At 38.4% G+C, this 144,179-nt stretch overlaps 2 protein-coding genes across 3 annotated transcripts; one reads left to right on the top strand and one right to left on the bottom strand.

Moving 5' to 3' along the window:
• Positions 1-1,308: 1,308 nt before the first annotated feature.
• On the top strand, positions 1,309-44,773 carry CCDC152 (coiled-coil domain containing 152). 2 transcript variants are annotated; one of them, XM_054488751.1, is made up of 9 exons: positions 1,322-1,398; positions 3,655-3,743; positions 6,969-7,074; positions 14,406-14,474; positions 24,438-24,502; positions 28,395-28,497; positions 41,129-41,256; positions 43,672-43,755; positions 43,962-44,773. In XM_054488751.1, the coding sequence occupies exons 2-9, from the start codon at positions 3,657-3,659 to the stop codon at positions 44,082-44,084; spliced, it is 765 nt and encodes a 254-aa protein (XP_054344726.1). In that variant the 5' UTR covers positions 1,322-1,398; positions 3,655-3,656; the 3' UTR covers positions 44,085-44,773. The 2 variants fall into 2 exon arrangements, with proteins under 2 accessions (XP_054344727.1, XP_054344726.1); XM_054488752.1 differs by lacking the exon at positions 14,406-14,474 and having other exon boundaries at positions 1,309-1,398.
• SELENOP (selenoprotein P) lies at positions 44,183-56,688 on the bottom strand. Its single transcript, XM_054488750.1, has 5 exons — positions 56,595-56,688; positions 52,593-52,808; positions 51,335-51,547; positions 48,985-49,102; positions 44,183-45,634 (listed from the first exon to the last, which is right to left on the bottom strand). Exons 2-5 carry the CDS (start codon positions 52,793-52,795, stop codon positions 45,023-45,025), a joined length of 1,146 nt encoding a protein of 381 aa, XP_054344725.1. The 5' UTR covers positions 52,796-52,808; positions 56,595-56,688; the 3' UTR covers positions 44,183-45,022.
• Between the last annotated feature and the right edge of the window lie 87,491 nt (positions 56,689-144,179).

The following is a 144,179-nucleotide window of genomic DNA, read 5'->3' on the forward strand; positions in this document are numbered from 1 at the left end:
TGACTCATGGAGAAGGTAGCATTTTAGCATTTAGGGTCTTAAAATGGGCTTGTTTCAAAACTTATTATGACATGAGTTATATGGAACATTTTATATTTGCTAATTGGGTAGAACCCGCAATTCAGCAGGTCATTTTCAATATTTCTATATGTTGCTACTAATGTTAGGGAAAGCTTATTTGAGCAGCAGAGTGAAGACTACAACCTCCATTTTCCACTTTAACCTAATTTTCTTGCCATTATGCCATACTACCTTTCAACTAGTAAAGTATGGGTTATCATATTACTGTTCATATTTTTTCACTTGCCAAATTTTGGAGTCTATCGAAAAATCACATTAACAAAAATAAACCTGCCATCTCCCACTCAGAAAAAAAAAAGCAGATGAGGCAAAGTTGGCAGTGGATTCACTTTCAAACTATTACTGAACAACATTCAAAAATTCTAATAATTAACATTTCTGAACACTGACTTTAAGCAAAGATCTCCATTAAGCACCTTATAAATGCATCACTTTCATTTAATAATCACAACCGTCCTAAGAGGCAGGCTTCTTTTTTTTTTTTTTTTTTTTTTTTTGACGAGTCTTGCTGCTGTGGGTCTCCGCTGGAATGCAATGGTGCGATCTCGGCTCACTGCAACCTCCCCCTCCCGGGTTCCAGCAATTCTCCTGCCTCAGCCTCACAAGTAGTTGAGATTACAGGAGCCTGCTATCACTCCCGGCTAATTTTTGTATTTTTAGTAGAGACGGGGTTTCACCATGTTGGCCAGGCTGGTCTCCAACTCCTGACCTCAGGTGATCCACCCCTCTCGGCCTCCCAAAGTGCTGGGATTACAGGCGTGGGCCACAGCGCCCGGCAGAGGCAGGCATTATAATTAATCTCTTATACAGATGAAGATGCTTAGGTGCATGAAATTAAGAACTTACCCACTATCACCCACGGAAAAAGAGAAGAGTTGGGGTTTGAATCCACGCAAGAGCCCACGCCCTTAATCATTAACCATATCTATTAACTGGCTCTGGAATTTTAAAAGCCAATTTTATAAGTTACAAAAATAGATATGGATAATTATTTATTCAGTGGAGCTGACTCACAATTCAGAACACCCAATGTGATTTATTCTTTGGTTGGGGAAACAATTATTGATCCGGTGTTGATTCGTGTTCTGGAAACCACATGAAAATACCTAAGCAGCCGCAGATGCTGAGCGGAGCTGGGCCAAGTTGGTAAGAACTGCTGGTGGTAGGAGCTCCAGCATAGCGCACAGGGCGGGCCCAGAGAAAGGAGGGCCCATTGTTGGGGGATTCGGCTTCCGGAGGAGGGGACAACATTCAGGAGTGTACCAGGCCCCAGAGGCAGCGGCAAGGGAGACTGTGGGGAACTGGGAGCAACAGCAGGTACACTCCAAACTCTATTGACGGTTCGAAATTCCCGCTTTCTGCATAGAGATGCTTTTCTTCGTATTTCCTTACAGTGCTCTGGGTCCATTACAGGCTTTTCTTTTCAGACACTTCTCTCACATCCGCGGGTCCTCGGCCCCCATCCTTTATTTTTGCTAGGCCGCTAAGGACGCTAGAAAGCGATTCGAAACTCGCGCTTTTTCCATAGAGATGCTTTTCTTCGTATCTCCTTACAGTGCTCTGGGTCCATACAGGTTTTTGTCTCAGGCACTTCTCTCACATCCACGGGTCCTCGGCCCCCATCCTTTATTTCTGCTAGGTCCCTAAGGACACTAGGATGCCGGGGAGGGAGCCAGTGGACCCAGGCTTCAGGACTGAGGGTGAATTCTTGCGGGGAGGTGAGGAGGAAAGAGGAGGGACCAGAGCGTGGGGCAGGCGAGTGGCGAAGGACCAACTGTGTGGGGTAGGGAAGAGGACGAGCCCCGGGACTCAAGCCAGCAGACAGGAGGACCCAAAAGGAAACGGAACTGTCACTCTCCTGTGGGGATGGTTGAAGCCAGCGGGCAAGAGGACAAAGAAGGAAATGGGACTTTCCCTTGCCTGTGGGGACGGTTGAAGCTGAGCCTCGAAGGTCACAAATCAGTCTCTGCTGCTCACTAAGGAATTTGACAAGCACTGAATCACCAGCTTGACACCGAATTTCACAGGGCAAGACCATATTCACTGAAAGGATCTTGACCTAAGAAATCAGAAGAGCAGGCAATGAAGATACCTAGAAATGAATTGCCTGGCTCTGCCAGTACGGCAAAAGGGATATCATGCAATGATAGCAATGGAATATTAGTGATGGTTTTATAAGGAAATAACAGGGTCTTCTTTGGGGGAAGGAGTTGAGAGAAAATCAAGCTCAAATTTAAATGCATTTATTTCAAGAGCCAGATTCTGAGACAAAACCCTAGTAAAACCTTTTTTATTTAAAAGGTTAGGTACCAAAAAAAAAAAGTTGAGGGTGGAGGGAGTTTCCATTAACTACTTCAGATTACCATGTAGCACTATTAAAGAATAACAGTACTATCAAATAGCAATTATTTTTAATTTTACTCCAAAAGGAATTTTACTGTATCATGGGAGGCTATTAACAAATATTTTTCTGCTGTAAGGATCAAGTTTTAACTATTTAAGGGATTTTATATGTAGTTGTACTTGCATATGTCATACATAAGATAATAATTCGAGATAATAATTCAAGAAACAAAATATACAGCTAAAATTCTCTGAGATTTAAAAACCATTAATAATGCTAATGCAAAATAATATTTCAAAAGAAGAAAATGAGATATCTTGATGAAGTAACATATTGTCAAGCAATATCTGTTTTGGTTAACTTCCTTTTAAACAATAATATGCCCCCAAATTGCTTTGAGTAACTACATCAGGAATTTTACTTACATTTTACTTTGGACTAGTTACCGCTTTCACACACCATACATTGGTTCATGTTTTTTCCTCAACTTAACATCCCTGAATTTCAAACTTGTATTTTCCCTTTCTTCTTTGCTATAGAAAAATCTAAAGACAAGTGTCTCATACTTGTTTATATTACATCTGAAGATGTAAACTCATCCAGTCAGAATGGATAAATTGACTTTTGCAAAGTAGCCAGCATTTACATTCTGGGATTCTGAAGAATTTTTTATGATTGATTTCATAGGACTAAAACTGAAACTCTTATTCTTCAGCAGTTAGCTGGCTATCCCCAAAGGTTAATCCCTTATACAAAATTACAAGACAATAGAAATGCAGAGAGATTGCTTTGAGCACATTAATTTCCATGCATCTTTTATTTACCAGTTTACCAAACAAAATATAAGAAATAAGCATAACAGCAGAAAACATTTGTGACATGATAGTTAAACAAGTATTTTTAACATCTTAAATTAATATGTTACAGTTAAAAGTAACATCTTACAGTTAAAAGTCATGCCTCAGATTTAATATTGCATTAGCTTTTAATGCAGTAAAGAAACAAATATAAGTAAGTCAACTGGGGTGTGGGTGGTAAGGAGTGGAAAAGACAATGCATTTGACCACTGTTAATATTGGTTATAACAAAAATTCTCTGAGTGCAATGGAGCCCAACTAGGTGCCCTATGAGTTGAATATAGAAATGTTAGTATTTGAGCTATGAACACTATTGTGATGCTTTAGATCTTATTTATTTATTTAACACTATCTACTGTTTACTACTTTCAGGCATGGACCAAAGCAGTGAAGGATGTATGAAAAAGATTAGCAGTGTGAATCTTGACAAACTTATAAATGACTTCTCACAGATAGAAAAGGTATGTAAAGATAGAAAACAATTCTACTATATAGGGATACATGGAACAGATTTTGCCAAGGGAAGAAGTTGGGAAGAAAGAAAAATATACCAAAAAATGATCAAGATAATAATATATTTTGCTATGCTCCTCTCTCTCATTTTAAAACTCCATGTTTAAAATATATCTGGCTTGGATTCATTTGTACTAATATATCAAAATGTCCCTATGACAGGGGAACAAATAATTTATGTACTTTTGCCAAAGTCAAACAGAAAATACATATAGTAGTCCCCTTATCTGAGGTTTTGCTCTCTACAGTTTCAGCCACCTGAGGTCAACAGTGGTCCAAAACTATTAAATGGGAAATTCCCAAAATAAACAATTCATAAATTTTAAATTCTGCACCATTCTGAGTAGCACGATGAAATCTTCCATTGTCTCTCTCAGTCCTGCCCAGGATGTGATTCATCCTTTTGACCAGTGTATCCATGTTGTATTATAGACCACTTGTCTGTTAGTCACTTGGTAGCCACCTCGGTTATCAGAAGGGTGAGTACAGTACAATAAGATAATTTCAGAGACAGAGACCACATTTATGTAAATTTTACTACAGTATATTACAATTGTTCTATTTTATTATTAGTTATTGTTATTAACCTCTTACTGTGCCTAATTTATAAATTAAACTTTATCATAGTTATGTATGTAGAGGTAAAAACATACTATATATAGGGTTCAGTACTATCTGTGGTTTCAAGCATCCACTGGAGGTCACGAACATATCCTTCCATGGATAAAAGGGAATTGCTATACTTGAAAGCCTACATTGTCCAGGCAGGGCACGGTGGCTCACTCTTGTAATCCTAGCACTTTGGGATGCCGAGGTGGGTGGATCACGAGGTCAGGATATCGAGACCATCCTGGCTAACACGGTGAAACCCCGTCTCTACTAAAAATACAAAAAATTAGCCGGGCGTGGTGGCGGGCTCCTATAGTCCCAGCTACTCCGGAGGCTGACGCAGGAGAATAGCGTGAACCCGGGAGGCGCAGCTTGCAGTGAGCCGAGATCACGCCACTGCACTCCAGTCTGGGCGACAGAGCGAGACTCCGTCTCAAAAAAAAAAAAAGAAAGCCTACATTGTCCATAAACTCAGGAATGGTTTTAGTAAACATTGAAGTAAATGTATATTTCAGTCTGTTCTTATAACTACTCATTTTTTAGTATTTCCTCTTCTATCTGTTCCATTTTCCTTCTTTTTTGCCTAAAAGCAAAGCCATTTAAAGTCTGTCTCCCCAACTCTGGACAAATGGTAGACCAAACCTACAAGTGTATATTGGGTTTATCCTCCCTCCTCTGCCTTCAATAGCTGTTGAAAAATGTAGGTGGTTAAATGAAAGAATTGGGAAGTGACTTTGTGAAGCAAGAGTGGGAGGGAGGCTAATATCTACTTCTGTTTTCTCTTCTTTTCTTATAATTCTTTTCTATTCCTTCTTTTCCTCAGCACACATACACAAATGTCATAATGAAAGAATTTTTATGATCATGCGTATTTTGAAGTAACATTATGAGCTTTTTTTAAACGTGAAGTTAAGTGTTCTTAACCGAGTGATTCCTAACATAATAAGAGATAAAAGAGAAAGGAATAAGAAGCATTTTTGGTGGGAAAGGAGTTAGTGCAATGATTTTGGAAATTAATTTAGAAATATCTGTCATATTCTCAAACACTTTAAATAAGAAATAATTGTTCATTTTTGAGGTGATGATGGTATTGTGGCCATATTTTGAAAGAGTCATCTCTTGGAGATACATATGGATGGTAATATTAATAGATGAAATAACATAGTGTCAGAGAGTTGCTTTGAGATCAATTCAAAAGTGGTGAGACTAGGGCGGTGGATGGAGATACAGATGATATAAGACTGTTCATGAGTTGATTCTTGAAGCTATTTGAAGAGTATATGGAGGCTTATTATACTATTCACAAAAATACCCAAGAGATATGGTCAAGAATGTTTAACCATTACAAAAAGTAGAATATGGCCTCTCTCTCTCTCTCTCAATAAGAGACTGGTTAAATAAATTACAGCATATTCAAAAGTGAAACTCAATGTAGCTGTTAAAAAGAATGAGGTAGGCCAGGTGCGGTAGCTCACGCCTGTAATCCCAACACTTTGGGAGGCCGAGGCAGGTAGATTGCCTGAGCTCAGGATTTTGAGACCAGCCTGGGCAACATGGTGAAACCCTGTCTCTACTAAAATACAAAAAGTTAGCCGGGTGTGGTGGCGTGCCCCTATAATCCCAGCTACTCAGGAGGCTGAAGCAGGAGAACTGCTAGAGCCCAGGAGGCAGAGGTTGCAGTGAGCCAAGATTGCTCCACTGCACTCCAGCCTGGGCGACAGAGTGAGACTTCATCTCAAAAAAAAAAAAAAAAAGAATGAGGTAGATCTATGTGGGTTTACATGACATCATCTCCCAGATAATAGTACTAAGTGGAATAGCCAAGGCACAGAACAGAATATAATATGATTTCTTTCTATAGCTGTACAGTCATAAAATATTTTGGAAACATATATAAGGAATTGTTAACCATGGGACTGAGAGTTGAATAGTTGGAAAGAAAGTGGTTCAAGTTAGGTCATATTTTTACTTTTCATTTATAACTGCTAGTCTGTTTTAATATTTTACCATGTTACTTTTTAATTTGAAAATATATTGGGAAGTGGGCTTATTTAAAATATAGTCATATATTGCTCAATGACAAGGATATGTTCTGAGAAATGCATTATTAGGCAATTTTGTCATTGTGTGAATGTTATAGAGTATATTTACGCAAACCTAAATGGTGTAGCCTATTACACACCTAGGCTTTATGGTATAGCCTACTGCTCCTAGGCTACAAACCTGGACAGCATGTTACTGTACTGAATATTGGAGGCAATTATAACATAATGGTAAGTATTTGTATATCTAAACCGAGAAAAGGTAGAGTAAAAATATGGTATAAAAGATAAAATTGTTACACTTGTATAGGGCAGCTCCATTATAATCTTGTGGCACCACTGTTATATATGCAGTCTGTTCTTGATCAAAATGTCTTTATGCAGTACATGACTGTATATGTATTTTTTATTAGACTTTCAAATATTAAGTGGTTTGTATTTTCATTAGTCTGCATATACTTAATAAAAAATTAAACTAGCAGCATTGATTTGTTAATAATAAGTATTCTATTTCTTCTACAGAAAATGGTGGAAACCAATGGAAAGAATAATATACTGGATATTCAGTTGGAAAAGAGTAACTGTCTATTAAAAGTAATGCAAGCAAAGGAGGTCTCAATTAAAGAAGGTTAGTTATTTGCTGCCTGAGGAATGCTAATTCTAATGAAAGTGTTTTTCAGTTCAACAGTGATTAATATTACACCATATATTTGTAAAGTGTTTTAAGTCCACATAGAATTTTCCAAACTATCATCTCATTTATATCCTTATTATAGCCGTGAAAGACATGTAAGACGGGTATTATTACTCTACCTCACCAATGAAGAAACATAGAATGAGACAAGTTAAATAATCTTTCTGAGACTGCTCAACTTTCTGAGGCCAATAAGAAATGGCCAATTGAAGTCTCAATACAGGCCTATAAAAACCATAGGGAAAAAAATTAAGTTGAATTTCTACCTTATAATTACATCAAAATAAATGTCAAATGTGTCAAAAATTTGTGTTAAAAATGAAGCTGTACACATATATTGATTTGCCCTGCCAACTGAGAGAGCCTAGAGGCAATAATACCCCACTGACATTAAGCATACCTGGTTCCCAGATCTTGGTTCCTTATACCATTCTCTAATAAAAGGAACCAAGGTTTTTTGAGACATGGCTGATTATAGCACTGGGGCAGGAAATATGCACGATAAGCCTCAAGCATCTTGTAAGGGCAGAAAGTAAGAAAGTCCCCAAAAAGAAAAAAACAAACAAAAAAAAGCACCCCACAGTGATGGGAGTTTGTTAAAAGTGAGACAAAAGCCAACTGAAAGAGCCAAAGCTGGAACAACGTGAGCTAGCCCAAAGTATAAAATAAACATCCATAAATCCTTACTGATATAAATAAATGATTTAATAAATAAACAATTGGGGAAGAAGAGATACATATTCTGTGCAGAAGAATTACAAATGACTTTTGTAGATATTTTGCCCTCAAGGAGGAAGAGCATGGCTCCACACTCATTAATCGTGGGCTCAGTGTAGTCACTTTCTTTACTATAGTGAAGACACAGTATGGAAAGGGTGAGGGTAGGGGAAAAGTAACTACAAAGTGGAGAAGCCTGACAAATACTACCTCAGCTACATGATCAAGATCAACATAAATTGTTATATCATATTGATAGTATATACTCTTGATAAGATACAATAAAGATGGCACTTCTGAGGTCTTTCTCCCCAAAACCCATAACACTAGACTAATCATGAGATAAATATCAGAAAAATTCTCATACAGAGACATTACAAAATACCTCATCAGTATTTGCAAAACTGTCAGAGTCATCAAAACTAAGGAAACTCTGAGAAATTATCACAGCCAAGGTTTGAAGATATAGCCCTAAAAAGTAAAGTTTATTAAAAGTTAAAAAGATGAAACCACAGAAAAACTAGAAGAGAAATGTAGGGTTTTTATTTTTATAATGGAGAAGGACTTTATAAGTGTATGATACAGCATATAGAAACAATGAAAGAAAGATTTGTACTTTTGACTCTAAAAAACTAATAAACTTTTTGGAGCAGTTTTAGGTTTACAGAAAAAAATTGAGTGAAGGTACAGAGAGTTTCCATATACTCTCTCACCCCACCACTTCCCTATTATTAATATCTTGCATTAGTGTGGTACATTTGTTACAGCAGATGTGCCAACTGATCCACTATTATTAACTAAATTTCAGCCAGGCATGGTGGCTCACACCTGTAATCCCAGCACTTTTGGAGGCCGAGGAGGGTGGATCATGAGGTCAGGAGTTCAAGACCAGACTGTCCAAGATGGTGAAACCCCGTCACTACTAAAAATGCAAAAATTAGCCGGGCATGGTGGCAGGCGCCTGTAATCCCAGCTACTTGGGAGGCTGAGGGAGGAGACTTGCTTGTATATTCAAACATTTAAAGGAGAAATAATACCAATCCTACTCAAACTGTTCCGAAAAATAGAGGAGGAGGAGAGAATACTTCCACACTCATTCTACAAGGCTGATATTACCCTGATACCAAAATCAGACAAAGACACATAAAAAAAAATAATAACTACAAGCTAATATCTCTGATGAATACTGATGTAAAAATCCTCAAAGTACTAGCAAACCAAATTCAACAATACATTAGAAAGATCTTTCATCATGACCAAGTGGGATTCATCCCTTGGATGCAAGGATGGTTCAACATATGCAAATCAACCAATGTGTTACATCATATCAACAGAATGAAGGCTAAAAATTATATGACCATTTCAATTGATGCTGAAAAAGGATTTGATAAAATTCAACATTCCTTCATGATAAAAACCCTCAAAAAACTGAGATAGAAGAAACATAACTCAACATAATAAAAGCAATATATGACAGACCCAAAGCTAGTACCATACTGAATGGGGAAAAACTGAAAGCCTCTCCTCTAAGATCTGGAACATGACAAGAATGTCCACTGTCACCACTGTTATTCAACATAGTACTGGAAGTCCTAGCTAGAGCAATTAGACAAGAGAAGGATATAAAGGGCATCCAAACTGGAAAGGAAGAAGTCAAATTATTCTTGTTTGCAGATGGTATGGACTTACAATTGGAAAAACCTGAAGACTCAACAAGAAAACTATTAGAATAAACAACTTCAGTAGAGTTGCAGAATACAAAATCAACATACAAAACTCTGTAACATTTTTATATGCCAACAGTGAACAACCTAAAATAGAAATTTAAAAAGTAATCCCATTTACAATAGCTACAAATAAAATTGAATACCTAGGAATTAACCAACAAGTGAAAGATCTCTATAATGAAAACTGTAAAATACTGATGAAAGAAATTGAAGAGGACACCAAAAAATGGAAAAATATTCCATGTTCTTGGATTGGAAGAATCAATATTGTTAAAATCCCCATACTACTCAAAGGAATCTACAGATTCAATGCAATGCCTATCAAAATACCAGTGGCATTCTTCAAAGAAACAGAAAAAACGATCTGAAAATTTGTGTTGAACCACAAAAGACCCAGAATAGCCAAAGCTGTCCTAAGCAAAATGAAAAAAACTGGAGGAATCATATTACCTGACTTCAAATTATACTACAGAGCTACAGTAAGCAAAACAGTATGATACTGGCATAAAAACAGACACATAGACCAATGTAATAGAATAGAGAACCCATGAACAAATCCACACATCTATAGTGAGCTCATTTTTGACAAAGATGCCAAGAACATACACTGGGGAAAAGACAGTCTCTTCAATAACTGGTGCTGGGAAAACTGGATATTCATATGCAGAAGAATGAAACTAGATTCCTGTCTCTCACCATATACAAAAATAAAATCAAAATGGATTAAAAACTTAAATCTAAGACCTCAAACTATGAAACTGTTACAGGAAGACATCAGGGAAGGTCTCCAGGACATTGGTCTGGGCAAAGTCTCCAGGACATTGGTCTGGGCAAAGATTTCTTGAGCAATAACCCACAAGCACAAGAAACCAAAGCAAACACAGACAAATGGGATCACATCAAGCTTAAAAGCTTCTACACAGCACAGGATACAATCAACAAAGTGAAGAGACAACCCACAGAATGGGAAAAAATATTTGCAAACTACCCCTCTGACAAGGGATTAATAACTAGAATGTATAAGGAGCTCAAACACCGCTACAGGAAAAAAATCTAATAATCCAATCCAAAAATGGGCAAAAGATTTGAATAGACATTTCTCAGAAGAAGACATACAAATGGTAAACAGGCATATGAAAAGGTGCTCAACATCATTGATCATCAGAGAAATGCATATCAAAACTATAATGAAAGCTCATCTCATCCCAGTTACAATGGCTTATATCCAAAAGAAAGGCAATAACAAATGCTAATGAGGATGTGGAGAAAAGGGAACCCTCGTACACTGTTGATGGGAAGGTAAATTAGTACAATCACTATGAAGAACAGCCTGAAGGCTCTTTGAAAAACTGAAAATAGAGCTACCATAGGACCCAGCAATTCCACTGCTGGGTATATACACAAAAGAAAGGAAATCAGTATGTCAAAGAGAGATCTGCACTCTTTGTTGCAGCACTGATTACAATAGCCAAGATTTGGAAGAAACCTAAGTGTTCATCAACAGATGAATGAATAAAGAAAATGTGGTACTTGTACACAATGGAGTATTATTCAACCATAAAAAAGAATGAGATCCTGCCATTTGCAACAACATAGATGCAACTGGAGATCATTATGTTAAGTGAAATAAGCCAGGCACAGAAAGACAAACATCATATGTTCTCATTTATGGGATCTAAAAGTCAAAACAATTAAACTCGTGGACATAGAGAGTAGAAGGATGGTTACCAGAGTCTGGGAAGGGTAGTTGGGGGCTGGAATGGAGGTGGGGATGGTTAATGAGTATAAAAAAAATAGAAAGAATGAATAAGACCTACTATTTGTTAGCACAGTAAGGTGACTACAGTCAATAATAACTTAATTGTACATTTTAAAGTAACTTAAAGAGTGTAACTGGATTGTTTATAACTCAGTTGATAAATGCTTGAGGGGATAGATACGCCATTCTCCATGATGTGCTTATTTCACATTGCGTGCCTTTATCAAAACATCTCATGTACCCCATAAATATATACACCTACTATGTAACCACAAATTTAAGAAATACAATTTTATTTGTTCTAAATCTAATGTCCTTTCTGCTGGATAGTACTTAGCAAAAAGCATAAGTTGTCATAAGAATGACAACTTAAGGAGCCAAGTGTGTAATAATTCACTTAGGAAGGAAGGGCAAACTACACATGATCAAATAAAGAAAATGTGATACTTATACACAATGGAGTATTATTCAACCATAAAAAAGAATGAGATCCTGCCATTTGCAACAACATAGATGGAACTGGAGATCATTATGTTAAGTGAAATAAGCCAGGCACAGAAAGACAAACATCGTATGTTCTCATTTATGGGATCTAAAAGTCAAAACAATTAAACTCGTGGACATAGAGAGTAGAAGGATGGTTACCAGAGTCTGGGAAGGGTAGTTTGATCAAAAACAACAAAGAATGATATATGGACATTTTATTTTCTACATTTGATGCCAGCCAGATAAATAATTTTTGCCAGTTGAAGATAGTAATAATATTAGTATTGAGAATCAAGTACTGCAGAAAACTCTTTACATGTATAATTGCTTTTAATATTTGCAACTATTGTATGAAATACATATTAATATTCATATTTTTGGTTAATCTTAGAGCCCATATTTGAGCTCAAAATGATTATTGATTTACTAAATTATATAGTATAAGAAATAGCTTAATATTCTGACCTCTGGTTTTTAGGAAGAATTTAATAGGCCAGCATTTTCAAATTACACAGTAAAGTCCAACAACAACAACAACAAAAACAACAAACAGTGTGGATTAAATTTTGCAAAGAGAATTAAAAGCCATTATTCAAAATTAGTGAATGGTATTCTCGTGAAGAATTTATCCAGGTTCCATTGTAGAAAAATGTGGTGAGAGAGCCACCTTGTGTTTAAATTTTGAAAATACACATTTTTGAAACATTCAGTTGCAGGGTTCTGTTTTCAATTTACGGATTACTGAAGTAACTTCAGCTACTACATTCTATGAATCACTGGATTCATTACTCTAAAAGGCACAAAGATAAGTGATGGCAGAGTCTGTCTATGCCTTTAATTTTTGAATTCTATCAGCTAGCACAGTGACACTCATGAAGCAGATTCTCAGCTAATTTCTGTCAAATGTAATTTAATCGTTATTCTCTTACTGGGAAATAGCAAGATAGAGAAAATGGAGGATGAGGGGAACTTTGAATAGGTGGTGGGGATGGTAGGGAGAGCAGGGAGGAGTGAAGAGCCACAATAGCAGAACCTTATAGCATCATAAAGCTTTAAACTTCTGCAAAATACTTTCATTTCTATCAGCATAGTTGAAAAAGTACATGAGACTGAGTGCAGAATCTCTAATTAAAAGGTGAAAATTTTTGAATTCTCCCTTCACAGTATTGGTTCTTTCATTCAGTCGACAAAATATATGTTATTTTCATACCAGAGATTCTCTACTTACCCCTTATCTGCTTCAGCTTACTGTGATATTACCTATCAACCCAATAATCACTGAACAAATATTTGTGGATTGCCTACTATGGACCACAAGTGTTCTAAACAGTAGGAAGCAATGGTAAGCAAAACAAAAAATAGTCTCTGCTGTTGTAGCCCTAATAGCCAAGTGGATTTCTAAAGTAATAGAAATTACCACTACTATTGCTGTCCATCGTGGCTGTTGCTGGTGGCTACTAATATTATAGTCAAGGCTTGGATGCACATGTCAAGGCTCTAATATTTGCAATGAAACTTCTATCTTCTATTATGTTAGCAGCCATTGGAAGCAAAGTTGCTGAAGCCTTGGAACACTACTTACTGAGTTTTTACTCCTTTTATTGCTAATCTCTTGGTCTAAGACTCAAGCCTAAGTACTAAGAGGACAGACTGGAAGATAGAGTAAGAAAAGCATTGTCTTATACCACACAATTGTACCACACATTGTCTTATACCAAAACAATATAATTTGACCCCCTTTCCTTAGGATGTTCTTTCATGGAAAATTTGCATGGACATACTTCTTACAGTTCCCCAGACGCACGCAGGTGTGCCTTACCACTTGGGGCAGAGATTGCTTAGGCACATGGTAGGATCCATACTATTCTGTGCTTTAGGAAAGTCATTACCAAGTTTTGAAATTCATTTGGCTTAATGAGTGAGTTAAAAGTAAAGGCTCACACCTATAGTCCCAGCACTTTAGGAGACCAAGGCGGGGTGGATCACCTGAGGCAGGTGGATTACTTGAGGTCAGGAGTTCGAGACCACATGGCCAACATGGTGAAACCCCGTCACTACAAAAATATACAAAAACTAGCCAGGCATGGTGATGCGTGCCTGTGATCCCAGCTGCTCAGGAGGCTAAGGCAGGAGAATCGCTTGAGCCTGGGAGGCGGAGGTTGCAGTGAGCCAACATCATGCCACTGCACTTCAGCCTTGATGACAGGGCAAGACTCTGTCTCAAAAAAAAAAAAAAAATTATATTTTTCCTTTATATAATTTTCTTTAAGGTGCTTGGCTGCTTTATTAATATCTTGTAATTTCAAATTAAATATTATTATTATTTTTATTTTTAGAGACAGGGTCTTGCTCTGTCACCCAGGCTGGAATGCAATGGCGTGAGCATAGCCCCCTGCAGCCTTGAACTCTTGGGTTCAAATGATCCTCCTGCCTCAGCCTCTTGAGTCAATAGGACTACAATGCACACATCACCATGCCTGGCTTAAATATTATATTATTTTAATAATTTCAACTGAGAGAATAATTCCAAAATGAAAGCAAGGGATTTTAAAATAAATTTATCTTTTATGTTTTAGAATGTGCTACTCTTCATAATATAATAAAAGGGCTACAACAGACCATTGAATATCAACAGAATTTAAAAGGTAAGTTAGAAAAAAAAGTAAAATCTAAAAAAGCATTGTGCATTTGAGCACCTTTAAAAATAGGAAGTTTTTACATTGTTGATAATGTTTCAATTTATCAGCTAAAAGAGGACTCCTTACTACTAAAAAATACTTTCCTAGATGATTATGAAATAAGAAATGTTATGCTGAACAGAACAATTCAGTCATGTTCTATCTGATAGTGACATAAAGGGATGTTTTATATAGGTCATATAGTTATTACCTTCAAAAGTTTAGAACTCTATTTATTCTCAGTAGTATTCTTGGTCTTTAATAACCTTGTGTTCAGTTTTGAAGAGTGGATATTACTAGTTAAACCATAATTTTTTATTTAAACCACAGTGATAGTTTACCATTTAATTTTTTTGTCATAGACTAAGACTATATTTGTGCAAGTGAAGTCAACACATTCAGCTTATCTTATTTGTAACAATCATGTTAATCAAACAGGCCTACCATTCACAAAACAGACCAACCAAGTATTTTCTGCTGTTCTGACTCAGCTGTGATGGCTGTGAGATTTTCTTCTACTATATCAGAGACTAGACTAAATTGCCTTAAAGGCCCCTTCCACATAAAACTCACATCAAATAAGCATTTCTCATCTTAGACCTCTGCCTTTATTTTAAAACAAGCACCTTATATATGTGAGATAAAATATTGATCTTATATGTGATTCCTGTAATTTGGAGTGTTAAAAAGGGGCACTCATGCTCCTATTTCAATGCCAGGGCTCAAAACAACTTTTCCCTTCCTTGTGACTAAAATACAACACCCAGCTGGGTTCTCTATTCTGTTCCATAATCTACATGTCTGGTTTTTTTTTTAACAGTGCTATACTGTTCTGATTATTGTAGCTCTACAATATATTTTGAAATTAGGTAGTGCAATGGCTCCAGGTTTGTTGTTTTTACTCAAGATTGCTTGGGCTATTTGAGGTCTTTTGTGATTCCATATGGATTTCAAGATTGTTTTGTCTACTTCTGTAAAGGATGTCATTGGCATTTTGATAGCGATTGCATTAAATATGCAGATCATTTTAGATAGTATGGACATTTTAACAATATTAATTCTTCTAATCTATTTATCTGTGTCTTCTTTCATTTCCTTCATCAATGTTTTATTACTTTCAGTGTACAAGATTCTCACCTCCTTTGGTTAATTCTTAAGTATTTTTATTGCCATTGTGAATAGGATTGTTTCTTAATTTCCTTTCCAGATATTTTGTAATTTGTATATAGAAATGTGATCAATTTTTATATGTTGATTTTGTATACTGCAACTTTACTGAATCTGTTTATTAGTTCTAATAGGTTTTCTAAGTATATAGTCATGTCATCTGCGAATATAGATCATTTTCTTCTGTTCTGATTTGGATGCCCTTTATGTCTTTCTCTTTCCTAATTGCTCTAAGATTTCCAGCACTATGTTGAAAAGAAGAGGCAAAAATGCTAAACACACTTCTGAACAATCATTGAGTCAAAGAATAAACCAAAGGAATTTTAAAAGTATCTGAGACAAATGAAAACACAATATACCAAAACCTATAGGATACAGCAAAAGACATTTTAATGGGGAAGTTTATGGCTGTAAAGCCTAAATTTAAAAGGAAAAAATATATATATCCAATAAGTAATCTATCTTTACACCTCAAGGAACTAGAAAAAGAATAACAAATTAAGCCCAAAGGTAATCAAAGGAAAGAAATAATGAAGATTATAGGCTAAATCAATCAAATAGAAAATAAAAAACAACAGAAAATTTAACAAAACTAGGAGTTTGGTTTTTTTTTGAAAAAATAAACTAAATTGACAAATGCTTGTCTACACTGAAAAAAAAAGAAAGATGTCAATAAATAAAAGCAGAAATGAAAGAGAAGATGATACAACTGATATCCTAGGGGGCATGAGGAGGATAATAAGGGACTATTAAGAGCAACTATATGCCACCAAACTGGATAACCTAGAAGAAATAGTCAAATACCTAGGAATATACAACCTGCCAAAACTGAGTCAGAAATAGTCGGAACACACCAATAACAAATAAGGAGATTGAGTAAATAATCAAAAATCTCCCACCAAAGAAAAGCCCAGGATGAGGTGGTTTCATGGGGAATTCTATTAAACACTCAAAGAAAAAGTAATACCACTTTTTCTTAAACTCTTTCAAAAAATGAAAGCAAAGGGAAAACTTCCAAACTCATCCTATGAGGCCAGCATCACCCTGACACCAAAATCAGACAAAGACACTGCAAGGAAAGAAAATTACATCCCAATATCCCTGATAAACACAGACTCAAAAATCCTCAATAAAATACTATCAAATAAAATTCAACAGCCCATTAAAAAGATCATATATCCTAACCAAGTGGGATTTATCCCTGGGATGCAAGTATGGTTCTGTATACACAGATCAATCAATGTGATACACCATATGCTTTCTGTTTATTATCATAATGAATAGAAAAAAACACATGAACACCTCAATCGATACAGAAAAAAACATTTGACAAAATTCAACATCCACTCATGATTAAAACTCTCACGAAATAGGCATAGATAGAGAAGATAATAGGCATCGAAGGATCTTGCCTTAACACAATAAAGGCCATAGATGAAAAGCTCACAGCTAACATCATAATCAATGGGAGAAAACAGAAAACTTTCTCTTTAAGATCCAGTACAAGGCAAGTACAAGTTTTAAAATAGCCTTTCTTGGCCGGGCGCTGTGGCTCACGCCTGTAATCCATATCCTGGCCAACATGGTGAAACCCCGCCTCTACTAAAAAAAATACAAAAATTCGCTGGGTGTGGTGGCGCATGCCTGTAATCCCAGCTACTCGAGAGGCTAAGGCAGGAAAATCACTTGAACCAGGGAGTTGGAGGTTGCAGTGAGCCGAGATCGCACCACTGCACTCCAGCCTGGCTGCAGAACGAGACTCCGTCTCAAAAAATAAAAAAATAAAATAGCCATTCTTAAAAATGAATATTGTATGATGTCTCTTGCAAATAAATGATGACTTATTGAGTTCACTTTCCCAATGCTTTTACAAGCCTTGATTGAGCAAGGTAATAGGTAAGAACTATCTATATTTGACCATTTTCATCCAATTGATTGCCAAGATAGTATGATTAATCTGCTTATTTAAGCTACCCAGTGGTTTCCTTTCCAATAGCTCTTTTCTCTCCTTAATAGGAAACTGTTTTTCTTTTTCAGACATTCACCCTTCATTCACTTAACCATATGTCTCAGGGGAAGCTGATCGCATTCAAGCTCCAAGGGAGTTCTTTTGGAATAATTTTCCTCTCTCCCAAGAGATGGACTATGTTCTTCTGGTTGTTATAAGAGTGTATATAATGCCTAAAATTGTTGCAGATTTCTTGTTTCTAGTCTAAAAATCATGCCAGCAGGATGATTTTGGAGGATAGCAAGAAAAGAAAACTAAAAGGATCTGTTTTTTTGGTAACATTATTGAGCTGATTAATCAATTGCCCTTTCGGTTTAAGAGACTTTTCAGTTACAATGAGATAAATGCTACCTTCCTTTAGTCTTATCAATGAATCTTTTCAGTAGGGACTTATGGATTGTGTAAAAGATAATTCAATGAGATGTAGAAAAAATTGCAATTCTTATTTATCTTTATTTTTATCTGAAAATTCAAAGCCAGTCATCTAACAAAAATTTAATAACTGGGATAATATTCCTTTTTCTATCTATAAGTTAATTATATGTCACGCATGATACACAAGGTACTTCTTTCTCTGAGGAGAATGGGAGTTCTAAAACTGAAAAATTGCATGTTTACATTTTCCCCTCTGTGTATGGCCATGTAGTACAGTTTATATGTTTCTGGATAAGAGGATTGATAGATAAAATTAGCTAGTTCTAATCAAACTAATCCTTTCAAAATGGACAAGTAGTTTTAAAAAATAAAACATATATTGAGGACAATAATAATTACAATAATGCAAGCACAAGCCAACAATAAGAAAGTATCAGAGCTGTCACTTCTCCTACCCCCATACAAGCTCTTTATCAGGCATATTAAGTTAAAAAGTAGTGAAAGTCTATTAGACTTGATAAAATGCCAGCCAACAGTGGCCAATTAACTGATTTTGGAAAATTAATTTATGGAAAAACCATTGTATCTTTAGAAATGGTTCCACCATTAAGCAACTTCAGGGCTGAAAATGTGTCACTTTTAAGTATTCTCACTTGCACATAAAACTTGGAAATAGAATTCTAACTTTAATGAAAATCCTTCAAACGTACCTCATGTTTCTGGTAAAACATATAAGGATCTTGGAAGTTGTCACTCCCTGCTAACAACAAGTAAAACATTGAGCAAACTGAAAAATCAACATTTCTTAGACTCTTTTGATCAGAGAAGTGAGGTCGCAGGACAAACTGATGCACCTAAAATTGGAGACAGGGAGGCAGACTCAGAGAATCACAACTTACAAGAGCAGAAACCTCCCTGTTTGTCAGGCTAGGAAACCCTAAAATGTAATTTTGATGAATTGCAGGAGGCTCATTGTGGTCAAATCTAAGAGATTAAAAATTTCAGGGGACCCAATCCCATAGGAGAGCCCCTGTAGTTTTGTAAGTTTTACCTGTGAGAGCTCTACTAAGATCTCACAGTTATGAGAAAAATTCCCTCATGTTGTTGGCCAGAGGAGAAGAAAAGTAACCATTTTGAAATAATCCACAGCTTCTGTTCTTAACAAAGCCTGACTTGAAAGAAGCTATTTTATCTGAGCCTAAACTACTGGGGTTTTAGCCGAGGGTAAGCTGCCTTAGGGGAGGAAAATATCCTATTTCAACTCCCCCTAGCCTTCCCAACTCCAGCCCACTCTAGCCATCCCATCTCACCAAAGGGGAGAGGGACTGAGAAGCATGTGGGTAACTCACAGTCCAAAGACACAGGCTTACTGAAAGACTGAGACCTAATCATAGGACTATAGAATGCTTCTCCTTCCGCAACACCTTACCATCAAATCACTAAAGGCGTATTTACTGGTACTTGGTCTTGAGCTTTGTACAAAAAATTACAAGGCACACTAAAAGAAAAAAAAAATAGGCAGTTTGAGGAGACAGAGAAAGCATCAAAACCAGACACAGAAATGGCAGGGATATTGGAATTATTAGACCAGAAATTTTAAAAAACTACAGTTAATATGCTAAAGGCTCTAAACAGTGTAACACAAATGAAGAATGCCTTTGTTGGACTCATTAGTAGACTAGACATAGCCTAATGAAAATAATTTCTCAGTTTCAGGAAAGACTCTCTGAGCTTGAGAATATGTCAGTAGAAACTTCCAAAACTGAAATTTCAGAAAAAAAAAAAAAAAAGACTAGGAAAAAAGTAACAAAATATCCAAAAACAGTGTAATAACTACAAAAGCTGTAACAAATACTTAATGGGAATATCAGAAGGAAAATAAAGAAAGAAAGGAACAGAAGAAACATCAGAAGCAATAATGACTGAGAATTTCCCCTAATTAATATCAGATACCAAACCACAGATCCAGGAAGCTCAGTGAACACCAAGCAGGGTAAATGCTCAAAAAACTACCCATAGGCATGTCATATTCAAACTGTAGAAAATAAAAAACAAAGAAAAAATTTTGAAACAAGAGTGAGGAAAATTCTTTACCTATAGAGGACCAAAGATAAGAATTATACCCAGCTTCTTCTCAGGAACCATGCAAACAGTAAAGGAGTAGAGTGAAATATTTAAAGTGCTGAGAGAGATAGAATAAAACACCAACCAATAATTCTGCATCCTGCAAAATTATTGTCCAGAAAGTAGAAATAAAGACTTTCTTAGACAAAAATTGAGAGTATTTGTTGCAAGTATACCAGCCTTGCAGGAAATGATGAAAGAGGAGAGAAGCAAAATGATATAGGCCAGAAACTTGGATCTACATAGAAAGGAAGAATATTAGAGAAGGAATAAGTGAAGGTAAAATAAAAACTTTTATTTTTCTTATTCTCAATTGATCTAGCAGGTAACAATTTATTCAAAATTATAGCAACAATGTATTATTAAGTAATTATAGCTTATGCATAAGTGAAATGCATGACATCAATGACATAAGGAATGAGAGGAAGGAATTATGAATACTTTAGTATAAAGTACTTGTACTACCTGAGAAGCAGTATAATGGATTTGAAAGTGGACCTGAATTCATTGTAAATGCATATTGCAAATTCTAGGACAATCACTAAAAAAAAAAAAAAACTAAAAATAGAAGTATAATGGATTTGCTAAGAAAGAAGAGAAAATGGAATCATGTGAAATACTCAAAACCACAAAAGGCAGAAAAAGAATAGAAGACAAAAATAGGATCAAAGAACAAGGTCTATGAATAGAAAAGAGTAACAAATACGGTAGATATTAATCCAACTTTGTCAAAAATCACTTTGAAAATCGATAGCCTAATACACAGTTTACAAGACAGAGATTATCAGAGTGGATCAAAAAACATTACCCAACTATATCTTTCTACAGAAAAGTCTACTTTAAATATAAAGGTACATATAGATTAAAAGCTAAGAGCTGGAGAAAGATATGCCGTGCTAACACTAAGAACACTGTAGTAGCTATATTCATTTCAAACAGCATATTTTAGAGCATGAAAAATTATCCAGGATAAAAAGGGGTATTACACAATGATAAAAGGGTTAATTCTCCAAGAAGACATAAAATTGTTTTATATATGCATCTAGCAAAGGCACCAAAAATACGTGCATCAAAGATTTATAGAACTGCAAGGAGAAATAGGTGAGTCCACTATTGTAGTTGAAGATTTCAACATTCTTCTATCAGAAAATCAGAAGGACACAGTTGAAATCAACAATACCATCAATCAATTGACTATAATGGACATCTATAGACTATTTCATCCAACAACAGCAGAATACACACTTAATGAATACTCACCAAGATAGATCCCATTGTGGTTTATAAAACACACCTTAGCAAATTTGAAAGACCAGAAATCGTACAATGTCTGCTGTCAGGCCACAATGGAATTAAAGTAGACATCAAAAACAGAAAGGTAGATGAAAAATCTCAAAATATATGCGGATTAAAGAACACTTTTAAATAATACAGTGGTCAAAAAACAAATATCAACAGAAATTTTAAAATATTTTGAACTAAATAAAAATGAAAATACAATTTATTAAAATTTGTGAAATGCAGCAAAAACAGTGCTTAAAGAGATATTTATAGCGTTAAATGTGTATATGAGAAGACAACAAAAAACCAAAATTAATTTAAGCTTCCACTTTAGGAAATAAGAAAAAGGAGAACAAATTAAATCCAGAATAAGTAAAAAAAAGAAATAATAAAAATAAAGCAGAAATTAATAAAATTGAAAACAAGAAATCAATAGAGAGCAATGAAACTAAAAGCTGTTTTTTTGAAAAGATCAATAAAATTGACAAGTCTCTAGCCAGATGAACTAAGGAAATAGGAGAGATTACACAAGTTAATAATATCAGAAATGAAAGAAAGGACATCACTACAAATGTCATGTTCATTAAGAGGATAATAAAGGAGACCAGCCTGGCCAACATCTTTACTAAACCCCATCTTTACTAAAAATACAAAAATTAGCCGGGCGTGGTGGTGTGTGCCTGTAATCCCAGCTACTCGGGAGCCAAGGCAGGAGAATAGCTTGAACCCAGGAGGGAGAGGTTGCAGGGAGCCAAGATCGTGCCATCGCACTCCAGCCTGGGGGACAAGAACGAGACTTCATCTCAATATAGAAAAAGAAGAAGAAGAAGATAGTAAAGGAATACTCTGAACAACTCTGTGCTCAACTCAAATATTTGATAGCCTATGTGAAATGGACTAATTTCTTGAAAGACACAATCTGACAAACTGAAGCCATCATCAAGGTTAAGATTTGTATTAAATATGACCCTTAAAAATGTAACACTTTTCCTATCGGTTTCTCATCACAACCTTTGAAAACTAATAGATTTTAGATTTTTACTTAATTTTAATACTTTGATATAATGCCTCTGCAAGTTTTATATGTGGACCCTATTTCCAAGGCTCCTCTCAATGTTACTATACCACAGAACAAACCTTCCTAAAGCATTGTTCAGATAATGTCAAAAATCTTTACTGATTTGTCATTGTTTTGTTTTACTACTTCTTAGTTTTGTTTATAGTCAAGGTTTTAATTTTAATACTGTGATTTAATACCTCTGCAATAGTTTCATAAGTGGACTCTATTTCCAAGGCTCCTCTCAACGTTACTCTACTACAAAAGAAACCTTCCTAACGCATTGTTCAGATAATGTCAAAAATCTTTACTGATTTTTTGTTGTTTTGTTTAACTACTTCTTGGTTTTGTTTATAGTCAAGGTTGTAATTTTAATACTGTGATTTAATACCTCTGTAATAGTTTCATAAGCGAATTCTATTTCCAAGGCTCCTCTCAACTTTACCACAAAACAAACCTTCCTAAAAGTATTATTCAGATAATGTCAAAAATCTTTACTGATTTGTTGTTTTGTTTAACTACTTCTTGGTTGTGTTTATAGTTAAGGTTGTAGAGGGGAAATTGTAATAGGATGTCTATTGAGGCTTTTCCTGTTTACCGGGAATTAGTGACTAGGGCCCATGCCACAATTAACAACAAAATAGCTACATATTTCCATATTCTAATGATATCTGCTAAAAAGTCGCCAAATGTTGGAGTGAGTCCAGACTCTGCATATACTTGCTACAACCACCTAAAGGACTGGAACCTCGAAGTTAAATACGGAATTTTTTACCTCTCCTCATTTCCTGTCTCCATCCCCCAAGAGATGACCCAGAGGAAAGACAGGGAAGAGCAACTAAGAAGTAAACTAAGACTTGTTTCCCACTTCTATTGACTCTTTACAGCCACTGATCTAGCCAGTGATAAGGAACTCGAAAACTTTCAAACAAATAGGAAATTACAGTTTTAAACCGACCTGGATGTTTAGTAATCAAAATTAACCACAGGGTTTTTAAAATTTGTTAAAGATATTAAGGTATTGTTTTCAGTTACCCAAACCAGAAACCTAAAAAGAAAAGCCTCCCCCTTTCTCTTTTGCCTCCTCTATCTGAAGGGTCACTAAATTCCTAGGTAATTCTATCATCTAAATAATAATTCTCCTCATTGCTTCCTTTTTTCCATACTGCCACTGACATAATTTAGGTTCCTGTTATCTCTTACTTGACCTATACTTACTGATCTCCATTCCTCTAGAGTCAAAACCCTCTCATTCATCATCCACATTGCCAGATAATCGTTTTAGCATGTAACTCTCATTATTTCACTTCTGCACTATTCAAAGTTCTTTGATGACTCCCTGTAACCTCTAAAACCAAAATCCAAAATTGTTCATCTAGAATATGTCTATCTAGTGATAGGGTCCCATCCTATATAGCAGCTCCTGCTCACACTTTACACTTCAACAATACCGTACTTGAATTGTAGTTTTTCCAAGCTGTATTCACTCAAGCCCGTGGTCTTCTGCGCGATTTTCTGTATTTAGAATGCTCTCTCTTAACATGGGGTAAAGCCTATCACTTAAATCTCATCTCAAGTAGCTTCTCTTCTCTAAATCCTTTCCTGTCTTCAAGGTGCCCTAGGTTTTCTTTTTACAGATTCCTGTAGTATTTCAGATATACTGCCATTAAAGAGCAATTATCATAGCATATTATAACTACTAACACATTTGACTCAGCACTAGGCTGTAACTTCTTTGAAGAGCAGTAACTCTTTTCACTTTCATATTCTCAGTGTCTAGCCTGGTGCCTGATGTGTAGCAGCTGCTGGATGCATGTTTGCTGAATGCATACATAATGGAAGCTAAAATGTTGAACATATTTTCATATTAATTGAAAAGTGCTATATATTATGATGTTCTTTGATTATTCTTACACAGGTGAAAATGAACAACTAAAAATAAGTGCTGGTCTTATAAAAGAGAAGCTAAAGTCTCATGAACAGGTGAGTTTATGTATCATTCTATTCAGTCAAGTCCCTATGGAGATTTATCTTTTCAAATTAGGAAAAAAAAAAGAGGTTTTTAAATTAATAAACACAGCCAAATGTTTGTGGGGGTGTGTGTGTGTGAGATATACGTATATATGCCAATATCTTTAGTAAATGACAATTTGTTTTCAAAGCAAGTTTTAAGAGTTTTTTTTTTACAAAATATAATGTACTAACAAATAACTTGCATTACTTTTTCTTTCTACCAAAAAGAGATGCAGTTATTTTGCTACATATTTTTCAATTATGTTAATACAGTTTTTACTCTAGTAAACTCTATTTGTTACTACTTGTGAACTTTCTTACCATAATGTAAATGAATCCATACTCTTTATGATTTGGGTAATCATTACACCATTCCAAAACAGGGAGCATTTCATGTGGATCACAAATTATTTCTCTCCCAGGAGCCACCATACCCTCTGCTACTTTTCTTTATCTCCTGTAGGAACAGTGTAGTGACAGCAGTTGTAGAACACATGAACAGTGTCTAAAAAGCATAAAAGATGCTAAATAAATGTCAGTTCCCTCTGCTCTTTGAGAGGTTCATTATGCTAACTTCCTCATCTCTCAAGAGCTAATATGTCAAATTCTAGCAGACAAAAGATCCTCAAAACTCAAGTTGAATCTATAGGAGCCTTCGGCTTGAAGAATCTTCTCTAAATTCAGTCTGGTTCCTCATCTGAGGACCCTCTGAAGAAACCTGCCCAGAACTTCTGGTTAATCCTGTACAGTAATAAGTAGCATTGTGGCTATGCTCTTAGAAAATTTAGCTTTTCATCACCAATTTTGAGATGGTTTTTAAGTATTTCTGAAATTAATCCTACCCTTTCTTCCCCTTTCTTTTCCTTTTTCCCTTTATTCTTTCCTAATCCCTTTCATATATTGACTCTAGATTTCAAAAATAGATGGTAAAGTCAGATTGTAATTGGGGTGGGGAACCGGGGGAGAAAATTTGACCTACTTTCCTTTCTAAAACTTCAAGCACTACGATACTGCTTTGTCGAGAATACTATAGGAGTGTTCACAGGGGAAGAAATTAAAGAGAAAAACCACAACCCAAGAGTCTGAATTTCTTACTCAGGGGCTGCCCAAAGCAAACTATGACAATGCAGATTTGCTAATTCAAAACCTCTGAACACATCTAAAATTCATGGAGAAAACTCCCCAGGAACAAACTCAGGAGGTACCCAATAGCAGTATTTGTGAGAGTAGAAGGATTTTGCAACTTGTATAGAGAGAATCATTGTTTTTTATATCAAGAGTGAAACCAGAGGCTATTCCTTGGAATTTAAAGTTCCCAGAAAGCATATGAAGACAACCAATTGTAACCTACTGAGGATTAGCCTCTTTAGAAAAATGAAAAGATTACATTTTTTAGGAATGGCACGGGCTAAAATGGAAGAGAAGATCTAGTGAGATAGAGCTTGGCTCAATCCAGATAGAATAGTCTTCATGCCTGGAGGCTGAAATGCAAATCCTGGGTCTCACCGAATTAACTGGAAGCATTCCACTTTCCTGGTGACATCTTCCTGTGGCAAAAATCAGTGGAGAATAGAAAGGTACATAGGTTTGTCTCTTGTGGTTTCTCAGAGCAGCAACAGCTTAGTGCACACAGTTGTCAGAAGTAGTTTATAAAAGGTGCTCTGTAGTTGCCCATTTAGAAATCTAGCTACATAGAAAATGGCAATTTGTGGGATTGCCCGCTGGGTTCACCTGCCCAGTTTTAATCAGAGCCGAGAAGTTAAATAGCTTTGTCCATTCCTACAAGTTGCCTGGCAGGATAAGTAGAACAAACAGGAATCCAGACAAAATCTCTTGAACTGAGATAGTATGGAGGAATGTATGCCAATTTTTAATTGTAGGCATATAAGCCAGTGTGTCTTGACCTGTTTTAAATTTTTTAACCTCCTCAATACCATGAAATATCTATTAAAAGCTATGAATCCTCACTGAGAAAAATGCACACACACACACACACACACAAATAAATATGTGTATAATTTTACATTAAATTTTGGAAGTTGATCAAAAGCCTATTCACTGGGTCTAGGTTAACAGTTCTGACCTAAATAATTCTTATTGGCACTCCCATTCATTCAAGAAATATACATCAAGATATATGTGTGTGCACATATATACATGTATTTACACACAAGGAGTTGGGACTACAATGGTGAGTCCCAGCTCTTAAGTATTAGAGGCTTTTATTGACCTCTTGCCTTTATTATTGCCTTTTTATTACTATCATACTTAACTTTTATTCTTCCTGCTTTCCTTTTCTCTTGCCTACATTTTAAGCCTCTGAATAATTTCTTCTTGTAGGACCATACCCCTGGTAAAGTTGTAAAATTTATCTTCACAATTGTAAAATAACTGTCTTCCATCACCACTCTGAATGCTCCTCTCCCTGTTCTTAGCACAATAAATCACCCCATCCTTCAACAACCTAAGAAGCTAATCTCAGGCAGCTGTCAAGCACTTTGCAAATCCCAAACTCATCTTTCTCTCTATGCCTCCTCATAAAGCATACACTTACCATGGGTAATGCTTAATCTTGCTCTGGGAATTAGGAATATTTATATAATTTTTGGAAACAGAAGTTCAGCTTGCATTCAAAGAGACTCCCATTATAGTAAGCTTGCTAGCTATTGAACAGTGCCTTTTGTTGGCTCTACTGTATAGTTTTGGCTTATATTGAACATACCTTAATTCTGTAGTGGCATTTATTCATAAAATTAAATATTTTGAGCATCCTTAATATTCTAAACCCTGGTGATGAGTATCCAGAAAGCAAAGATAAAAAAAGACATTGTTTCTATAATATCTTTATCTTGTCTCCTTGGATCAGAAATTGATCTTTCTTATGGAATTCATGAAGCAGAGAGTAGGGTGGTGGTTAGGCTGTGGTGGAGGCAGCAATTGGGGAGATGTTGGTGAAAGGATAAAAAATTTTAGTTGGAAAGGAGGAATAGAATCAGGAGAGCTATTGTACAATTTGGTGATTGTTATCAATAACTATGTATCATATACTTCAAAATTGCTAAGAGAGTAGTTTTTGAATGTTCTCTCCACAAAAAAGTGATATGGATATACCTCACATATTTAACATATATTTAACATATCCATAATATAGATATGTTAATTGGCTTGAGTTAGGCATTCCACAATGTATACATATATTAAAACATCATGTTGTACATCATAAATATATATAATTTTTAATTTTCAAATTAAAAATTTAAATTTTTTTTTTGAGAGAGAGTCTCGCTCTGTCCCCCAGGCTGGAGTGCAGTGGTGCCATCTTGGCTCACTGCAAGCTTCAGGGCCTCCCAGGTTCAGGCCATTCTCCTGCCTCAGCCTCCCGAGTAGCTGGGACTACAGGTGCCCACCACCACGCCCAGCTAATTTTTTTTGTATTTTTAGTAGAGACGGGGTTTCACTGTGTTAGCCAGGATGGTCTCGATCTCCTGACCTCGTGATCTGCCTGCCTTAGCCTCCCAAAGTGCTAGGATTACAAGCATGAGCCACCACGCCGGGCCAAAAATTTAAATTAAAAAATAAATACTTTACACATACAAAAAATAAAATAAAATGGGTCTATCTCAAAGCTGATTATTCAAACAATGAAAAATATTTTTCCTTGTGGATATGATAACTTTTAATTATTAGAATGGTGAAGTTGTTCATTTATATTACATATAGTATCTTTTTAAAAAGTAATATAAATGGAGAATTTTTTAAGTATTTAAAAAGTAATATGAATGGAAAATTTCACCTTTCTAGGAATCAGAAGTTATATACACATACTTAAATTTTAAAAATTAATATATATTTTAATCTTTAGGAATATAAGAATAATATTGCCAAACTTGTAAATGAAATGAAAATCAAAGAGGAGGGATATAAGAAAGAAATAAGCAAACTTTATCAGGACATGCAGAAAAAAGGTAAGTTTAAAATAAACTTGCTTTTTTGTTATAGATTCAAGGGATATAATGTGCAGGTTTGTTACATAGGTATCTTGTTTAATGCTGGTGTTTGGGCTTCTAGTGAACTCATCAATTATATAGTGAACATAACTCGTGGTAGATCATTTTTCAACCCTCACCCCTCCCACCCTCCCTTCTTTCGCAGTTCCCAGTGTCTATGGTTTCTATCTTTATGTCAATGAGTACTCATTGTTTAGCTCCCACTTATAAGTGAGTACATGCAATATTTGACTTTCCATTTCTCAGTTAGTTCACTTAGAATGATGCCCTCCAGCTCCAACCATGTTGGCAAATAACTCAGTTTTATTCTCTTTTACGGCTGCATAGTATTTCATGGTGTATATATACCACATTTTCTTTATCCAATCCATCATTGATGTGCACTTAGGTTAATTCCATGACTTTGCTATTGTGAATAGAACTGTGATAAACATGCAAGTACAAGTGTCTTTTTGATAAAACAATTTATTTTCCTTTGGGTAGATACCCAATAGTAGGATTACTGGGTTGAATAGTAATTCTATTTTTAGTTATTTGAGAAATCTTTGTAATGTTTTCCATAGGGGTGAAACTAATTTACATTCCCATTAACAGTGCATTATTGTTCCCTTTACTCCACATCCCTGACAACATCTGTTTTTTTTTGACTTTTTAGTAATAGTCATTTTGACTGGTTTGAGAAGGTATCTTATTGTGGTTTTAACTTGCATTTATCTGATAATTAGTAATGTTGAACATTTTTTCATATGCTTGTCAGCTGTGTGTATGTCTTCTTTTGAGAAGTGTCTGTTCAAGTCCTCTTTGCCGACTTTGTAATGGGGTTGTTTTTGTCTTGTTGATTTGTTTAACTTTTTTGTAGATTCTGGATATTAGTCCTTTGGTGGATATATGGCTTGCAAATATTTTCTCCCATTCTGTAGGTTGTCTGTTTATGCTGTTGATTGTTTCTTTTGCTGTACAGAAACTCTTTAAATCTGATTTGTCTATTTTTGTTTTTGATGCATTTGCCTTTGAGGTCTTAGTCATAAATTCTTTGCCTAGGCCAATGTCCAGAAGAGTTTTTCCTATGTTTTCTTTTAGGATTTTTATAGTTTAAGGTCTTACACTTAAGTCTTTAATCAATCTTGAGTTAATTTTTGTGTATGGTAAGGGATGGAGGTCCAGTTTAATTCTTTTTCATATGGCTAACCAGTTTTCCCAGCACTGTTTGTTATAATAAATAGGGAATCTTTTCCTCATTGTTTATTTTTGTAGAATTTTTGAACATTAGTTTGTTGCAGGTGTGTGGCTTTATTTCTGGGTTCTTTATTCTGTTTTACAGATCTATGTTTCCATTTTTGTACTAGTACCATGCTGTTTTGGCTATTATAGCCTTGTAGAATAGTTTGAAGTAGGGTAATGTGATGCCTCCAGCTTTGTTCTTTTTGCTTAGAATTACTTTGGCTATTCAGGCTGTGTTTTGGTTCCATATAAATTTTAAAGCTGCTTTTTCTAATTCTGTGAAAACTTACATTGTTAATTTGATAGGAATTGAATATGTAGATTGCTTTGGGTAGTATAGTCATTTTGATGATATTGATTCTTCCTATCCATGAGCATGGAATGCTTTTTCATTTGTTTGTGTCATCTATGATTTCTATTATCAAACTGTTTTGTTCTCCTTGTAGAGGTTTTTCATCTTCTTTGTTAAATGTATTTCCAGGTAATTTTGTGTGTGTATGGTAATTGTTAATGGAATTGAGTTCTTGATTTGGTTCTCAGCTTAAGTGTTGTTGGTTTATAAGAATGCCATGGTTTTGATGCATTCATTTTGTATCCTGAAACTTTACTAAAGTCATTTGTCAGGTCTAGGAGGAATCTTTAGGGTTTTCTAGGTGTAGAATCTTTTAGATGAATCTTTAGGGTTTTCTAGATATAGAATCATATTATCAGCAAACAGATATAATTGGACTTCCCCTTTTCCAATTTGGATGGCTACTATTTATTTCTCTTTCCTGATTGCTCTAGCTACAGACTTTCAGTACTATGTTGAATAGGGGTGGTGACAATGGACATCCTTGTTTTGTTCCAATTCTTAGGGGACATGCTTTCAACTTTTCCCCATTCAGTATGACGTTGGCTATGGGTTTGTCATGTATGGCTCTTGTTATTTTGAGGTATGTTCCTTCAATGCCTATTTTTTAGGGTTTTTATTATAAAGGGTGTTGGATTTTACCAAATGCTTTTTCTGCATATACTGAAATGATAATATAGTTTTTTGTTTTTAATTCTGTTTGTGTAGCAAATCACATTTATTGACTTGCATATATTGAACCATCCTTGCATCCCTGAAATAAGGCCATTTGATCCTGTTGAATTATCTTTTTGATGTGTTACTGGATTCTGTTTTGTTGGAAATTTTTGAATCTATGTTTATCAGGGATATTGGCCTGTTGTTTTATTTTTTATTGGGTCCTTGCCAGATTTTGGTATCAGCATGATACTGGTTTCATAGCATGAGTTAGACAGGCCTCCCTCCTCCTCAGTTTTTTGGAATAGTTTCAGTAATATTGGTACCAACTCTTCTTTGTACAACTGGTAGAATTTGGCTGGCCTGTAAATACTCTGGTCCTGGGATTTTGTTGTTGTTGTTGTTGGTATATTTTTTATTATTTATTCAATTTTATAACACATTAATGGCCTGTTCAGAATTTCAGTTTCTTCCTGGTTCAATCTCTGGAGGTTCTATGTTTCCAGGAATTTTTCCATTTGCTCTAGATTTTCTAGTTTGTGCACATAGAAATGTTCATAGTAGTCACTGAAGATCTTTTGTATTTCTGTGGTATTAGTTGTAATGTCAACTTTATCATTTCTGATTGTGCTTATTTGGAAACTTCTGTTTCTCTCTGTTTTTCTTGGTTAATCTAGCAAGTGATCTATCACTTTTGTTTGTCCTTTCAAAAAACCCAGTTTTTGTCTCATTGATCCTTTGTATGGTTTTTTGGAGTTTTGTTTTCATCTCATTTTCATTTAGTTCTCCTCTCATCTTTGTTATTTCTTTTCTTCTGCTACCTTTGAGTTTGGTTTGTTCTTGTTTTTCTGGCTCATTTAGGTGCAACATTAGGTTGTTAATATTACATCTGTCTTCCTTAGGTAGGCATTTAGTGCTATAAACTTTTCTCCTAATACTACTTTTTCTGTATCCTAGAGGTTTTGGTATGTTATGACTGCATTTTCTTTTGTTTCAAAGTAAGTTTTTATTTCTGTTTTTTTATTGTTGTTTTTTACCCAAAAGTCAACCAGGAGCAAGTTGTTTGGTTTCTATGTATTTGTTCCTTTTGGTATGGATTTCTAATTTCATTCCATTATGGTCCACATATACGTTTGATATAATTTTATTTAAAAAATTATTGAGACTTGTTTTATAATCAAGCATATGGTCAATTTTAGACAATGTTCTATGCACAGATGAGAAAAAAATGTATATTCTGCAGTTGTTGAGTAGAATGTTCTGTAGATGTCTATTAAGTTCATTTGGTCAAAAGTCCAATTAAAGTCCAGAGTTTCTTTATTATTTTTCAGCCTCCATAAGCCAGTAGACTGGTCTCCCAGCTTTTAAATTATTCCTTCTGCTTGGTCTAGTCTGTTGCTAAAACTCTCAACTATATTTTAAAATTCCTTTAGTGAATTTTTTAATTCCAGAAGTTTTTGTTTTGTTTTGCTTTTTAAAATGTACCTACCTCCTCTTTTATATCCTGAATCATTTTCCTGGTTTCTCTGTGTTGGTTTTCAACTTTCTCTTGGATCTCTTTGAGTTGCCTTGCAATCCATATTTTGAATTCTTTATCTGTCAATGGGGCATTGACAATCCCGCTACTATTGTATAGCTGTCTATCTATTTTCTTAGGTTTAATAATATTCGTTTTATATATCTGGGTGTTCCAGTGTTGCGCACAGTTAAATCTGCTTGTTAAATCTTCTTGTTGAATTGAACACTTTATCATTATATAATAGTAGTGAGGTAATTATATCTTGCTGAATTGAAGCCTTTATCATTATATAATACCCTTCCTTGTCTTTTTTACTGTTGTTGGTTTAAAGTCTGTTTTAATTGATACAAGAATATCAACCCCTGTTCTTTTTCATTTTCTATTTGCATGGTAGATCTTTCGTCACCCCTTTACTTTGAACCTATGATGTCATTACACATAGGATGGGTCTCCTGAAGTCAGTAGATGATTGAATCTTGTTTTATTAACCCAATTTGCCAATCTGTGTATTTTAAGTGGAACATTTAGGCTGTTTATTATTAATATTTATATGTGATGTTTTGTTCCCATTAGAGTGTTGTTAGTGAGCTTTATAGTCTCAGTTGTTTGTTTTATAAGATCTGTGAACTTTGTACTTTTGCATGCTTTTATGGTAGCAAGTATTGTCCTTTTCTTTCCATGTTTAAAACTCCTTTGAGCATTTCTTGTAGGTCTGGTCTGGTGATGATGAATTCCTTTAGCACTTACTTATTTGGAAAACACTTTATTTCTCCTTCCTTGTTTGGTGGATATAAAATTCTTGGACGGCATTTTTTTTTCTTTAAGAAGGCTAAAAAGAGGACCTCAGTTTCTTCTGGCTTGTAAGGCTTCTGTAAGAAGTCTGCCATATAATCATTAGACTATTTAAGGTCAATGCCAAAAAAAAAAACCCCTCAAAGGCAGCTAGAGAAAATAGCCAAATAAATTACCTATAAATGAAATGTAATCAGGCTAACATAGCGGACTTCTTACAGAAGCCTCACAAACCAGAAGAGACTGAGGTCCTCTTTTTAGCCTTCTGAACTCAAACTCACGACCTCAGGTAAACTGCCTGCCTTGGCCTCCCAAAGTGCTGGGATTACAGGCATGAGCCACCGCACCTGGTCCTTCATCTGTATGTCTCTGGGATAGTAACTGTCCAAATATTTTTGCCATTTGCTTGTTGAATTGTTTGACTTCTTTTTATTGAATTCTTAGTGTTCTTTATATATTTTTGGATATAAATCCTTTATCAAATATCCATTTGCAAGTCTATGGATTGTCTTTTCATTTTCTTAACAGTATTAAAGAACATAAATTAATAACTTTGATGAAGTCCAGTTTATAACTTTTGCCTTTATTTTTTGTGCTTTTTGTTGCTTTCCAAGAAGTTGCGCCTACATGGTCCTGTAGCTTCCCATGGACCTGCTGGCTCCCCGTACTTGCCAAAGTCAGAGCAGCTTGTGGGGTATATTTGCAGGGGATTTGGTGGTATGTTGATGCAAAGACAGAGAACCCTTGGGCAGCAGCAGTGGCCCACGACAGATACACAGCCAGTACAGCACCCACCATCTCAGTTCAGGCCTGAGGCATACGCCGGCATGCCTGCATGAGCTAGCCACCTGGTTTTCTTTCCTCAGGAAGTTCCTAAATGACCACCAACAGTATTGCCCAGTGTCACAAGGGCAGAGGACCTCCTTAGTATTTTGGCAGTCAGCACATTGTTGCAGGAGTGAGGAAAGCCAAGAAGCACCCTCACTTACCCTTTCTGCAGGGCTCTGAGTTCCTTTGGTGTTGATCTCTGCTAGACTCTTGCTGCCTTCGTTTTCTGCACTTTGGCTTTTTCCTGTGGGCTCTCTGACAGGTCCTGGCTCTCTTCCCTCAGTTTTCCTTTCAGAACATGTCCATTCACAAGTAACTTTGATCTCTTTGAGAAGAACTAGCATCCAACATTCCTAGGCAGCCAAGTTGGCCAGGGTGGTCTCGAACTCCCAACCTCAAGTAATCCACCTGCCTTGGCCTCCCAAAGTGCTGAGATTACAGTCATGAGCCACTGCACCTAGCACCTTGATGCATTTTAATTTGGGTTTTGTACCTTCCTATATATTTATGTATGTAAATACAACATTTCTAAATTTGGTTCCTAGTATTTACACTTAATGTTATCTAATGTGAAACAGTTTGTATTCTTATAAAATTAAAATTAGTATTAAAAGTATAATTAATAATTTTTATGTATATGTAAAGCATATTGAATATAATTTCACTAATGAAATTTTCCTCCTTCAGTAAAGCAGATCTCATAAGCCTATGTTGAGGGTTAATCGGTTTTATATGGTTGTTGAAAACCTTCCTTAATGAGCCTATCTTTATGCACATCATATGCAGCAATTAACTTAAAATGGGTAATAAGTTACATGTAAAACCTACATCTGTAAAATTACCAGAAGAAAGCATAAGAGATTATCTTTGTGATCTTGAGTTAGGCACAACTTCTTGGAAAGCAACAAAAAGCACCAACAATAAAGGCAAAAGTTATAAATTGGACTTCGTCAAAGTTATTAATTTATGTTCTTTAATACTGTTAAGAAAATGAAAAGACAATCCATAGACTTGCAAATGGATATTTGATAAAGGATTTATATCCAAAAATATATAAAGAACACTAAGAATTCAATAAGAAGAAGTCAAACAACTCAACAAGGAAATGGCAAAAATATTTGGACAGTTACTATCCCAGAGACATACAGATGAAGAGCCAAGCACGGTGGCTCACACCTGTAATCCCAGCACTTTGGGAGGCCAAGGCGGGCAGATTACCTGAGGTAGGGAGTTCGAGTTCAGAGACATACAGATGAAAAATAAGCCATGAAAAGATACTCAACATAATTAGTAGGTAGGGAAATGCAGATTAAAACCTCACACCTTTTAGAACAGGTAAAATCTTAAAAATTATCAATGCCATGTTGATAATGCCAAATGGAGCAACTGGAACTCTGAAACATTATTACTGGGACTATAAAATGGTACAGCCACTTTAAAAATAGTTTGGCAGTTTTTTAAAAATGCAATGAGTTAATTTGGGTCCTCTGTGAAACAGATGCCAAGACAGGATTAGACATTTGAGAAGTTTACTGGGGAAAACATTTGTGAGGGTAAATGGGAAGGGAACCAGGAGAGACTAGGTAAGCTGTCAGTCTGCAATACAGGTTTAACCTCTGTGAAGAAGAGAAGAAAAGAAGGAATCTTGGGCAGGGAAAGTGTTAGATTGTAACATATTTCTAAGAAAGTTTCAACAAAGTTGAGCCAAATTTGCCCATTAAATAAGTTCTGCAACTTTCAGGAATAAGCTTGCCTTCGTAGCCCTATCAAGCTCAGTCATTGACTAGGAGTAGCTCTTGAGAAGTATGACCTCAGCATAAACATGGTCATGAAAACAGAGAGTCAATTATGCTCTCCAAGATTGGAGATCTGATAGGTGCATTTTCATGGCTACAACACTCCACCTACTGTACTACACAGAGTTACTTCTCTACATGAGTTCATGTAGCAACCCTTCTGTGGTTCTTGTTGGCCTCTCTTCCTAAAGGGATACCTAGAAGTATTATTTAAGTGTTCTTCCTAGTGACCTGACCATATATTTAGCCAATGGGTTCCAGATCCCAAAATTGGTTCAGGTCTGGAGACTGAGAAAAGGATGATAATTTTTTAATTGAGGCATGTACCCTAAGCCTTGTGTTCTTCCATTTTTGATTTTTTTAAATTGTAGTACCTGTTAAGCAGAATTGGCTATCCATCTATTAACTGTCTCTACAACTATCTGCACATCAAGTCTTTTGGCTGCTCTCCAGCCTTCCTGGTAATTTGGTAATTGTGGCCTCCTGCCTTTTGGCAGTTAAGCACTATCATCTGGCTTTTATTACTTTGTGGTGGAGAGGCATGCCGTCCCCATGGATATTAATGCACCTAGCTCTATGGCAACTTATTTTACTGTCAACCCTGGCTTGCAAAGGAAACTGACCACTGAATTTTTTGTGATACTTTTTTACCCCTCACCAGCACATTTCTGGTGGCCTTGGCTAATAATGTGTCTTCTGGGCCCTCCTGAAGAACATAATCCTTTTGTAGGTTGTCTTACCTCATGTAATATATTCCTACTAGCATGCCAACTTTCTACAGCCTCCTTATTTTCTACAGCTCCGATATTTTCACTTCACTCAGCTTTGGTCATTGCTTTCTTTAGAGGTTTAAGGCCACTCTAGCAGAGCATTTGCCCCATCTCCTAGGGCCCTTGCTAGGATATTACATCTGTTGTCCCTGAAGAGATGCTGAGTCAGTGAATTCTTGCTTACCTAGTCTTACTTTCTATCTTCTTTGATCCAGCAGCCTCAAAATCTGTTCTCAGGGGTAGTCACATAGCTCTTCCCAGTACAACCTAGATAATTCTTGCAGATACTTTTAGATATAATCGCTTTTCTCCCTTATCTCCTAGCCAAGTTATGGTGCATCTTGACCCTAGTTATTGGCCTAACAGCCAAAAGAGGAGATCAAGGCAGCTTCTGAGAGGAGCCTCTGCATCCTTCACCACAGGGGAATTGCTAGCTTTTACTAGGAAAGAGTGGGCCACCTCTTCAGACTCCAAGGGATTAGGGAAATCTTTAGAGCTAGCATCCTCAGAGGCATCCATCCATGTGTTTCCATTCTATTTTTCAGGATCTCAGGTCTTTCCAACCAGGGTCCAAATTTTATCATAGTAGACCTGCTTTGGCTAAGCATTTAAACATCTCTGGAGTTCTTCAAATCTATTAGATTTTCTGTTGCTTAGCTGTGTTTGATGTTCCATTACCAGAGGTAAGAGCATGTTTGTAAGCTACCAAAGAGATCTCTCACTCTCACATTTATTCTTTAATTCTGTAACTTTTTGCTAACAGCCCTCAATTTCTCAGTATCCTTTAGTAGAATGTCAATTTAATTTAGCAGTAACCAGATAACTGTACTGCGTTTGTAGGCATTATTTCCATCCATATTTCAAATGTCTTAATGATAACTAATGTCTTGCAAGGCATTCCCCACCACCAGGACATTTTTCCAGATTACTTCTGGTGAAATCTGTAGTAATTATAACACCATTGTATACTAGGAACTACCAGTACTCCACATACCACTAAGGATGGCCTCTTCATTGCCCAGAAAGCGGTAAGTGAGCCAATCTTAGAACCCCATCATACCTGTTTCCTTGTGCTAGTTCAGGTCCTTAAAGAAGGAAACACCAAGATAGGATTAGACATCTCCCAGAATTGGCCCACAGTAGTATTCCTTCCATACCCTGTCATTGACTAGTTGCAACCATAGAAGCATGGCCTCAGCTTAAATGCAGTAATGGATTTTAGAGTGCAGGAGCTGGGGCAAGTGATCAGTTAGGATTCCTGAGATCTGAGAGGCTCATTGTCATGGCTGCCACATAACACACCATCTGACCCAGCATTCGCACTCCTGGGTATTTACCCAAGAGGAATGAAAGCATATGTCTACACAAAGACCTGTTTGTGAATGTTTACAACAACCTTATTCATCATGGCCCAAACCTGGAATCGAGCAAATCCATTAACATAAATAAACAAATCATGGTACATCCATGTAATGGAGATTACTCAGCAATAAAAAGCAACAAACTGCTGATGCATTCAACAATACAATCACTTCAGAAGCAATATGCTAAATCAAAGAAGCCAGACACAAAAGTCCACATACTATATAATTCTGTTTATACAACATTCTTGAAAACGAAAATTATGGTGACAAAAATCAGATCAATGTTTGCCAGTATTTGAGCAAAAGGATAGATTATAAAGGGGCACAAGGGCTCCTTTTGAAGTGATAGAAAAATTTTACCTGATTGTGGTGATGTTTAGATTCTTGTATATGGTCCTCGAAACTCCTCAAACTGTACACCTCAAAAGAGATTTTGCTATACATGAATTATGCTGCAGTAAATCTGACTTTAAAAATACAAAAAACCTAAGCAAGCTCTGTTATAAACATTTTTAAAAGGAAATAAATATAAATTCATTTATGATCCAGATAATGGCATTATCAGATATATAACTTACACTGACTCTGATTAATATAATCAAAGAAATAAAGAACTTGGGGAATTTTTTTTTTTTTTTTTTTTTTGGAGACACAGTCTCACTCTGTCACCCAGGCTGGAGTGCAGTGTTGCCATCTCGGCTCACTGAAACCTCCACCTCCCAGGTTCAAGCAATTCTTCTGCGTCAGCCTCCTGAGTAGCTGGGCCCACAGGCACGCGTCACCATCCCTGGCTAATTTTTGTATTTTTAGTAGAGACAGGGTTTCACCATGTTGGTCAGGCTGGTCTCGAACTCCTGACCTCAGGTGATCCACCTGCCTTGGCCTCCCAAAGTGCTGGGATTACAGGTGTGAGCCACCAAGCTCAGCTGAACTTGGGGAATTTTTATGGAGAACTGAAAATTGTACTAGAGAAGTAGATGGAAATGTAAGTGCTAAAAACATAGTAGGTAAAAATAAAGTTTCACTGTATGGGTTTAATAGCCAATTAGATACACTGGAGATAGAATTAGTAAGCTGGAGAACAGGTTAGAAGAAAATATCTACTCTGAGACAGGGAGAAGCAAGAAAATGGCATATACAGAAAAGAGCATGTGAGATATAGGAACTGGTAGGAAAGTCTATGAAAGGCTGTTGTCTCTCATCTAGTGTTGGGCCTAAAGTTGCTGCAATCAGAAAGGCCTGCAGGTAAAAAGAAAAGTTGGATGTCAAATGGAAATACTGAAAACAAACTGGAATTTGCATCTTTCTTATACCTCCTTCAACCTTAATGACATGACGACCTGCAGGAAAAGATGGTGCCCTACGCCATTGAGCTTCAAGGACACCTGACCTGAGACTTCTAGCAGCTAAAAAAGAAATCTGATGGGAGCTTAAGAAGCTGTGGAACCAAATGTTTTTCCTTATCACTGAGATGATCCATTGATAAGTGACAACTTGTATAAATTGCAGCGTTCCCTGGGGCTCTACATTGACCCTCAAAAAATAATAGCTGCTGATTTGGTGAGCCAGAAGGCCAGCAACACCATGTGTGAACTGAAACACTGCCCAGCATCCTATACTAAACATCAGAGAAAATTAGTTCTTGCTGTACTTCCATCTTCCAAATCTTGTGGAGATTTCTCTTATGGCTAACTCCACCTTAGAACATATAGACAAGGGAATTCTGGAAAACATAGCTCTAATTTAGCTAAGTTAACATAGTACAAAAACACCAAAGACAAAAGGGGGAATAAATGGAGTTAAAATGTTTTTAAGGTTAGTATCATGTCCATAAAGTGATAAAAGTACTAATTTTATTAAATTCTAATAAGTCAAGTATGCATGCTATAAACTCTAAGGTAACCACTAAAGGAAGAATAAAAGAATATTTATCAAGCTAATGATTATCAATCTAATAGAGGAGGAAGAAAAGGAAGTAAAAATAGTTATTCTGTCTAAATGAAGATAAGAAAAGAGAGAGAAATGAACATAAAATGTAAAAGCCAACAAATAACAAGCTAGTCGATTTAAACCCAAATATATTACTAAATGCATTAAGTTAAATTTGAATGAGTTTCCAGTTAAAAGGCAAAGATTGCCAGATTGAATAAGTATTAAAAATCTGCTACTATGCTGCTTTCAATATACCTAAAATACAAAGCTATAGGAAGATTTAAAATAAAAGATGGAAAAGGATATAACATGCAAATAGTAGCCAACATGAAGCTGGCATAGCTATACTAATATTGGACAAAGTATACTTTAAAGCAAGAAGCAGTTCTAGAGCAAAAGATGGATATTTTATGATGTAAAGTGTTTGGTTTACCAGGGAAATAAAACAACAATTCTAAATGTATATGCATCAAATAAAATTCGCAGAACTAGTAAGTGACAGACAAATCCACAATCATAATGAGAGATTTTAATTCACCTTTTAGTGGTAGAAAAGTACATACAAATATGAAAAATTAGTAATGATATAGAAAATTTAAGCAACAAAATAAACAACTGATACTAATTGGCATAAATGATATACCCAATAAGTGCAGAATACGTGTTATTTTCAAGTATGCATGGAACATTTAAGAAAGTTAACCATATCATAAATGAAAAAGTAAATTTCAACCTATTTCAAAGGTTTAAATCATACAGAGTAGGATCTACAAATTTATTATCTAAATATCTATATCAGAAAGCTAGGAAGCCCTTCATTTGTGGGGCTTGTAGATTGTCTCCTTTCTCGTTAAAAATCAAAGATTTTCTTGAGCCTCTCATCCTAGATGTCATGGTGTCATTAACAGGAATAAGAAAGTTGGGAGAAGAAGAAATTTGATAAAGCATAAAGACATGATGTGAACATGAGAATGGCCTGATCATATGGAATAGTAGAGCAGGGGCTTCATGTAGCTCTAGAGTCATCCAGTAGTTTTAGCCCTTCATACCTGGAAACTCAGGCTTTGTGTCCCTCTTCAACCACTGTATCTCCCATTTATTTTCCAGGCCTTTGATGTTTAATAGTTTAAATTACCTTATTCATTCAAAAATATTTGGCAAGTGACCTCTGTGTCTCAAACATTATTCAGGGTCTTGTAAAAAACATAGAAAAGCTATTCTATACATACACCATTTCTAAAATATGTTTCATTAATAAAATTTACTCTTTTAGGAATGATTTAAAACACTAAAGAAATACAAACATAATATTTTTGAAATTTTTAACAAATGAATTTTATTTATTTCATTTTATTCAGTTGAATTAAATGAAGAAAAGCACAAAGAACTAATAGAGAAAAAGGAGATGGAAATTTCAGAGTTAAATGCAAAGCTAAGAAGTCAAGAAAAAGAAAAACAAAATGAAATAATCAAGCTACAACTAGAAGTAAGTGTTTAAGAGTCTGCTAAACTTGAGGACACATCCCTTAGTCTAAACTGTACTTTGATTGTTTTTCATCACAGTGAGATACATTTTAGGATTAGAAGCAATTCTGTGAGAGGGCTTCACACATGCTCATTCTCCACCAAATGATTGCAGTAATCACATACCGTACAACTGTCATCTGCATTGCCTTTCAGCACTTGACCTGAAAGTGGACCCTTGAGTTGTTCAAAAGGTCCTGGTTTTTAGGGAGGATATTGCTTCCTCTGAGAACTTTTCTTCTCAGTATTTCCCACTTGACACCCAACTTTTCCTTTTAACTGCAGGCCTTTCTGACTGCAGCAACTTTAGGCCCAACACTAGGTGAGAGACAACAGCCTTTCATAGACTTTACTACCAGTTCCTATGTCTCATATGCTCTTTTCTGTATATGTCATTTTCTTGTTTTTCCCTGTCTCAGGGTAGACATCTTCTTCTAACCTATTCTCCAGCTTACTAATTCTACCTTTAGTGTATCTAATTGGCTATTAAACTAATACAGTGAAACTTTATTTTAGCTATTGTATTTTTAGCACTCACATTTCCCTGCCTGAAAACTCAAGGATTATCTGCATTTTATGGTAAATTCTATGCAGGTTTCATAATTTCTACCATTCCACAATGGAAAGAATGTTTCTAACGCTTCACATTTATTCTCATCCCAGCAGAAATTTGTCAAACCCCAGTAACCAACTAGAAATTTGTTTTATTTCTCATAAAAAAGACAAATTTCTTCCTAATAACTTTCTGGAAGAATATATATCCTGGGGGCAAACAAACCAAATTCCTACAATATTTTTTTTAAAGGGACTTCTAACAGGGCATCTCAAAGGCTGAGGCTCTAACTCTTTGCTCAAAAGTCTTAAGTAGGCGGGGTGCGGTGGCTCACACCTATAATCCCAGCACTTTGGCAGGCCGAGGCGAGCGGATCACCTGAAGTCAGGAGTTCGAGACCAACCTGGCCAACGTGGTGAAACTCGCCTGTACTAAAAAAAATACAAAAATTAACTGGGCGTGATGGCAGACGCCTGTTATCCCAGCTACTCAGGAGGCTGAGGCAGGAGAATCACTTGAACCCGGGAGGCAGACTTAGCAGTGAGCCGAGATTGTGCCACTGCACTCCAGCCTGGGCAACAGAATGAAAAAAACAAAATAAATAAACAAACAGTCTTGAGTAGTTCATTTAACCAGATATCACAATCTCAAATGTACTTTGACAAAATATTTGTCCTTTAAATTTTTTCTAGACTCTGTCAATCTACCCTTCCATCATTCTTCTGTTGCTTCCCCCCACCCCAACTTTCATTTTACCTTGTAAGAATTCACAAGTCTTAATTAAAATCACATACTACTCATATTCCTGAAACTTTGGAATCCCCAGGGTACTTGGTGAGTTACCATGAGTAATCACTGGGCAGAAAGAGGACTGATGTTGACTTTAGATGCCCTTTGCTGCTGGTGCTGCTGCTGCTGCCATCTGACCAAGTGTACCACAAACCACGGGAAAGGCTGAATGGCCAAGTGAAATTAATAGGCCATGTTTCAAGATCTACTACCAACTTCTAATCCTCCTCTGTTTGGAATTTGCATTTTGTTTGCCATTTGGGCCTTATCACTGGTCTATTATTTGACTGGTATACACAGCTCCTTGTTATTTGTTTTCATTGTACCTAACCATTTCTCTCCTCAAACCAGAGCATAATCTCAGAGTTTATTCTTAGTCCTCAGAGAGGCTATGTTAACTAAATCTGAAGAGAAAAGTTTTATAATGGAATATTGTGCAAAAACAAAAAAAAATTGGCCTGTAAGAATGGCCTATGAGAACTTTTTTAACCTGATTCAGTTTAATTCAAACCAGCAAGGGTTCAAACTATATCGACAAGATCGTATTCAAATTCTACTGTTCGGCCTCAAAGTTCCTACAGAAAGCTACGTGAGGTTTTCTCCCATGACTGTTTGTTACATTTTCTTTATAATACACTCATTTTAATGTAAAAATATTTTTACCTATATTTAAGTTAAACTAGATTCTATACCCTGTCTGTACTATAGAATCACGTGATGTTTTGAGAAAAAGATGATGCTAGCTGCACACCAGAATCTCTAAAGTAGTGCCCAGGCATTTGGTACTTTAAAAAAAAAAGAAAAAAAAAAACCTCTCCAGGTAATTTTACCATGCAATCAGGGTTAATCTTGTTTTTCTGTTCTTTGCTCTTTCTGAAAAATTATTTCTTAAAGAAAGATTTTTCTATTGTCTACATTGTAATTTACACCTGAATTACAGATTACATGTCAAAGGATAACATAGATTATAATTATAGAAACAATTGTTTCTAATTGTCTAGAGTTTCAATAACTTTCTTTTTCAATTTGATTCAGTTTGATGCCAAACTAGCAAGAGTTCAGACTAAATCAAAATCGTATCAGGATTCTACTGTTTTGCCACAAAGTATCTACAGAAGGGTATGTGAGTTTTCCTCTCAGTATTTGTTGCTTAGGAAAACTTTCTAAGCATGTTTCTATAAAAATCATCTAATTCTTATTAACAATATAAGGTATTTTTTAAAATACCAATTTATAGCAGAAGTGCATTTCTTGTTATTTTGTTGTTCCTTGTACTAAATTTTATTATTTCTGAATTGTAATAACAAATTTTTTGTTTCGTTTAGAAACTTCAACATTTTCAAGAAGAAAAAAACAAGGAGATTGCAATTCTTCGTAATACCATTCGCGATTTAGAGCAACGCCTTTCTGTTGGCAAAGATTCTCACCTTAAGCGTAGACGGTTTTGAGCTTAGCAGTAAATTCATTAGTTGGTATTTATTTAAAAGCAATTGAAAGTTTCACTTCTATTTTCAATAGACACATACAGCCTACATAACAAACAAAGTCAGCTTTAAGGTTTTTATTGAATTTATTTGGACAAATCCATACTGTATCCAATTGTGTACTGCATTCTTCCTTAATAGTATTAACCATAAAGGAGGTCAGGTTTATAGGGTTTGGTTTACCTATTAAACCATCATTGACTATGGAAATACTTACTAAGCAATACAGAGACAGACAATATTATCTTTCCCCTTATATCTTTTAAGACAGCCACTCAAGTTTTAGAAGAGTGTGATACAACATTATAGAAAGAAAGAGACAAAGGCTTTATTCATGTGTGATAGTAAAAATCAGGATGAGTCTTAGATATACAAAAGATAAATGGATATTTAAAATAGTTATATATGCTTTTTTAGCAAAATATTCACTTGTTAAGTATTTCTGGATCTTAAAATACAAAATCCACTTCTTTTATTAGTTAAAAGTAGAAGACTGAAAAGACAAAGTAATGTTGTTTTGAGAGATAAGTAAAGAAAAAAATGGAAAGCATGTCTTTGTTGTTCTTCCTCCATTCTAAATTGCTAACTATCCAACAGAAACCCCTAGGTCATAGTTTACGTTTCTATTCTCATTAAAGCAAATAGAACACTGGAAAAAGAAAAAAAAAGACATATTAACCAAAAGCTGCAATCACCTTTCAGTTGCCCCATCATAAAAAATATGGTTTGAGTCAATATTTCTATGACATGAAATTTAAAATCTGGAAGCCAACTCAGTAGATTTCTCCATGTTTGCACAAATCTAATTTCTATTTTTGGTTCACTAATTTGGTAGTTTATAAAAATGCTGGAAATGAAATTGTGTCTAGACTAAATTTGGGAGTATGTCCTATTTTAAATATTTAGTTTGAAGGTCATTCTCACTTTTTTGCCTGATTCTTTCAGCGTCAACTGGTACTGGCTTCTGTGGGTATAAGCTGCTGACTTATTTGTCAGGCAGGTGGAGGCAAACGTCACTGACAAGATTCAGTTATGTTCTCCTCTGCCCGAAGTCCCTGTCAGCTACATAAAGATGGGAGGTTTTCTTTACACTGTCAGGTGATTGCAGACCCTGTTTTTTCAAATATCAGATGTCGACAATGGCAGCAACAGCTCCTAGGAGCCAACTCTGAATCTTTGGGCAATTTACAGAGTAATTGATTTATACATCTCTTTCGACAGAGCTTCTTTTGTAAATCTTGTATATCTTCACTTCCTGGCATATCTCGGTTCTCTGGGTGACCCTGCCTATGTTGACCCTTGTGCTTATGGTGGTGATGAAGGCCTGGAGGAGCAGGATGAGTAGGAGCATCTGGTGCTCCTGGTTGCTGATTCTCTGAAAGCTCACTGCTGCCAAGGTGCTGATGTCTGTGATTGTGATGATGCTCATGATGGTAATGGGGCGATGGAGCTTCAACTGTTTTATCCACAGTAGCCAAAGATACACTTTTACAAAAGTCTTCATCTTTGAGAGTCTGGAACAAATTTATAAATCACTTATTAACAAGTTTATAGAGATAGGAATAATGCGTGAAAAATTATTTGTAGAGCTAACATATGTGAAATTCCAACTAGTTAATTAGAATCGAGCTGGCTTTGTATTATATTAATGAGAAAGAGTCTAATGTTAGTCTCAACACCTAGACATTTTATCAAAGGCTTAAAAAGAAAGCCAAACCACTGTACTTATATTTGCAGAAGCAAATGAAGTAAACTCGCAAAAGGAACTTAGATTGCAGCAAAGTCAAACTAATATCAAATCCTAAATTCAGTTGATCTGGGCCGAGCATGGTGGCTCATGCCTGTAATCCCAGCACTTTGGGTGGCCAAGGCGGGCAGATCGCTTGGGCTCAGGAGTCGGAGACCAGCCTGGGCAAAATGGCGAGACCCCGTCTCTGCAAAATATACAAAAATTAGCTGGGTGTGGTGTCACATGCCTGTAGTCCCAGCTACTTGTGAGGCTGAGGTGGGAGAATCGTTTGAGCCCGCAAGGTGGAGGTTGCAGTGAGCTCAGATAGTGCCAGTGCACTCCAGCCTGGGTGACAGAGTCAGACCCTATCTAAAAAAAATTTAAAAAAATAAAAAATCAGTTGAACTATATGGAAACTTCTGTACCTGTGTCAATGGTGCATCTTATCTAATACTATATGATACTGTAATCTAATATTAATTTATCTCTGATAATTCAAAAATGCTAATAAACTCTGCTCAAATGTGTTAGTTTTTCATACTTCATCCTATGCCAGGAAATGTTTTGAACTTCACCAAAGCTTTGCTAATGTCTCCCTACCATAAGGCTGTCAGCTGAAAATAGCAAATTACTGCCCGACTCCCATTGACCGTAATATCCATTCCGCATGATCCTAGTTCTTTAATTTACTGGAAGTCTTTACTGTTTTGTGGTACCTACTAATCAGAGACTCAAAGCCTATAGATACAGAAATGTAACATTAAATCTCAACCTAAGGCTAATTTGTAAATAAAATTACAAAATCAACTTAGAACCCAAAGACTCACTAAGTGATATGCTTTTGATGTTTTGAAGGTTTTAAAAGGTTATAAATTCCATTAAATTTTAGCATACAACTAAGTGGTACTTTATTTGGTTATTTCTGAATTACTTCTACATTAAAAGCTAATAGTGTTTGCTTACAAACTTATAAACAATTTGATACATGTTTAAAATATACTGTGTAATGTTCAAAGTGTTTAGGGTTTAAACAAACACAAATACCTATGGTAGTAGTCTAATTTCTTTCATTTATTTATTTATTTATTTATTTATTTATTTAGTGACGGAGTCTCACTCTTTCGCCAGGCTGGAGTGCAGTGGCACGACCTCGACTCACTGCAACCTCCACCTCCTAGGTTCAAGCGATTCTCCTGCCCCAGACTCCCAAGCAGCTGGGATTACAGACACGTGCCACCACGCCCAGCTAATTTTTGTATTTTTAGTAGAGATGGGGTTTCACCATGTTGGCCAGGATGGTCTCGATCTCTTGACCTCGTGATTCGTCCACCTCGGCCTCCCAAAGTGCTGGGATTACAGACGTGGGCCACCACACCCTGCCAGTAGTCTAATTTCAGAAACGAATTACTATATTTTACTGATTATGTGATGCATATTTCTTTAGATTTTAATATCTCTAAAATTAGAATGTACCATACCGTTGGTGGTGTTTTCTCACTGTATCCTACTTTAATTAGCAGCATTTTTTCCTAAATAGTACATAAGATAATATGTCATATAATCAGTGGTATCTAGGAGACAATGAAATAGAAAAACTCCAATCTGATTTGGCATATCAGATACTAATAGTGTCTGATCTGTAATTCGTATTTACAGATGATTCACACATTTCAAGCATATTTGGTAACTGTTAACTGCCTTTTTCAATATAACTGGGTATATTTATAACTAGCAAGCATTTGCACAAATGAGAAATGCAGAAATAATCCCAAAATATGAGGAATCATTATAGTTAGTATTTATTAAATGCTTAGTATAAGTTGAGTTAGTACTTTTCTTTCATTACTCTTAGTATTTTCTTCCATTACCTCAGTCTCCTCATCTTTAAAAATAGTAAAATAACACTCAAAAGATCATTATAAAGGTTAAAATGTGAAAATTACATAACTAGAGTAAGTAACTTGTACTCCTTAACAACTAAATTAATTAATTAAATTTGTTAAAAATTTGAGGCGGCTTTCTTTAGAGCTGGGGAAAATCTGAAGGAAATACAACTTACAGATAAAATTGAGAATTGTTTTTAAACCTAAGTTCAAATTTTCCCAATCTGACCTATCACTGGAACATTAGTTAGAATTATTTTCCTTTTTGTTATGACGGAAAACAAGTCTAGTTAATACAAATTAAATTCTTTGAGTGCCTTTTTTATTTAAAAAAGATTTAAATATAGTTCTTCTCATAACAAGGAAGAAATATTTTCATGGCTGTTAGGAAATAAATACCAGTAATGAGTAGAAAACTTACTCCATTTTGAAGTAAACTCAAACTGCAGATGGGCAGGCAGTGGAAGGGCTTCAGGAAAAATCTGATAGTCCTGCATCTTCAATAAATTAAGTAGTTTCTGGCCCCAGTTCCATTCCAAGTAATGCTATGGGTAAGCTTTGCTATTGTTATGTTCTTGTGCTAACATGTTCAGGATACTACAATAATATTGCTTTTTTGTGTTGACTAAATTTTCTGAGCACTTATGCTCATGCAACATCATTTGGTGGTAACTGAAATACGATACATTGATTTTTAATTTCTAAAGCCCTTCTAGATAAAGGCAGCAACATCGATCTTCAAAAGATGTTTTAAAAGTAGAGGTTAGGCCGGGCGCGGTGGCTCACGCCGGTAATCCCAGCACTTTGGGTGGCCGAGGCGGGCATATCACAAGGTCTGGAGATCGAGACCATCCTGGCTAACACAGTGAAACCCCATCTCTACTAAAAATACAAAAAATTAGCCGGATGTAGTGGCGGGCGCCTGTAGTCCTACCTACTCGGGAGACTGAGGCAGGAGAATGGCGTGAACGCGGGAGGCGGAGCTTGCAGTGCCGAGATCGCGCCACTGCACTCCAGCCTGGGCGACAGAGCGAGACTCCGTCTCAAAAATAATAGTGATAGTAATAAATAAATAAATAAATAAATAAAGTAGAGGTTAGATGACAGGATATGTGTTTAATTATAAAAATTATTGTTATTTATATTTAGTACACCTGCAAAAGCATTGCGTTATCTAAATAAGTTAGTGTTTCATGATAAACTCTTAAAAGATTTCCTCTTTTCTCCCCAGAAAAATAATTCAGAAAAATACCGTGAGAGAGCAGTTTCCACATTTCTTTTCACAGTAAGCAATCTTAATGGCTTCTTCCACATATGGGAAAGTTAGGAAGGAAAAAGGCAAACCAAGATGATATACAAGACGGCCACATCTAAGAAAAAGGACAAATACAATGTCACTATAATATTTTCTGTATCACAATCCTACTCAAATACAGTCTGGGATAGGTATTATAGGTTTAATGGTCATATAACTAAGACCCTTTCACGCCTTTACTAAATTTCTTTGGATGAGAGCTACAAATGAGCTCCCAGGCACTGCACACCAGGTCAGGTCATAGCAACACTACAATTAGTCTAATACTAGTATTTTGAAATGTTATAGATATGTCACTATATAATATCAAAAATGTCATCACTGTAACTTGGTAAAATACAATTTTGTGACTGACATAAATTCTACCAGTGCCCAAACCACTAACTTATAAATTAGGCTCTGAAAATCACTTGAGCTTGTCATAACTGCTAAGGCAGCACAAATTTGGCACAACAAGAAATCATCACCTAACAAAAAAAATCTCCAAGCCTTGGCCAGTTATATATTAAATGTATAAATACATTTATTTAATAAATGTAATTTAATAAATGTAATTTACTTTTTACTTTTTTTAATAAATGTAATTTAAATAAACACATTTATTTAATAAATACATTTATTTAAAAATGTATCTAATGCAATGAAAATTTCAGCACAATGAAAGTATTAGAACATGTGGCGTTGTCAGAAATGGTGGGGTTAAAATGTTCTTCTTGCCCACATTTTACCTAGTATATATGGCTTTATGTGACTATCAAAGGGTTATACTTTTAGGTTATCCTAAAAATTAGAAGTTTAAAGGCCTAAAAGAATGAAATGTGAATTTTTAAAAATTTAGTATAAGACCAAGTAGGGCTCACCAGACTCCGGAGAGTCAAAGAAAACAAAGCACCAACTAAGAATGTTTATAATAGCATAATGCATGAATTGAGATTCCCTCAAAATATAAATGTTTTATTTGTTCATAGAAGCAAAAGTAGATTTGTGCAGATCATGCTTAAATGATTAACTCACTTTACAGTTCAGAAATTCAGGTATGTAGCCTTAAAATTTTTATTTAGATTAAAATTAATTAGAAGATATGGTTATTCATTTGCAAAAGAATTAGGTTAGAATTGTACAGGATATACAAATTGGTCATTCTTTTTACTTAACCAAAATGCCAATTTACGGGGATAATCAATTTTCTGTATTTTCCTCTTGGAATGGTGAACTCTTTTACATGCCTTACTTTTTAAAAAGTCATTTCAAAAATAAAAGTCATTTCAAAAAAAAAAGTGTGAATAAAGAGTTTATAAACTATTTGGCAATAATCAAAAGCAAATATATTATTTTAAATCACTTACTATTAAATACAAAACAAGAAGAAATCAAGTGAAGAGATTAGTGGAAAAATCTAGAGGAGTGGTCACCGGGAAGTAACTTGAGATAATAATTACGGATATGAGATAAATATACTCAGGATTAAGAACCCATAGAATTTGATTACTGACTGAGGTGGGAAGTGTGATGGAAGGAGTCAGTAATACATTCCTATCACACAGTTTTGTGAAGGGGTAGATGGCAGCAAGTCTGCCATACATGATGGTTTTTGTGACATCCTGCAAAATAGTGGATGATGACTGGGAGTGCAGGGTCTGAAAATTATATGATTATATGCCCTAGTGGTTGGCTATATCTGCCTCCAATAGGTTGTATATAAAAATCACACAAAAGTGAAAGTATAAGCATGTTTTAGGAGAAGATAATCAATACAGATTTGAATAATTGAATTTAAGATGTTTGTGAATATGTCTAGGAAGTAGACTCGTCAGGAGTTCAGTCATTGTGTTTCAGCTTTGTATATATGGGATCATCCTAATATGTGTTGTAATTGTAATCAAGGGATAGATGAGATTGCTCAGGTAAAATGTGCAGAGTGTGAATAGGCGGAAACCTGCACAGCCCTGAATAACACAAACACATACAGAATAAACCAAGGAAGAATGTGGGAGGAAGAAAAATCAGGAGGTGGAAGAGGAGGAAGTGTGGAGGAGGAGAAAGAAGAGGAGGGATATGGGGAAAACCAGCAGGGTATAATGTCATAGAAATTTTTTAAAATGAGAGTATTTCAAAAATAAGGAGTGATTTTTACTTCTAAATGTTAAAGAGAGATTATATGAGATGAAGACTGAAATATGGCATTGTATTTAACAGTAAAGAAGATGTTATATGTGATGGGAAGTAAATAGATAGATACGAAACAGTTATTTTTAAATTTGGGATGTGTTTGTGTGTATGTACAAACCTATCATATATGAGGAAGTCATCTTTGCTTCCATTTAAAAGAGTCCAGACGTCTGTTTGGTTTTCTTCTTGTTGATAAACAGGAATATGCTCTGAAACCTTATTCTTAAGGTGTGTGTATTTTAATCGAGAAGAGATTCCTTGATGATTAACAACAATATAAGAAATATTAGAATATCCTTCTTTCTTCAGTTTTACTCGCAGGTCTTCTAATCTAAAATATTTGGGAAGAAACACATAAAATGAATAATGTCATTTGATTTGATTAGTGGTTTTTCTCCCTCTTCCTTAATTTTCTATGTGAAACTCTCCTTATTTTTAACTAACCCATACTGCACCTATTCTTTATATTGTTGTAAAAGATTTTAAAACTTTCATTTTTAGAATTACTTAAAACTTGTGCTTAATTAAAACCTTATGCTTACACAAACATTGGTTCATTCAGTTCTCAAATTAGCATGATGAAGTGTACATATTTTAAATGTATCTTATAGGTAGAATGGATTCAACCAACCACAGATAAAAAATGGTTGGAAAAAAAAAAAGATGGCTGCATCTATAGTAGTGAACATGTAGACTTTTTTTCTTGTCATTCATTATTCACTAAATACAGTATAAAAATTACTTACATAGCATTTACATTGTGTTAGATATTATAAGTAATCTAGAGATGATTAAAGCATATGAAAGTATATGCATAGGTTATACAAGCCATTTTATATAAAGGATTTGAGCTCCATGGATTTTGGTGTATGAGGTGGATCCTGGAACCAATCCTGCACAGATACCATTGGATGACTGTAAGGAGAATTCCACCCAGTGAATATCTGGTGAATAACTCAACAAATATTTTTTATATTTATTTGTTAAATAACCCAAGACTTTGATAGCAAGCCTAGTGTTCTTTCTACTCTGACAAAACAGTCTTCTCTGCTTCTTGTATTGAAGTAACTGTTCTATTTGCAGAAGTACATTTTAGAACATTTTCATTACACAAGTAATAAATATTTAGTCGGAAGTTATAAAATATAGGTCCACAAAAGGAAGAAAAAATTTCCATAACCCTAGGAAACCCACTGTAAACATTTTGGTGTATATCATTCTAGTTTCTCTCTTCTAATATGTTCTATGCAAACACATAGTTTTTCTACAAGTGTGACTTAATACATTATTTACACTTTTATTTTATGTCTATATGCGTGTGTGTATTTAACAGCCTTCCCCTTAAGGTATTTTAAGCCTCAGAAAGACTGTCTTACTTAGATGCCTGCAGTATGCACAGGTATCAGCTGGCTTGAAGAAGAGCAACCACAGTCACTGAACCATTGGAGTTTAGCATTGGATCTTGATCTCTTATGCTCCAGGCTGGGGGTTGCTTACATAAGGAGCTTTGGTCCTGGCTCTCTGTTCCTCCCAATGGGAGGAGACAGAGAGCCAGGGCAAGCCCCAGGCTTCTCCACATTGCTGGGGTTGTCCTGTAAAAGAGAAAACCTGTCACTCTTCTTCATAGTTAACTTCACAGTCCTAACTATGAATTTCTATAAATCCTGCAGACATAATTCCACTTCCTAAAAATACCTAGCCCATGAATTCTGTTTCCAGAAAGTTATGTTCAGACTGTGGCTTATATAAGTAAGTCTGTGACTCATATAACATTCTGCAAACACAACCTAACTTTTGTTTGAGACACACCAAGTTCTGACTGTTCTTTCTATCCTCCAAGAAGAAAGGGATAGGCCGGGCGTGGTGGCTCACACCTGTAATCCCAGCACTTTGGGAGGCCGAGGCGGGCGGATCACGAGGTCAGAAGATCGAGACCATCCTGGCTAACATGGTGAAACCCCGTCTCTACTAAAATTATACAAAAAAAAAAAAAAAATTAGCCAGGCGTGGTGGTGGACGCCTGTAGTCCCAGCTACTGAGGAGGCTGAGGCAGGAGAATGGTGTGAACCCGGGAGGTGGAGCTTGCCGTGAGCCAAGATCACGCCACTGCACTCCAGCCTGGATGACAGAACGAGACTCTGTCTCAAAAAAAAAACAAAAGAAGAAGAAGAAAGGGATAAATAGAGAATTCTGCACAGAAATGAAAAGAGCCAGCAAAAAAAGAGAACCAAGGAAAAAAGGTGATGGCAGAGAAGACAGTATACCAACATGAATGTGGCTCATGTCAGGCCCTTAGCTCTTCAAGTTCAAACATTCTATATTTATCTCTTGGGTATGGCTCCCTTTTGTTTCTCTTATTCCTTGAAGTCTGGCTGTATGTATCTAACCAAGTAGAAATATCACACATCACTGCCCCCTCTACCATTTAAGACTCTTTGAAATCCACACTCAATTAGCCTATTTATTGGAAAGCTCCTATGACTAGAAAATTCCTATGACTAGACAGCACTTTCTTTGGTAAAAAGATGCTTCCTCTGAGCAACGAAATTAAAATGCTTTTAAATACCTGACTAGAAATATCCTCAAAATTAGGGCTAGCTCTCTAAACAGAGATGTTCAAAAATAGGTGAACTGTAGGCAGGCAATAAGAAAAAGGAACACATTCAGCAGAGGGGAGCAAAGAAAAATCCTCACAAGTAATTCAGGCTCATTTGGATGTAAGAATCTGTGGGGAGAGATGAGGACAAAATTTGAAAACTGGGAAGTCAATACATTTTCAAGCACTGATTTGAGATTTTTAAAAGCAGATGCTTTCTTTGGAGGTGGGGAGCTAATGGTAAATTACTTAGAGTGAGCCCAGAATTAAGAGGAGAACAGAAAAGCTAAAATCAGATTGATCTGGGCTTTAATGCACTGGTAGATATAGACAGCATTTTTAACCCTGATTGTCTTTCACATTATTTAACACATCAAAACTCCTACATATATGAGATATCTTGATAAGAACTTGACTAAAGGAAGAGAAAAAACTAGACAGAGAGAGTGAGGTGAGAGAGAGGTAGAGAGAGAGGACAAATTAACTTACTTATTTAAGGCCACCCCAACTACTTATTCTAATATTTAAAATGTTCTAATATTTTAAGAAGAAAAAGATATATTTGGACTATTTATAGAAAATTCCTCTAGAATGGTATTTACAATTATAATACAATTATCCTTATTATAGCTAATGTTTATTTAACTTTTATATAAATATATTCAGATGGCACTAAGCACTTTTATATATCATGTCAGTTAATCTTTAAAACAATTATGTGGCCATTATCCCCTTTTGCAGTTGAGAAAAACCATGGCTAAGAGTTTAGGTAACTTGTCTATGATCACACGGAGAGAAAGTCAGTCACAAGAGAGACTGGATTAAAACTAGTTCTGTCAAATCCTAAGCTACATCTTAGCTACTGCAATATATTGAGAGTTTTTAGATAGATCTTCTTGTAATAACTATAGCCGCCAACTATTTTTGTTTATGCACTAAGATGCCAAAGAAAACATACCCGGGCGTGGTGGCTCACGCCTGTAATCCCAGCACTTCGGGAGGCCGAGGCGGGCGGACCACGAGGTCAGGAGATCCAGACCATCCTGGCTAACACGGTGAAAACCCTGTCTCTACTAAAAATACAAAAAAATTTAGCCGGGCGTGGTGGCAGGCCCCTGTAGTCCCAGCTACGTGGGAGGCTGAGGCAGGAGAACGGCGTGAACCCGGGAGGCGGAGCTCGCAGTGAGCCGAGATCCCGCCACTGCACTCCAGCCTGGGCAACAGAGCGAAACTACGTCTCAAGAAAAACAACAACAACAACAACAACACCAAAAATAATTCAAGCTGTTTTATTTATTAATAGAATGGCTAGGTTTTCTGTTTCCTAGACCACAAATTCAGTAGTTACAGAACCTTGACAAAAAATCACATTTGGTTTTTTCACTTTGCCACAGAGCGAATATTTATTTATTTATTTTTTTTTTTTTTTTTTGAGATGGAGTCTTGCTCTGTTACCCCGGCTGGAGTGCAATGGCACAATCTCAGCTCACTGCAAACTTCGCCTCCCAGGTTCAAGCAATTCTCCCAGCTCAGCCTCCCAAGTAGCTAGAATTACAGGCGCCCGCCACCACACCCTGCTAATTTTTGTATTTTTAGTAGAGACGGGGTTTCACCATGTTGGCCAGGCTGGTCTCAAACTCCTGACCTCGTGATGAGCCTGCCTCGGCCTCCCAAAGTGCTGGGATTACAGGCGTGAGCCACCGCGTCCAGCCCAGAGCACATATTTCAAGTAGCTGAATGGTGAATACAAATGAAAAGACTATTTCACTCATTTCCCTCATTTAGGTTTATGATGAAAAAATAACCCATTGGCAGAGAGCTGTAGCTTAGAGTTCACACTTTCGGATTTCTTCTGTCATTATAATCAACAGGCTGCTCAATTTTGTTTTCTTAAAATTATTTCTTACACAATAAACCTTTGATAATTATAGTTGTCAGACAGCTATATAAAAATAATGATAAATAACAAAATTGGGTTTCCTGGAAGCTGATCCAATAAGAATTGAAAAGTAGTTGTAAATTTCACTGATGTCACCACTTTTCAATTGCAAAACTTAAATTTCATGGCCACATTCAGACCTACATTTACTTAAAATTCCTCATTAAAAAGCAGGATATGTACAAACTTTCTCTGTCCTCCACCTCTGAACTTTAGGCCAGCATCTGAAAGCCCCTAATTCACCTGAATGCTCTCATTCACCACTTAAAATACAAAATCTTGCATTTAATCACAGACCACCTAATGGTGACATGGGTCTTAGCTTCTTTAAGGGTGACCACTTCTGCACTGTGGACTGAACCTACTGTACCCCACTCCACCACTTTTTCTTCTGAAACTGCTCACAATAACCCTGGACATTTCTACAACACTAGAATGAGCATATTTCAGTGTCTGCTCTTCAAATCCAAATGGCTGGGTTTTTTCCCTGTTTGTTCTTACTCTGCCTTTCAGTGGAAAATATTTAAATTTGAACATATAATACTGCCTATGTAACATCACAACAGATTATAGAATAAAAGGTTTGGATTTCTCCAGCTTCCTCTGCTCTCAGCTGTGCAGAAGACAGGGCAGAAATCAAGAACTGACAAATGTGCCCACGGGAACTTCACCTACCACACCCAAGTTCAGACTCTTATTCTTTTTCTCTTTTATTATTTTTATTTCCTCTACCCACCTGTTTTCTGAATCTATTCTATGGAAAAAAACAATTTATCAGACTCAAAAAATATTTACCAAACTCTAAAAGAATAAAGTATCAGAAAACACGAAGTTCCTACTTACACAACCCCTTCCAACGGGCCTGCTTCCTTTCTCTTTGCTTTACTCTGGCAGCTCCACAAAGCCAGGGCAGCACACTCTGATATTTATAGTCCTGTTGTTTACCTCACCCCTCAGGTATAGTCCAAAGTTCAATGTTCATTCTTGCAGTGACCTTGCAAGCAGAGCAAACCCCTGAGCTGATTGTTATCAACTTAAAAGAAAGTAGCAAGTGCTGCCATGCATAATAAGGGGAAATCATTTTGACAATTACTAATTTATTCCCTATCCTTTTCAGTCACCCCAGAATCTAGGATTTAATGGTACAGTCGGGGGCGGGAGGAAGGGCTAAGGGTAAACAAGGCCTCCAAGTCTCGTTCTTTCCCAAACTATAATAGGGAAAAACATTTGCTGAGCCAGCGAATTATGCTGCTGCTTTAAAAAAAAAAAAAAGAGAGAGAAACCTTTTTTTTCCTTTTGTTTTGCTTCCTTTTGCAGTGATGAGGTGCTAGCTTAGCCCACACAGTGTGACCTTTGTTAGAAAAGTCACCTGCTGTTACAAGTTACTCTGGTCTCCTGTTGTTACAGACTTACACGTCGATTGTGTTCTATGTTTATAACTTGAATTCATATGGGATTTCACAGGACCACTGCTCTTTTCTTGTTAATTTAAGGAAATAGAAAAATAGACTTCCTATCTGAGGGAAATCAGACCTCATTTTTATTGTCACTGAAGTCGTACTTCCTGGAAGACCTATGCATTCCCAGAAATTTTTGAGAATCAGATATAAAATCTTTACAAATGTGAATACCATAAAAATAAAAATTAAAGGTAGTAGTTGGACATGGAAAGAGTGTGGAAATTTCAAGATGTACAAATGAAATAGTTAATTCCTACTATTTCAGAAGAGGGTAAATTCTTTCTAGTAACGCTGGTAAGTTGGCATGCTCACTGTAGGTGAGGTAAGGAGCAATGTCAAATGATGTCATTCCTAGATAGCAATGGTTTTCAAGTAGGCCTTGCTTTTGTCATCAATTAATTTTTTTCCAAATAATCCCCTACTGATTGCTATATGCTGAATACTGTTGTACAAGGTGCAGGAAATACAAAGAGACTCAGATGTTATCCTTCCTTTCAAGAAACTTCCTATCAAATTAGGAGGTTACCATTTGAAATCCAAGTTCTCTTTACTTGCCCTGAGCAGTTGTTACTTGCCTTTTGGGGTCCCATATCTCTCTGAGAATCCAGTTAAAATACACATATATACTCATTTTTTTAAAGAGTATCATAAAAAAAATCTTTGTACAAAGCAGATATTCCTCCCTGTGGTTCATTTCCTTGACAAATTTAAGTAGTCATATTGAGGAAAGAGAGAGACCCTCTCATATTGTTTTATATTGTTTTATACTCAGTACCTGTTTTAAGAAAAAAAACCAAGGAAGTGAAATCAAAGACAGGCAGCCCCGCGCCAGGCCCAAAACCAGGCCTGGGCCTGCCTGGCCTAAACCCAGTAGTTAAACATCAATTCATAACTTAGAAATCGATGTTATTCATAGATTCCAGACATTGTATAGAAGAACACTGTGAAACTCCCTGCCCTGTTCTGTTTCTCTCTGACCACTGGTGCATGCAGACCTTGTCATGTACCCCTTGCTTGCTCCAATCAATCACAACCCTTTCATGTGAAATCTTTAGTATTGTGAGCCTTTAAAAGGGACAGAAATTGTGCACTCGGGGAGCTCGGATTTTAAGGCAGTAGCTTGCCGCTGCTCCCAGCTGAATAAAGCCCTTCTTTCTACAACTCGGTGTCTGAAAGGTTTTGTCTGTGGCTCGTCCTGCTACACTTCTTGGTTCCCTGACCAGGAAACGAGGTAACTGATGGACGGCCGAGGTAACCCCTTAGGCGGCTTAGGCCTGTCCTGTGGAGCGTCCCTGCGGGGGACTCCAGTCAGCCTGAGTGACGCGATCCAAAGAACGCTCCGGGGTAGGAAATTGCCCCGGTGGAATGCCTTGCCAGAGCAGTGCATAGCAGGCCCCTGCAGAGGATTAACACAGTGGCTGAACACCGGGAAGGAACTGGCACTTGGAGTCGTGGCGTCTGAAACTTGGTAAGACTAGTCTTTGGAACTTGCCCCACTCCATCTGAGTGGAAGTGTGGCCTGATCACCCATGGTGTGCCTGTATTGGCACTTTTGTTCTGGTTTTGACTTGACTTGACTTGGTAAGACTAGTCTTTGGAACTTGCCCCACTCCATCTGAGGGGAAGCGTGGCCTGATCACTCACAGCGTTCCTGCATTGGCACTTTTGTTCTGGTTTTGACTTGACTTGAATTGCTGGATACTTTGGTTTTGATTTTGACTTGGCTTGAATTTTTTGGTACTCGGATTTTGAATTTCATGATTTTGGTTTGGTTTAAACGGTAAAAGTGTGGGTGCGCCCTCTTTACCCATTCTTTGTCTTGTGGTGAGTGTGTGTGGTGTGAGCGTGATATTTTGTCTTGGAAAAAAAACATGGGTCAGGCACAAATAAGCCCACCCCACTAGGAACTATGTTAAAAAAAAAAATTTCAAGAAAGAATTTAAGGGAGATTATGGTGTTACTGTGACACCAGGAAAACTTAGAACTTTGTGTGAAATAGACTGGCCAGCATTAAAGGTGGGTTGGCCATCAGAAGGAAGCCTGGACAGGTCCTTTGTTTCAAAGGTATGACACAAGGTAACCTGTAAGCCAAGGCACCCAGAACAGTTTCGGTACATAGACAGTTACAGCTGCTTTTAGACTCCCTTCCACCCTACAGTAGTTAAGAGAACAGCAGCATAAGCGGCTGGCAGAGGCAAGGAAAGACCAACAGAGAGAAAAAGAGACCATCTATACCAATTCTAAGTTAATTTAGACTAAACAAGGTCTTATTAATAGCAAAGGATAATTGAAATCCCAAACTTACAAGGTTTCCAACAAAAGTGAAGTTTGCTAAAAGTTAACAGTGTAACATGTATTATGGTAACTTCTAATCTTGTGGCCTTAGACTGTCTAGTCCAAAGACATAAAGAAAGTTTGCTTTAAAAAAACAAAAGGAATGGTTATCTTTGAAAAAAAAAAAAAAAGGAAAAAAAAAGGGGGGGAGGCAGAATTTATGTAAGAGTGTTATAAGGTAAATTCTTGTCCTAACATATATTAACTGGTTGTTTAAAAAAAAAAACTGTTTGTAATAAGTCAGAAAGTTGAGACATGTTAAAAAATTGTCTGCAAAAGTCCTAAAAGGAAATGTTATAAAAAAATTTTTATGCAAAAAATGTTGTATAATTTAAAAGTAATAAGGCCTCCCGAGTACTATTAAAGAAACAGTTTAGGTACAAGGTGTATTAAAAAAGTAAAATATACCTTTGGTAAAAGAAATTATAAGGAGGCATAAGAATTAATTTTTACCTACATTAAAAGGTTAAAAAAATTATTGTTTTAACAGTTTAAGCAAGTTTTAAAACGTTAATTTTAAAGAAAATTCTGTGTGTAAACATATTAGCTAAAGTTAAAAAGGTATCATCCAGTTTTTCTGTGAACTGGACATTAAAGTAAAAATGCAACAGTTTTTTCTTAAAGCATCAACCTGCTCTTCAACAAAAATTATAAAAGGTTAAAAAGAGTCTATAAAATCTTACCTTATGGTCAAACATAAAAAATTGGATAAATATGTCTACAAGGTTTTATTAAAATTAAGTTTAACATTAATAACACATTAATATAAAGGTAAAACTTAACTCATCTGGTATAGAAATCATACAAGAAGCATTATTAAATATAAAATGGTGTTTAGCTTTCTTTGATCTAAAAACTAATAAAAATTGGTGCTAAAGGAAACATTCATTTTACTAGAGGATCATAGAAGTTAAAGACTTAAAACAAACTTTGGCAATTAAGACAGCATACCAAGATGCAAATGCCTGGTTGGAATGGATCAAATATTCTATCTGCACGTTAAACAAAAGCAATTGTTATGCTTGTGCACATGGCAGGCCAGAGGCCCTGATTGTCCCCCTTCCAATAAGGTGGTCCTTCAGTCGACCAGGTGTGGGCTGCATGTAGCTCTTTTCCAGGATTCTGCAGCCTGGAGTAATAAGTCATGCCAAGCTCTCTCTGCTATATCCCGAAGTCCCTTCGGGTCAGCCCCCGAGGGCCATCCAGCTTCTGTCTCCCAACACTAAGTTCACTTCTTGTCTCTCACAGCAGGGAGGAGACTTAGCATTCCTTGGAGACCTGAAGGGATGCAGTGAGCTTAAGAATTTTCAAGAGCTTATCAATCTGTCTGCCCTTGTTCATCCCTAAGCAGATGTGTGGTGGTATTGTGGTGGACTTTTACTGGGCTTGCTGCCGAATAACTAGAGTGGCACTTGTCCTTTAGTCCATTTGGCTATCCCTTTCACTCTGGCATTTCATCAACCAGAGGAAAAAAAGAAATAATAAGACATCATAAAGCAAGAGAAGCCCCTTATAGGTCTTTCAACTCTCACATCTATTTAGATGCAACTGGAGCCCCACAAGGAATACCAGATTAATTTAAAGCTTGAAATCAAATAGTTACAGGATTTAAGTCAATATTTTAGTAGATGACAGTCAATAAAAATGTAGATTAGATAAACTACATCTATTACAACCAACAGCAATGAGCTTTTCATGAGTTAAAAAGAAAAACTCATGTCGGCCACAGCCCTGAGGCTACCTGACCTGACAAAACTCTGTACACTCTGTGTGTCAGAAAGAAAAGAAATGGCAGTTGGAGTTTTAACCCAGACTGTAGGGCCCTGGCCAAGGCCAGTGGCCTATCTCTCAAAACAACTAAACGGGGTTTCCAAAGGCTGGCCCCCATGTCCAAGGGCCCTGGCAGCAAAGGCCCTGTTAGCACAAGAAGCAGATAAGCTAACTCTTAGGCAAAACCTAAACATAAAGTCCCCGCCATGTTGTGGTGATTTTAATAAATACCAAAGGACACCATTAGCTAGTGAATGCTAGACTAACAAGATACCAAAGCTTGCTCTGTGAAAATCCCCGCATAACCATTGAAGTTTGCAACATCCTAACCCTGCCACATTACTCCTGATATTAGAGAGCCCAGTTAAACATAAACTATGTAGAGGTGTTGGACTCAGTTTATTCTAGTAGGCCCAACCTCCGAGACCACCCTTAAACATCAGTAGACTGGGAGCTGTACATGGATGGGAGCAGCTTCACCAACCCCTGCAAAGTGACTGTGAAGAAGACCACAAGCCCTGCTCCAGTCACACCCAGAAGCTGACTGGTCCACGCATGGCCGAAGCATGAGGAAACTCATCGCGGGACTCATTTTCCTTAAAATTTGGACTTGTACAGTAAGGACTTCAACTGACCTTCCTCAGACTGAGAACTGTTCCCAGTATTTACATCAAGTCACTGAGGTAGGACAAAAGATTGCTACAGTCCTATTATTTTATGGTTATTATAAGTGTACCAGGACACTAAAAGAAACTTGTTTGTATAATGCTATTCTATCCAAGGTATGTAGCCCAGGAAATAACCAACCTGATGTGTGTTATTACCCATTTTAAGCCTCCCATGATCACAGTTTTTAAAATAAAATTAAGGACTGGTCCTTTTCTAGGTGACACAAGTAAGGCAATAGCTAGAACAGAAGAAAAAGGGGTCCCCAAAAACGTAACCTTAAAATTTGACGCTTGTGCTGCTATTGATAGTAAGCAGCATGGAATAAGATGCGGTTCCCTAAATTGGAAAAAAAGTTACACAGTAAAAAAATAAGTATATCTGTCAAAAATCATATTTATATGAGATGTGTCAATACTGGTCTCGTGTCATTTAGGCTACTTGGAAAAAAGATTTAAAAAATCCTGTTTGGCTCCAAAATGGAAAAGTCAGCCCCTCCTGCATGAGTGGGAGCTGTAACCCTTTAGAACTGATAATCACAAACCCCTCAGACCCAAAGTGAAAAGAAGGAAAATATGTAACATTAGGCATTGGTGGAAAAGGACTAGATCCTAATGTAAGCATCCTAATAAAAGGAGAGGTTCAAAGACACTCTCCAGAACGAGTATTTCAGACTTCCTGTGATAAACTAAATGTGCCAGTACCAGAGACTCCAGGAAAAACCAGAAATTTGTTTTTGCAATTAGCTGAGCATGTAGTCCGGTCTCTAAATGTCACTTTATGTTATGTTTGTGGAAAAACTGTAATAAGAGTTTCCATAAGAAGAGTTTCCATAAGAAGAGCTTCCATAAGAAGAGCTTCCTTAAGAAGCCCAAGAATTAGTTCCTACAGACCCAGTTCCTGATGAATTCCCAGCCCAAAAGAACCACTCTGACAATTTTTAGGTCCTAAAAGTCTGAATTATTGGACAGTGTTGCATAGCTAGAGAAGGAAAAGGATTCACTCATCCTATAAGGTGGCTTAGTTGTCTTAGGCAAAAGCTGTATAATGGCACCACAAAAACAGTTACATGGTGGAGTTCCAATTACACAGAAAGAGATCCATTCAGTAAATTTGCAAAGTTGCAGACCTCTTGGGCCCACCCAGAATTCCACTGGGACTGGACAGCCCCCACCAGGTTATACTGGATATGTGGACACAGAGCTTATGCTAAGCTGCCTGATCAGTGGACAGGTAGCTGTGTAATTGACACCATTAAACCATCTTTCTTCTTACTGCCCATAAAAGCAGGTGAACTTCTGGGCTTCCCAGTCTATGCTTCCCACAAAAAACAAAGCATAGCCATAGGTGATTGGAAAGAAGATAAATGGCCCCCTGAAAGAATCATACAATACTATGGACCCACCACTTGGGCACAAGATGGCTCATGGGGATATCGGACCCCCATCTACATGCTCAACCAAATCATATGGTTACAAGCTGTTTTAGAAATTATTACTAATAAAACCGGTCAAGCCTTGACTGTTCTTGCCCAGCAAGAGACTCTGATGAGAAATGCTATCTATCAAAATAGGCTAGCTCTTGACTACTTGCTAGCAGCTGAAAGAGAAGTTTGTGAAAAATTTGACCTTACTAATTGTTGTCTACACATAGATGATCGGGGCAAGTAGTTAAAAATATAGTTAAAGATATAAGAAAACTGGCACATGTACCCATACAAGTGTGGCACGGACTCAATCCAGGATCCATATTTAAAAATTAGTTCCCAGCAATAGGAGGATTTAAAACTCTTATAGTAGGAGTTATAATAGTAATAAAAACCTGCTTACTGCTCCCTTGTAATTCTTCAAATGATAAAAAGCTTCATCGCTACCTTAGTTCACCAAAATGCTTCAGCACAAGTGTACTATATGAATCACTATCAACCTATTGCACAAAAAGACATAAGTAGCAAAAATAAGAGTGAGAACTCCCACTAATAAAAAGTGAGAGTCTCAAAGGGGGGAAATGAGGAAAGAGAGAGACCCTCTCATATTGTTCTATATTGTCTTATAATCAGTACCTGTTTTAAGAAAAAAAAAAAACAAGAAAGTGAAATCAAAGACAGGCAGCCCGGCACCAGGCCCAAAACCAGGCCTGGGCCTGCCTGGCCTAAACCCAGTAGTTAAAAATCAACTCATAACTTAGAAACCGACGTTATTCATAGATTCCAGACATTGTATAGAAGAACATTCTGAAACTCCCTGCCCTGTTCTGTTTCTCTCTGACCACCAGTGCATGCAGCTCCTGTCATGTACCCCTTGCTTGATCAAATCAATCATGACCCTTTCATGTGAAATCTTTAGTATTGTGAGCCTTTAAAAGGGACAGAAATTGTGCACTTGGGGAGCTTGAATTTTAAGGCAGTAGCTTGCCACTGCTCCCAGCTGAATAAAGCCCTTCCTACTACAACTCGGTGTCTGAGAGGATTTGTCTGCTGCTCATCCTGCTACAATATTGGTCTATCTGCAACCAGAAAGCAGGTGTTTCACTATGTCCTCTTTTCTTTACATGTGAGCTTAGCAGGAACCTCCTGACCCAAAAGAATTTCATCCAAGTGTTCAAGTTGATTGTTATCAACTTAAAAGAAAGTAGTTTTGAAAGCAGTTTCAAAAGAAAGTGCCAAGGATTATGTGTATTGAGGCCAGTGTATGTCTAAAACCTCAGGTGGCAAAAGGAAAAGATGAGGAGCTTGTAATGTTTGAAAGGAATTTATTCTTAGAGGGCATGGTGTCTCATGCCTATAATCTCAGCTACTCAGGAGGTTGAGATGGGATCATTTGCACCCAGGAGTTCGAGGATGCAATGAGCTATGATTGTGATGCAGGAGTTTTTGCTTCTTAGCTCAGCTAAAATCTAGGTTCTTGTCTCACAACCAGAAAAAATTAGGCATGCAGACACATTGGAAGGCAGGGAGAGTGGAATTTATTAAAAGAAAGTGCTCAGCCAAAAAAAAATTAAAAAATTAAAATGGGGGGTTCTTGCCAACAGGCTTCCACCTCACAGATTGAATACCAGCCCACCACACAAGAGCTGAAGAGACAGGGCTCCTCCCCACTCCATAAGGTGAGAATTCCCAGTGGCTCCACCCCATTCTCCCAGTGCACAAGGAGACCCCCAGTCGGTTGTAGGCATCTTTAGGCAAGCCCCTTTTACACAATGACCTGGGCAGCATTTGGCTGTCTCCTGTCTCTATCAATTGCACCACTGAACTTCAGCCTGGGTGAAAGAGCAAGACCACGTCTTTAAAAAAGAAAATAATAATAATAATAATAATAAAATGGGTTGGGAGTGGTGGCTCACACCTGTAATCGCAGCACTTTGGGAGCCCAAGGTGGGTGGATCACCTGAGGTCAGGAGTTCAAGATCAGCCTGGCCAACACGGTGAAACCCCGTCTCTACAAAAAATACAAAAATTAGCCAGGCGTAGTGGCGGGCGCCTGTAATCCCAGCTACTAGGGAGGCTGAGTCAGGAGAATCACTTGAAACTGGAAGCAGAGGTTGCAGTGAGCAGAGATCATGCCCTTGCACTCCAGCTTGGATGCCAAGAGAAACTCCAACTCAGAAAAAAAAAAGAAAAAGAAAAAAATTGATCCGTTCCTAACAGTGTCTTCTTTGCTGGGCAACCTGGAACCAGTCAGCATTTTCAAGAAAGCAGAATTTCCAAACAAACATCAACTCAGTATTATACATAATTACATTAAATCAAACAAATCAAAGGAACATTTGTTGGTTGCTTATGCTAGGCACAATGCTAAATGTTGGGACTCCAGAGATTTAAAAGTAAAAACAAAAAATGGTATTTCTTGTTCTCAGGGACCTCAAAATCTGATAGGGTAGACAGGCAAGTAAGCAGAAAAAACAAAGTATAAAGCTTGCTCCCCTCTAGGATGACTGTAAGCACAAGATTCTGTTGGAAACTTGGAAATAAAGACAGGAGCATTGAACCCAGCCTGGAGATAGGATCAGTATCAGGTTGGTGCACTTTCCAGCAAGTTCAACAGGCATTATCTTGGATTTTACATTCCACCTACAGAATACTCAGCAAACCTGACCACAGCACTGCCTAGACCAGGAGTGTCCAATCTTTTGGCTTCCCTAGGCCACATTGAAATAATTGTCTTGAGCCACACATAAAATACACTAACACTAACAATAGCTGATGAGCTAAAAAAATTTTTAAAACACCATGTATAAAGATGGTCATTCTCTATTTATTATTCCACAATGCTTCTAATTTAAGCATCATGGACATCTTTCCCAGTCATAGACATTCTTCTTTGTCAGTGTGTATAGAGTTACCTCATTCTTTCTAAAATGCACATTATTTTATTCTATGAATGGTCTGTAATGTGTGTACTCATTTTCCCTTTCTAACTGAAGCAAATATTTTGTAAATAAGACATTCATTTTTATTTTACAGTTTTCCATGTTTATGTAACTGAAAAATATAAATATTTAAATAAAGCAATCAAATTTAGAATATATACTTTTGCTTATCCGAGAACTAATGAAAAAATGGCAAAATATTTATTCTCTTTGAAAAATGACTCAATCATCATTTAAGAGTTATAACTATTAAAACAAGCCATGACCTTTTAGGGCATAACTTAGTCCTGAATACATATTTGTGCAGGATTATCTAATGTTGGGACTCAGAAAAACATACCCAAAATGAAGGCCGCAGAAGTGGCCTCAAAACAGAAATTTTTCTCTGACCTTCTCCTACCCTATTGTCTCTCAATCCCATTCTCTCTCAAGGCTAGCCAAAAAACTAGAATCTGTCTTACTCAAGGTGGGTCATAGAAACTAGAACCCCTTTACCCAAAGCCAGCCATAAAATCTAAAAATTTTACTCTAACTTTCCCTCCACTAAAACTGCACAAAAACTGGCCACTAAAAAATTAGATAACTAGACTTATCTTGTTTGATTACAGATCATAAGACCCCCATTCCAGAGAGGGCCCTGTGCCATATCCAAAAAAAGGAATACATGCTCAGAGAGGTGAAGGAAAATCTAGACAGACAGACCTTTCTGAGTTTCCCCACTCAGTCTATTAACATTAGATCATATTTTTTGTCCAATCATATTTCTACTTGCTGTCCATACTTTGTTAAACCTAAACATAAAAATGGACAATTTCCCCTGTATCTTTGGGTCTTAATTTTAAAGGCTCCCATGTACACATTAATAAATGTGTATGCCTTTTCTCCTATTAATATGCATCTTGTCAGTGATTTTCTGCGAATCTTCGGAGGGCAAAGGGGAAGTTTTCCCCTTTCCCCTATACTAATCATTAAGGCACATATTCTAACCTTTACAAGAAGCATAAAAACATGTGTGCACGTATATTTCTGTGTATGTGCATGTGTATGTGTGCATGCATGTGCATTGGAAACCTAGGCCCTGGAGCATGACTCCTGAGTGAGAGTAAACAGAAGACAAGCACATGAACAAAGACCGGGAAGATATGCTCAGAATTAACAGTGGTTCCCCTTCAGAATAAACATGACTTTTAGTTCTTCTTTGTATTTTTATGTATTTTCTAGAAAGTCTAGAATAATAACACCTATCATTTATTGGATGTTTACTATACTCCAGTCATATTCTAAGTCTTTTATAGGTAATAAATAACACATTTAATCATCACAATAGTCATTACCCTGTGAGAAAATAGGTACAAAGATGTTAAGTAACTTGATCTATACTCACAGCTAGAAGATAGAGGAGCTGGGATTCAAACCCAATGGTTTCAGAGCTCCAGAGTTTAACTGCAACAATAAACATGAATTTATTTTTCATCATAAATGTGGATAAGTGTGTATGTACATACAAATATATATATATATATACATACACACACACATTTATATATGCATGTATATAAATGCTAGACACATGCATGCTGAGGCTTGGTACCTTTGAATAAATGCATAACACCTTAAGTTGAATTCCATTCTCGTGGTTGCTGGAGAAAAGTCATTATAACTATTCTTCAAAAGACCTCATTTGCTAGGCTTTTTCAACTGGACAAAGAAGAAACTTGAGTGAGGAGGACAAAGGCTCTGCACAACATTTCCTACTACTTGACTAGCAGCAGACTCAGGGCTGCTGAGTCTGCAAGCAATAGGAAAGGCTTTGCAGATTCAGATTGCTTTTTGGAGATTACAATTCTGATCAATTTCAGATGGGCATACTGTACAATTATGAAATGCAGATTTGAAATCCTTTTAGTCAAACTTTATCCAGAAAGCAATTTTGAAATCTCTCTCCTCAACAATCTTCTAGCCTCTGTTTGAACACTACCAGGTCAAAAAGCCCACCACTCAGAGTGGGGCTATGTTCTCTTGCTGAGCATCACATATTCTAAGTAATGGTCTCCTTACACTAATCTGACATCTCATGGTGCAAGCTCTGTCCTCAACAACGACACTGAAAAATATATAATCCAAAGCTGATAGGGTTCATCACTTTGCACAGCTCCTTCCTCTTTAATTCTACCTATTTTTGTATGTTCCCACTCCACTTACCCTGTGAGATAACAAAGGTAAAGCTAATATTTGAAAGTAACATGTTTCCATGGAAAACATCTGTTTCTTTGGTGCTCTCATAGTCTAGGGTCATCTTATCCTCTTAAATGTTACAGCGTTTAACTATAAGGGTTAAAAACTAGTGCTAAGTAATGGGCCAATAATATTCCTAAAGTGCTGAGATGTACTGCCATAAAACAAACAAGAACCTAGGTATGTAATATTCCAGGATTCTAATTCCCCAACTCTAACTCCAAACCATCAGACCCTGGCCTCCAGCTCATATATCTTTGACTGCTGGACACATCTGGACTGCAGAACATCCTGGACCAAACCTTGACTACTGCTTCTTAGGATGTTCCAGCTTCAACTTTTGATTTACCACACTGTGGGTTCTGGCTCTGCTCATATTTGGCATCTCCTCATGTCTTCTTGTCAATATTTGCATATATATTGTCATTATTTCAATTTCAGGACCTACACAGTTCATGTTCCTGAAGGCTTACCCAGACAGACAGTATAAATCCAAATCTCCTTCCCACCTGACTTCCCTCCACTCCTCAGCGTGGCTCCTTTATTCCAGCCTCAGGGCCTCTCTCACACATGATCAGCATCTAGGGTTCCAACGTACATGCATGCACATGTACACACATACACACACGCACACATACACATGCACACATGCACTGCACCTTTGTTAACACTATCTTCCTGTCACAAATTGCCTTTCCCTCTACTCTCAGATTCAAATCCTAGCACAGAGTTAAAAGTTCAGGCTCTGGAAATCAGATTGCCTGTGTTTGTATCTGGCTTTTCTACATATTAACCAGATGACCTTGGGCAGGTTACTTAACTCTCAATGTCTAGGTTTCCTCATGCAAAATGAGAATAATAGTAGTACTTATCTGTGGTGGCACTGCTAAATGTCTATTTGATGTCAGTTTCCTTCCTTCTTCACCAATATCCAACTCCATAGCTTTTTAGGCAGCTATGTTGTCAGATGAAAGAAAAACAAAAAGCCTTCATTTCTCAACTAGTTATGCCACTGGGTGTCCATGTGATATCGTTCTAACCAACGGGATGGAGTGGAAACCTGAAGTCTGCTAGAAAATCTTAGAAAAGATTTCCATTTATTTGCACTTGTTGCTTTTGTTGTCTTTCTACTGGGATGCCAGTGCGATGCCTTAAGTGGACCAGTCATTTTATAACCATGGGGCTAAAAAACACACATTGAGCATGATGCAGCTGTAGGTTAGAGGAAGCTAGAAACTTGATGGTTTCTCATGCATTTGTATCAGCCCCAGACTGCCTACTCCTGAACCTTATTATGTGAGGAAGGATGAGCTTTTACTTCATTATGCCACTGTTATTATGATATGGACAAGAGGCAGGGAAGTACTGGTTAAAAGAGAGCAGTTCCCTGGCAAAGGCCCCATCCTCAAGCCTGGAAACCTGTAGCCCTAAATAGGAACAGGCATTCCTGTTTTTGTGCCAAATGTTGCCTTTTCCAAGACCACCCTGGCCTGCCACACCCCCATCCTGTACCCATAAAAACTCCAAACCTCAGGCTCCATGAGCAGAAGAGCAGCAGAGCAGTGTGGCAAAGGAGAGAGGAGAAAGAGTGTCTGAACATCGAGAGGAGTTCAGCTGGGAATTGTCAGAGAGATCAGCCATGGGATGGCCAAACCCCAGGGGAAGATTATCTTCTCACTCCATCTGCTTTCCAGCTCCCCATCCATCCTGCTGAGAGCCACCTCCATCATTCAATAAAATCTCTGTATTCACCATCCTTCAAGTCTGTAGGACCTGATTCTTCCTGGATGCTAGACAAAGACCCGGGTACCAAGAGGACAGGGTGTAAAAGGCTGTCACCCTGACTCTCCACTGAGCTGGTTTAACACTTAGCCATCCACGGACAGCAACTGCTAAAAGAGCGTTAATTGTAACACACCCCTAGATGCTGCCATGGAGCCAGAGCCCAAAAGCACTCACCCAGTCTCCTGCACCTGCCTGTCTGCATGCTCCCCCTCCCTTAAGGGGTTTGAGTGTGCAGTGGTCAAGCAAACAAGCCACACCCCTGTTGCAAGTCCCATAAGAGGGTCAGGGAACTCTCCCATTTCAGTTAGGTTTCTGTTACCTAACAGTGTGTATGTGACCGTGAGGGTTGAATAAGAAAACACACATCAATGACTAGCAGAATGCCTGAATAATAAGTGCTTATAAGAGTGTTAGCTAGAGACTGGGCATGGTGGCTCAGGCCCATAATCCCAGCACTTTGGTAGCCCAAGATGGGCAGATTGCTTGAGCTCAGGAGCTCAAGAACAGGCTGGGTCAATATGGCAAACCCCCATCTCTAAAATGTGTATATATACACACACACACACATACACACACACACACACATATATATATAAAGATTGTTAGCTGGCATTGTTATTTCAAACCTCAACTCAATGGCTTCAAAGCCCCTTCTGTGAGATCTCCCTCCTTAATATGGCACTTAAAATTTGCACTACTCATTGGGCACATATCTTAAGTCCAATTCTCTTCTACTGCTATGTGGTTTTTGTATTGTTGTTAAAATTGTATTTTCTAAGATTTCCCACAATGCTTATCTGAATTCTATGCATATAGGTGCTACTCAGTAAATAAATATGTATTCAGGAACTTTGAAACTGCTTTGGAAAGATTTGAAAGGTTGTATTCTCACATTGCTTGTTTTACTTTATGGCAAGAGTCTTTAAAACTAATAAATTCTCTAGCTGAATTAAACAGCTGATTGTTTTTTATGGAAATATCTAGGTAATGAACTTCTATTTCCTTTTCTTAGCTTTTGATTACTATAGAATTGATACATTATCAAATGGTAGATTTTGAAAAGCTATTAATTCAACATACATTTTAATAGAAGTATTAGCTATATATACAAACTTTATTATGCATCAAATAATATGATGTTTTAATAAGCTACTCTTACCCCAGGAACTGGACTATAAATAGACCTAAAGCTGCAAGAGAAAATGCACTGTCTGTAGTGACTTCTTCACTTGCATAACTTGGACTACATGGCCTCTGAAAAACAACAGGTCCCTCCCCCTTGTCCCCACCCTGGGAAGATGCAGGAATAGGGTGGTCCAGGAAATCCTTCCCTCCCTGGATCCTTCACAGCATTGTTTTGACATATTCCTCTACTATTTGTGTATTTTTTAAATTATCCTTCCAGGCTATGAACTTCTAAGGGCCAAGAGTGTGTTTTACTCAGTTTTGTATACTCTACAGCTATCATCATAACACTTGCCACAAAAAAAGGTCCTCAGAAAACATTTATTATGTTTCACTAAACTAAGTTGAGCTGAAATTGGCCAGGAACAAGAACTGGAAACTTATTTGCATCATAGTCAAGGGAAAAAATATTTCAAAGAGTTAGAGACCTGTTTTCTATCTGCATTTGATAGCTATGTGAAAAGTTCCTTTTTTAATAGATCTGTTCTCCCAAATAATATTTGCTTCCTCCTATTTCCCAGAAGTCATATAAAAAGATGTATGGCAAAAATCCTAGGGAATCCCAGCAACAAAAGACATGTTGTTTGTAGTGTCTTGGTCACTGTCCTTAGGGTGTGTTTTTCTCAACTGAACAAGTAGTTCTGGAATATCTAAGTGCTGACATCATTCTAAACACTTGAAAATACATCGCTATCCTTATAGAGCTTATAGTTCAGTGCTAGAATAAATGTCAGTATGTGTTAAGTAGCAAAGAATAGAAAAATAGAGAAGTCACCCAGTTCATAGAAGTTGGCAAAAGCTTCCCTGGGGAGGTAAAAATTAGCAGCAATTATAAAGAAGTGTAAAACTTAACCAGGTGGAATTGGAGGCAGATGAAAGAGCATGTGCAAGGACATGGTAGGAGGGAGGAGGGCAGATTGAAGGAACTGAGCAAAGCCTATGTAGCTGGAGCCAAAGGTAAGCAATGAAATAGGAAACATGTACAGAGGCTACACCATGCCAGGCCATGTAGACTTTGTGGGAGTTTGTGTGTAACGTGATCAGATTTGTATTTTAAGATTCCTTTGGTGCATGATGAGGAATGCATTGAAAGGCAGCAAAGCAGCCATGTGTATCATGGATAGTCCAGAAAACCTCAAAAGGCCAATTTCTGCCTTTTCAACCATCAGCTTTCTTCTTACAGATACCCAGTACAGATACTTTTTTTTAACTTTTAAGTTCAGGGGTACAAGAACACGTTTGTTACACAGGTAAACTTGTGTCATGGGGGTTTGTTGTACAGACTATTTCATCACCCATGTATTAAGCCTAGTCCATTAGTTATTTTTCCTGATCCTCTCCTTCCTCCCACCCTCCACCCTCCAATAAGCCTCAGTGTGTGTTGTTCCCCTCTATGTGTCCGTGTGTTCTCATCATTTAGCTCCCACTTATAAGTGGGAACATGCAGTATATGGTTTTCTGTTGCTGTGTTAGTTTGCTAAAAATAACAGCCTCCAGCTCCATCCATGTTCCTGCAAAGGACATGATCTCTTTGTTTTTTATGGCTGTATAGTATTCCATGGTGTATATGCACCACATTTTCTTTATCCAGTCTATCACTGATGGGCATTTAGGCTGATTTTATGTATTTATAAAAGAAGCCTAGTGGGGCCATTTATGCACTGAGTCAGAATAGTTTGGGGTTGGATTCAATTTTAAAGTGTTGCTCTAAAGTTGTTGCCAGATTCAATATTTAGGAAGACTCAAAATTCATGCCTTACCATCTTGGTGACCACAATTGTATATTATGCTTGGTTTTGTGTCCTGAGAAAAGGAAGCCAATTTTTTTCCTTAAAGTAATGCAATTTAGAGTCTCTACAAACAGTAAGAAGTGACTGATATGAGAAAAGAGTCAAGAGTTTTACAAGGATTGTGTTTGTGTATGTTTAAGTTAAGGAATTTGTGAGTTGGCATGACAGCCTGTGGGAAAACAGCTTCATGATTGTCTTTCTGTCAGAAGCAGTTTTCAGCAGGCTCCCATCTTCCTGGGCTTCCACTGTCAGTGCCAAGACACAGCCCCACAGGCCTGGGGCCAGGTAACCATAAGACTTCAGTCAAATCTTATTTGCATTTTGTCTGAGAAAAGCCTGCAGTTTCTTTTCTTGATCTTAGTCCAAGGGTAAGGTTTTCTGGAAAGTTTGAAAAGAAATTTATGCCTAGCAGTTGGAGGCCTATAGAAAGGGAAAGCAGTATGTTCCTATACAGCTATTTTTATTTTTTTGGCTGGAGAAAGCTCCGGGAAGCAGCCTTGTAATCAATTTCTTTGGCATACCTGAGCCCTTGCAGGATGCACATTGGCTATTCCATACTCACACAAAGAATATTACTTAGTACAATACTGACACCAGGAAAGCTGAATCTATATAAGACAGTAAAAGATGCTAAGCAACAAAACTGGCTATATTCATTCATTTATTTCTAAATAAATGAGCATTGATTAAGCAGCCACACTGTGCTAGGTAATGGGAATTACAGTGTCATTGATTTCACTAGGGTGGCACCAGGATAAATATCTTGTGAGCTCAGAGATCTAGATCCCCAAAAATGAAGGCCACAGTGCAGACCTTAGTTCAAGCCATCAGGTTAGACTTGGCTTAGACTAAGTTCTCACAGTATTTTGGAGAAATAGGTCTTCCTGGGGTCCAGGCAGTGTCCCTATCCTGGTAATGCCTAGGGCATGGGTATATCTGACCTCTACTGCTGAAATGGGCCCAATATTCTCACAGAGAGTTGTTTTTGGATAAACATAGAAATTGACGCTTCTTCTGTTTTTTTTAATTGTTGTTGGGTTTTGTTTGTTTGTTTGTTTGTTTTTGAGATGGAGTTTCACTCTTGTTGCCAAGGCTGGAGTGCAATGGCACAATCTCAGCTCACCGAAACCTCTGCCTCACAGGTTCAAGTGATTCTCCTGCCTCAGCCTCCTGAGTAGGTGGGACTACAGGCATGTGCCACCACATTTGGCTAATTTTGTATTTTTAGTACAGACAGGGTTTCTCCATGTTGGCCAGGCTGGTCTCAAACTCCCGACCTCAGGTGATCCGCCTGCCTTGGCCTCCCAAAGTGCTGGAATTACAGGCGTGAGCCACTGTGCCCAGCCCCTTCTGCTGTTAAAGCTTGAAACTTGTATTTGTTTTATCTGAGTTCCTTCCTCAGGAAAGGACCCTCAGGCCTCTCAAAACAAAAAAAAAAGTAGTAGTTCCTGTTTTCTTACACATTGTTACATTTCTCTCTTGCTATATAAACCCCTAGTTTTAGTTAGTTCGGGAGATGGATTTGAGGCTGAGCTTTCATCTCCTCAGCTACAACACTCAGTTAAAGCCTTCTTTCTAGACAATAATCATCATCTCAGTGGTTGGCTTTCTGTGTGGCAAGCAGCAGGACCTAGCCCAAACTCCTGGTTTTTCAGTAACAGTGCCACTTTCTGACTTGCTATCTGAGCTCCTGGAATCAGCTCTCAAGATGCAGGCTACATTTGTCCCAGAAGCCTTGCTGTGAGTTTACATGCCTACAGAGTCCCATTAATGGACCTAGTGCCAGCTACCCAAGTACCAGAGGCTCTAAACCCATTAAAAATGTACATACGTTTGCATCTGCTGACCTACTTCCCTCCCTACCTACCTAACTGCCTGTCTCCCTCATATCATATCGCTATGACAATAGGAAAAACTGAAGCTGTGGTCGTATTTGGAGAAGAGAATCCGGATGATAGCTTGGAGGGAGACCTTGCCCTATGTGTCTTTGGTCTTTTTTATATTCCTTAAGAGCACATCTCCTTCTAGCTTCAGCTCATTTACTCCTTTTGCAGCAAAGTGTCTCAAGTTTCTGTCTTCATGACTCCTTTCTACATCTTCCTTTGTATAAATTGCCAATGGCTTTTATGTTACTAACTCCAATGATCAGTTTTCTGTCTTCTTATGATTACTTATCAGTATCTGACTCAATAAACTCTTTCATTTTTCTTAACCAGTGTCTTCATTTGGCTTCTGAGACACCTATACTTGAATGGTTTTATTTTCTCTTCTCTCATTGTTCCTTCTCAGTCTCCCTTGTTAGCTCTTCTTCTTTTGTTTGACATCTGTATTTTGGATTGTCCCAGGGATCTGTCTTGGGTTCTCGTCTCTATCTACACATGCTGTCTACATGGCTTTATTCATATTTATGACTTAACACCATCGATGTATTAGTGATAGCAAGTTTATATCCCTAGTACTACCTCACTTCTGCTGACTTACCATCTCCAGACGGATGTCTGGAGGCATCTCAAAGATAACATATCTAGATCAGGACTTATGACTTCCTTGTGGTCACTTAAAATCTGATTTTCTTCCAGTGTTCCCCTATCTTGGTACTATAACCACCCAATTGCACAGGTCTCAAACCTAGGAGTTAGCTTTGATTTCTCCTTTTGTCTCACTTCATGGTCAATCTTTCAGCAAGTTCTATAGACTCTATCTCCAAAACATATCACAAAGACATTTATTTCTTCTCATGTCTACTACTCCAGTGCAAACACTAATATTCTGTCTTCGAGGAAACTGCTGTAGCCTCTGAACTGGTCTCCTTCTACATTCTTGCTCCACTACAATCTATTCTTCACATGAGAGTCCAAGTGGATTTTTTAAAAATCAGTGGTTATTAATTGAGATAATTTTGCCCCCAAAGGGACATTTGGAAATGTCTCAACACATTTTTGGTTATTACAACTCAGAGAATTAAATACCACTGGGTAGAGACCAGGGATGCTGCACAGGACAGCATCCCACAACAAAGAATTATCTGGCTCAGAATGTCAATAGTGCCACGTTGGAGAAATGTTCAAAATCTCATTCCCTGACTTCTCCTTGCACTTGGAGCAACTCTTTATATTGTTTTACAAAGTACTAGTAATCTGGTCTGTCCCTGCCTGTGTTTCCAACTTCATCTTTTACTATTCTCCTCTTTACATTTTGATTCAGCCACGTTGATTTTCCTGTTTTTGAACATACCCAGCTAATTCTTCCCTAAGGTCTTTGTGTCAGTTGCATCCTTTGTCTGAAATTTTTTTCTCTTTACTCCTCAAATGGTTATTCCTACTTATAATAATAGTTAACATTTATATAGTATTTATAAGATGCCAAGAATCCCAATTTTCTAAGCACTATGCACATACTAACTTGTACATGCAACCCTACAAGCAGTTACACTGCCAGAAACTAAGGAACAGGGTTTAAATAATATGGCTGAGGTCACATGGCTAGTAAATGAGAGAAAAAGCAAGTAGATCCAAAGTCCCAGCTCTTAACCACCGCATAGTACTGTAAGGCAGACTTCTGCTTACATCATCTCCTCAAAGAGACTTTCCTTTACTCACCACTAAATTTGTCATCCAGGCCGGGCTTGGTGGCACACGCTTAAAATCCCAGCACTTTGGGAGGCTGAGGTGGGTGGATCACCTGTGGTCAGGAGTTTGAAACCAGACTAGCCAACAAGGTGAAACCTCATCTCTACTAAAAATACAAAACTTAGCCGGGCATGGTGGCACACGCCTGTAGTCCCAGCTACTCAGGAGACTGAGGGAGGAGAATCACTTGAACCCAAGAGGTGGAGGTTGCAGTGAGCCAAGATTGTGCCGTTGCCCTCCAGCCTGGGCAACAGAGTGAGATTCCATCTTAAATAAATAAATAAATAAATAAATAAATAAATAAATTTGTCATCCAGTTATTCTGTCACCTCATCTTACTTCAATCCATGGCACAGCTCAGACCGTAATTGGATTTTCTGGGTTCTTATTTATGTGTTTGTTTATTACATGTCTCTTCCAGTAAAATAGGAATCATGGGTATCTTATTTATTCTGTACTCTTCATATATAAGAAAGTGCCTGGCACATAGCAGACATTCAAAAAATATTTTTGAATGAATGTTACTAAATTGTATTGTTAGAGAAGGCAATATAGCAAATTTATTAAAACCGCATATTTTGGGGCCGAATCCATGTTTGAATCTCATCTCTACCACATCATATTATGTGACCTTTGGCAAAATGACCTAACCTTGTTAAGTCTCCATTTCTACATCTTGAAAATGGAGGTAGTAACTACCTCAGAAGGTTGACATAAGAATTAGATAATGCTTATAAAGCTTCCAGATTTACCTAAGTGTTTAATATATGTTAGCTATTAATATTAGAGAAAATAAAAAAGACCTAATGACAGCCTAGCTATACTCCTCCAAATTTACTGTTTTTTTTTTTTTTTTTTTTTTGCCTAAAGGCCTACACTCATTTATATATTATTGCCACAGCAAGTGTCAGAGCCAGATCTTCAATATCCAGTTCTAATACTTCTGATCCTTGAGTAAGAGTTGCTAACTACCTATATTAATGGACTAGTACATGCTTAATTAGGCATATTCTTGTCAGTTTTGAATTAACAACTAGAATTGATATTTCAGTAATTTGATGTTTCAAGAATAAGCTTTTCTTTTATTAACCCTAAAAATTACTTCAACCTAAATTAAGTTCATGCAGTAGTATTCTACAAAATCAAAGTTTTCCCATTATGGTTTCTGAAGAGACTTTAATAAGAGTTAGCCAGTTTCAAACCAGATGGTCTTTATAGTGACATAGTGGGAGGAATCCTATTTGAGGATAATGGGTCAATAAGAAACCCAGAATTATAGTTTGGTCTACAGAGTAAAGAAATCTAAAATTCCAGGGCAATCACTCAAAATAATAATGGAAGAATCCAAACAGTAACCAAAACACCATGGTACTAATACAAAAACAGACACATAGACCAATGGAACAGAATAGAGGCCCAGAAATAATGCTGCACACCTACAACCATCTGATCTTCAACAAAGCTGACAAAAGCAATGAGGAAAGGACTACCTATTCAATAAATGTGCTGGGATAACTGGCTGGCCATATGCAGAAGATTGAAACTGGACCTCTTCCTTACACCATATACAAAAATCAACTTAAGATGGATGAAATATTTAAATGTAAAACCCAAAACTATAAAAACCTTGGATAAGAACTAGGCAATATCATTCTGGAAATAGAAATGGGCAAAGATTCCATGACAAAGACACCAAAAGCAATTGCAACAAAAATAAAAATTGATGAATGGGATCTAATTAAACTTAAGAGCTTTTGCACAGCAAAAAAACTATCAACAAAGTGTTTACAACTTACAGAATGGGAGAAAATATTTGCAAATTATGCATCTGACAAAGGTTAAATATCTAGCTTCTGTAAGGAACTTAAATTTACAAGAAAAAAAACAAACAAAAAAAGTGGGCAAATGACATGAACAGACACTTTTCAAAAGAAGACATACATGCAGCCAAAAAGCATACAAAAAAAGCTCAATATCATTGATTATTGTGGGATCTGGCCAGCAGCCTGCACTGCAATGGGGCTCTTTCTTTGTTCCCAGGCAGATCAGCAGGTCAAGAAATAAAAGACACACACAAGATAGTGAAAGCTGGGTCCAGGGGGGTCACCGCCTTCTGGTCCTGCAATGCTGCCAATGCACGGCATATACCAGCATTTATTATTAAGTTTAGTGAGGGCAGGGGTAGGTTAGTGAGGGATTTAGGGTCATTTGATTATGAGGTGAGATGGTCATGTGGGGCTGAAGTAATTCTTGAACATAACATCGGTATGCAGAAGTACAGTATACAGAGATAAGAATTTACAGTATAGTGTGTGCATCAGTAATTTCTAACAGAGCCTTAAAGCAGAAACACAGTTTCTCAATAACCTACAATTAGCAAGATATTAATCAGCAGTAACAGTTGCAGCAAAAGTTGGTTGCAAGCAATCAATAGAAATGGGATGTGAAACTAGACAACCAGTTAGACCAGAAATTCTAAGAAGGGAGTGTGCCTTAACCCTAAAGAGGCCTAGAAGAGCCATGGCAAAATAAGGACGTTTATAGACCTACCTTATCCATATGAACAGGCACATCTCATGCATCTGTTGATAGGCTCTCCACAAGGATCACATTCCATTCCCAAGAGCTATGAACATCTGCTTTTCTGGGATAGGAATCTTGGTTATGTGAAACCTCCCTGACTGCACATCTGTTTATAGGCTCTCAGCAGGGGAAAGCACATTACGTGCTGTTGGCTCATTCTGGCAGCCCAACCCGGCATTGTCTTTACACAATCCTGCATGCAATTTTGTATTTACAATAATCAGGAGCATTTCATCTTTTATTCCATAGCAATAGTTTCAGGGGGTCTCCCTACAATTGATCATTAGAGAAATACAAATCAAAACTACAATGAGTTACCATCTCACACCAGTCAGAACTTCTATTATTAAAATGTCAAAAAATAACAGATGCCCGCAAGGTTGCAAAGAGAAGGGAACCCTTATACACTGTCAGTGGGTGCATAAATTAATTCAACTATTGTGGAAAGAAGTGTAGTGATTCCTCAAAGAACTAAAAACAGAACTACCACTGGAGCCAGACATTTTATTACTAGGTATATACCCAAAGAAATATAAATCATTCTATCATAAAGACACATGAACATGAATGTTCATTGCAGCACTATTCACAATAGCAAAGACGTGAAATCAACCTAAATGCCCATCAGTGATAGATTGGATAAAGACAATGTAGTACATATACACCATGGAATACTATGTAGCCATAAAAAAGAACAAGATTGTCTTTTGCAGGAACATGGATGGAGCTGGAGGCCATTATCCTTAGCAAACTAATGCAGGAACAGAAAATAAAATACTGTATATTGTCACTTGTAAGTGGAAGAGCACACATAAACATATAGAGGAGAAGAGCAGACATTGGAGCCTACCAGAGGGTGGGGGGAGGAAGAGAATCAGAAAAAAAATAACTATTGGGTACTAGGCTTAGTACCTGAGTGATGAAATAATTTGCACAACAAACCTCTGTGACACAAGTTGACCTGTATAACAAACCTGTATGTGTACCCTGAACCTAAAATACAAGTTTTTCTAAAAAAAAAAAAAAAGAAGCCCAATCAACAGAATGAAAATAAAAGAGCAACAGGAGCAAATGTTTGAATCTTTCTGAGACCTTTTAAAATTAAAGTAATAGTTACACAATCAACTTTTGGGTTTATATCCAGCCCAGAGTTGAGGCCCCAGGAACCATATTCCAGGGGATTATAGCTGACTTCCTGGGAAAAAAACATAGTACTAAGTGCAGCAAGAAAAAAAGCAGATTGAAAGTGGGACTGTGGAAGGCTGGTTCTAAGAATACCCCCAATGATTCCTTCCTCCTGATATCCATGCCCTTGTGTAATCACTTTGAGAGGTGACAATGTGCTAGCAGCCCTCGCTCACTCTCAGCACCTCCTCAGCCTCAGCGTCCACTCTGGCCACGCTTGAGGAGCCCTTCAGTCTGCCACTGCACTATGGGAGCCCCTCTCTGGGCTGGCAGAGGCTGCAGCTGGCTCCCTCTGCTTGTGGGGAGGTGTGGAGGGAGATGCGTGGACAGGAACCAGGGCTGCCTGCAGTACTCACGGGCCAGCATGAGTTCCCGGTGGGCTTGGGCTCCATGGGCCCCGCACTCCCAGTGGCCTGCCAGTGTCAGCCACCCTGGGCAGTGAGGGGCTTAGCATCTGGGCCAGCAGCTGCAGAGAGTACCCCGGGTCCCCCAGCAGTGCCAGCCTGCTGGCACCATGCTTGAATTCTCACCAGGCCTCAGCCACCTCCCATTGGGGCAGGGCTCAGGACCTGCAGCCCACCATGCCTGAGCACCCCCCCAGCCCTGTGGGCTCCCACGTGGCACGAGCCTCCCCCTTGGGCACTGCCCCCTGCTCCGCAGCACCCAGTCCCATTGACCATCCAAGAGATGAGGAGTGCAGGTGCACAGCGCAGGACTGGCGGGCAGCTCTGCCTGCGGCCCCAGTGCAGGATCCGCTAGGCAAAGCCAGCTGGGCTCCTGAGTCAGGTGGAGACTTGGAGAACTTTTATGTCTAGCTGGAGGATTGTTAATGAACCAATCAGCACTATGTGTCCAGCTAAAGGTTTGTAAACACACTAATCAGTGCTCTGTGTCTAGCTAATCTAGTGGGGACTTGGAGAACTTTGGTGTCTAGCTAAAGGATTGTAAATGCACCAATCAGCACTCTGTGTCTAGCTCAAGGTTTGTAAATGCACCAATCAGCTCCCTGTCAAAATGGACCAATCAGCTCTCTGTAAAATGGACCAGTCAGCTCTCTGTAAAATGGACCAATCAGCAGGATGTGGGTGGGGTCAGATAAGGGAATAAAAGCAGGCTGCCCAAGCCAACAGTGGCAACCCACTGGGGTCCTCTTCTGCACTGTGGAAGCTTTGTTCTTCTGCTGTTTGCAATAAATCTTGCTGCTGACCACTCTTTGGGTCTGCACTTTCTTTATGAGCTGTAACACTCACCATGAAGGTCTGCAGCTTCACTCCTGAGGCCAGTGAGACCATGGACCCACCAGGAGGAATGAACAACTCTGGCCAGGAGGGATGAACAACTCCGGACGGGAGGAACGAACAATTCCAGATGTGCCACCTTAAGAGCTGTAACACTCACGGCGAAGGTTTGCAGCTTCACTCCTGAAGCCAGTGAGACCATGAATGCACCAGAAGAAAGAAACTCCAAACACATCTGAACATCAGAAGGAACAAACACTGGACACACCATCTTTAAGAACTGTAACACTCACCACAAGGGTCCGTAGCTTCATTCTTGAAGTCAGCAAGACCAAGAACCCACCAATTTCAGACACAACTCTTCCTTGAGATGGGTGGACATAGTGACTCATTTCTGAGGAGTAAAATATAGCAAAATAATGAGCTGTCACTTCCCAGACTCTCATTTCCATCCTTGTTACCTCTTCCATTTCCTCCCTGGCTCTGAGCAAAGCCAGCTGCTAGGCTGTGAGCTTCCCTATGGAGAAGTATATGTGACAAAGAACTGAGGGAAGCCTTCAATGCAATAGCCAGCAAAGAAATGAATTATGTCAGCAACTATGTGAACGAGCTTGGAACAAGAACCTGCATCCATTGAACCTTCAAATGAGATTGCAGCCCTGGCTGCCATTTTGACTGCAGCCTTGTGAGAGACTTTGAGAGAGATATATTTCAGCTAAGTTGCTCCCAGATTCCTGATCCAGAAACTGTAAGATAATAAATGTTTATTGTTTTAAGTGGTTAAGTTATAGGATCATTTATTAGACAGTAATAGATAATTAATACAGAAACTGTGCCAAAAGTAAGGGCCCCATTAACTCATTCATTTATTTGTTCACTTAGCACTTATTTTTTGAGCATTAGTGAGATAAAACCATCCCAAGGACAAGAAGAGTTCTCTGTCTTCTAAAAGTTTCATTTTATAGAAGTCCACAAACATCTAGAAAGAGCAGAAGTATTGAAGGCCCAGTCAGGGAAGGCATTCCAGAGAAGGCATTCCAGAGAAGGTAAACTGAGTTCTTGGTGAGAACTCGTTGGATAGATAGTATTCAACAGGCAGGCAGGATGGGGACAAAACAAGTGGAGAAGTGAAAGGATGGTGGCAGACAGGAAACAGGTTTAGAATCTGAGACTCTACAGGTTAGTGAAAAGTAGGGGAAAAACACAGAAGAGAAAAAGCAAGGCTCATTTAAACTTTCCTTTCTGGCCAATCACTACCAGCATCAGGGACTCTGTGGAAAAAAAGGCCATCCTCTGCCGACCCTAATATTGTACATACAACTTGTTAATTCTGTCAAAGACGGGAATGCAGAGGACATAATTTCTTCATTTGGTTTATTGTACCATTTCTGATGAGACCATTGTTACACTACTACATTGTTCCTAAGCTTGAATGAACCATTTATCACTAAAAATGAGGGAGAAACAAAGCAAAAAAAAAATTTCAGATGCAACTTCTTGAGGTTTTATTTCTTATTAGCTAGACTCTAGAAATTTAGCTAAAATGTTGTATATGTGTCATGAAATGTGGGAAGAGAGAAATTTTTAAGCCACAAATGCAAAATACCATTGGAAAAGATGACAGAATGATGATTATCATGGAGTTTTGAATTCCAGATATACAACAAGTGCACTTCTATGTTATTAGCATTAGACCTTTCCATGGCTCTTTCTGGAGTGTTTGGAAAAAATCTTATAAGTTTTACTCTGAAAATATTCTTTATTTCAGACGTGAAGTGTTTGAAGAGAAGATATAGGATCCTCTCAAGTGCCTGTTAATGTTGTTTTTATCACTGGCATCAATTTTTAATGTCAAGTTATTTAACTTAGACATTTCAATGATGAACATTGTTATGGAGGCTGAATTGTGTCCCCTCTAAAATTCATATGTTGATATTTTATCCCCTGATACTCATAATGTAATGGTATTCAGAAATAGGGACTTGAAAGAAGTAATTAAGATAAAATGAGGTTATATGAGTGGGCATTTATCCAATGTAAGTGGTTTCCTTATAAGGAGACTAGGACACAAACATGCTCACAGGATCATGTGAATAAAGAGAGAAGACGGTCATCTACACACCAAGTTGAATGACCCTCATTAGAAACCAACCCTACAAACAACTTGATCTTGAACTTCTAGCTTTCAGACCTGTGAGAAAATAAATTGCTGTTGTTTAAATTACCCAATCTGTGATATATTGTTATGGCAGCTCCAGCAGACTAATTCAGCAGTCTTTATAGTTTCACAAACAGAATAAATACAAAACAAAAAATTCACTCAAACTTGTTATCATCCAACAGTAAATATGTTTAACTCATCTATAAACAGTTTCACATAATTTTCTCACTTAAAAAAAACTTCTGTTAATAAAAGACATTAATTGGAGATGCATTTTAAAATATACATTATCTAAATTTAAAAATTAAAAAGTCATTATCCTTAACCAGTTAATATTACAGTTTATTGCCAGTGGTTTTTCTTTACAAATACATACACTAATGGTTCAAAATATCCTAACACATCATGGATATTTTTTACATATTGTCAATGTGACTTTGGGCATATTGTTAACCTCCATACACCTCAGTTTTGTCATCAGTAAAATGAGGATAATATGAACCCTTCAGGTTTTTGTTAATGATTTATATTAAAGTGCTATATACAAGGCACTTAATAAAGTGCCTGGCACCTAGTAAGCAAACAATAAATGGTCTGTATTATTTGTATGTCCTGCATTTTACCAAAAGAGGGCCTTTCTGCATGTTATTTTTGCAATCTGCTTTTTTTCATGTTTTATATAGCTATTACTAGTTATTTGTTACATTCTGTTTCTGGGTATAAAAGTGACCCACACATAAGAATGTCCTCTCCTGGTCTCATGGAGTTTTTGTTTGAACAGCCTTTCTTCAAGACTCTTGGTGTAGAATTTCATGCAGTTTTAAGATTCTTGTTCTATTAGCAATCTCCTTTTGTTTAGGAAAATTTCTAAAAGCATAGTTGGGGTTGAGAACTCACTCAAATTTGAGACACTGCCAAGCAGTAAAGGAAAAACAACAGTTCTTGCTGACTCTGCATCACAGCTGCCAGATGCCTTGGTTAACTAGTGGAAAGGGAGACAAAATGGAATTGTGAAATGAAATGCTTTGGAGACCACAAAATGTTGGGGGCAGAATTGAAGTTTACCCCTCTGGTACTTTTAGTAACAGTTCTAAGGGTCATCCATATGCCAAGCCCACAGGTCTGAGCCAGTGGCAGGCTGCCATGGGGTGGAATGTGCCAATAAGAGGTAACTGCAGTCAGGGTACCAAGTGTACCAGGAAGCCACCTCTTCCATGCCCCCTGCACCACCACTGCCACCAAAAAGCAACCTCCTTCACCTGAAGTTTTGTTCATTGAGCTTTCCTAAAAGGCATAAACTCACAAGAGAATTTCAACCTGAATTTTTTAGGATGAATGAGTTTTTAGTTCTTTTTCAAAGTGGGTTTTCATGGGGGAAAGGAAAGAGCTTGAGAGAACACTCAGCCCATGTGTGTAAGAGAGACACCAGCTCCAAAGGGTGAAACAAATAAAAGGAATGCTGGAGGCTGAAGCTTTAAGCCAGCTCAGTTAAGTCTTGGTTTACCTCCAACTGTGCAAGGGCCAGTCGAAGCTGTGCAGGGGAAGGGGTGTTGTGATAGATAGTCAATGTTGCTTACAAACACCGTGTAGCTATCATGAGGAAAAACTGCATCCTAGCAGGGCATCAAGATATCACTTTTGTACATGCAGGATAAGGCTGTCTCCATCTAAAAAACACGTGCTTTTATCCCGTGGCACTTTATGGAGCAGCCTTGGGCCCTATAGAAAGACACAAGACAGGAAGTGTGGTGAGCTCCTGCTTGTCAACAGTAGTTCTTTCTTCCAGTGCTTCCATTATCACATCAAATCAAATCAACATATCTTTGTCAGGTGTCCAGGATGGGCAAGACCTGGCATGAAGGTAGCTCTGCCAAATGGAGGCTGCTCTGGGAAGGTGGCAGCTGTTTTTTGCAGCAGCTGTATCAGAGGACTTTGGCCTGGGAGGCTGTGAGGAAGCCAGTGATAGGAAGACTGGAGGAGAGATCCACATCTCATACCCAAATGGTCAATTGCCACATATGTCTACATTGAAAAAGGAGCACATGATACCACAGGCTGAGCCAGTAGGGCTTTCCTGCCAGCTAGCTTTTTCAAAAAAGACAAAATTAGATTGTCTCTGATGAGAATAAAGAATTTAACATGGATCTTTGAATAACCCTAAGAGTCAGATGTGACTTTATTTCATAAGAGATAAATTTCATGGAACAATATGTTCAAGAAGGTGGGTCAATGGCAAAATATTGCTGCAGTTGGTTGTATTTATTTTAATATTGTTCTTTTTGTAATTTTATATTTTTACTCAAGAAGATGTACTTTTTTAAATTTTATTATTATTATACTTTAAGTTTTAGGGTACATGTGCACAACGTGCAGGTTTGTTACATATGTATACATGTGCCAAGTTGGCGTGCTGCACCCATTAACTCGTCATTTAGCATTAGGTATATCTCCTAATGCTATCCGTCCCCACTCCCCCACCCCACAACAGTCCCCGGTGTGTGATGTTCCAAACAAACAACCCCATCAAAAAGTGGGCAAAGAATATTGTTCTTTTCTGCTGGTTTTTCTACCAGAGTTTGAAAGCATGGAACATTATCAGCATAAACTTTATGCTATAAAGATGGCTGCAGTAGGACCCCTAAAATAACACAATTCCCAGACTATTGTTTACAAGTACAACTAAACAATTTCATTAATTTTTTGTCAGTGTGCCTGAAAACATGGGTTCTTCATTTCTTTGTCTGAAAAATGAACATTGTACTGCCAGATAGATAATGATGCCTCCCAAGCCTCCCTAGCCTACAGTTTTCTAAAGAAAACTGCCAGCTAGAACCCTGTGGAGAATTGCAGCAGACCATTGATCCCAATTCTGGCTGCACATAAGAATCACTGGAGAATTTTTAAAACTTTTAACTGTCCAGGCCAGGCGTGATGGCTCACACCTGTAATGCCAGCACTTTGGGAGGCCGAGACAGGCGGATCATGAGGTCAGGAGATCGAGGCCATTCTGGCCAACATGGTGAAACCCCATCGCTACTAAAAATACAAAAAAAAAAAATTAGCCGGTCATGGTGGCACACACCTGTAGTCCCAGCTACTCCGGAGGCTGAGGCAGGAGAATTGCTTGAACCTGGGAGGCGGAGGTTGCAGTGAGCTGAGATCACGCCACTGCACTCCAGCCTGGGCGACAGAGCGAGACTCCGTCTCAAACAAAAAAAAAAAAAAAAAAAAAAACTTGTTGTGTCCAGAACCTACCCGCAGATTCTAATTCCAAGATTCTAATTAATCTTGGAGGGGGTTCAATTTATAAAGGCATTATAGAAGATTCTGTTTTGCAGCCAGAGTTGAGAGCCACTGCTCTAGATCATTCCATAAGCTGGGGTGGCTGGCTTAAGTAAGACTCTAGCTGCTCTCCGCTATATGCAATTAATCTTGTTAATTAATTGAAATGGCCTGTGTCAGGATCTTCAAGATCATCCCCATATTCAGAGATTTGCTAGAAGGACTCATGGGACTCAGGAAATCACCACATAGCTAGGATTTATTATACAGATGAAATAACAAGAATACACAGTGAGATCATAATGGAAAAAGACACAGAATTTAGAGAAATCCATGCACAGGCTTCCTATGCTCTCTCCTTCTGTAAAGGGAGACATGATGTGAGTGACTTACTTCCTTCAGCAATTAAAAATGCTGTACCCTGTATGCGATGTTTCTGCCCAGGAAATCCCACTAGAGACGGCGTTCAACATTTTTACTGGGGGCTCATCACATCTACTCTCTGCGTAACACATGCCAAAATTCCAGACTTGCAGAAGGAAAGCAGGTGTTCAGCATAAATCACATTTTCACGAACAGTCTAGGCACAGTGAAACTTCTTTATCATTTGGAATTTATTCCAAATAATTATCTATGGAAATTATTGTGCTAAGGGCCAAACTTGCAAGCAGACCCTACTAAAAATGGCAGCCTTAGGCCTGCTATGTTGACATTCTGCCCATGGCCCAAAACAGATATAATGAATATCAGCTAGACTAATAAATTCTCTCTCAGGAATCTGACTTGAAAAACACAAAGAGCCTCAGGCAGTTGATTCTGAAATAAGTGACCAGACACAGAGGAGAGAAGCAAAAATTAAGAGAATGGTTGAGCCGCATCGATGGCACTGCTCTAGTGAAGAGAACAAATTCCAGTGGTGAGAATTCAATAAGATAACTTAGCTTTTTGAGCTCTGTCATTCTTGTGTCCCAAATACTGTTTCTCTTTATTCCCTGAAACCTATCACCCCACCCCACTTATTCCTTGTTCTCCATGAATGTTCTGTTTCTTAGAGCCACTTCTGTCCTCTCTATAAATCTCAATAATTTTCTCCTTTCTACAAACCTCAATTACTCAGTCAGAGTGAGTTTTTAACCCTTCAAATGGAAAGCGCTAACATATTCACTCATCACCTGATAGTGAGCCAGGATCACCCATGACACAGGCTGGGACACAGCAACCACTGTCAACCTCAAAAAGAGAAAAAGAGGAGTATGAGCTTGACACCCAGAATGGGCTTCACAAAGCCACAACCATCATTTTTAGCAACATACTGTCTTCCACACTAATTGGACTTTTAGCTGAATTGGTTAATTAATAACCTTGCAGAAATTATTGAAAAGTTTTGGTCATGGAGATCATAGAGATTTAGTCCCTGTGGATCCAGAATAAAAGGCAAATAATTGAGAATGGTGCAAGAATTTCTAGTTTTACACCAGGCACAGTGCTTCACATTTGTAACCCCAGCACTTTGGAGGACTGAGGCAGGAGGATCACTTGAGGGCCACGAGTTTGAGACCAGTCTGGGCAACAAAGTGAAATTCTATTTCTTTTTTTTTTAATATAAAAGACTTAAAATTTATTCTTTTTTATTATTATTATACTTTAAGTTTTAGGGTACATGTGCACAATGTGCAAGTTTGTTACATATGTATACATGTGCCATGTTGGTGTGCTGCACCCATTAACTCGTCATTTAACATTAGCTATATCTCCTAATGCTATCCTTCCTCCCTCCCCCCACCCCACAACAGGCCCCAGTGTGTGATGTTCCCCTTCCTGTGTCCATGTGTTCTCATTGTTCAATTCTCACCTATGAGTGAGAACATGCAGTGTTTGGTTTTTTGTCCATGAGCATGGAATGTTCTTCGTGAAACCCTATTTCTAAAAAAAAAAAAAAAAAAAATCTTAGAATCTTAGTTCTATGTAACTCATCCATTTATATCTTGGTCTCACTCAATGTTTAGATGGACATATCTATGAACTTCAACATCTTTTTAAACAGTGAAATGATCACAAAACTATTCAGTTCAGATTATGTGAAATGCCAGCTTTCAGGTTAAAGCATTAAGCCTTCCTCTATCAAAAGATCATTCATTCAGGAAGAAGTTCTCCTTCCCAAAAAAAAAAAAAAAAAAAAAATCATTGCTTTATTCCTCTCCATTCTACAGCTCATTTTTCTACTGCTACCACTTTCCATTATCATTACATATTCTTTCTACCACAGTTGTTGTTGATTTAAATAAATAGTAGAATCTGAAAACAGGAGGAGGCATTACCAATCATCAGAATTCAAGCCTCTGAGGCCAGGCATGGTGGCTTACCCCTGTAATCCCAGCACTTTGGGAGGCCAAGGCAGGCAGATCACCTGAGGTAAGGAGTTCAAGACCAACCTGGCCAACATAGTGAAACCCTGTCTCTACTAAAAATACAAAAATTAGCCAAGCATGGTGGCAGGTGCCTATAATCCCGGCTACTCTGGAGGCTGAGGCAGGAGAATCGCTTGAGCCCTGAAGGTGGAGGTTGCAGTAAGCCCAGATCACCCCATTGCACTCCAGCCTGGGCTATGAGTGAAACTCCATCTCAAAAAAAAAAAACAAAAAACAGAAAAAAAAAAAAAAAATTCAAGCATCTGGTTTTAAATATGAGGATTTGGAGACCCAGCAAGATTTTAGACTTACTCAAAATCTCACAGTTGACTAGAACCAGAGCCAGAACTAAAGAACTCTGATCTTCTGACTTTCAGGCTAATTACCACTCTAGTTCTTTATCTTGTTTTGTTTTTTTGTTTTTTTGGGTTTTTTTTTTTTTCCTGTGCAATTGAATTTAGGCTTCAAAACTGTAGGTAACTAAGGACTATCTCTAAAGCTTTTTATCTTTTCATCTGTTCTCATTCCCAGAAAATATTAACATTCACAAGGCTGTAAATTTGTGATTATGCAATAAATAAATAATTCAAAACTCTCCAATTTGCTAATGTTTGCTGACTAAAATTACGTGTTTCTAAAGAACAGGAAGCTGTGCTCAAAATTTGTACTTTTCAGTCAAGCACAAGTCAGCGCGATGTGTTGTTTGTCATAGTTATATCTAAAAGAGAATATAACCTTCACTCACTGGTTTACTTTTAAAACTATATCACATGACAGTGTTCAACTCAAAGAAGGTAAATGTTGCCGGGTGCGGTGGCTCACGCTTGTAATCCCAGCACTTTGGGAGGCTGAGGCGTGTGGATCACGAGGTCAGGAGATTGAGACCATCCTAGCTAACAGGGTGAAATCCCGTCTCCACTAAATATACAAAAAAAAAAAAAAAAAAAAAAAAATTAGCCGGGCATAGTGGCGGGCGCCTGTAGTCCCAGCTACTCGGGAGGCTGAGGCAGGAGAATGGCGTGAACCTAGGGGGCGGAGCTTGCAGTGAGCAGAGATCACGCCACTGCACTCCAGCCTGGGCGACAGAGTGAGACTCTGTCTCAAAAAAAATAAATAAATAGAAGAAAGTAAATGTTACTTGTACAGCAACTGCTTTACTCAGAAGTCAGGCGTCAGTTAATCTATCAGTAACCAATGGAGAGGAATTTAGCTAACCATTATTAGAGTCACAAATCAAGATGCTCTTAGAGCATTTAATGAAATGTAGAAATATATTAATAATGCACAGGAAAACAGAAAGTGAAATGCAGAAATATATTAATAATATACAGGAAAATATTTAAAACAATAAGCACTAGATTGTATAATAAATGTTTCAATGTCATAAAAACTCAAGCACGAGAGAGATCAGCAGAGATAGAGCTAGTCCAATTAATATTTTCTAACTAGGCATTTGTGCTTGAAAGCAGTTAAAATAGAACATTTTTACCCGAGGCATATTAGAAAGCCAAGACAGCTTTGGGGTCCAGCTGATTCTTCTATTTCTTCTATTTGTACAATGAATATCATACTATTGTATAATGAATATTGTATTAATGTTATTGAACACATCCTTATGTGCTAGAAAAACTGGACATCTATATGCAAAAAACAAAAACAAACAAAAAAGCCTCAACTTTATTTCACAGCATACACAAAAATCAACTCAAGATGGATCATTGATCTAAAACTATTACACTTCTGGAAGAAAACACAGGAGAAAATCTTTGTGACCTTGGCTTAGACAAAGACTTGTAGACACGAAATCCACAAAAATTTTTGCTCTTCAAAAATCGCTATAAAGAGAATTAAAAGACAAAGTGACAAACTACCAAAAGAAAATGCAGAAAAGGTTATCTGATAAAGGACTTGTATCTAAATATTAAGAAATCAAATAATAGTAAAAACAGTCGAATTTTAAATGGGCAAAAGATTTGAACATGTGACTGGAGAAGAGATACAAATACAAATGGCATATAAGCACATGAAAAGAAGTTCAAAATCATTCGTTATTAGGAAAGTGAAAGTTAAAACCACAATAAGATACTACCATTTTCTTACTAGAATGGCTAAAATTTTGTAGGAGGATGTCTAGTGCTAACAAAGCTATATAGAGAGCAACTAAAACTCTTCATATTACTAGACAGAATGTAAAATGGTACATTCATTTTGAAAAATGGCTCAACGATTTAATATAAATTTAAATATAGATGTACCATATAGTCCGGCAATCCCACTCCTAGGTATTTACCCAAGCGAAATAAAAACTTATGTTGAACTACCTCACATCCACTAGGATGGCCATCATAAACAAAACAAAACAGAAAATAACAAGTGTTGGCAAGGATGTGGAGAAGTTGGAACCCCTGTGCACTGTAAAATGTAATGTAAGATGTTGCAGCTGCCTGTAGAAAACAGTATGGTTGGTGCTCAAAAAGTTAAAAATAGAATTACCATATGATCTTGCAATTTCACTTCTGTGTATATGCCCAAAATAATTGAAAGCAAAGTCTCAGTGAGATATTTGTACGCTCATGGTCATAGCAGGATTATTCACAACAGCTAAAACATGGATCCAACCCAAATGTTCATCGGTGGGTGGATAGATAAGCAAAGTGTAGTATATACATACAATGGAATATCATTAGGCTTAAAAAGAAAGGAATTCTGACATATGCTACAACATGAATGAATCTTAAGAATATTATGCTAGATGAAATAAGCCAGTCATATAAAAACAAATACTGTATGATTCCACTTACCTGAGGTACTTAGAGTAGTCAAATTCACAGAGACAGAAAGTAGCATAGTGGTTACTATGAGCTAGTGGGAAGGGGAATGAAGAGTTACTGTTTAATAGGTATAGAGTTTCTGTTTTACAAGATGAAAAAAGTTATGGAGATGGATGGAGATGATGGATGAACAGCATTATGAATTTGTTTAATACTACTGAACTGTACATTTAAAATTGGTTACATGGTAAATTTTATTTTATTTTACTACAATAAAAGAATATGGCTGAGAAAGGGAGATTTTTTTTTTTTTTTTTTGAGACAGAGTCTCACTTTATCACCAGGCTGCAGTGCGCCACTGCACTGCGGCCTCTGCCTCCTGGGTTCAAGCGATTCTCCTGCCTCAGCCTCCTGAGTAGCTGAGACTACAGGCACGTGCCGCCACGCCCAGCTAATTTTTTGTATTTTTAGTAGAAATGGGGTTTCACCATGTTGGCCAGGATGGTCTCAATCTCTTGACCTCATGATCCACCCGCCTCGGACTCTCAAAATGCTGGGATTACAGGCGTGAGCCATGGAGGAAGATTTTTTTTTAAGGTGTGGAAACTGAAGGGAAACCTCAGGGTAGAGACAGAAATTTTTATTTTGGACAAAGAGAATATTTTTATAGCCTATGAGGTAGGATCCAGTAGAGGGAAAGAAGCTGAAAATACTAGAGGAAAAAGTAAATATTGAAAATTACAGAGGAGATGGACAGTGAACATAGGTGTGAAAATTTATCTTGAGTAGATGATAATAACTGTTTTCATTATTCCATTATATTGAATGCTTACTATGCCACACACCCAACTGTTATGTATGTTATCTTATTTTGTCCTCACAACAACCTTAAGTGGTATATACTCTTTTTTTCCTCCATTTAGCATCTGTTCGAATCTAAAACTGAGGTTGGGAATATATAGTACGAATAAAACACAAATGTAAACATAAGTTTCATACCAAAACCTGTGTCTTAATGCCTATGTGAAACTGAAGTAAAGAAATAAGAAGAGAGGTGGTATGTGCCTGTAGTCCCAAACTACTCAGGAAGCTGAGGCAGGAGAATCCCTTGAGCCTAGAAGTTTCAGTCCAGCTGAGGCAACATAGTGAGACTCTGTCTCTACAAATTTTTATTTTAATTTAAAAAAGAAAAGAAATAAGTAGAGGTGCATATATTGAAACATTTGCATGATACTGAGGAAGAAATTTGTGGGAGTTTGTATTGGATAGAATTAATGTTCATGAATCCTATGAAATTAACTATTGAGATAGAGGACATCAGACAATATATATCTAGAAAAGTTACAAAGGAAGAAATAGATTAATTGGGGAAGAGGTAATATTTGATGAGAATTTTTCAGAATCAGTGAAAGAATTTAATACTCAAATATAAGAATTTCGTTTCTTAATTCTCAAATATAAGAATTTCATGTAGAAGAGCAGAGATTCACTGAAAATTGCTTGAAGGGGACCTGGCAGCATTGACCACTAAGCTAAACAAATAAAAATTAATTCACACCTAGACACATCAGAATAAAACTGTAAAACACCGTAAATAATGAAAAAAATCTTAACAGCAGTAGAATGAAAATATAGATTACCTACGAAGTGACTGTTAGACTAAAGCTGACTTCTCAATAGAAAAAAATAAAGATTCCAAAATAATATAATAATATCTCCAGAGTATTGAGGAAAAATATCAGCTAAATTATCATTCAAGGGTGAGATAAAATAAAATAAAATAAATCTGAATGTGTATGCCACATGCAATGAGCAGTAAGGATTTTCAAATGGTCCTTGAAAGAACTATTATATAAAGGAAGTACTTTAGAAAGAGGAAATTCAACTGAAAAGAAAAGAGTTGGGTATAAAAAACCAGTATGTATCAAATAATTTGGTAAATATTTGAGTAAATAAAAATTGGCTATTGAAAAACAATAATAATAATGACTACTAGAAAGAAGAATTTTAATGAGATGAAACTAAAATATTAAACAAAAATGGAAAGTGGAGAAGGTGATTAGAACTAAAGAGTTCTAAAGTTCATTGTTTTGTTCACAAAAATGTAGATACATTAACTTTTGGCTTTTTACGGGTATGCTTTTTTACTTTTTATTTTTTATTTTTTTGTAGAGATGGAGTCTTGCTATGTTGCATAGGCTGGTCTCAAATTCCTGGCCTCAAGTGATCCTCCTACCTTGGCCTCCAAAAGTGCTGGGAATATAGGCATGAGACACTACACCTGGCCTGTTTCTTTTTCTTTTTTTTTTTTTTAAGCCAGATTTTATTTGTATTAAAAAAAAAAAAAAATCCTCAGGAGACTTAAAAGTTCCAAAGACCTGAAGATATCAAGGTTCAATGTACAGCTACAGTGAGGTGCTTGTGATTAGTAACTGAGTCATGGAAGGTTTTATTAGTGCCTTGAGGACTTCCACTACTTCATATCACTCCTAGTCTTGGCCTTGTGGTTTTCTGCAAGTTCTTATTGACTGTAACTTTGTAACTTTACACAGGGCTGTCACTCCAGTAAGGAAAAAACATAACAAAACAAAACAAAATAAAACAAAACAAAACCCCTACGGCTATCATTGTTAATCCAGTAGAGAAACTACAGAGTCAGAGGGGTCATGTAAAACAATGATTCCCGGAATCACAGTCGATAACCTTAAGCAGGTGACAAGCAAACATTCAGAGCAAGACAAGCATCAAAACTCCTGTTTTCCCGGTAGTCCCATCCATGGATAAGCTTGGACAGGTTGGTACCTGGTGATTTTTTCTTTTTTTTTTTGAGACAGAGTCTTGCTCTGTCACCCAGACTGGAGTGCAGTGGCGTGAACGCGGCTCACTGCAACCTCCACCTCCCAGGTTCAAGCAATTCTCCTGCCTCAGCCTTCTGAGTAGCTGGGATTACAGGCACATGCCACCATGCCTGGCTAATTTTTGTATTTTTAGTAGAGACGGGAGGTACATGGTGATTTTTTGCCGGTACGGCAGGCAGGCAGCTTTTTAGTCAAAACAAGGTCAGGAATAGTGTCCCCAAAACAGCCAGATGCCCTCCATCAAGACAAACTGTTTTTGGATAAAAAGATCCTAATTTTTTTTTTAATGTAAAGGTAACTATTATAGGAATAAAATTACAATCTCTAATTTCAAAGGAAAAGTGACAAGAAATGCTTGAATCCAGTACAACAGGAGTTGACGATTTTTTTCTGAAATGTCCTAATAGTAAATATTTTAGTCACTATAGACCATATAATTTCTGTTGCAACTATACAGCTCTACCATTGCAGTATGAAAGCAGCTATGTGCTATATATAATTGAATGAGTGTGGCTATGTTCCAATAAAACTTTATTTATATAAAATAGTTTGGTGACAACCCCTATAATATTGAGAAAAATAAAAACTTTATTTATATAAAATAGTTTGCTGACCCCTATAATATTAAGGAGAAAAAAAGACACAGAGAGGAAAAAATACCTGCCAAATAGAAACACAACAGAATGTAAGCAATAGAAATATAATTATAATAAATATAAATTCATCAAAATTCCTAGTGAAACATACAGTAATTCATAAAATTGACAAAACAAAAAAAAGTCCAACTGTGTGTTGATCATGTGAAAGAAAATTAAATTTTCAGACCCCAAACTCATTTAGCCAAAGGGAAAAGTCAAGCTAGGAACTGGGTCACGAAAACCTGCCTCACCATTGTGTTTCCTAAATAAGATGACTACAAGATGAAAAGCTACACTCCTCCCCCACATTTTGCCCACAAGGAAATTCCTAGTGAGCTGCAAGATCTTTTAATGTGTTTCTGTTAAAATTCCACCATGGCAATGTAAATTGATAGCTTATCTTTATAGATGCAGTCACTCCTAGTCCACCAGACACAAATGCATATCTGATTGTTCCCCTGCCCCATTTTGTCTATGTTATCCCTGCATTTTTCCTCTGCCCCATATGTTCATGTCATTTTATATTTAAAAAAAATGAAGATTCATTGAGCCAAAGGCATGAATAGCTATTTTTCCTTACCTCCTCTTACATAAAAATTGTGTACTTCTGAATATCACGGCCTTTCCTCTTTCTTCAGAGAAAGGCATATAGACCTGTCTCCCAGGCGTGCATCCCTAACTTTGGCAAACAAACCTGCTAAAATGATTGAGACTTGTCTCATCATTTTTCTGGATTGGCAATCACAAGAGACACATTAAATCATAACTACACCAGAAAGTTTGAGAGAAAGTGGATGAGAAAACTTAGAACAGAAAAAATACTGAGTAAATTATATTAGTAGAAGACAAAATACATTAGGAGAAAATGTATTATTTGAGATAAAGATATACCCACCCTGAAGCTATAATGCACTTAACAACATAGCCTCAAAATATAAAAATCAAAACAGACTGAAAAGGAAACAATGATAAATCTACAACTACACATTTCTTTCAGAAATGTATCAGGAAGACAAAAACCTAATAGAAGATTTTAACCAAAAAATTTAACAAACTTGATTTGTAGACATATATAGAAGTCTGCACTCAATAATTAGAGAATACTCCTTCTTCTCAAACAAACATGAAACATTTAGCAACAGTTAGTCGTGTACTAGGTCACAAAACCAGTCTCAATAGACAGAAAGCATCAGTAACAATCATACCACATTTGTGGACCACACTGCAGTAAAATTCAATGATTTGTAACCAAAGTATTTGAACTAATTAGAGAATTCAGTAATGAGATATGGACTTGGTGGTTTATTTGGGAAGTGATCCCAGGAAGCAGAGCAAAGGGGCAAACAGAGTGAGGCAAGGAAGGAAGCAAGGCAAATACAGGATGTTTTATTGTGTTTGTTACGTCTTTGAGCAACTGTGATACTATCCTGCTTTGGGATCTCCAAGGAATAGTATGGACTGTGCCTCATAACTTTTCATGAAGAGAACAAGAGCCTGGAAAATTTATCCCTTGACTCTGCTGCTCATTAGTTCAGGGTTGCTCCTGGTATTACTCCTCCACAGTTGTAGTCTGTGCCTGTGCAGCCAAGGAACTTCCAGGTCTTCAGGGAAAACCCTGATGTAGAAGAGCAGAGATTCACTGAAAATTGCTTGAAGGGGACCTGGCAGCATTCATGCAACTGTCCCCTACAGGTTCCCTAAAATCCAGTGGCTTGAGGGAATTTAGCATCTGCCACAAATCTCATCCTTGAAAAATTAAAACAAAATGATTGTATGCATTATTTAAGATACATAAATATGTGTAAAAGTGTCAAAAATATTCAAGGGAATAATACAAACTACTTCAAAATCATAGTTTTGGGGTGGATGTAAGAATGAGTGTGACTTCAACTGTAGATATAGTTAATTTCTATAGAGAAAAAAATGAAGAATCTAAAGGAAATATCACAAAATGTTAATATTTATTAATTCAATAGATATGGGTATCTAGTTATTATTTTCTGTATTTTTTATATATTCTACAATTAAATATTGTTTTGAAAGAATAAGTTCCTGGTGCTTTCAATAGAAAGATTTTGCTTGATAATACATGCCATAATCACTGAACCTTCATTAAATAAAGAAGCTGAACTGGCAAAGCTCAGTTTTGTCTAGGTAGGCCCTGGCCTCCTCCAGAAGTGGAATTAAATGTTATGTTGTTTTCTGTTTCTTTAGGGGAAGTGTCCCTTTAAGGCTCTGAACTTTGAGCACGTGAATCAAGCTCAGACAACAGTTTTCAGTCACAAGCTGTCTCAGCAGGTCATGGTGGCCTCCATCTTTCAGTTTGTGGTTATCACTTAAATTATCCTGGAAGAGTATTCTTAGCAATCTTTCAAATTCCTTTCCAAGTCCCTGTCAGTTTAGGTTCACCATTTTTATGGTCTAATTGGTTAATTATCATAAAATGATACACAGTGTACATGTGATCATGCTTTATAGCTGTTGTAAAAATAGATTATCACTCTAACTCTGTCTGGCCACAGTTGAGTTTGTTTTAATGGATTACAACAAGATTAGATTAGATTATCAGTCTAATCTTTTCAATTTACAGAAAATGAGGCCTAGAAAAATCAGATTTTTTTGTACTTAGTAACTAGTAGGTGACAAAGTTGAAAATCAAATTTTGGACGCATCATTATCATCAGTCTATGAGATAATATCTACGTTCCTTAGAGGTTACAGAATAAAACAAGTTATCTATGAAGATCTAAAAGTATCACTCATTAAGACATCACAATTTATAGCCACCTCATTTAATCACTGTGGATAGCATAAGCGTAATGCATCTGGCACTAGGAGCCATGCTCCTGGGTGGTATTCATGTCCAGCCTGTGCCTGTCTAATGCACTCATGCCCCTGGGATCTTCAGAGACAAATACCTTGCATGATTTCATGGTGTGTTAAGGCAGATCTTGTGTGTTGATGTCATCTATAACAGCCTTAGCAAAAGCTATAACATCACTAATGTGATTAGGCACAACCCATCAGAATTATCAAAATTGTCCAGATCATTTGCCACTGGGTCAAAGAACCACTAGACTGGAGAGAACTTTGAGAAGTCACATAGGGCACCTGTATCTAATACATTGTTTCTCAAACTTTAATGTGTATATGAATCACACAGGGAGCTTGTTAATGCAGATTCTGATTAAGTAGGCTTGTGCTATGGCCTGAAATTCTTCATTTCTAACAAAGGTGATATCAACACTGCTAGTCTTAGGACCAGCCTTGAAGTAGCAAAGCTTTTTCCTGTGCTTAAAAATTGCCCAGGGTCTATGACAAAGAAGCTGTGCTTCTCTGAGACAGGACACTGATGGCCAGAGAGGGTTGGTGGCAGGTGTTTTGTGTAAGCAACACTCACAAAGCTAGTTATGTGCTGTCTAAATGCTTGTCTACACTAGTCAGAAACAGACTATTTGGCACTGCCAAAGTGCTTGACCCTGAAGGTTGCATTGGAGCATCTAGAGACTCAGAGCTAGTAATTTTGCAAACAGCAAATTTCCCCACTCCTTAATTTAGAAAGAATGCATCATGGTCTATCAGCCTAAAAAAGTAGATTGAAGAGGGAAAAAATGCAACTTGGAATGACAGGGTTCAGATCTGGTATCAAACTCCAGCTCTTTCATTTACCTTCTGTGTGACCTTTGGTAAGTTGCTTAAAGCCTTTGATGCTCAATTTCCACAAGTCTAAAAGGAAAATAATATTAATATTAACCAAGTCACAAGGACTTTGCACATTAAACAAGATGACGATTTGAAAATCCTTTTGTAAACTAAGTGCTCTACATGTAATAGTTTCATTAAAAGGTAATAGTTTTAAAAGAATAGATAAATCCTAATGATACCCCCATTGAATTTTAAAGGCTTCAGCAACTGCATTTTAGAAAACAGCCAATATTTCATTCTTTATCTATCCCTAGTGAGTCTAACATCAGAGAGAGAGAGCAGATGGGCAGTCTTCTCAAGGTCTCAGGCAAAACGGTCACTGTTTATCTTCTCCCAATATTCCTTCCAGGTACTTGTAGCTATACCCGGAAGAATGCTCGTATGCTGTTTAAACAGAGGATGATGCTTATAACGAAATGATGAAGTTCCCCTAAATGTTCTTTAGGTCCTAAATTTATCAGGTGTTCTCTTCACTACCATCTACCCTAATCATAACATGAAACATGTAATGGTGTACAAATTAGATCAACTTAGGTACACATACATAGTATGTGTTTAGGGTTTTCACTTTTTATACCATTAAGTGTTTAGGGTTTTATGCTTCACATTGTGCCTTTGTATATGTACCTAATTTGATTCTCTTAGCTATCTGTAACTTGCTTGTTATTAGTACCTAAAGATTATACATTACTCCAAATATATATCAAAATAATTTTTAAATGTCTTTTGCCATAAAATATGATGCTTGTATATTGCAATGGATACTGCGGTTGCCTCCCCTTCTCTTGGTAACAACTCCATATTTATTTGGTATTCACACCTCTTCATGAAGCCTACATACTTAGAACAGGGGGTCTCCCCTGGGAGCTATTTTGCCCCCACACCCAGGATGTTTGGCAATGTCTGGAGACGTTTTTAGTTGTCACAATATGGATAGGCAACTTCTGGCAACTCATGAGTAGAGGACAAGAATGCTGCTAAATATACTATAGTGCACAGGACAGCCTCTCACACCAAAGAATTATCCAGCCCACAATGTCACTATTGCTCAAGGTGAGAAGCTGACTTAGAGAACAGCTAACTCTACATCTAACTCTAGCAGTGGCACAGGTAACTCAAGCCTGCTTAAAAATCACAGTCCCATCTTGCAAGAGTTATAGATTTAGGGTAAACACATGACCTTAAATGGTCAATGAACCTGAAGAAGACATTTCCAGAGGGTTTTTGGAATAAGAAAGCTTCCTTAATCTTTTGAGAGAGGTTTTGGAAGTGGCTCTTGTTGGTTCCACTTCCAGCTAGGATGAATTAACAGGGACCAATTTTATCCACCTGTTGGAAGTAACTGGAAAGCAGGAAAAAATATAAGACACATAGGACACCAGACTGTGCAGGACAATGATCCCTAAAAGAGAAAAAACTCAAAAATAAGAAGAAACAGAGTATCAGTCAGCCATGGAACAACTTCGAGCAAGCTAATTACATGTGTTACTAGATTAAGCAGGGTGGGATGGGGGCAGAAAAATATTTGAAGCAATAATGGCTAACACTTTTCCAAATTCTAGAAACTCAAGATCCAAGAATCTCAATGAGCCCTCAATTGAGGGCTCATTACTCAAAAAGTACAAGAAAAAAAAATAAAAGAGAGACTATCATTATAGTACAAGAAATTTAAGTCAGTGGTGGAAATCCATGAACTATTTCCCTTAAAAGAGGTCTGTATGTTAAATAGTTTTGTAAAACCTGTTTTAAATATATTTGCATTTCTTCTGTAAATCAGTACTACAATAAAAACAGTTTGATTTTGCTTTTAGCAGAACTCAAAACTAGCTTGGATATGTCAATAGATCTCATTGTTCCGCCAATGTATTATTCATCAGGGTCACATGGTCAGGCCGGACCTAGCTTACAAGGCAGCCAGAAACTCTGCCCAATTCAATTATCTGTTTCACCACAGCTACAAATCATGTACTTCCTTAATATATGTGTTTAGGGGCTTGACTCCCATCCCATTCTCCATTTAGAGACACTCAAAGCCAATGTAGTCTATGACCTCCTGCAAACTTCCCTACCTGCCTTTGACCAGTGGCAGTGTCTCCCTGCCTTCCTCCCTCTCAAGCAGGCCCAGCTAAGTTTCCACTGGCTATTTTTAAACTCTGAGTAGCTAAATGAATTAACTCAATTTGTAGAAGAAAAGACAAGGAAGCTGTATTTTGGCATTTAATCCACACATCTTTCTTCCATCCAGCTTTTCCATTAAATAAAACTGGTACCTTAAACCTCCACATTTTTTAAAAAAATTGTACCATTTACACAGCCATGAAAAAAAAAAATCAACAAGCCTTAAACTATCAACATGCTGACTTTCTGATTACTTGCTAAGAAACCCCAAAAGACAAACTACAGACAGGTTCTTAAAATATTTCCTCAAGAACATGGGGCACATTATTCTTGTCACATCCTGACTGCCAGGAGGAGCTGCATCCCTCTCCCCAAGTGGAACTGCCAGGAATGAAAGCTAAGAAGACCCATTGTCTGCCTGTGGAACTCGGCGCAGTCACTGCTTGGTATTCCTGGGTCCGTGAGTACAGGCTCGGTTTCCTTGTTTTTTTTTTAACAACGTGCATGTGCATGTATTGTTTGCCAACTCTTAGGATCCCTTTCCCTTGCATCTCGGCCTGAGCACTTGTTTATTGTGCACACTAAAAAGTATGGTCTGTTGAAGAGAAACAAGGCAATTTCTAAAAGCAAAGTCAGGCTGGAACAGTCTGTGTTCAAAACATAGAGCTTTTTGATCTTTTTGTCTTACTTGTCTGTTTTTTTTAATTTATTTTTAATTTCAGTGGGTTTTTAGGGAGCAGGTGGTGTTTGGTTACATGAATATGTTATCTAGGGGTGATTTCCGAGATTTTGGTGCACCCATCACCAGAGCACTGTACCCAATGTGTAGTCTTTCATCCCTCACCCACCTCCTGCCCTTTCCCCCAAGTCCCCAAAGTCCAATATATCATTCTTATGCCTTTGCGTCCTCATAGCTTAGCTCCCACATATGAGTGAGAACATTCAATGATTGGCTTTCCATTCCTGAGTTACTTCACTTGGAATAATAGTCTCCAATTCCATCCAGGTTGCTACAAATCCCATGATTTCATTCCTTCTGATGGCTGAGTAGTATTCCATGGTGTATATATATAATATTTTCTTTATCCACTTGTTGGTTGATGGTCATTTGTGCTGGTTCCATATTTTTGAAATTGCAAATTGTGCTGCTATAAACATGCGTGTGCAAGTATTTTTTTCGTATAATGATTTCTTTTCCTCAGGTAGATACTTAGTAGTGGGATTGCTGGATCAAACGGTAGATCTACTTTTAGTTCTTTAAGGAATCTCCACACTGTTTCCCATAGTGGTTCTACTAGTTTACATTTCCACCAACAGTGTAAAAGTGTTCCCTTTTCACCACATAAATGACAACATCTATTATTTTTGGATTTTTTTGTTATGGCCATTCTTGCAGGAGGGAGGTGGCATTGCATTGTGGTTTTGACTTGCAGTTTTCTGATAATTAGTGATATTGAGCATTTTTCCATATGCTTGTTGGCCATTTGTATACCTTCCTTTGAGAATTGTCCAATCATGTCCTTAGCCCACTTTTTGATGGGATTGTTTGTTTTTTTCTTGCTGATTTGTTTGAGTTCCTTGTAGATTCTGGATATTAGTCCTTTGTTGGATGTGTAGATTGTGAAGATTTTCTCCCACTCTGTGGGTTGTCTGTTAACTCTGCCAACTCTGCCAATTATTTCTTTTGCTGTGCAGAAGCTTTTTAGTTTAGTTAAATTCCATCTATTTATCTTTGTTTTGTTGCATTTGCTTTTGGGTTCTTGGTCATGAATTCTTTGCCTAAGCCAACGTCAAGGAGGGTTTTTCCGATGTTATCTTCTAGAGTTTTTATGGGTTCAGGTCCTACATTTAAGCCTCTGATCCATCTTGAGTTGATTTTTGTAAAAGGTGAGAGACGAGGATCCAGTCTTATTCTTCTACACGTGGCTTGCCAATTATCCCAGCACCATTTGTTGAATAGGGTGTCCTTTCCCCGCTTTATGTTTTTGCTTGCTTAGTCAAAGATCAGTTGGCTGTAATATTTGGGTTTACTTCTGAGTTCTCTATTCTGTTCCATTGGTCTGTGTGCCTATTTTTATACCAGTACCATGATGTTTTGGTGACTATGACCTTGTAATATAGTTTGAAGTCTGATAATGTGATACCTCCAGATTTGCTCTCTTTTGCTTAGTCTTGTTTTGGTTATGCAGGCTCTGTTTTGGTTCCATATTAATTTTAGTACTGTTTTTTTCTAGTTCTGTGAAGAATGATGGTGGTATTTTGATGATAATTGCATTCAATTTGTAGATTGTTTTTGGCAGTATGGTCATTTTCACAATATTGATTGTACTCATCCATGAGCATGGGACGTGTTTCCATTTGATTGTGTCATCTATGATTTCCTTCAGCAGTGTTTTGAGTTTTCCTTGTAGAGGTCTTTCACGTCCTTGGTTAGATATATTCCTAAGTAATTTTTTTTTTTTGCAACTATCGTAAAATGGGTTGAGTTCTTGATTTGATTCTCAGTTTGGTCGCTGTTGGCATATAGCAGAGCTACTAATTTGTGTACATTAATTTTGTATCTTGAAACTTTGCTGAATTCATTTATCAGTTGTAGGAGTTTTTGGGGAGTCTTTAGATTTTTCTAGGTATACGATCATATCAGCAAACAGTGACAGTTTGACTTCCTCTTTACCAATTTGGATGCCCTTTATTTCTTTCTCTTGTCTGATTGCTCTGGCTAGGACTTCCAGTAATATGTTGAATAGAAGGGTGAGAGTGGGCATCCTTGTCTTGTTCCAGTTCTCAGGGGAAATGCTTTCAAGTTTTCTCCATTCAGTATTATGTTGGCTGTGGGTTAGTCATGCATGGCTTTTATTTCCTTAAGGTGTGTCCCTTCTATGCCGATTTTGCTGAGGGTTTTAATCATACAGGCATGCTGGATTTTGTTGAATGTTTTTTTCTATGTCCATTGAGATAATCATGTGATTTTTGTTTTTAATTCTGTTTATGTGGTATATTACATTTATTGACTTCTGGATGTTAAACTATCCCTGTATCCCTGATGTGAAACCCACTTAATCATGCTAAATTATCTTTTTGATATGCTGTTGGATTCAGTTAGCTATTATTTTGTTGAGTGTTTTTGTATCTATGTTCATCACGGATATTGGTCTGTAGATTTCTTTTTTTGTTATGTCCTTTTCTGGTTTTGGTATTAGGATGTTAACTGGCTTCATAGAATGATTTAGGGAGGATTCCCTCTTTCTCTAACTTTTGGAATAGTGTCAACAGGATTGGAGCCAATTCTTCTTTGAATGTGTGATAGAATTCAGCTGTGAATCCGTCTGACCCTGGATTTTTTTGTTAGCAATTTTTTTACTACCATTACAATGTCGCTGCTTGTTATTGGTCTGCTCAGAGTTTCTATGTCTTCCTGTTTTAATCTAGGAGGGCTGTATATTTCCAGGAATTTATCGATCTCCTTTAGGTTTTCTAGTTTATGCGTGTAAAGGTGTTCATGGTAGCCTTGCGTAAAATTTTGTTTTTCTGTGGTATCAGTTCTAATATCTCCCATTTTGTTTCTAATTGAGCTTATTTGGACCTTCTCTCTTCTTTTCTTTGTTAATCTTGCTAATGATCTATCAATTTTATTTATCTTTCAAAGAAACAGTTTTTTGTTTCATTTATCTTTTGTATTGTTTTTGTTGTTTCAATTTCATTTAGTTCTGCTCTGATCTTGGTTATTTCTTTTCTTCTGCTGAGTTTGGGTTTGGATTGTTCTTGTTTCTCCAGTTCTGTGAGGTGTGACCTTAGATTGTCTATTTGTGCTCTTTTGGACTTTTTGATGTAGGCATTTAATGCTATGAACTTTCCTCTTAGCACCACTTTTGCTGTATCCCAGAGGTTTTATAGGTTGTGTCACTATTATGGTTCAGTTCAAACATTTTTTAAGTTTTTTTTTTTTTAATTTCTTTTTTTTTTTCTTTTATTATTATTATTATTATACTTTAGGTTTTATGGCACATGTGCCCAATGTGCAGGTAAGTTACATATGTATACATGTGCCATGCTGGTGCGCTGCACCCACCAACTCGTCATCTACCATTAGGTATATCTCCCTATGCTATCCCTCCCCCCTCCCCCCACCCCACAACAGTCCCCGAAGTGTGATGTTCCCCTTCCTGTGTCCATGTGTTCTCATTGTTCAATTCCCACCTATGAGTGAGAATATGCGGTGTTTGGTTTTTTGTTCTTGCGATAGTTTACTGAGAATGATGATTTCCAATTTCATCCATGTCCCTACAAAGGACATGAACTCATCATTTTTTATGGCTGCATAGTATTCCATGGTGTATATGTGCCACATTTTCTTAATCCAGTCTATCATTGTTGGACATTTGGGTTGGTTCCAAGTCTTTGCTATTGTGAATAATGCCGCAATAAACATACGTGTGCATGTGTCTTTATAGCAGCATGATTTATAGTCCTTTGGGTATATACCCAGTAATGGGATGGCTGGGTCGAATGGAATTTCTAGTTCTAGATCCCTGAGGAATCGCCACACTGACTTCCACAAGGGTTGAACTAGTTTACAGTCCCACCAACAGTGTAAAAGTGTTCCTATTTCTCCACATCCTCTCCAGCACCTGTTGTTTCCTGACTTTTTAATGATTGCCATTCTAACTGGTGTGAGATGGTATCTCATTGTGGTTTTGATTTGCATTTCTCTGATGGCCAGTGATGGTGAGCATTTTTTCATGTCTTTTTTGGCTGCATAAATGTCTTCTTTTGAGAAGTGTCTGTTCATGTCCTTCGCCCACTTTTTGATGGGGTTGTTTGTTTTTTTCCTGTAAATTTGTTGGAGTTCATTGTAGATTCTGGATATTAGCCCTTTGTCAGATGAGTAGGTTGCGAAAATTTTCTCCCATTTTGTAGGTTGCCTGTTCACTCTGATGGTAGTTTCCTTTGCTGTGCAGAAGCTCTTTAGTTTAATTAGATCCCATTTGTCAATTTTGGCTTTTGTTGCCATTGCTTTTGGTGTTTTAGACATGAAGTCCTTGCCCATGCCTATGTCCTGAATGGTAATGCCTAGGTTTTCTTCTAGGGTTTTTATGGTTTTAGGTCTAACATTTAAGTCTTTAATCCATCTTGAATTGATTTTTGTATAAGGTGTAAGGAAGGGATCCAGTTTCAGCTTTCTCCATATGGCTAGCCAGTTTTCCCAGCACCATTTATTAAATAGGGAATCCTTTCCCCATTTCTTGTTTTTGTCAGGTTTGTCAAAGATCAGATACTTGTAGATATGTGGCATTATTTCTGATGGCTCTCTTCTGTTCCATTGATCTATATCTCTGTTTTGGTACCAGTACCATGCTGTTTTGGTTACTGTAGCCTTGTAGTATAGTTTGAAGTCAGGTAGTGTGATGCCTCCAGCTTTGTTCTTTTGGCTTAGGATTGACTTGGCGATGCGGGCTCTTTTTTGGTTCCATATGAACTTTAAAGTAGTTTTTTCCAATTCTGTGAAGAAAGTCATTGGTTGCTTGATGGGGATGGCATTGAATCTGTAAATTACCTTGGGAAGGATGGCCACTTTCACGATATTGATTCTTCCTACCCATGAGCATGGAATGTTCTTCCATTTGTTTGTATCCTCTTTTATTTCCTTGAGCAGTGGTTTGTAGTTCTCCTTGAGGAGGTCTTTCACATCCCTTGTAAGTTGGATTCCTAGGTATTTTATTCTCTTTGAAGCAATTGTGAATGGGAGTTCACTCATGATTTGGCTCTCTGTTTGTCTGTTATTGATGTATAAGAATGCTTGTGATTTTTGCACATTGATTTTGTATCCTGAGACTTTGCTGAAGTTGCTTATCAGCTTAAGGAGATTTTGGGCTGAGACAATGCGGTTTTCTAGATATACTATCATGTCATCTGCAAACAGGGACAATTTGACTTCCTCTTTTCCTAATTGAATACCCTTTATTTCCTTCTCCTGACTAATTGCCCTGGACAGAACTTCCAACACTATGTTGAATAGAAGTGGCGAGAGAGGGCATCCCTGTCTTGTGCCAGTTTTCAAAGGGAATGCTTCCAGTTTTTGCCCATTCAGTATGATATTGGCTGTGGGTTTGTCATAAATAGCTCTTATTATTTTGAGATACGTCCCATCAATTCCTAATTTATTGAGAGTTTTTAGCATGAAGGGTTGTTGAATTTTGTCAAAGGCCTTTTCTGCATCTATTGAGATAATCATGTGGTTTTTGTCTTTGGTTCTGTTTATATGCTGGATTACATTTATTGATTTGCGTATATTGAACCAGCCTTGCATCCCAGGGATGAAACCCACTTGATCATGGTGGATAAGCTCTTTGATGTGCTGCTGGATTCTGTTTGCCAGTATTTTATTGAGGATTTTTACATCAATGTTCATCAAGGATATTGGTCTAAAATTCTCTTTCTTGGTTATATCTCTGCCTGGCTTCGGTATCAGGATGATGCTGGCCTCATAAAATGAGTTAGGGAGGATTCCCTCTTTTTCTATTGATTGGAATACTTTCACAAGGAATGGTACCAGCTCCTCCTTGTACCTCTGGTAGAATTCGGCTGTAAACCCATCTGGTCCTGGACTTTTTTTGGTTGGTAAGCTATTGATTATTGCCACAATTTCAGCTCCTGTTATTGGTCTATTCAGAGATTCAACTTCTTCTTGGTTTAGTCTTGGGAGGGTGTATGTGTTGAGGAATTTATCCATTTCTTCTACATTTTCTAGTTTATTTGCATAGAGGTGTTTGTAATATTCTCTGATGGTAGTTTGTATTTCTGTGGGATCGGTGGTGATATCCCCTTTATCATTTTTTATTGCATCTATTTGATTCTTCTCTCTTTTTTTCTTTATTAATCTTGCTAGCGGTCTATCAATTTTGTTGATCCTTTCAAAAAACCAGCTCCTGGATTCATTTATTTTTTGAAGGGTTTTTTGTGTCTCTATTTCCTTCAGTTCTGCTCTGATTTTAGTTATTTCTTTCCTTCTGCTAGCTTTTGAATGTGTTTGCTCTTGCTTTTCTCGTTCTTTTAATTGTGATGTTAGGGTGTCAATTTTGGATCTTTCCTGCTTTCTCTTGTGGGCATTTAGTGCTATAAATTTCCCTCTACACACTTCTTTGAATGCATCCCAGAGATTCTGGTATGTTGTGTCTTGGTTCTCGCTGGTTTCAAAGAACATCTTTATTTCTGCTTTCATTTCGTTATGTACCCAGTAGTCATTCAGGAGCAGGTTGTTCAGTTTCCACGTAGTTGAGCGGTTTTGAGTGAGATTCTTAATCCTGAGTTCTAGCTTGATTGCACTGTGATCTGAGAGATAGTTTGTTACAATTTCTGTTCTTTTACATTTATTGAGGAGAGCTTTACTTCCAAGTATATGGTCAATTTTGGAATAGGTGTGGTGTGGTTCTGAAAAAAAAGTATATTCTGTTGATTTGGGGTGGAGAGTTCTGTAGATGTCTATTAGGTCTGCTTGGTGCAGAGCTGAGTTCAATTCCTGGGTATCCTTGTTGACTTTCTGTCTCGTTGATCTGTCTAATGTTGACAGTGGGGTGTTAAAGTCTCCCATTATTAATGTGTGGGAGTCTAAGTCTCTTTGTAGGTCACTCAGGACTTGCTTTATGAATCTGGGTGCTCCTGTATTGGGTGCATATATATTTAGGATAGTTAGCTCTTCTTGTTGAATTAATCCATTTACCATTATGTAGTGGCCTTCTTTGTCTCTTTTGATCTTTGTTGGTTTAAAGTCTGTTTTATCAGAGACTAGGATTGCAACCCCTGCCTTTTTTTGTTTTCCATTTGCTTGGTAGATCTTCCTCCATCCTTTTATTTTGAGCCTATGTGTGTCTGTGCACGTGAGATGGGTTTCCTGAATACAGCACACTGATGGGTCTTGAGTCTTTATCCAATTTGCCAGTCTGTGTCTTTTAATTGGAGCATTTAGTCCATTTACATTTAAAGTTATTATTGTTATGTGTGAATTTGATCCTGTCATTATGATGTTAGCTGGATATTTTGCTCATTAGTTGATGCAGTCTCTTCCTAGTCTCAGTGGTCTTTACATTTCGGTATGATTTTGCAGTGGCTGGTACCGGTTGTGCCTTTCCATGTTTAGTGCTTCCTTCAGGAGCTCTTTTAGGGCAGGCCTGGTGGTGACAAAATCTCTCAGCATTTGCTTGTCTGTAAAGTATTTTATTTCTCCTTCACTTATGAAGCTTAGTTTGGCAGGATATGAAATTCTGGGTTGAAAATTCTTTTCTTTAAGAATGTTGAATATTGGCCCCCACTCTCTTCTGGCTTGTAGGGTTTCTGCCGAGAGATCCGCTGTTAGTCTGATGGGCTTCCCTTTGATGGTAACCCGACCTTTCTCTCTGGCTGCCCTTAACATTTTTTCCTTCATTTCAAATTTGGTGAATCTGACAATTATGTGTCTTGGAGTTGCTCTTCTCGAGGAGTATCTTTGTGGCGTTCTCTGTATTTCCCGAATCTGAATGTTGGCCTACCTTGCTAGATTGGGGAAGTTCTCCTGGATAATATCCTGCAGAGTGTTTTCCAACTTGTTTCCATTCTCCCCGTCACTTTCAGGTACACCAATCAGACGTAGATTTGGTCTTTTCACATAGTCCCACATTTCTTGGAGGCTTTGCTCGTTTCTTTTTATTCTTTTTTCTCTAAACTTCCCTTCTCGCTTCATTTCTTTCATTTAATCTTCCAGGGCTGATACCCTTTCTTCCATTTGATCGCATTGGCTCCTGAGGCTTCTGCATTCTTCACGTAGTTCTCGAGCCTTGGTTTTCAGCTCCATCAGCTCCTTTAAGCACTTCTCTGTATTGGTTATTCTAGTTATACATTCTTCTAAATTTTTTTCAAAGTTTTCAACTTCTTTGCCCTTGGTTTGAATATCCTCCCGTAGCTCAGAGTAATTTGATCGTCTGAAGCCTTCTTCTCTCAGCTCGTCAAAGTCATTCTCCGTCCAGCTTTGTTCCGTTGCTGGTGAGGAACTGCGTTCCTTTGGAGGAGGAGAGGTACTCTGCTTTTTAGAGTTTCCCGTTTTTCTGCTCTGTTTTTTCCCCATCTTTGTGGTTTTATCTACTTTTGGTCTTTGATGATGGTGATGTACAGATGGGTTTTTGGTGTGGATGTCCTTTCTGTTCGTTTTCCTTCTAACAGACAGAACCCTCAGCTGCAGGTCTGTTGGAGTACCTGGCTGGCCGTGTGAGGTGTCAGTCTGCCCCTGCTGGGGGGTGCCTCCCAGTTAGGCTGCTTGGGGGTCAGGGGTCAGGGACCCACTTGAGGAGGCAGTCAGCCCGTTCTCAGATCTCCAGCTGCGTGCTGGGAGAACCACTGCTCTTCTCACAGCTGTCAGACAGGGACATTTAAGTCTGCAGAGGTTACTGCTGTCTTTTTGTTTGTCTGTGCCCTGCCCCCAGAGGTGGAGCCTACAGAGGCAGGCAGGCCTCCTTGAGCTGTGGTGGGCTCCACCCAGTTCAAGCTTCCAGGCTGCTTTGTTTACCTAAGCGAGCCTGGGCAATGGCGGGCACCCCTCCCCCAGCCTTGCTGCCGACTTGCTGTTTGATCTCAGACTGCTGTGCTAGCAATCAGTGAGACTCTGTGGGCGTAGGACCCTCTGAGCCAGGTGCGGGCTATACTCTCCTGGGGCACCGTTTCCTAAGCCCGTCGGAAAAGCACAGTATTCGGGTGGGAGTGGCCCTATTTTCCAGATGCCGTCTGTCACCCATGGAAGGGGAACTCCTTGACCCCTTGCACTTCCTGAGTGAGGCAATGCCTCGCCCCTGCTTCGGCTGGTGCACGGTGCGCTCACCCACTGACCTGCGCCCACTGTCTGGCACTCCCTAGTGAGATGAACACGGTACCTCAGATGGAAATGCAGAAATCACCCGTCTTCTGCGTGGCTCGCGCTGGGAGCTGTAGACCGGAGCTGTTCCTATTCGGCCATCTTGGCTCCTCCCCCCCATTTTTTAAGTTTTTATCTTGATTTCCTTGTTGACCCAATGATCATTCAGGAGCAGGTTATTTAATTTCCATCTATTTGAATGGTTTTGAGGGTTCCTTTTGGAGTTGATATCCAATTTATTCCTCTGTGGTCTGAGAGAGTACTTGATACAATTTTGATTTTCTTAAATTTATTGAGACTTGTTTTGTGCCCTATTATGTGGCCTATCTTGGAGAATGTTCCATGTGCTGATGAATAGAATGTATATTCTGCAGTTGTTGGATAGAATGTTCTATAAACATCTGTTAAGCCCATTTGCTCTAAGGTATAGTTTAAGTCCATTGTTTTTTTGTTGACTTTCTTTCTTGATGACCTGTCTAGTGCTGTCAGTGGAGTATTAAAGTCCCCCACTATTATTGTGTTGCCATCTATCTCATTTCTTAGCTTGAGTAGTAATTGTTTTATAAATTTGGGATCTCCAGCGATAGGTTCATATATATTTAGAATTGTGATTATTATCCTGTTGAACTAGTCCTTTTATCACTATATAATGACCCCCTTTGTCTTTTTTAACTGCTGCTGCTTTAAAGTTTGTTTAGTCTGATATAAGAATAGCTACTCCTGGGATCTGGTTCCAAGATGGCTGAATAGGAAGAGCTCCAGTCTATAGCTCCCAGCGTGAGCAATGCAGAAGATGGGTGATTTTTGCATTTCCAACTGAGGTACTGGGTTCATCTCACTGGGGCAGTATCTGGAAAATCGGGACACTCCCACCCTAATACTGCACTTTTCCAACTGTCTTAGCAAACGGCACACCAGGACATTATATCCCATGCCTGGCTCGGAGGGTCCCACACCCACAGAGCCTTGCTCCCTGCCAGCACAGCAGTCCAAGATCAAACTGCAAGGTGGCAGCAAGGCTCAGGGAGGGGCATCCACCATTACTGAGGCTTGAGTAGGTAAACAAAGTGGCCTGGAAGCTCAAACTGGGTGGAGCACCCTGTAGCTCAAGGAGGCCTGCCTGCCTCTGTAGGCTCCACCTCTGGGAGCAGAGCATAGCTGAACAAAAAGCAGCAGAAACTTCTGCAGACATAAAAGTCTCTGTCTGATAGCTTTTAAGAGAGTAGTGGTTCTCCCAGCGTGGAGTTTGAGATCTGAGAACGGACAGACTGCCTCCTCAAGTGGGTCCTTGATCCCCAAGTAACCTAACTGGGAGACACCTCCCAGTAGGGGCTGACTGACACCTCACACAGCTGGGTGCCCCTCTGAGATGAAGCTTCCAGAGGAAGGATCAGGCGGCATTTGCTGTTCTGCAATATTTTCTGTTCTACAGCATTCACTGGTGATACCCAGGCAAACAGGGTCTGGAGTGGACTGCCAGCAAACTCCAAAAGACTTGCAGCTGAGGGTCCTGACTGTTAGAAGGAAAACTAACAAACATAAAGGACATCCACACAAAGACCCCATCTCTAGGTCACCACCATCAAATTCCAAAGGTAAATAAAACCACAAAGATGGGAGAAACCCGAGCAGAAAAGCTTAAAATTCCAAAAATCAGAGCACCTCTTCTCCTCCAAAGGAATGCAGCTCCTCACCAGCAATGGGACAAAGGTGGATGGAAAATGACTTTGACGAGTTGAAAGAAGTAGGCCTCAGAAGATCAGTAATAACAAACTTCTCCCAGCTAAAGGAGGATGTTCAAACCCATTGCAAAGAAGCTAAAAACCTTGAAAAAAGATGAGACGAATGGCTAACTAGAAGAAACAGCATAGAGAAGACCTTAAATGACCTGACAGAGCTGAAAACCATGGCACGAGAACTACGTGGCACATGCACGAGCTTCAGTAGCCAATTCAATCAAGTGGAAGAAAGGGTATCAGTGATTGAAGGTCAAATGGATAAAATGAAGCAAGAAGAGAAGTTTAGAGAAAAACAAGTAAAAAGAAATGAACAAAGCCTCCAAGAAATATGGGACTATATAAAAAGACCAAATCTACATCTGATTGGTGTACCTGAAAGTGACAGGGAGAATGGAACCAAGTTGGAAAACACTCTGCAGGATATTATCCAGGAGAACTTCCCCAACACAGCAAGGCAGGCCAACATTCAAATTCAGGAAATACACAAAATGCCACAAAGATACTCCTTGAGAGGAGCAACTCCAAGACACATAATTGTCAGATACACTAAAGTTGAAATGAAGGAAAAAATATTAAGGGCAGCCAGAGAGAAAGGTCGGGTTATCCACAAAGGGAAGCCCATCAGACTAACAGCAGATCTCTCGGCAGAAATTCTACAAGCCAGAAGAGAGTGGGGGCCAATATTCAACATTCTTAAAGAAAAGAATTTTCAACCCAGAATTTCATATTCAGCCAAACTAAGCTTCATAAGTGAAGGAGAAATAAAATCCTTTACAAACAAGCAAATGCTGAGAAATTTTGTCACCATCAGGTCTGCCTTAGAAGACCTCTTGAAGGAAGCACTAGGAAAAACCGGTATCAACCACTGCAAAAACATGCCAAATTGTAAAGACCATTGATGCTAGGAAGAAACTGCATCAACTAATGAGCAAAATAACCAGCTAACATCATAATGACAGGATCAAATTCACACATAAGAATATTAACTTTAAATGTAAATGGGCTAAATGCTCCAATTAAAAGACAGACTGGAAAATTGGGTGGAGTCAACACCCATCAGTGTGCTATATTCAGGAGACCCATCTCACCTGCAAAGACACACATAGGCTCAAAATAAAGGGATGGAGGAAGATCTACCAAGCACATGGAAAAAAAAAAAGCAGGGGTTACAATCCTAGTCTCTGATAAAACAGATTTTAAACCAACAAAGATCAAAAGAGACAAAGAAGGCCATTACTTAATGGTAAAGGGATCAATTCAACAAGAAGAGCGAACTATCCTAAATATATATGCACCCAATACAGGAGCACCCAGATTCATAAAGCAAGTCCTTAGAGACCTACAAAGAGACTTAGACTCCCACACAATAATCATGGGAGACTTTAACACCCCACTGTCAACATTAGACAGATCAACGAGACAGAAAGTTAACAAGGATATCCAGGACTTGAACTCAGCTCTGCACCAAGCAGACCTCATACACATCTACAGAACTTTCCACCCTAAATCAACAGAATATACATTCTTCTCAGCACCACATCACACTTATTCCAAAATTGACCACATAGTTGGAAGTAAAGCACTCGTCAGCAAATGTAAAAGAACAGAAACTATAACAAACTGCCTCTCAGACCACAGTGCAATCAAACTAGAACTCAGGATTAAGAAACTCACTCAAAACTGCTCAACAACATGGAAACTGAATAACCTGCTCCCGAATGACTACTGGGTACATAATGAAATGAAGGCAGAAATAAAGATGTTCTTTGAAACCAATGAGAACAAAGACACAACATACCAGAATCTCTGGGACACATTTAAAGCAGTGTGTGGGACTCAGCAGCCAAGATGGCCAAATAGGAACAGCTCCGGTCTACAGCTCCCAGCGTGAGTGATGCAGAAGATGGCTGATTTCTGCATTTCCATCTGAGATACCAGGTTCATCTCACTAGGGAGTGACAGACAGTGGGCACAGGACAGTGGGTGCAGCACACTGTGTGTAAGCCGAGGCAGGGGGAGGCATTGCCTCACTAGGGAAGCACAAGGGGTCAGGGACTTCCCTTTCCTAGTCAAAGAAAGGGCTGACAGAAGACACCTGGAAAATTGGGTCACTCCCACCCTAATACTGTGCTTTTCCGATGGGCTTAAAAAACGGCATACGAGGAGATTATATCCCACACCTGGCTCAGAGGGTACTATGCCAATGGAGTCTCGTGGATTGCTAGCACAGCAGTCTGAGATCAAACTGCAAGGTGGCAGCGAGGCCGGGGAAAGGGTGCCTGCCATTGCCCAGGCTTTCTTAAGTAAACAAAGCAACCGGGAAGCTCGAACTGGGTGGAGCCCATCACAGCTCAAGGAGGCCTGCCTGCCTCTGTAGACTCCACCTCTGAGGGCACGGCACAGCCAAACAAAAGGCAGCAGAATCCTCTGCAGACTTAAATGTCCCTGTCTGACAGCATTGAAGAGAGTAGTGGTTTTCCCAGCATGCAGCTGGACATCTGAGAACAGACAGACTGCCTCTTCAAGTGGGTCCCTGACCCCTGAGTAGCCTAACTAGAAGGCACCCCCCAGTAGGGGCAGACTGACACCTCACATGGCTGGGTACTCCTCTGAGACAAAACTTACAGAGGAATGACCAGGCAGCAACATCTGCTGTTCCCCAATATCTGCTATTCTGCAGCCTCCACTGCTCATACCCAAGCAAACAGGGTCTGGGGTGGACCTCCAGCAAACTCCAACAGACCTGCAGCTGAGGGTTCTGTCTGTTAGAAGGAAAACTAACAAACAGAAAGGACATCCACACCAAAAACCCATCTGTACATCACCATCATCAAAGACCAAAAGTAGATAAAACCACAAAGATGGAGAAAAAACAGAGCAGAAAAACTGGAAACTCTAAAAATCAGAGCACCTCTCCTCCTCCAGAGGAATGCAGTTCCTCACCAGCAACGGAACAAAGCTGGATGGAGAATGACTTTGACGAGTTGAGAGAAGAAGGCTTCCGATGATCAAACTACTCTGAGCCACAGGAGGAGCTTCAAACCAAAGGCACAGAAGTCAAAAACTTTGAAAAAAATTTAGACAAATGTATAACTAGAATAACCAATACAGAGAAGTGCTTAAAGGAGCTGATGGAGCTGAAAGCCAAGGCTCAAGAACTACGTGAACAATGCAGAAGCCTGAGGAGCTGATGCGATCAACTTGAAGAAAGGGTATCAGTGATGGAAGATGAAATGAATGAAATGAAGTGAGAAGGGAAGTTTAGAGAAAAAAGAATAAAAAGAAATGAACAAAGCCTCCAAGAAATATGGGACTATGTGAAAAGAACAATTCTAGGTCTGATTGGTGTATCTCAAAGTGACAGGGAAAATGGAACCAAGTTGGAAAACACTCTGCAGGATATTATCCATGAGAACTTCCCCAATCTAGCAAGGTAGGCCAACATTCAGATTCAGGAAATACAGAGAATGCCACAAAGATACTCCTCAAGAAGAGCGACTCCAAGACACATAATTGTCAGATTCACCAAAGTTGAAATGAAGGAAAAAATGTTCAGGGCAGCCAGAGAGAAAGGTCAGGTTACCCACAAAGGTAAGCCCATCAGACTAACAGCGGATCTCTCGGCAGAAACCCTACAAGCCAGAAGAGAGTGGGGGCCAATATTCAACATTCTTAAAGAAAAGAATTTTCAACCCAGAATTTCATCTCCCACCAAACTAAGCTTCATAAGTGAAGGAGAAATAAAATACTTTACAGACAAGCAAATGCTGAGAGATTTTGTCACCACCAGGACTGCCCTAAAAGAGCTCCTGAAGGAAGCACTAAACATGGAAAGGAAAAACTGGTACCAGCCACTGCAAAACCATGCCAAATTGTAAAGACCATCGAGGCTAGGAAGAAACTGCATCAACTAATGAGCAAAATAACCAGCTAACATCATAATGGCAGGATCAAATTCACACATAACAATATTAACTTTAAATGTAAATGGACTAAATGCTCCAATTAAAAGACACAGACTGGCAAATTGGATAAAGAGTCAAGACCCATCAGTGTGCTGTATTCAGGAAACCCATCTCATGTGCAGAGACACACATAGCCTCAAAATAAAAGCATGGAGGAAGATCTACCAAGCACATGGAAAACAAAAAAAAGGCAGTTGTTGCAATCCTAGTCTCTGATAAAACAGACTTTAAACCAACAAAGATCAAAAGAGACAAAGAAGGCCATTACATAATGGTAAAGGGATCAATTCAACAAGAAGAGCGAACTATCCTAAATATATATGCACCCAATACAGGAGCACCCAGATTCATAAAGCAAGTCCTGAGTGACCTACAAAGACACTTAGACTCCCACACATTAATAATGGGAGAATTTAACACCCCACTGTCAACATTAGACAGATCAACGAGACAGAAAGTTAACAAGGATATCCAGGACTTGAACTCAGCTCTGCACCAAGCAGACCTAATAGATATCTACAGAACTCTCCACCCCAAATCAACAAATATACTTTTTTTTCAGCACCACACCACACCTATTCCAAAATTGACCACATAGTTAGAAGTAAAGCTCTCGTCAGCAAATGTAAAAGAACACAAATTATAACAAACTGTCTCTCAGACCACAGTGCAATCAAACAGAACTCAGGATTAAGAAACTCACTCAAAACTGATCAACTACCTGGAAATGGAACAACCCGCTCCTGAGTGACTACTGGGTACATAAAGATATGAAGGCAGAAATAAAGATATTCTTTGAAACCAACGAGAACAAAGACACAACATACCAGAATCTCTGGGACACATTCAAAGAAATGTGTAGAGGGAAATTTATAGCACTAAATGCCCACAAGAGAAAACAGGAAAGATCCAAAATTGACACCCTAACATTACAATTAAAAGAACTAGAAAAGCAAGAGCAAACACATTCAAAAGCTAGCAGAAGGCAAGAAATAACTAAAATCAGAGCAGAACTGAAGGAAATAGAGACACAAAAAACCCTTCAAAAAATTAATGAATCCAGGAGCTGGTTTTTTGAAAGGATCAACAAAATTGATAGACCACTAGCAAGACTAATAAAGAAGAAAAGAGAGAAGAATCAAATAGATGCAACAAAAAATGATAAAGGGGATATCACCACCAATCCCACAGAAATACAAACTACCATCAGAGAATACTACAAACACCTCTATGCAAACAAACTAGAAAATCTAGAAGAAATGGATAAATTCCTCGACACATACACCCTCCCAAGACTAAACCAGGAAGAAGTTGAATCTCTGAATAGACCAATAACAGGCTCTGAAATTGTGGCAATAATCAATAATTTACCAACCAAAAAGAGTCCAGGACCAGATGGCTTCACAGACGAATTCTACCACAGGTACAAGGAGGAACTGGTACGATTCCTTCTGAAACTATTCCAATCAATAGAAAAAGAGGGAATCCTCCCTAACTCATTTTATGAGGCCAGCATCATCCTGATACCGAAGCCAGGCAGAGATATAACCAAGAAAGAGAATTTTAGACCAATATCCTTGATGAACATTGATGCAAAAATCCTCAATAAAATACTGGCAAACAGAATCCAGCAGCACATCAAAAAGCTTATCCACCATGATCAAGTGGGCTTCATCCCTGGGATGCAAGGCTGGTTCAATATACACAAATCAATAAATGTAATCCAGCATATAAACAGAACCAAAGACAAAAACCACATGATTATCTCAATAGATGCAGAAAAGGCCTTTGACAAAATTCAACAACCCTTCATGCTAAAAACTCTCATTAAATTAGGTATTGATGGGACGTATCTCAAAATAATAAGAGCTATCTATGACAAACCCACAGCCAATATCATACTGAATGGGCCAAAGCTGGAAGCGTTCCCTTTGAGAACTGGCACAAGACAGGGATGCCGTCTCTCACCACTCCTATTCAACATGGTATTGGAAGTTCTGGCTAGGGCAATTAGGCAGGAGAAAGAAATAAAGGGTATTCAATTAGGAAAAGAGGAAGTCAAATTGTCCCTGTTTGCAGATGACATGATTGTATATCTAGAAAACCCCATCATCTCAGCGCAAAATCTCCTTAAGCTGATAAGCAACTTCCACAAAGTCTCAGGATACAAAATCAATGTACAAAAATCACAAACATTCTTATACACCAATAACAGACAAACAGCCAAATCATGAGTGAACTCCCATTCACAATTGCTTCAAAGAGAATAAAATACCTAGGAATCCAACTTACAAGGGATGTGAAGGACCTCTTCAAGGGGAACAACAAACCACTGCTCAAGAAATAAAAGAGGATACAAACAAATGGAAGAACATTTCATGCTCACAGGTAGGAAGAATCAATATCGTGAAAATGGCCATGCTGTCCAAGGTAATTTATAGATTCAATGCCATCCCCATCAAGCTACCAATGACTTTCTTCACAGAATTGGAAAAAACTACTTTAAAGTTCATATGGAACCAAAAAAGAGCCCGCATCGCCAAGTCAATCCTGAGCCAAAGAACAAAGCTGGAGGTATCACACTACCTGACTTCAAACTATACTACAAGGCTACACTAACCAAAACAGCATGGTACCAGTACCAAAACGGAGATATAGATCAATGGAACAGAACAGAGCCCTCAGAAATAACACCGCATATCTACAACTATCTGATCTTTGACAAACCTGAGAAAAACAAGCAATGGGGAAAGGATTCCCTGTTTAATAAATGGTGCTGGGAAAACTGGCTAGCCATATGTAGAAAGCTGAAACTGGATCCCTTTCTTACACCTTATACAAAAATTAATTCAAGATGGATTAAAGACTTAAACGTTAGACCTTAAACCATAAAAGCCCTAGAAGAAAACCTAGGCAATACCATTCAGGACATAGGCATGGGCAAGGGCTTCATGTCTAAAACACCAAAAGCAAAGGCAACAAAAGCCAAAATTGACAAGTGGGATCTAATTAAACTAAAGAGCTTCTGCACAGCAAAAGAAACTACCATCAGAGTGAACAGGCAACCTACAAAATGGAAGAAAATTTTTGCAACCTACTCTTCTGACAAACGGCTAATATCCAGAATCCACAATGAAGTCAAACAAATTTACAAGAAAAAAAAAACAACACCATCAAAAAGTGGGCAAAGGATATGAATAGACACTTCTCAAAAGAAGACATTCATGCAGCCAAAAAAGACATGAAAAAATGCTCACCATCACTGGCCATCAGAGAAATGCAAATCAAAACCACAATGAGATACCATCTCACACCAGTTAGAATGGCAATCATTAAAAAGTCAGGAAACAACAGGTGCTGGAGAGGATGTGGAGAAACAGGAACACTTTTACACTGTTGTTGGGACTGTAAACTAGTTCAAGCATTGTTGAAGTCAGCGTGGCGATTCCTCAGGGATCTAGAACTAGAAATACCATTTGACCCAGCCATCCCATTACTGGGTATATACCCAAAGGACTATAAATCATGCTGCTATAAAGACACATGCACACGTATGTTTATTGCGGCATTATTCACAACAGCAAAGACTTGGAACCAACCCAAATGTCCAACAATGATAGACTGGATTAAGAAAATGTGGCACATATACACCATGAAATACTATGCAGCCATGAAAAATGATGAGTTCATGTCCTTTGTAGGGACATGGATGAAATTGGAAATCATCATTCTCAGTAAACTATTGCAAGGACAAAAAACCAAACTCCACATGTTCTCACTCACAGATGGGAATTGAACAATGAGAACACATGGACACAGGAAGGGGAACATCACACTCTGGGGACTGTTGTGGGGTGGGGGAGGGGGGAGGGATAGCATTGGGAGATATACCTGATGCTAAATGACGAGTTAATGGGTGCAGCACACCAGCATGGCACGTGTATACATATGTAACTAACCTGCACATTGTGCACATGTACCCTAAGACTTAAAGTATAATAATAATAAAATAAAATAAAAAGCAGTGTGTAGAGGGAAATTTATGGCACTAAATGCCCACAAGAGAAAACAGGAAGAACTAAAATTGACACCCTAACATCACAATTAAAGAACTAGAGAAGCAAGAGCAAACACATTCAAAAGCTAGCAGAAGGCGAGAAATAACTAAGATCAGAGCAGAAATTAAGGAAGTAGGGACACAAAAAACCCTTCAAAAAATCAGTGAATCCGGGAGCTGGTTTTTTTGAAAAGATCAACAAAACTGATGGACCACTAGCAATACTAATAAAGAAGAAAAGAGAGAAGAATCACATAGATGCAATAAAAAATGACAAAGGGGATATCACCACCAATCCCACAGAAATACAAACTACCTTCAGAGAATACTATAAACACCTCTATGCAAATAAACTAGAAAATCTAGAAGAAATGGATAAATTCCTGGACATATACACCCTCCCAAGACTAAACCAGGGAGAAGTTGAATCCCTGAATAGACCAATAACAGGCTCTGAAATTGAGAAAATAATTAATAGCCTACCAACCAAAAAAAGTCCAGGACCAGATGGATTCACAGCCGAATTCTACCAGAGGTACAAGGAGGAACTGGTACGATTCCTTCTGAAACTATTCCAATCAATAGAAAAAGAGGGAATCCTCCCTAACTCATTTTATGAGGCCAGCATCATCCTGATATCAAAGCCTGGCAGAGAGACAACAAAAAAAGAGAATTTTAGACCAGTATCCCTGATGAACATTGATGCAAAAATCCTCAATAAAATACTGGCAAACCAAATCCAGCAGCATATCAAAAAGCTTATCCACCATGATCAAGTGGGCTTCATCCTTGGGATGCAAGGCTGGTTTAACATACACAAGTCAATAAATGTAATCCATCATATAAACAGAACCAAAGACAAAAACCATATGATTCTCAATAGATGCAGAAAAGGCCTTTGACAAAATTCAACAATGCTTCATGCTAAAAATTCTCAATAAACTAGGTATTAATGGTATGTATCTCAAAATAATAAGAGCTATCTATGAAAAACCCACAGCCAATGTCATACTGAATGGGCAAAAACTGGAAGCATTCCCTTTGAAAACTGGCACGAGACAGGGATACCCCCTCTCACCACTCCTATTCAACATAGTGTTGGAAGTTCTGGCCAGGGCAATCAGGCAGGAGAAGGAAATAAAGGGTATTCAATTAGGAAAAGAGGAAGTCAAGTTGTCCCTGTTTGCAGATGACATGATTGTATATTTAGAAAATCCCATCATCTCAGCCCAAAATCTCCTTAAGCTGATAAGCAACTTCAGCAAAGTCTCAGGATACAAAATCAATGTGCAAAAATCACAAGCATTCCTATACACCAGTAACAAACAGAGAGCCAAATCATGAGTGAACTCCCATTCACAACTGCTTCAAAGAGAATAAAATACCTAGGAATGCAACTTACAAAGGATGTGAAGGACCTTTTCAAGGAGATCTACAAACCATTGCTCAAAGAAAAAAGAGGACAGAAACAAATGGAAGAACATTCCATGCTCATGGGTAGGAAGAATCAATACCGTGAAAATGGCCATACTGCCCAAGGTAATTTATAGATTCAATGCCATCCCCATCAAGCTACCAATGGCTTTCTTCACAGAATTGGAAAAAAACTACTTTAAAGTTCATATGGAACCAAAAAAGAGCCTGCATTGCCAAGACAATCGTAAGCCAAAAGAACAAAGCTGGAGGCATCACACTACCTGACTTCAAACTATACTACAAGGCTACACTAACCGAAACAGCATGGTACTGGTACCAAAACAGAGATATAGACCAATGGAAGAGAACAGAGCCCTCAGAAATAATACCACATATCTACAACCATCTGATCTTTGACAAACCTGACAAAAACAAGAAATGCGGAAAGGATTTCCTATTTAATAAATGGTGCTGGGAAAACTGGCTAGCCATATTTAGAAAGCTGAAACTGGATCCCTTCCTTACACCTTATACAAAAATTAATTCAAGATGGATTAAATACTCACATGTTAGACCTAAAACCATAAAAACCCTAGAAGAAAACCTAAGCAATTCTTCAGGACATAGGCATGAGCAAGGACTTCATGACTAAAACACCAAAAGCAATGGCAACAAAAGCCAAAATTGACAAATGGGATCTAATTAAACTAAAGAACTTCTGCACAGCAAAAGAAACTACCATCAGAGTGAACAGGCAACCTACAGAATGGGAGAAAATTTTTGCAATCTACCCATCTGACAAAGGGCTAATATCCAGAATCTACAAAGAAGTTAAACAAGCTTACAAGAAAAAATCAAACAACCCCATTAAAAAGTGGGCAAAGGATATGAACAGACACTTCTCAAAAGAAGACATTTATGCAGCCAACAGACACATGAAAAAATGCTCATCATCACTGGTTATCAGAGAAATGCAAATCAAAACCACAATGAGATACCATCTCACACCAGTTAGAATGGCGATCATTAAAAAGTCAGGAAGCAACAGGTGCTGGAGAAGATGTGGAGAAATAGGAATGCTTTTACACTATTGATGGGACTGTAAACTAGTTCAACCATTGTAGAAGACAATGTGGTGATTCCTCAAGGATCTAGAAATAGAAATACCATTTGACCCAGCCATCCCATTACTGGATGTACACCCAAAGATTATAACTCTTGCTGCTATAAAGACACATGCACACGTTTGTTTATTGTGGCTCTATTCACAATAGTAAAGTCTTGGAACCAACCCAAATGCCATTCAATGATAGATTGGATTAAGGAAATGTGTCACATATACACTATGGAATACTATGCAGCCATAAAACATGATGAGTTCATGTCCTTTATAGGGAAATGGATGAAGCTGGAAACCACCATTCTGAGCAAACTCTCACAAGGACAGAAAACCAAACACCGCATGTTCTCACTCATTGGTGGAAATTGAAAAATGAGAACACTTGGACACAGGTTGGGGACATCACACACCAGGACCTGTCATGGAGATTGGGGAGGGGGGAGGAATAACATTCAGAGAAATACCTAATGTAAATGACAAGTTAATGGGTGCAGCACACCAACATGGCACATGTATACATATGTAACAAACCTGCACGTCGTGCACATGTACCCTAGAACTTAAAGTATAAAAAAAACCACACACAAGAATAGCTACTCCTGCTCCCCTTTGGTGTCCATTTGCATGGGGTATCTTTTTCCACCTCTTTACCTTAAGTTTACATGAGTCCTTATGTGTTAGGTGAATCTCCTGAAGACAGCAGAAACTTGCTTGATTATTTCTTGTCCATTCTGCCATTCTGTATTTTTTAAGTGGTGTAGTTAGGCCATTTATATTCAATATTAATATTGAGATGTCAGGTACTATTCTATTCATCATGCTATTTGTTGCCTGAATACCTTGTTTTTTGTTTTTGGGTTTTTTTTTTTTCCATTGTATTATTGTTATGTAGATCCTGTGAGATTTATGCTTTAAGGAGGTTCTGTTTTGGTGTATTTTGAGGATTTGTTTCAGGATTTAGAGCTCCTTTTAGCAGTTCTTGTAGTGCTTGCTTGCTGGTGGCAAATTCTGTCAGCATTTGTTTTTCTGGAAAAGACTGTATCTTTCCCTCATTTATGAAGCTTAGTTTCACTAGTTACAAAATTCTTGGCTGATAATTGTTTTGTTCAAGGGGGCTAAAAATGGGGACCCCAATCCCTTCTAGCTTGTAGGATTTCTGCTGAGAAATCTGTTGTTAATCTGATAGGCTTTCCTTCATAGGTTACCTGATGCTTTTGCTTCACAGCTCTTAAGGTTCCTACCTTCATATGGACGTTAGATAACCTGATGACTATGTGACTAGGTGATGATCTTCTTGTGATGAATTTCCCAGGTGTTCTTTGAGCTTCTTCTATTTAGATGTCTAGATCTCTAGCAAGGCTGGGGATGTTTTCCTTGATTATTCCATCAAATATGTTTTCCAAACTTTTAGATTTCTCTTCTTCCTCAGGAACACCAATTATTCTTAGGTTTGGATTTTTAACATAGTCCCAAGTCTTGGAGGCTTCTTTCTTCTTTTCATTCTGTTTTCTTTGTCTTTGACTGGTCGGGTTAATTCGAAAGCTTTGTCTTCGAGCTCTGAAGTTCTTTCATCTGCTTGTCTGATTCCACAGCTGAGACTTTCCAGTGCATTTGCATTTGTCTAAATGTGTCCTTGATTTCCGGAAGTTGTAATTGTTTCTTATTTATGCTGTCTACTTCACCAAAGATCTTTCCTTTCATGTCCTGTATCATGTTTTTTTTATTTCTTTAGGTTGGATTTCACCTTTCTCTGGTGCCTCCTTGATTAGCTTAATAATCAACCTTCTGAATTCTTTTTCTGGCAATTCAAATTTTGTCTTGATTTAGACCCATTGCTCGTGAGCTGCTGTGATCTTTTGGGGGTGTTAAAGAATCTTGTTTTTTTCGTATTACCAGAGTTGTTTTTCTGGTTCCTTCTCGTTTGGGAAGACTATGTCAGAGGGAAGATCCAGGACTCAAGGGCTGCTGTTCAGATTCTTTTGTCCCACAGGGTGCTCCCTTGATGTGGTGTTCTCCCTCTTCCCCTAGGAATGGGGGTTCCTGAGAGCCAAGCTGTAGTGATCGTTTTTCCTCTTCTGGGTCTAGCCACCCAGTGGAGCTACCAAGCTCCCGGCTGGTACTGGGGAGTGTCTGCAAAGAGTCCTGTGATGTGATCTGTCTTCAGATCTTTCAGCCATGGATAGCAGCACCTGTTCCAGTGCAGGTAGCAGGGGAGTGAAGTGGATTCTGTGAGAGTCCTGGGTTGTATTTTTGTTTAGTGCACTGGTTTTGTGTTGGTTGGCCTCCAGCCAAGAGGTGGTGCTTTCAAGAGCACATCAGCTATGGTAATACAGGGAGGATGCAGACTTGCCCTAGGGCCACCTGTTTGTATTCAGGCTTCTCTGGTGGTGGGCAGGGCCATAGAACTCCCAAGAGATTATGACCTTTGTCTTCCACTGCCAGGGTAGGTAGAGAAAGACCATCAGGTAAGGGCAGGGATAGGCTTGTCTGAGCTCAGACTTTCCTTGGGCAGGGCTTGCTGTGGCTGTTGTGGGGGATGGGGGTGTGGTTCCCAGTCCAATGGAGTTAGATTCTCAGGGAATTATGGCTGCCTCTGCGGAGTCATACAGGTTGCCAGGGAAGTGGGAGAAGACCAGCGTCACAGGCCTCACCCTGCTCCCATGCAGCCGACAGTCCTAAAGGCTGGTCTCATTCCCACTGTGCTTCCCCAGTAGCATCGAGTTTATTTCCAGGCAGCCAATGCCAAGGGCTCAGAATTTGCCCTAGACCATGAGCTTCCCTGCTGAGAAAGCAAGCCTACTCATAGTTTTTCGGTGTCTCAGGAAGCCTGCAGCAGTGATCTAGTTCTTTAGATTCTCTCGGCATTCCTGGTATGTTTCTGCAGTAGTTCCTGGAGGAAAAGTTCATGATGTGAGTCTCCACATGCTGCCCTGTCTATCTGAGCAGGAGCTGCAAGATAGTCCTGCCTCCTATCTGTCACCTTCTGCTATCTCCTCTTACTTGCCTGCTTTGGAGGAGCTTGTAAACGCCATCTCTGTCCAGTTTTGCTTTGCAAAGGGAGGTTCCTTAACACCTACCCACTTTCCCAGGGACTCCCACATCTGAGCAATACTGCCAAAACAAGCTTTGGCTCCTTCTTTAGACAAACCCTTTACCTTGAAAGACTGATTCTCATAGACGGTCAATAAACTATTTTCTTTCTTCTACAATGAAATAATTTAGTTTCAAATTCTTAGAAATATCAAGTCAGAATCATGGGCTCCTACAGTGTCTGCAAGATGTTTCATCCACATATTTCTTGCCTTTGGTTGATTTTTAAAAAATCAGTAGATCTTTTCTGGCCAAAACAATTCCTTTCACACTTCTATTTTAGTAAGAAATTATTTAAATTCTTCATCATTCTCCAAGTAGAGTTGTTTTTTTTTTTATGAAGTATTTATTGATCATTCTTGGGTGTTTCTTGGAGAGGGGGATATGGCAGGGTCATAGGATAATAGTGGAGAGAAGGTCAGGAGATAAACACATGAACAAAGGTCTCTGGTTTTCCTAGGCAGAGGTCCCTGCAGCCTTCCGCAGTGTTTGTGCCCCTGGGTACTTGAGATTAGGGAGTGGTGATGACTCTTAAAGAGCATGCTGCCTTCAAGCATCTGTTTAACAAAGCACATCTTGCACCACCCTTAATCCATTTAACCCCGAGTTGACACAGCACATGTTTCAGAGAGCAGGGGGCTGGGGGAAAGGCCATAGATCAACAGCATCCCAAGGCAGAAGAATTTCTCCTAGTCAGAACAAAATGGAGTCTCCTGTGCCCACCTCTTTCTACACAGACACAGCAACAATCTGATCTCTCCTTCCTTTCCCCACACTTCCCCCCCTTCTTTTCAACAAAACCACCATTGTCCTCATGGCCCGCTCCCGAAGGTCGCTGTCTCTTCGGACCTGTTGGGCACACCTCCCAGACAGGGCAGCCGGGCAGAGGCGCTCCTCACCTCCCAGACAGGGCAGCTGGACAGAGGCGCTCCTCACTTCCCAGACGGGGCCGCCGGGCAGAGGCGCTTCTCATTTCCCAGATGGGGCGGCCGGGCAGAGACGTTCCTCACTGTCCAGATGGGGTGGCAGCTGGGCAGAGGCGCTCCTCACCTCCCAGACGGGGCGGCCGGGCAGAGGTGCTCCTCACTTCCCAGACGTTGGGCGAATGGGCAGAGGCGCTCCTCACTTCCCAGACGGGGCAGCCAGGCAGAGGCACTCCTCACATCCCAGACGATGGGGGGCCGGGCAGAGACGTTCCTCACTTCCTATACGGGATGGCGGCCGGGCAGAGGCGCTCCTCACTTCCCAGATGGGGCAGCTGGGCAGAGGGGCTCCTCACCTCCCAGACGATGGGCAGCCAGGCAGAGACGCTCCTCACTTCCTAGACGGGGTGGCAGCGGGGCAGAGGCTGTAATCTTAGCACTTTAAGAGGCCAAGGCAGGAGGCTGGTAGGTGGAGGTTGTAGCAAACTGAGATCATGCCACTGCACTCCAGCCTGAGCACCATTGAGCATTGAGTGAGCGAGACTCCATCTGCAATCCCAGCACCTCAGGAGGCCGAGGCAGGCAGATCACTTGAGGCCAGGAGCTGGAGACCAGCCCAGTCAACACGGCAAAACCCCATCTCCACCAAAAATACAAAAACCATTCAGGCGTGGTGGCGCGTGCCTGCAATCCCAGGCACTCGGCAGGCCGAGGCAGGAGAGTCACAGGAGCCTGAGGCAGGGAGGTTGCAGTGAGCCGAGATCACGGCAGTACAGTCCAGCTTCGGCAACAGAGGGAGACCGAAAAAAGAAGGAGAGGGAGACCAAAGAAAGGGGAGAGGGAGAGGGAGAGGGAGAGGGAGCTCTCCAAGTAGAGTTTTAAGTTGAGATTGAGCTGCAGAATTAAAGATGAAGTTCCTTACCCACTTTCACTGGGCAGCCAATCTCACAGAGAGTCAGAGAACCAGCAAGTCAGACAAACCCCTAGATTTCCTGGGACCTGCACTCTGAGGTCGCCAGCCTCTACAGAACAGGGGCTATGGACACTAAGGTGATGAGAGCCCTACCATCCCCAACTTAGGTTGTGCACCCACTCCGCATCTACTCCCATCACAATAGGGACTTACTGAGATGAGAAAGGGATAATCTAATGCAGGAGTGGATCCATGGAGCCCTCATCATTTATCTTTGTTTTCAGTGTTTAAAATCACACACACAGGCCGGGCACAGTGGCTCACACCTGTAATCCCAGCACTTTGGGAGGCCGAGGCAGGTGGATCACGAGGTTAGGAGATCGAGACCATCCTGGCTAACACGGTGAAACCCCATCTCTACTAAAAATACAAAAAATTAGCCTGGCATGGTGGCACGCACCTGTAGTCCCAACTACTTGGGAGGCTGAGGCAGGAGAATGGCATGAACCTGGGAGGCAGAGGTTGCAGTGAGCAGAGATCACACCACTTTACTCCAGCCTGGGCAACAGAGTGAGACTCCATCTCAGGAAAAAAAAAAAAAAAAATCACACACACAAATACACACACATACGTGATGTTTACTCTGTGGCCAAACAAATAGAGCTGTGACTCAGGTTTCATATTTAAACAGCTGATGTTGGGTACTATCGCATTTCATGGTTAACCATGTTTTGGAGAGTTGCCAATTGTTTTCCCCCTTCTGAGACAACAGGACACTAATTTGGTGTGGCACATGGGTTGGGCATGGAGTGTGGAAGGATGCCTCTTCCTCACTGCTACATTAATATAAACACCTTTTAACGCTGTCAGTGAAATGGTTTATACCTATGAAGAGACCACATTGCTGAATAGCATAAAGGTCAGAGTCTTCATTTCCCTTACAAGAGCCTGTCAGAGAAAGAGACAAGAATGGTATTGCCTATCAATGCTAGGGTTTTGGTGCAGAGGCTACTGTTGCATAAAATGTATATTATGTATAAAGATTTCAATTTCTAGACCGTTTTTAAACTGTCATTTGCTCTTCATCATAAAAGACAGTAACTATCTGGGTGATTATTATAAGCAGAGCTCTAGTCCTTACCTCACTTTCCCAGTTACTAACTGTGCTCTTCCAGAAAGCCAGAAAGGGACTGTGCCTCGCTTATCTCATGCTTGCAGCAGCCTACAGAGAGCCCAGCATGGCTGGGACAGATGTTCTCTGTTTGCCCTCCAAATCTGCTCTCCACCCTTCTCCACCCTTTTGCACCCTGCTCCGCATCATGAGGGTGTCCTTTTCTTCAGCTTCTGATTTGATTTTGCCAATGGAAAGTACCAGCAGGAGATTGAAGGGACTGAGGAAGGAGAGATCAGAGCCACTTTCTGCCAGACTTTGGTTTGGCAGTGGCCACACTCCCCTGCTGAAGGCCACAATGATCAGCAAGTAGCCTCTCCTTCACCTGAAGCTCTCACTCAACCTCCCTGGGAATCGTATCTTTCCTTTCCCCTCAAGCCTAGGGTATAAAGACCCCTTCTCTCTGTGTGCCTCTTCATCCTTTGTCAATGTCCTTTCATCACGCCCTGCTTTTATAGATACTCTCCATTCAACTCTGTTCGTTCACCCCTTTAGACAAATGCTCTTTCATGTGTTTTATGATAGGACCCTAATAAATGAGGATGCTGGTAAAGATTTATGACAATGCATAGAATTTTTTTCAACATGATATAATTCAGGAAAACACCTAAGTGACAACTCAGAGATGAAAGCTGTCAAAGTCTTTTCAGGAGCATGACTCTTGAAAAGCAGACTTCACCTTGAATCCCAGCTCTGCAATTTGCTAGCTTGTGATAGCTTGTAGGATAAGGCATCCATGAGTCCCCTAACCCCATCCCAGATGGTTACTCTTCGCCAAGCAAACAATATTAGTCACTCACCCTGCAGTATTAGAGAAACTCCTTGAGGCTAGAAGACTCTACAGTCAGTCCTGGATTCTGATAATTCCCATTTTTACACACACACACACACACGTACACATATTCACACATATATCCCCTCTTACAATACATACACTCACACACATAAACACATATACACATTCACATATATTCACTCATACACACTTTCACACTGTTCCTCCAAGATATCTCAGGAAGATGCTATCAAGAGGGATTTCCAGCCTCAGCTAACTATTACACTCAAACACACCCCTGCTTACACTCATGATCTTCCCCAGCCTCAAGGGTTGAGAAAGCAAAGGGCACCACCATGTTTCCTGCTGCAATACAAATAATATTTACTTCAGATAATAATCCCACCCAGATGCTGTCTTCATTGAAATTATTTCAAAATACATAAGTTATGAAAGGTTAAATTATTATGTTTTATAAGTTTCTGTCTTGTTTCATGGAACTAAAATATAACTGTATCCACACAATTTCAAGTAGCTGGACATATTTTTTTTAAACGGTAAATCTTTCTAATATTTTGCAATTCATCTATTGTTCAATCCTATCAGGATTTCACTCTGTCCCTTTATGGGAGGATAAAGTGATATAGTCTCTATGTCACTGCACACTCAGGTCAGGGCAGCTCAGAGAGCATCTTGAAATGAGTACATTTGCCCATCAAGTTACTTGAACTTTAGTGAAAGGAGAGGAAGAGCAATCAGTGCCCAAAGGCAGTTACTCTATTTCTGATCCTGTTTCTCATGGCTACAAAAACTGGGTTTGCATTTGCCTGGCACTTTACAGTTTATAGAATATTAACAAATGCTGGGGAATCTTGGTGTTGGAATTTAACAGTAAGTGTGGATGATTAGAACAGCATCCTGGAAATTGGTAACATGCCCCAATTTACAGTTTTCCCTTGGATTTTCCAACAGCCTTGTGCTTCTTTATTTTCATGTCATATATGAGCATATGGAACAAATTATAAGATGTGCGTGTCTTAGGTTGTATTCCCTAGAAGTGTAGTCTGAGATGGGTGGTGTGTTATGGATTTGCTGAGGGAGTGTTCTCAGGGGAAACCTGCATGGAGTGAGAGAAGCAGCAAAAGTGGGGCGAGATGCCAGGCAAAGGTGTGTGTGCTCAGCTGAAGTCCAGCTGAAGTCAGCCCACAGAGAGCCCTGAGGCATGAAGGACTCCACAGCATTGTTCCACCTTGAGGCAAGGGAGGGAGGTGGCCCATGGCTTCTCTGGACAAGGAGGTTCCCAAAAGCTATGGACAAAGCTCTGGATAAAGGGATAGTTATGACTTGCTAGTGGCCAACACTGAGGGCCATAGGATGAGGGAGGGGGTGCAGTGACGGCTCCAGCCAGCAAAGGGGTTCTGAGTGGACACCCACAGCATCTACTATGCAGAGTATTTGCAAATTTTGGAGTCATCAAGTTCTTAAATTTTGTCTCTTGCATGTGTGAAGAAATGTCTTGTAGTTGCCAAACTGTGCTTCCAAAGTCCACCAGGAAGCTGGGGCTAGGATAAGCAAGCAGAACTTTAGCCCCTGCTGTCATTTCCTTTTTATTTATTTTACACGTTGGATTTCTAGGTAAGATTACAACTGAACAAAGGGTCACCTAATTCTTTAAAAAATGAAAAATACTGATGCACTTTGGAATATAAATGGCCTTGATGGCAGGGTCTTTGTCTATCTTATTCACTGAGAGACCCCAAAGGCTGCAGAACAATGAGCAAAATTCAATCCTTTGATAAATAACTTGAAAAAAAAGAAAATATATTAACCAATTTAATCCTCACAACAACCTTATAAGGAAGACAAAGCAGGTATTTTCTCCCATACTTACATAGGAGAAAACTCAGTTTCAGACACTTGTCCAAGCTCACACAGGTCACTTGTACTGATCTGAGTTAAGTAGCAGTGGTATATTGGAAGTACATATGCCTGGGCATGGGGCTGTGATGTGTTCACATCCCTTCTTCCCACCTGTGTTAAAAGGTGTCCATAAATAAATAAATAGGAGAAATGACTTGGAAAATTTGAGAGCTTCATGCTTTGGACAATCAACAAATCTGAAGTTAACTTGGTGGAAAATTCATATAAAATTCCTCGTTAGACCTGAGGGTACTCTCATAGACCAGTATGTCAGGACAGATGTCATTCCCTTCCCCTCCTTCACTGGGTCTGGAACACAGGTTTTCCAGCCCTAAGTATGATGCCATGCCCTCTTTTACCAGACCCTTTGGTCTGATGGATTTATTTCCTCCCATACTCTTTCCTCTGCCCCTAGATTCCCAAACATTCAAGATTCAGTGAGTGTCCCCAGTGAGGAGAGCTGAGCCAACTACCTATGCCCTTGGACTTGGACAGTTTCTGTTTCCTCTGAGGAGTCAGCCTTCCTCTTTCTGGGGCCACAGAGAAGAAGGAGGAAGAAGAGCCCTGGGGTTAGAGCTTGATCCCAAGCTGAAAACAGGAAATTGATTAAGCAGAGGACTCAGTCTGCAGAGGGGTCAAAAACCAGGAGTCAGTTCAGGGAAAGTAACCTTGGTGACCAGACTAGCAAGCTTCAAAGTCATTCCTGTGGAGGCCTGAGCCACCTGTCTCCTCTGTAATACAGAAGGTAATTGGAAGACTACTCACTCGTAAAGCACATGGATGCCCACTTGTTGTGCGACTTCAGAGGAATCCTAAAACTTTCCCAGCCTGAAGCCCCACCAATTACAAGTTCTTTTGGGGTTGGTAACTTTCCTTTAAAAAACCTATTATTGAAAGGGAGAAATAAATAAACAGACAATTACATGGCATTACATTAGCAAAAAGTAGGCTTTCAACCTATGAGGTAAGGCAAATAGGAAAATCAGAACTTTTGTGCTTTGCTCAAGAAAAAGGAAAAGAAAAGAGTGTTTGTCCAATTAGCAATCTCATGTGCTCAAATTTAACATAAAAACAATGATAAGGAGAACAGGAAAATTCTTGAAGCCTTCCATAATTTGAGGTCTTTTACTGTTTACACCATAGAGGAAAAGAAAGCACAACAAACACAAAACCAGACAGTCAGATAAAGCAGCCTGGTCAGTATGACGCCATTTGTCATAATGTCGTATTGCTTCCTTTCTAGCAGCGAGCTGAGACCTACTACATATAGGGATCATGAATGAGATAAGAAAAGAGGCCATTGTGAAATAGTGGTTCAGTAAATGTGTCTCCCAGTTCATCCAGGATGATCATGACTTCAAGTGTTCTGTTAGGGGACACCATACGTGCACTGAATCTGATCAACGCATGTGCTTTCATTTTCAGCTAAGAAAGCAAGTTCATGATAAATAGTCTTGGAAGGGCAATGCTTTTATTTCAAGCAGGAAAACTGCATTTACTCTGCTTGTTATTAGCTGAATAACTTTGTGAAGCTCATTTAAACTCTCTGAGCAACAATTTCCTTATAAGCAAATGGGATAATGAGAGCTGACTAAGAGGGTGGTGAGGAATAAAAAAAAAAGTTAGATAACTTGTCTAAGGCTGCTACTAAAATGTCTGAGACTTTAACAGACCTTCAACAAATGATAGTTTTTATTATCTGAGCATTCAGAGAGCAACCCATAAGCATGTGACACCATCTTTAGGAAAAAGTTTTACTGAGGCGAGTTGTTTACATGCGTGCAGAAAGGCTTAGAGGCAGGTAAGCTGCCTGCACTGTCCCGGGGAAGTTCAGGTGACAAGGCCAGGAGTGCTGGGAAAAGTGAGAAAAGAGGACTCCTTCAGCACATGTTTATGAAACTCCAAATAATGGAAGGAGCTGGCTCTCGATGGCTAGAAGAATCCATCTGGGTGAAGTCCAGAGCGCCATACCCTCCTTCCTCCCCAACCTACACCCTAGGCATCTGTGCCTCCCATTTGAGGGGTACAGAGCCTGTAGGAACCTCAGGTAAAGGCCAGGTGCATTAGAGGATAGAAGAAGAAGGAAATGGGGAATGAGTGCTTTGGAGACATTTGTAACAAGAGCTCAGAACAGGGGCTCAACTACAGAAAAAAGAGGCAGCTCTCACTCCACCAACTAAAGTCAAAAAGGCAATTATCCTAGGCAATGTAGTCAGACTTGTCCACACTCTGCCTCAGACATATATTCATCTACATATGCAGTGTCCAGGCTAAACCTCCAAGTTTACAGGAAATCCTGATCTCCCTTCTCTCCATGATTTAATCTTTCCCTAACCCAGGTTTAATTCCTCCTTCTTCCCTTTGTCTAGAATCAGGAAATACCAGGACCTTGGTGTGGTGAGGGGCCTTAGATGTGACTGACCTTCACCTTGTAAAGCAGTCACTGGTATTCTAAAAGTTTAGGAGACTTGCCCCCATTACACACCTAAGCGATGGCACAGTCCAGACCTGAACACAGAATTTTATTCTACTTTATTATGCTGCATGTGGGTACTTATACTACAGTCCCTGGGTAAAGTGATCGTTCTTGCAGTATCCTATAGTGAACTAACTTTCAAGACTGAAATTGAACATGCCTGGGCTCAAATCCAGGCTTTAATAGCTGAATGATCTTGGGCAAGCAACCGAACTTTACAGAACCTCAGCTTCATGGTTCACCAATTAAAATAATACTCTACATCAGTTGCCTTGAGGATGAAAAGAGATAGCATGCAACATAGTTAGTGTGTGCCTCCAACACCACAGGTGCTCAATGTTGCTTAATATTGTCATTAAGCAAGCTGTGATCAGTCACTGAACTTCAGATTGCTGCAAAGGGCTAACGTGTCCAGAAGGCTTGAGAAAGAAGACCCTTCTGAGGAGGAGAAAGTGGAGATTGGTTAGCTTTGTGTCTTTGGTAATTCAGAGGCCTGCTAAACTCAAGAGCATATGGAGGGGGCTGGGACAAAGACCAGAGGGAAACAGAGAGCTCAAACCTTTGAGTCCCTCTTGGCTGTTTTGTCAAGTTCTCTTCAAAGCAAGTGACCTTCTAACCATTGAGGACTCAAGGCCAGTAGGAAGAGCACAGAAAGTGAAAGGCATCAGAGTTGTCCTTGGGATGAAAGCAGAATCTCTGTGATGGGAGTGTTCTTGCTGGGGCAGTCATATCAGTAATATCCCTAGAAATCCTCATACCATGACTCTAAACTTAAAAAAAATAAAATAGAGACAAAAAAAGGAAGGGACGAGGAAGAAAGCTAACCCTGAAAATTTTTCACTACATACAGTATCAAATTATAGCAGCAGACATTTTGTCCACCATAGAGTTAAGAAAACTAAACAAACACTGTGGTTACACAGAAACCAGATGTCTCCGCTACACTGACAGGTTGCATGCTGGAATTCCAGATGCTATTCTGTTGATCAAGATACATATTCACACATTTTTTGAATTATTATAATCCTAAGGTGAATTGCCCAAAATGCAAAAAGAACTCCCTTTGGGGTGTTTTTTAAAAAGGTAAGTTAGGAGAAAAAAGTTACCAATTTTATTTTGAGAACTAAAGCCAGCTACTTAAAAGTCTGAGTGTTAGGATCTAAAAAAGATAAGCTGGCTTCACTATAAAAATTGTGAATTCAGCATTTAGCTTTTTCAATGAGAAAGAAGAAAAGACTAGGAAAAAGGAGAGAATGTTTGTCCTGGTATTTAGCTCTTCTCTAGGTATAAACCACATCTTAAATCATTAGATGTCAAAAACGAAAAAGCATTTTGTAGGCCTGTGCTCAGGAAACTGTATCAATAAGTCTATTTTCTGCTCATGCATGTGTGTGTGTGTGTGTGCGTGTGTGTGTGTGTGTGTGTTTAGGTGGGATTTGGGGTGGATTTCCATTTCCATGGGGATGGTGGGTAGTCTGGAAAGCAGAAAATCTAAAATTCTCTGTCTTGGAACTTAAAGTAAAGCTTCCTGGTGATCTACTGCCAAGCTTATGATAAGGCCTCAGCACAGGCAGGAGCAGCAGACAGTCCAACTCTGACCTCACAAAGGGAAACGTCAGTCTATAAATGCTAATCAAACATATCGCCCTGCAGGATCCACTTGTAAGAGAATTGCCTCTAGAGTGGACTTTGCTATGAACTCATCTCTGAGGCTGTTTTGTGATCTTTATGATAGTCAGGTATTGGGAGGGTGATCATTTTAGGTTACCAGGGCCCTAGCCTTGATTTGCACCATATGACCTAGGCAGATTTCCAAGAGAAAGAATCTGCAAGCCAAACCAGTGGATCTTAATCTAGAGTCTTCAGATACTCAAGGTGCCCTTGAAAGTAGCAATAAAAGTCTGAGAAGTTTCTTTAAGATAGTGTTTTCTAAAAAGCATATCTTCATTCGCTCACTATGATGCTGCAAATGCTTGCTAGATCCCCAAGTTTCTATGCTTTTAGCTAAAATTATGTCGTTCATTTTAGAAACAAAAGTAATTTGTCATTGACCACAAAATTCAATATGTGAAAAATCTAAGCATAAATTAGACTGGTTCTTTATATGATAGAAGTATTTTCTACTTCACTAAAATACTTGCAGTGTTTACATATTAGCATTTTCTTATATATTTTACCTTAACCTTTTAAATATATATTGAGTCACTGTAAGCTTATAGTTATAATTCTACCAATTTCCTTGAGAATTGTGTTTTCAGTTAAGTTCCCAAACAAACAAGTGTTTTAACAGACAGCTGGGCTAATAGATTGGCTAGTAGTTATTTTTGTAAGTTGAGAATTTTAATGAGGTTAAAATATAAATTTAAAACTGTTTCATCTCTGCATGAATAAATGGACTTACTCTTCCACCATTTTATAGTGATGGTAAACAATGATAGCATGTTGATCTAGTCAGAATTTGTAGTGTAAATTTCAACTGCATAAAGTATACACACAATTTATAAAAATTGAGGATAAAGAGGACTAATGGAGTAGCCATCTTCCTTCCCCTCCTCCCATATGCCCAAAGTAATTTAGAGTTGATTTGAAGCCACTTCTCTAGCAATTGGATTTGCACAGAATCATGGGGGCTCACACATCACCAGCCCAGGAAACTTCAGGCTGTCCTTTGTTACTCTGTTTACTGAAATTGACATATTAGCAAGTTCAAAATTATCCTGAATAGTAGTTTTGGCATGTTCTACCTCTGGACCAGTGATAACTGTAATCAGTGTATAATCCTTCCTGTTCAAATGGCCACACAGATTTCCTTAATGGCTTGACCTGCCAAGAGCTGAAGGTCTTCGTCATCCCAGGAAAGAGGATGCCAAATACGGAGGATTTTAATTACTCTCATTTTCTTGAAGGAAAATCTCTTAAAATCTTTGAAATATATAGCTTAGAACATTCCATATCTGAAAAGTAATGTTTTCTGTTAGCATCTATTGTGCAATTGGCTACAATGTGTTTACTAAAGGAAACATGGAGATGGCTTTTAACTAATTCAAAAACACAGTAAGACAGGGTATGTACACACCATTACATTTGCTTAGTATGACAGTAAAGAATCCTTGTTCCCTTTTCTGGGACTTTGAGTTTAGTTCAACAAGATGGTTGCTACATAACTGTTTGAAATATTGATGCCATGTAATTTTTAAAAACATTTTTAAAGGGTGATTTGTTTTGTATTTCCTTGAACTCAAACCCTGAGACAAGGACTAGGAGCAAGCAGTTTATTTAAAAAGATCTACTAGGGAACCAGATCAAGGGAGCTTGGAGAGGGACATGAGGAAGCAGGGAGAGCTAATGTAAGGATGCATTACTGAGGTCCCTGCCATCAGCAATGGACATTCAATTCTGCTGAGACTTCTGAGTGGTGTACAGACTTTCTCTGAATGGTTCACCTTAAAGATGGAAGGCGGAGCAAGTACTCCAACCCCGTTCTCCCAAGGGTTGGTCTCAAGGGCTTTAACCGCTGGCACTTCTGAGCTGCTCTTGCACAAGCCAAAGATGTTCCCAGGGCCTGGGAGATGGCCTGGGGCAGAATGTGGAAAGACAAAAAGCAGGAGCCTCTTTTATTTTATATTTTATTTTGTGATAAGAGCACTTAGGATCTATGCTCTTAGAAAGTTGGGTATTCAATACATTATCTTTAACTACAGGTGGTATGCTGTACAGTAGGTCTCTAGGACTTATTTATCTTATATAACCAAAATTGTGTGCCCTTTGACCAACATCTTCCCTCTAGCTGACAGCTTGACTGCAAACTCATGACAGAACGTGGCCAAAACTACCCAGCTAAGCCACTCTGGTATTCCTGACACTGAGAAACTATAGGATATAATGAATTTTTTGTTGTTTTACGCTGTTGAGGGTAATTTATTTTGCAGCAATTGATAACCAATAGACTGTCCATATAAGGGAGAATATTGTGTGGTAATAAAATATCAGATTTTCAAAGAATTTTTGAGGATATGAAAAAGTGATGAGTATACAACATTAAGTGAAAACAGCAGGAAGCAGAACTATGTAGTGCGTGTTAATCACATCTGTTGTTTTCTTCTGATCAGCACATGTCTTTCCCCTCCTTCTTCTGCTAATAGAACTTCCCTTTCCTATGGGAAAAACATCTCACATGTTTCAAGTGGTGCTTTGACTCCAACCCACATAGGTCAAAAAAGTTAATTATATTAAATTAAGGTAACTCATTTCCTTGGTACATCATGAAAGACAGGCTAATGAAAACAAGTCCTGGACCTTTTCTTCCTAGAACTTGGTTAAGGAAAAGAAAGGCCTTAACTCCCAAATAAAGATGGTGAAGATATCAGACACCCTAGATTGAGTAGTTATTAAAGTCAGAACCAGCTTTAGACTTCTCAGTCATAAGCCAATAAACTCTCTATTTGCTTAAGCTAATTGGACTTGGGGTTCTGTCTGAATACAAATACAATATACAATATTATCCCATAATTGTATATAAAATGAATAAATAAAATTATTCACAAAGAATAATTTGGGGTAAAATCTACCAAACGTTATCACTAGTTCTAGCTAGATTTCGTATTAGTGAACTTGCCATATCAGAAATTTTTAAAACAAAACTTCTTAGTCCTCACAGTTGGAAGCTTTGACCCGGTAGTTCTGGATTACAGACTGGATCATTTATTGAATATTTCTATGTGTTTGTGAGTTTTCCAAAATTTCTCTTGATTTCTAGTTTTATATCGTTCTGTTAAAAAAGATATTTGATATGATTTCAATCTTCTTAAATTTGTTAAGATATATTTTGTGGCATATATATGATTATATATTATCTATCCTGGAGAATGTTCCTTTTGTGCTTAAGAAGAATGTGTATTCTGCGGCTATTGTAAGGAATGTCCTGTATATGTCTGTTAGGTCCATTTGGTCTAAGGTATGATCTAAGGCTAATGTTTCCTTATTGATTTTTCTATATGGATGATCTGTCCATTGCTAAAAGTTAAGTATAGCAATCTCTTACTATTATTGTGTTATAGTCTGTCTCTTCCTTCAGATCTATTACTATTTGCTGTATATATTTAGGTGCTTTTGTGTGGGCATGTATATATTTACATTTGTTATGTCCTTTGGCTAAATTAACCTCTTATCATTACATAATGACCTTCTTTGTTTCATTTTACACTTTTTGACTTAAAATTTATTTTACCTGTTCTAAGTATAGCTATTCCTGCTTTCTCTTGGTTTCCATTTATATCACTTTCAGTCTGTGTGTTGTATTCTTACAGATGAAGTGAGTCTCTTGTAGGCAGGATATGACTGGGTCTTTTTTTTATTCATTCAGCCACTCTATGACTTTTGATGGAAGAATTTAATTCTTTTAAACTCAAGATAATTATTGATAGATAAGGATTTGCTATTGCCATTTTTTAAATAGTTTTCTGGTTGTTTTGTAGAACCTTTGTTTTTTTCTTCTCTTGTTGGCCTTTCTTTGTGATTAAGAAATTTCCTCCAGTGTTATGCTTATATGTTTTGATTTCTTTTTAAAAAAATCCTTTTTTACTTACTATAGGTTTTGGCTTTGTGGTTACCATGAGCACCATGAGGCTTACAAAAAAATCTTATAATGGTGATAAGCTGATAACTTGACTTTGATAGCATTAAAAAACTCTACACTTTACTCCACCTCTCCCTACATTTACAATTTTTGATGTGACAATTTCCCAGTTTTTATTCATGAGGTAAATTTCAGCCACCTGTTTTAAAATGGGGAAAGAAGAGAAGAAGTATAAAACCTGTACATCAAAATTAAAAATCTAAGCCCCACCCCCTGCCGCCCCACCACCAACCATCTGAATGGACCCCTCCTCTAGGCCAGGGCACTCCAAAGTTAACCTGAAAAGCTGATTTAGGCCATGGTGGGAAGTGGGGTCGGACATGGCTCATCATACCCTCTTCCCTTTTGGAATTCAGGAAAACCCAGCCAGGGTTTAATATCAACACAGATCTTAAGTATGATGAGAAACATTTATAATCTGTTATCTCCGAAGCCTGCTACCTGGAGGCTTCATCTGCAAGATAAAACTTTGGTCTCCACAACACTTTATCATAACCCAGACACTTCTTTTTATTGATAATAACTATTTCAATCAATTGCCAATCAGAAAAACTTTAAATCTACCTATAACCTGAAACCCCTCTCCCCCTCACGGTCCCCTGCTTCAGGTTGTCCTGCCTTTCTGGACCAAACTAATTTACATCTTAAATGTGGTTGATTGATGTCTCATGTTTCCCAAAATATATACAACTAGGCTGTGCTTTGACCACCTTGGGCACATGTCCTCAGTATCTCCTGAGGGCTGTGTCACAGGCCATTTGTCACTCATATTTCAATCAAAATAAATCTCCTCAAATATTTTACAGAGTTTGACTCTTTTTGTTTACATCAGGGTAGGTCAGTTCATGTTAACTTACTTTCCTGGTGGGATGGTGTTGAAGAGAGCCTGAGAACTTCTCAAAAACAAGGAATAAAAGGTAACAGCAGACAAAAAAAGAGTAGCATCAATAGGTTCTCCCTTGTTATCCGCATCTTGAGAAGGGGGCACGTGGATTTGCCCTTTGGTCTTGCACTCTCACCTAGAACACAACCACACTGGCCTATTACACTCCATAGTCCTCAAACCATACTAACTCACTATTTACATTCACTTTCACCAGTTACCAGGGGAAAATAGCACATGTGGGTTTACCAAAGGCTACATGATTGGGCTACCCAATTAGAACTTCATGTGAAACTTCAGGACAAAATGCAGATCTGAAGATCATCCCAAAATGCCCAATAATGTTGGCTATGCTGACCCCAGCTGCTGGACTCCATTCCTTCTATGCAAGCTAAGTTCTCAGGCAAAAGTCTCTTGGAGTGTTTCTGCAGGGAGCAGAGAGCAAGCTCTGCCCTCCAAGTTCTGTATCTTTGCCCTTAAAACTCAGCTCTCAAAAGGGAACCATACAATATTTCTGTAATATCTCTCATAAGCAAGTAAAGATCCCTCCTTAGACTCCCTTAATTCACCTCCAACTACTGCTTTGTTTCTTGGCAACCCTTTAGAGAAAAACCTCTAAATAGAGTTGTCTATTCTTACTGTCTTCACTTCCTTGGCTCTCATTGTGGTTTCAGCACACACTGATTGAGTGTTCACCCCTCTCACTCCCGTGAACTTGGCCTTGTCCAGACACCAGTGATCTCCATCTTAATTTACCTGTTATAGGTAAATTAACCATCATTGTAGCACGTTATCACCCCCTTTCCCTTGAAAATTCTTCAGATCTCACTGGACATCTCCATTCTACCTCTATTGATGACTCCTTCACCTTCTTCCAACATTTTACCTCGGTCTTCAACACTCTTGTCTATCTACTCCCCTCTCCTTGGGTGGTCTCACTCAGTTCCATGGCTTTAAATACATCTAGATATTGAATCTCAAACCTACATCTTTACATTGGCTTAAATCTCCAGCTGCCTACTTGACATCTATGTTTGGTGAACCCTAGTCAGCCTCTCCACCCTTCCTTGTTTCAATAAATGGCCCCAATATTCACCTAGTTTTTCAGACTCAAGACATAAGAGATATTTTTACTCTTTTCTTTACACCACACATCCAACTCATCAGAAACTTCCATTTATTCCACCTTCAAAATGTATTTCAAACTTCACCACTGTTTACCACTTTTACTGCTACTATCTATACCAGAGAAACCATCGTTGCTCACCTAAATCCCTGCAGTAGGCTTGCACCTGGACTCCCTGATTCCTTTTATACTCTTAAGTGGTCAGGTTTCCAGATAGCAACTAGAATGATCTGCCTAAAACGTAAATCAGATAATGCCTCACCCCTGCCTCAATGTCCTACATAACACTTTGGATTTTGGTTGCTGTTTTGGCTTTGGTTTTTGAGATAGGGTCTTGCTCTGTCACACAGGATGGAGTACAGTAGAATAATCACAGCTTACTGCAGACTCAACTTCCTGGCTCAAGCAGTCCTCCTGCCTCAGCAACCTGAGTAGCTGGGACTACAAGTGTGCAACATCAAGCCAGGCTAATTTTTTATTTTTTGTAGAGATGGCAGTCTCACTGCATTGCCCAGGCTGTCCTCCAACTCCTAGGTCCAAGCAGTCCTCCTGCCTTGACCTCCCAAAGTTTTGTGTTTACAAGAGTGAGCCACCATAACCGGCTTCCCATAATACTTTAAATGAAACCCAAACTCCTTACCATGTCCTATAAGGTCTAAAATAACTGGCTTTTGCCTATTTCTCCAGTTTCACCTCTTTTTATTTTCTGGCTCACTTCTGCCAGTTTAACCAAATTGACCTTTTTCCTTTTCCTACAGCAGATCAAGCTCATTCTGTGCTGGATTGTCACTCTGTCCAAAATGCCCTTCTCCCTAGACATTCATATGGCTCATACTCTCCCACCTTTCCAATGTCCGCTCTCTTGTCACCTTCCCAGAGAGACCTCCCATGACTCCTTCATCTTAAATAACCACCCTCTCCATCTCCTTACTCTCCAGCCTATTAACATGTTGTTACATTTCTTCGTACTTTTCCTAACAGTATATTACATATGTATTTGTTTATTGTTCTTTCTCCTCTCTCCTACATGAAAACAAGGAGATTGTTCATTGCTAAATTCTATATGCCCAGCATCTAGAACTAAGCCAAGCACTTAGTATGAGTTCAATAAATATTTGCTAAGTGAATGAGTGAACTGAGCATGGGTGACTGAAAGATGGCTGACAGTTAAAGGCA

Source organism: Pongo pygmaeus, chromosome 4, assembly GCF_028885625.2.
Source record: "Pongo pygmaeus isolate AG05252 chromosome 4, NHGRI_mPonPyg2-v2.0_pri, whole genome shotgun sequence".
Taxonomy (NCBI): Eukaryota; Metazoa; Chordata; class Mammalia; order Primates; family Hominidae; genus Pongo; species Pongo pygmaeus.

What these genes read in the sequence shown, in the direction of transcription:
- CCDC152 (XM_054488751.1), top strand. Translation starts at nt 3,657, where the DNA reads ATGGACCAAAGCAGTGAAGGATGTATGAAAAAGATTAGCAGTGTGAAT. An exon ending in ACTTCTCACAGATAGAAAAG is followed by an intron (nt 3,744 to 6,968) that starts GTATGTAAAGAT and finishes TTTCTTCTACAG; the next exon opens with AAAATGGTGGAAACCAATGG. An exon ending in TCAGGACATGCAGAAAAAAG is followed by an intron (nt 28,498 to 41,128) that starts GTAAGTTTAAAA and finishes CATTTTATTCAG; the next exon opens with TTGAATTAAATGAAGAAAAG.